Genomic DNA, 144179 nt, shown 5'->3' with positions numbered 1-144179 from the left:
TATGCCACGTGCACTTACTGCCTATTGCACTTCTGGTTAGATGCTAAACTGCATTTCGTTGCTCTGTACATGTACATGTGTAATGACAATAAAGTTGAATCTAATCTAATCTTATGTTCATGACGCTAAAATAATTAAAAGAAAAAACACACCCATTCCCTTTTCCGGTGTTAAATTCCCAAATGTTTTATTATTGTATTATTATTGTTAAGGGAATTTAGAGCATGTGAAGTTGTGGTGGATAGCTGATCAGGGACATCTACATGATAATTTCACAAGAGCATAAATCAGAAGTAAAAAAAAAAAAACTGCACTGATTACTAGCCAACTAATTTAGCCAATGTTTCCTTGAAGGCAGTTTTGATGCAGAAGACCTTACAAACTGAGCAGGTTCTATCTCATATAGTAAATAAAAATATTCTGGACCTGGTAAAGTAATCCTGCTAAAACCTTACTGGTGAAACTTGGCACAGCAGCGTGGAATTAACGAGCTTTATTGATGGTTAAGCTGTTTAGGTGAAATATTAACATGTACAGTATACATTTAAAGATTAATTTTTAAGCTAGCTTATTTGTGGACAAGGCAGGAAGACGATATACGATTTATCTGCACCCATTACCATGACTTGACATCAAACACGGCGGGCACTAGTAATAGCGCCCCCTCACTGGGTTAACTCGGCAATGCCAGTGTGTTGTACAAGCCTGACATCTAGTGGTGAAGGCAGAGTACTTACAGCAGTGTGACTGCATGTTGGAAATCCTATCTCGAGCTTCTTAAAGAAGAATCATTTGTTTTGATTTCCAGTGTCAGTTTTATTATTTCAACTCATTTACAAACATTCTTAAAACAATTACAATATCAAACTCAACACAAGACCAGCACATAAATTAACACACATACTGAAGTTAGCATTAGGTGATGTTTCTCTACATCTCTACGTGTCTGAGTGGTGCATTACTGATTGATTACTTAAGTATTATTCTTACAAACTTACTCATGCAGATTAATGGATGAATCCAGGAACTGGACTGCTTTGTGAGGCTTAACTTTCTATCAGACAAACAAAACAGTCATAATGCCAGAGATTACTTGACATCTATAAGCAGGTTTATTCAGTTTTCTCGCCAGCATAAACACTGAGTGCAAACCTGTCACTTTGGTTAAGGTTTGCTGTGTAATTTTTTTGCTTCATCTGAGAGGAGGAAACACAAAATAACACTTTCAAACACCAAGGTCATATTAAACTGCTCATTATCATTATTACTCAGGTCACAGATGTTGTATTCATGGCTTAATTTGTCTGAATGGAAGCCCAAATGGACTTACACATCAAACATCCAACACATAAACGTTAGGATTTTTTTGTCAGTTGCATCCCATGCAAACGATGAGTCTGAGCTTGATGTGAACGCTGCTGTCTTGATGCCCATGTGTCACTCCCAGCCAGTGCAAGTAAACAACCTTCTCTCAGCCTCCGCTGCAAATGATTACAGCTGAGTGTAGGATGTTTACATGAACTGAGTCTGAACGACTGTTACTGGAGATATAGGCCATCGAAACACCAAGCTATGGTTAAAAGGGAACATACAAGGTCTAATTAAAATTGGATTTTAAAGAATCGGGTCAGATGAATGGACACAGAACATTGACCTGGCTCTGCTGTCGCTGGGAAGCGGGAAGCAGTCGGCAGCCGCAAACATCAGACTGAAAGCTCTGTGGACATACAGCTTCCAGTCGGGGATGTTTACAGCCCCAAACTACTGAGTGCAAAAGTAACCCCAATCGCAAATTGTAAAGTAATCAGTCAGTAAATAAGTCACAATGTCGCAAACAATGGAAACCTTCAGACAACAGCAGCAGGAGAGAAGGGCGAGACGTCAAACTAATATTTTCCCTATCATGCAAATGTGTGGCATTGTACCTGCAAGTGTAACCTCATACCATGTTTTAAACTTTCAACATTCAACAAGGCAATAGAATTTACATACCTAGTCATATATTAATATTTTTCTGATCCACATAACTATATTCTTCCTGCATTTCATTTGAAGATGCTACTGCTGCCTCCGAGAGCTGTTGTGTGTTGTCATAGATCCGTTTGCCAATAAACCACACCTGAGAGGCCTGAGGTCAGCCGATGATGGTCACTACATCATTATTTTTTTTTCTCTTTTCTGCATGAAAATGTATTCATTCTAGTCCTTTTTATACCATGACAGGCAGTGGTAAGCTAGGAACTCCACATATCTTGCAGGGGTTATTTTGACACCATCTGGAATCCTAATGGGACCAACCACGTCACTTCCTGACACTCAAGCCCAGATCCTCTCTCCTGACATCACAGCCTTGTTGGAAAACGGTAACTGTTCACCGGTCATTTAGAACTCCAGCCATCTGGACCGTCCAGTGCAGCGCGTCATTCATCGGTCAATGAAGCGGCTTTCCGAGCTCGCTGTGAACATCTCTCTTTGTGATCATTGATTGGGGTTGGCTGAAATCCTGCTCCATGCATGGCTGCTAGTTTCTGGACTGCGAGGACCTTGGGACTGCAGAGACACCGGCAGTTTCAAATACCTGTTTTGCTGCTCAACAGAAACATTTCACAATTATCAAAAACACTCCTTTAGAAGGCTTGATGTGATCAAATTTGTCCTTGCTCTAAGTCACTAACCAAATCCTGTTTGCTGATCTCACAAAACATCAGTGACTTGATTCACAAGGTTGAGAAAATCTCTTTAATTGAATTAAGATCACCCAGGAAACTAATTAACAAACATGATGCTATAAGCTGAAATAAAAAAGCTTTCACTCAAAAACTAAAATATAAATGCTTATCTTGCTAAAGTTGTACTGATACATTTCTGCACGGAACACGGTGCAGAAGGGACAGGAAACAGTGTCGGATAAGGCCATCTGGCCAGGATAACGGACTGACAGACAGTGCATATGATGTTTGTAGTAAATCCAGCATTGAATGTACAACTGTCTATAGTCAAGAACAAATACACACACACACACAAAAAATAAAACTTGAGAGGAACAGTTAGTCTGATCTACACAAGCCTGGGTGGCTAATCAATAATGGTGAAGGTAACTTTCAATGACAACTAGCTAAAACCTTCATCCACAAGTTCACTGTAAAGCATCGATTAAGTCCGGTGATGAATGAGCCAAGTGTTCCTATGCATTATGAGTCAAATATGAAACTTTTCTATCAGGACTCAGTGCACTGCTTTGAAAAGACTAATAAGCTAGCATGCCGTGTCACATTAACTTTCAGCAAAGGTTAAACGCTATTAGTTTGAAGTCTACGGCCGAGCGCCTCGTTACTTGACAGCATGTCGCAGTATAACGGTACCGTAATGTTAGTAAAGTTAACTTACACAGCTGGGAAACAGGACTGATGCAAGGCCAGCTAGTGTGTCCTACCCTGGCTGACTGCAACACCGAAAAAGCTAATTTAAACAGCAAGATAGCGTTTATCAACACGCCTCAACTGCCGTAAGGTAACTACCACCGCTGAGGAACAGCTTAAATTAACTTTGTGTTGTCAGGCAGACTGCCAAAGCAAACAATACGAGGTGGAAACTGTTAGCGGTAGCTCTTGTTAGCCAACGACCTAGGCTACAGCTAGCTCGCTGACACGGCTAGCCGCTGCTAGCTTGCCTGTGACCCTAACCTTCTGCTGTCTGACGTTTCCTTACCGGCGAATAAAACGGTTCTTCCGAGACGGCGGCGCGACGCCGAGACCCGGTGCAGTGACGCAGTTTGAAGTTTGACTCGATTTGGTCATGTTCTGTCCTATTCTGAGCAGCCTGTTAAGTTTCCTTCCGTTTTCATTCACTTGTCTTTATTTTGACCTTTGGTTACTCGACACCAACATTGACGTCATTGTCATGGCAACAGAGTCCCTCCCACCGCGAGCCCTGACGGACGGGGAATAATTGCATTTACATTTTACACTTGACATTTAGTCGTTCACTTCACTCAGGCTGCCATGAACAGCATCTTCCTCTCAGCGCAGCAGGGACTACTGCTGTCTAAGAAAGGTGGTAAAACAGAAATGAATACAGGAAGTTAAAATACAACGCGTAAAAATAACCTACAAGTCCTGGCTACAAACAGACCGACTGCTTAAATATAAGACATTAAAATGTAGTCAAAAGGTACACATGCATCCCAATAGCTATATTAGATTACTGACTTACTATTACCAAGGCATCAACATTACCACTGCTTTATTATTATTTTTTTTTTTTAATTTGAACAAGATAATTATTATTATTATTTTTTTATCTTGTTCAGTCCATACCAATGCACCTGGCAACGTGTTTTTATGTATGATCGTATAATGTGCATGTGACACTTTTACTACTTTTACTACTTGTCTTGTCCATGACTTGGCAACTGTAATACACAGAGATAACATATATGATCATTGACAGAATTTTCTGTGTGATATCTAGCGCTACAAAACAACTAGTACCTGTCAGCTAAATGTAGTGGAGAATAATGGACAATACTGTCTGTAAAATGAGTAGAATGTAACAGCAAACTGAAAGATTTAAGTGATACAAAGTTGTTGTTTTTTTATAAATATATTATATAAGGAACATTTATTTTTGTCATAGTCATTCAATTTTCCATACTGAATTCATTCGTAGTATTAAAATTATGCTAATATAGTGCATGCACAGCACATTCCACACTTTAATAACAGTTCTAACAATTTCTTTAAGCACCCATCTCAAGCCTTTGCCACTGATGACTCCCATACATACAGTGTCGCTTAAAAGTATTCGCACACCCCAGAATTTCCTACATTTCTGCCGAAAACAATTGTTCAAAACATTCCAAACAAGATATGTAAACCCAAAACAAAACAAATACAAAAGCATCACATTTCTGTTTCGTTTGTTAGATTGAGTTCTCTTTGTCCATACTTTCAGGACTTGTGTGAAAATCTGCTGCTGCTTTGAGTCATTTTTATGTAGGAATGTAGACAATTCTTAAGGGCCGCAAATACTTTTAAGCGACGCTGCAATTATTCTTTGGATTTTCAACAAATCAGCAGATTAGAGGGAACACTTTGGGCCCTAGTAAAATATAATAGGCATTTTTCAATATTATCTAAATGTTATCTGCTACATATTATATTATATTATATTATATTATATTATATTATGTCTACATTGAAATTTGAAATGTATTTTGTGTTTATTTGGTTTAATATCCACAAAAAGAAAGCTAAAACCAAAGGTAACTGGACTTGTTTCAGTTTACTTGAAGACGTTCCTGAAACTCACATGACTCGGCTTCTGTGTTTAGGTGGGCACCACCCACAGATGTTTCTACTAAAAAAAACAAAAACAAAACACCAACATTTAGGACTGAAGAAGCTACTTGGATGTGTGGTTAAACGTTTTAAAGAAAATCTACAAGTTCAATTGCCTTTGTTTTAGCTAGTTATTTGGTTATGCCAAGGTCTGCATGACTGCAAACCTTCACAGACACTCATTATTAAAAGTGTCTCAGTTACAAATTTCTATGACAAAACTATTTGTGTTGGCCTTGGCTTTGCTTTAGCTTCACGTCCATACTATAAAAAAATGTACATCGCTCTGATGTTCCCATTCAGAAATCACTCTGCCGTGTCAACAGGGTGACATGTTCTTTGGTAAATACCTTGCAGCTTCGAGTATTCAGAGATGAGATGTGTTTCTGGTTCTGGCTGTGTGGGATAACATCTCTTTAATGTTTTAAAGGTATGGATCCATATCCATGTTGTAAACGATGACGTGCCTGTTGACATATCAACATCGGCTGCTTCAGTTACGTATTGGTTAATACATCAGAGAGATCTCTTTGGCTCTCACCTTTACCTTTTGAATGTCTTTGTGAGCACGTGCAAAGTGTCCTGCACATTTATTTTGCAACAACTTGTTTTCGGCAGTGACATCCATGCTTAATGAAACACATTCAGAAAAAGAATCAATCCCTCGCTGCCTCTTCTGTTACTCTCATACGGCCTGTGTTGCAAACTGCTTTGTACAGTATCCTCCACATGAGGTCAGGCTGGATCCACGCACACGCCACCTCTTCATAATGCAGTGAAACCAAGTTAACTGTAAACTCTTATGATAGATTACAGGGGATTTATTCACTATTTAATATTCAGACCGCATGCAAGTGTTGATAGATTACTCCATGTACCTAGCAAAAATGTAGGACAAGATCAGTGAATTCTTCCACAATTCTTTCTCAATGTCTAATAATATTAATAATAATAATAATAATAATAATAATAATAACAATAATTAGAATTCAGAAATAGCCACGTAGCCTTCGGTGTGTAAGACTGCAGAGGATTCCTTAATAATTCATATAACATATCTCAGTTATTTCTCACTGAAAAAGAGCAAGCGAAGAAAATCCATCTATAACCTAACCAGGAAAATTGATTCCCTTGTCATTCTGTGTGGTCTGAAATTGCCCAGAGCTATTATGAGAGAGACTGATTTTCTCTGTGCAGTGGAGTGGAACAGTCTCTCCTTGTAGGGCCTTCTGCGAGATGTGAACAGATTCATAAGCAACAGCACTGCTAAAGAGGCACGCCGTCACGTGCTCTCAGGCACATATTCTAAACATGCTAAGCTCCGCGGAGCAATCTGACCAGATGTTGTCTCCAGTAAAAAGGGAGAATTCATTTATATCTTCTCTTAACTCTTAAGTTTCACCAAAATCGGCTCAGGGGATGCACATTTAAATTTCAATGATATAAAGTAGTGGTAAAATATTAAGGGTGTTAAAAAACGATTTAAAACAGGAAAATAATATTTTTATAATTTTGAACAGTATATGGAGAATACATTATATACTATCTGACTGGTACGTTTAGACACACAATATAGTGTAGATCAAACTGAAAACTATGTTCTAAAACACTACATATTTGCACATAAATGTAACTGTTAACATAAGATCACATCTATTTTTATTACCATACACTTGAGTGTATGCGTTTGTTTTCAGTGTATTTAATCAACCCAGTATGTTGACATCAAATCAAAGCATGCAGGTGTTATTTCTGCAACAGCTATAAGTTTTAAAGTCACTGTTTTTCTAAAGTGATAAATACAAGAATCGATACGGGCCTTCAGTAATTTCATAGTTCCTGTGAAATGTGTTCTTGAGGTAGTTTTACTGGGTATGGGAGGCTGGTCTTTACTGAGGTCATCAGGGTTTGTGTGTTTGGGTGAGATGTGTGCTAAACTGGAAGGTTAATCATACTCATATTGATTGTTTTATTATTTTGTATTATTGTACCCTGATTCTTCTACAATCAGACTGCGTTTTACCCTTAAGCTCATAAATGAACAACATTTTTAATTTTGAGTTACTGTGAAAAACTTTCTTTTCTTCTGGTGCAAGTGTTGGCTATTATCGGACGGCAAAATGAATAGCTTGAATATACTTATCTGAAATGAGGCTAAGCTATTTTAAGCTTTATCTTTATGCAAATGGTTTATACAATTTACAGCGATCTTGATACCAGATACCATTCACTGTATGTGAAGATGGTCGAAGCCTAAAGATGGCATCGCCCAAAGGATTCCCGAGGAATGGTTTCGATGATTAGCGTGGTATCTTTGCAGTGCCTGACTCCACCTAATTTACTGAGAAACGCGCAAAGAGGTGGAGCATGAGTCGAGCAGGGGTGGGCAGCCGACATCGAGGCTGACAGCTAGGAACCTGCAACAGAACCCAACCCCTCACTAGGCAGCTACACTCCTTGTTTATGCAAAACCTTATGCCTTATGGCAGTTTAAATAGGTGAGGCACACTGCATGAAGAGTAAACCCCTGTACAGCTGTCGGAGAGGGTTTACCAAAATGGCACAAAATTCCAGAGACATGACTCTGAAGGTGTCCTGTGTATCAGACACCGAGACTTCAAGCAGGAGATCCTCTAAGTCAGACATATTCAATTACAAATTCAGTTAGTCCAAATTTTGAAAGTTAAGAAATGTAGCCCGGCCAGACATTTTAGGCACCAATTTCAAACCGATATGGATCCATTTGATAATAAAAAAAAAAAAGAGCTGTAAGTGAACAGAACTTGAAAATAAAAAATAAAATAAACAGAATGAATTGTTCCATGTCATATCTAACATGGCACATTACATACATAAAGATTTTTATCTTTATGGATAAAAATCTTTTAGTATCCCAACGTTAGTATCCCAACGCACTTTGACCTTGATGGTAGAATAAGTATTTGTCAGACCAGACAGGTTTAAATCCACAGTTTTCATTGTCAATTCTACGTTTCAGTGCTGAAAAGGACATGTTTTGGACTCTGTATCATGGCACTACTCCTCTTAGCACCCCTAGCCATTCTTCAAAACAACGTGGAGGCTACGCGGAGTGTCGCATTCACAGCCCTCCACATTTCGTCAGTTCAGTTCAGTTCAGGTGGGCTGGACAACAGGGTGGGCCACTCAGGGGTTGGCCCTGGGCTGCGTGGGCCACTAATTGAACAGGCCTGCTCTAAGTTCTTCAAGTAGCATGTTGGACTCAGATCCGACTTGTGGCAGCACATTCTTCTACGTCTCTACCACTTGTTTGTGGGTTGCTGCTCTTTGGACCTCCGTCTGAACCGGGATAACCCAGAAGCCTTGTTGTTTAAGAAGTACCCATCTGGCAAGGCAATAACGATTTGGCCGGGGTCAAATTCACTCAGGTTTTTACACCTGTTAATGTCACTTTGTCTACAAGAAGCAGTCGCTACCACGGTGTCTAATAATTTCCAGATGCAAGCGTCGTTACAAGATAATCAGCCTCATCTGTTAGCTGTCCTACCAGTTTTACACATTGGCGTGTTTACTTTGTGGCGATGTTCGGTTGATAGCACCCACAGGTTTACATGATCGAGTAGAAACACAGTGCGTACTTTAGTGTTTCTGGATGTTGCCGTGAAGCAGAAATCCTGATAATGCTGACACAGCCCTTTTATTTTTCTACTCACCTTTTGTGTGCATGCTCTTTTGTCTCCTCGTGTCCTCTAGCAAAGGCAGTGGAAAACATCGAGGTTACCCAGAAGGGGTGTTGTGATAATAATAAAGGCCGAACAACTGGTTATTTATCGCAAAATGTATACGTTTTAGTGCCAATGACTGCTCCTGTACATACTCAGCTGCTATGTGTGCAGCAAAGTCTGCTAGAGGCACTGCTTGAAGTCTGTTATTTTTTTTTTCCATGTGTCATACATTACAATGATATTTAATCTAATGTCTTGTTAGATTATAGATGCAATTAGTGGCTGCCTGTGGAGATCCCCCTTCTGCAGTTGTCTTAAAAGTTGCATAAATACAATAATAGTCTTTTCTGTTTTTCTAATGAGGCATGCACAATTGTTTAAATTTGAACATACAGTATATCAGTCCACATAGCGCTGGAATAATATATGGTTATAAAATAACACTTTAATAAACCATCAGCTTAATGAACCCTACAATTTAACATTTCGCAAGGCTAATTAAGTATGAATAACTTCACTTGTTAGTTTGATTTGGCCTCTTGGCCTAAAAGCTGTACAACACCTAATGCTGGAATACCCCTGGGAACCCCTTTACCAAAGCAGCACGCTGGAAGATCTGAACTTCCTTAACAAAACATTTGATAAAATTCTAATTAGAAAATGGCACCAGTGCTGCCAGTGTTTCTCACACAATAATAATACCACAGATTGATCAGCTCTAATATTAGAGTGTCATTTCTCCAATGAAATCAAAGCTGAAATGAAAATAGCAGATAACAACTGGCAGAAACCGTGTAATGCATGTAAAAGACAGATTTTTTACCGATAATGATGGCTGACAAACACCTAAAGTCTGTGTCTTTTGCCATAGAAGACCCTGGAAGGTGATAAATATTATAATGGTAGTAGTGCATTGCTTCGCAAAGAACTCACCACGGGTCAAAGGTGCTATGGAAAGGGCTCCAGGATAAAATTGCAGAAAGACCCAAATAAGGAGGAGGGTACAAAGGTCCAGTCGGAGCATTATTAAGACTGCCAAGTGTATGGCACCATCCAGGGAAGCTACTAAAAGGAGCATGGCAATATTGGAGTCTCTATAGATAAGACTGTTATGCGCATGCGGCAAAAAAGATTTCAGTCATTGGCATTTGTGTTTTGCAAACGAACCAAACAAGACAATGTTGCCATGCTACAAAAAGATTTCAGATGAGAGCAAGACTGAATTTTCTGTACAGAAAAACAAACGCAGCACACCCACAACAACGCAGGTGTGAAGTATGGTGGCGGCAGCATCATGTACGAATGTGTTTCTGTTCAGCAGGGACAGGGAATTTTCTTGGCATATTTGCAAGCACAGTGAGAATCTGTCAGAAAACCCACGGCTGTCTGTAAGGCAGCTGAAGATGGCCATGGCAATCGACTGAAAATCTATGAATGGACGTGAGGAAAGCAGTCATACGTTGCTCACCATAGGATAGACTGAACTTAACGAATCTGCACATATTCAAACAGGGTGGCGGCTGCAATTAAAGAAAACAAATACCTCTAAAAAAGAACGAAATCAGAGGGCCAGCGACTTCGCAAACACTGTTATTAGTCTGTCTCGTTTGTGACTTGAGTGAATAAAGCTGGAAAATATGTTTTATAAATGGATTGTTGATTTCAGGCCGCAAGACACAAATGTGACATATTGAAAGGGCGCTTTAATTTTGGAATGTATGGCGCAGAGCAAACTTGCTAAGTGACGGACGCACTCTGAGGTCTGTTTTTCTGTCGTCTGCGGGCAAGTTTAAAGTAGATCAGCCGTATAAGTCGTGTTACAGCACACCAAAGCCAGTCAAATCCAAAAGTTCAAAGTGGGCTTAGACAGAGTATATGCAGAACTGTGGCAGCTCTTATGAAGGATCAAGCGGATTATGCCCTGAGTTTTAGGTAAAGTGCACCTAATATGAAATGAATGTCTGTGATATACGTACCACCAATGTGAAACTGTATCACATAGACGATCAGGCATAACATTATGACCACCTTCCTAATATTGTGTATGTCTCCCTTGTGCCTCCAAAACAGTTGTTATCATCAGAGAATGGACATGGGCCTTCTGAGGGTGTCCTGTGGTGTCTGACAACAGAATGTTGTTAGTGGGGGCCTTTGAGGGGAGGGTCCTCTGTGGATCATCCCACAGATACTTGATCAGTTTGGGATCTAGTGAATTTGGAGGCCAGGTCAACACCTTGTGCTGTTCTTCATGTTTTTTTGAGTTGTTCCTAAAGTGTTTTTGTGTGTGTGTCTGTGTCAGGCTGCATCCTGCTGGGGATGACTGCAGCCATCAAGGAGTGCCATTGCTATGGGGTGGGGGTTCCATGCCCAGGCAATGACACCTTGCCTACGCTGTAAGCTCTCAGTCACACAGAATAGACTCCTTGTGCATTTGTATGTATTCAAACAAAAAAAGCCTGTCGTGGTTTTGAACAGTGAATTACAAACTCTTGTAGGTTATTTTCATCGATCTTTCCTACCATTTTTCTTCCATAGTCGTCTTCACGAAGTGGTGTGTTGGTCACATAGCTTGTCAATAAGGAAGCAAAAGTCCTGATTGAAATCACATCATCCCAAAGAGCACTGTATTAATTCAATACTTCGTCTGCCGTATGGTGTAAATCACATACTACAAAGATCAATAAGTGCTTATGATATTACTCACATGAATTAAATTAATGTGTCTGCACTGTACTTCGCTAAAAGCTTCAAATAGCTCCCTGCCCATGCTGCTCCCCTCAATGGCCTTGGAGGATTTATGTTTTGTGTTAAGTAAGGCTGAAGCTACTCATGTTATCTCACTCCATCAATAGCAAATACATTAACAATATCTAGTCGCTGCAAGCACACTATTAATTTACCACGACCTGTCCCTACAGGGGCAGGATGATTGTTGGAGGCAACGAGGTGTATCTACTTACCCTTCCCTGGGACACGGTGTCGCTGCTGGGGGATCAATGCCCGCCGAGCATGGAGGAAGAGGGGCAGGCAGGCAGCCAAGCAGCCGGCTGGAGGAAGCCCTCAACCTCAGCTCGAGTGACGCTGTCACCTAAGAGGTCCCAGCAGGCCCTGCAGAGACAGAGAGGGATGCGCCGCCTGATGCCGGAGCCATGTCCTTTCACACAGAAACATGGGTCACTGTTCCTCAAAGGTTGAAGAGGACACAGGTAATAGATAGCGTGAGCTCCGGTTCACAACAGGAAAAACCAAGACTGCCAGTGACAGTTAATTGTCATTCAGATATTACGAAGTTTGACATTTGGGAGAAGGGCAGTGCCTCTCACTTAACGGAAGGCTGTGAAATGTTTCATTGAAGAAAAACACAATCTCCTTGATAACTGATAAAAGCTTAGATTCATGATGCTAAATTCATTCATGGCAAATCTTCCTAATCCTTAAAAATGCAGTACATGTAGAATCTAAACATGACACAAGTACAAGACACGGCGGACGATGCTAAATGACAGTTTGATGGCGAATATAAACAAGAGCAAGAGCACAGGGGCGTTAACTGCTACGATGATGAGGATTATGGCGCTCCACAGGTCAGAAATACGCAACTCTGTCCTGTTAAGAGAGTGTTGTGGGAATGATTAGCTTGTTGTGCTGGTGGTGTTGGGGAGCACCGTAGGGGAGTGAGTCAACACTTCAATCGCCGGTCATTTGCTGGAAAGAATAGTCTTTATTGTTTTTATTTGTGCTTGGTTCAAGTGCCAGCTAGGTGGGGAGAGCCTCGCTCTACCACTGCCAAATGCAGGAAAACAACAATATCACTGCCCAAAGTCTTTGGAAACTGGAAGGCACACATTCGAGGACAGGTATGGCTACATTCCTGGTCTTACTCGATTAGGCGATTGCCAAGAACGGATGCCATCCTGTGCTGGTGGCTGCCAGACTTTATTATTTCCTTTTCAATATCCTTTATAGCACAAATTTGAAGGCCTAATGTTTTAATACCCACTGGGATATTGTTACAAACCAAACAATGGGCAAATATTTAATATGCAAAGTATCTCCAGGGGGAAAATGCCTCACTGTGTGTGTCATTCAGATGGGGATGGCAGCTGGTCAAGAGCAGGCTTTCAGGCTCTCAAGCATCTCATTTGTGCTCAGTCTAACACACCATGCACTTTTAATTCACCTGAACTCAAGTGATTTCATTCACGAGCCTATCCCAGCTATCATTAGGCAAGAGGCGGGGTGCGCCCTGGACACGTCGCCAGTCCATCACAGGCCTAACTCCAAAATCCAAACAACAATTCACACTCGCGTGCGCACCTACGGCCGATTCGGGATCACCAGTTTACCTAACAATCGTGTCTTTGGACGGTGGGAGGAAGCTGGAGCACCCAGGCGAGCACGGGGAGAAGATGCAAGAGAGAAGAGAAAATGTGAAATTGGAAAGGTTTTGCGTTCGTCAAAAAAAACTGATTCCCCGCCAATCTGTCCACCTCGAAAAAACTGCTGGTGTAATGAAGAGCAGTGATACTCAGGATCATTGCTGTTTTGTTTTGTTAGTGCATAAGATGTTCCAAGTAACGCACTTAATTTTTTAGTGTAAATTGCCAAACACTGTTTGTCACTTGAATGTCCACATCTTAGCGTCTTACCAGTATCCTCTAATTGCAAGTTGAGGCAGTCACTGTAAAGCAGGCATCATAAAAGCTTGCTTCAGGCTGAACGTTCTCAGCTACCATTTAAATATGTCAGAAGACAGCGGTCTTCCAGCAGCTAAGTAATAACATATTCACTCTGTGAACGGCTCTTAACAAGTCGAAGAGTTCATGTTTTGTGCGGGAAACCGCGGTTCCGGTTGAAAAAAGGGAAAGATATATTCAAAGTTTCTGCGGATTGCCGATTTGACTCGGCCCTCACTTAGCCGAGAATAACGTTCCAGCTCTTCTACACACACGCACCGCCCCCGCTTGACCCTTCCAATTCACACCAGACCCGTGCGAGTTTTCCACCGCGCTGCTGTATAAATAAAAGCGGATGTGTTGGAGCTGATAGCCACTGGAGAAAAGCCACTGCATCAGCGAGTTCCTCAATCTCATGACTGTTGGCCTCAGCGTGGGTTAAAGGTCAATAATAGAGCAACGGCAAGCACAACATGTAACTCTAGAGTCTGCGGTTGCGCCTGGGTGGGAGTGTGTAAGTACGGGAAAGAGTGTGATAGAAATCTCAGGAAGAAGACACCAGGATTCGCAGAAAGTGGTCTTCTGTAGATGCAGCGTGCGTGTAGGCAGATACTTATCCCAGTGGGTGGTCAGCCCGCAGGAAACAAAGCTCCCCAGCAAACAGTTTTGACATTGAAATATCAGACAAGCAGAAAATTGAGTCTTTGATCTGTTCCATCATGAGGGATCACTTGGTCATATCAAAACCACGGCTCAAAGGATGCGTTATGCATGCAGGAGCACACCACGAATCAAAAGGGGGTAGATCCGCTCCGTGTTGATGGAAACACTCAGACTGAGCCTGATTTTACGCTAATAAATTCAGATCCTTTTCATCTTTTCTCATTTTAGCTGCCTGTTTCACACCGAAACAGTCCTGAGCGTTCTCGCCGGAAAAAAAAGTCGCAGTTGCTCGCGTGCGGCGTCCCCCTGGCTGCCAGCTCGCAAAAACCCTCACTCGATGCGCCTTTGTCTTCTCGGTTGCTCTGGAGGGGATTGAAATTCCGTGTGTGAAATGATATTTGAAGTGATTAAAGGGAGTCATTCAGTGGAGCTGACAGTTCTAATAGAGAGCAGAAAGCGCTCGTCCAGCCCTAATAGCCAGACGGGCCTCGTGACAGCTGCTGGAGGAGCTCAGAAATGCTCGGCTGTGGGACGAAGGGCCGTGAGGGACGTGCTCTCTGATTTTATTCTCAAAGATGCTGTAAGTTGCTTAGTTGCTCATGCTGTATGAAGGACAGAATGACAGAGGCAGAATAATGGAGCAACGGAGCCTTTTAGTCTTTTTGACAACCAAGCCATCGTGGTGTGGCGATCAAGAGTGGACTGCAGAAATATTCAAAATGTCTTATACTGAACTTAGCTTTCCCTGCAGACACCCTACAAGTGCTCTCTGTTTGGTAGCATTAATCAAAGATGCATGCAACTGTGCATTGGACCCCAGACTCCAATTGGGCCCCAAAGCTTCTGGTTCACTGCAGGACAGTATGTTCTGCTAGTTTGATTAATGGCTCATTATATTAATTCGGAACGTGCACCAGAGAGCTAATTTTGCAGCCATGTCCCATGTCGAGACCTCATATAAGACCTCATTTATGCTGGGCTCCGGCCTCGCTTTCCTCTCCTCTCTTTCTGTCACCTCACCTGAGCGAGTGCGGGATCAGTTTAGGTCACACTCTCCGCCCTTTCCAGACACCGGTGGCTGGCACGCACGTCTGTGTTTCTCCAGCTCCTCACCCCGCAGCTTAAGGATCCTTGGGCTTCCTTCCGATCATCACCAGATTGCACCGTTGCCTTCCTGATAGCTGTTACGTGCATCTGCGCCCACACTGGCCGTGTAGCGGCAGTTCAGGTGTCTTTGGGTGGTTCATGGGTTTAATTATCCTAATCAACCACGCCTGAGGTGGAGGGAATAAAGGCATCGCTGCAGAAGACTGAAAAGACTACTCCTCCTCGGTCTCCTCCATTTTACAGCTGCCGAGGCTCGTCTTGTCTCACCAGTCGCCTTTTTGCCCTCGTTTTTTTTTTTTAAATGAACCCTTTATTTTTGTAACTCTGTCACCATGCCTCCACTTCATGTTGCGGCCATCGGCCCTTTCGCTTTTCCTGTGATCGCTTGCTAGTTAGTAACCCCTCTCTTTTTCCCTGTGCTTCAGATTTCCTTCGTGCCAGCCAGCAGCTCTCCCTTTCGAGGATTTTTCCGCTCACTATGGATCTCACCTGCCAGCCACTCTCCTGCTCACCATTTGCTCCAATCTGAGACGGACTGCTACTTCTCACATTTTTAAACCCTTGTGAGGGGCTGTCAGGGCCAGCAAAGCCTTCTCTGCTGGCCTAAACGTTATCAAAATCACTGACTTACGTTTTAATTTTTTTCCCCCATTAATCTTATTAAATTATTCCCAATAGCCTATTCTTTTCATGTTATGGCTTTTCTGTCTCTCAGCTGTGGGGATTCCTGCAGTGTAACTTTGCGTTAGAGCTTTTATCCAATTCAGCCGTCACGTGTTGTCACCTCCCCTCCTATCTCCTTGTGAGAACCCCTGGCCTGCAGCTGCATGCTTCTGATCTGTGGAGCTCCATATTACTCAACTGTGGTCCTGGCCTTGTTAAACTTCCCAGTCTTCATGGCTTATAGTTATTCATTCCTACCTGGATGCATCATTCTCCAGCGTGCTCACAATCGCTCTTACATTCATACATTATACCAGCTAACTCACCTGTAACAGAAGTATTATTGCCGCTGACAGTTTTATTCCCCATGTGCTCTTGTTTACTTTATGAGCACTCTGTATACCCACTACTTCTACAATGAATATTCTGAATACCAGTTCTATTCAGTATCTTTTATTTAGTATCAGTCTCTCCCCCAGCATGCATCAGCTGCATCTTCTACTCTTTGTTTCATGCTTAGATGCTGCCTGGATGTTTTAATCAGATGTATGCATCGTCTCGTTCCTCTTTCAGCTCTCTCCTCTTCCTCACATCTCTCTTTTTCTGTCTCTATCCAGTTGGCCTCAAGGACATGTACCCAGTACCAAAGGTATAATCAATACCATATTGCATTGAACTTTCTTCGAAATATCCTTTAAATCTACATCTGAATTCCAGGAAATTTGGTAATGTGGAAGGTTTCCAGAAAAAAAAAAAGCATGATCATTTTACTCTTTGTGAGTTTTAAAGGGGAATTACCGTTTTTTACAACCTGGACCTTATTTCTGGCATAAAATATGATCGTTTACTCACCCATATAATTTTGGTGACAATATTTAGATCAGCGTATATCCATATAGTGGGAGTGAGTGGGGCACCGAAACACAGCCTCTAAATAACGCATTATCTGCCGCGAAACTCGTTCATTTCACCAATATTTTGTTATGATACGCTAGTGCTATTCCCCGTTGAGTCTGGAGTTACCTGTTATCGTCACCTCTGACCTGGATGATGTCATCTCTGAGCGCCGCGCGCACCCGTGACGGTCAACTTGTTTACCTGTAATTTGCTACTGCTAGTTTTTTGCAACATGGCTGAATATTTTTCCGATTCTGAGGTTGTGGGCGACGACTTTATGATGGACGTCCTTACTGTTTTGAGCCAGAGTATACGGATGAGGAGCTCGTTGAAAGGAGGATGCGGAGGCAGAGAGAGAACAGCTGGCCAAAGAACAACAAACCGCTGCAAATAGATAACTCCGGACTCAACTGGGAATAGCACTAGCGTATCATAACAAAATATCGGTGAAATGAACGAGTTTCGCGGCAGATAATTCGTTAGTTAGAGGCTGCGTTTCGGTGCCCCAGTCACTCCCACTATATGGATATACACGGATCCAAATATCATCCGAACGACTCCAAATGACACCACAGTTATATGGGTGAGTAAACGATCGTATTTTATGCCAGAAATAAGGTCCAGGTTGTAAAAAATGGTAATTCCCCTTTAAGTCAGAACACACACTATAAATACCCCATTATATATGTTAGGGTTAGGTTAGTGTTACTTTACATGTGTATATCAGCAGTCTATATGTAAAGAATCTACATGGGATGTGCTGACACCTCAAATGTGTATGATTATACTGTATGTTTCCCTAGCATGTCACCTTCCTCGTGTCATTTTCAGGTTCAGATCATCTGGCAGGCGCAAGAGGAATACGTTTTCTTGCACCTTTCACTGACAGAGCCTTGTATACAAACTGTCAAGCAAGCTGCCATTACGCCTGGGCCCCTGTGCTTGTTTTGAGAATTTCCACTCTAAAAGATAATTATCATTCCTCTGAAATCTCTCCTTTGTACCTGCTACTCACTGCTGCTCCCTGTGTAATGGGCTGCCCTCATCCCTCTGCTGACAAAGATGTTTCCCAGTTCCAGCAGACTGCTGCAATGCCAAAGAGTCAGAGCCAATTACCCTCTTTTCTCCAAGCACTTCCATTTTTTTCTGTGGTTAACAAGGGATAATGGAGGTTGGCTGTGGCAGCGTTAACAGAAACCTTTGCCCAGGTTACTGTACAGCTTTCCCCCCAAAAGATTCCTCAACTTATATAGGTCGATTATAAATTATCAATGATTAAATGAGCAGGATCTGCTCATTCTGCACAGTTACATTCTCCTATTTTGTTTGACATTTCGCTAATTAATTTCTGCCTTATTCCACATATCAAATGACTTGGTGTTTCATTTTGTATTGCATACTCACTTTAGCCAGGTTTTCCAGATGAAAGCTTTTCTTTGCCTTCTGTAATTGCCCCCCGGACATGAAACATGTTCATTCTTTGAGAAGAAGAAAGAAATCACGGAACTATGAAAAAGCGGAGCCTCCTTTGAACCGCTTGATATCCCTTTCTATGAACAGTGCTCAGGGATATTTCATTTTCAGCGGTGATTATATAAATTGTTCTTCTTTTCCACATCTAGGACTGTAAAAGTGTTCAGAAAACCCCACTTGCGTTTGACGTTATAATTCCAGATAGATGAAACGTGTGCATATACAATTAAATACAAATATGTTTAGACCCTGGCATATTTTGGCATTAATTTAATAAATATGGGCTCACAGTGCAGGCTCTTAAGTTTTATCTGACAGTAGTCACATCCAAAGTGCAGGCAAGGTTCAAGAATAACAACCATTATATAACTGATTACCAAGAACTGATACTATACACAATCCTCTATTTTCAGGGCCTCAAATTAGTCCTTTGACCTTTGATATTTCTTCATGTTCTTTCCTTCATGTGAAGGTTCTCAGTCATCCAGATCATGGTACATCCAAAAATCCAGCTGAAGCAAAGGTAACTGGACTTGTGGAGTTTCTTGAAGACCTTTCCCTGCTCATCCAAGTAGCTTCTTCTCTTCTAAAAGACTGGTGAGGTGCAGGCTTTTAATTGGAATATCTGTGGGTGTCCCCATGAAGTCCCAAAAAAGGTCCACCCCCGCTCATACCTTGAGACTGGAGTATCTGTCTGATAATGGGTCGAGTACCATTCATGTGGGATAGAAATAGATAGTAAGTATCTGGTTGTTCACAGAGCGTAGTCATGTGAGTTACTGATGGGTGCAATACATTCAAAAGATAAATCTTCTGGTTTTGTACGTTCTATACAGACAACAATGGTGAATGATCTCTGGATCTTTAAAGAAAGAGCGCTTCAAAACATCTGGACGTGAAGTGAAGAACACTCTCTAGGAGGTAGGCATGCCACTATCAGAGTCTGCCATAAAGAGAAGACATCACAAGAGCAGAAGCAAAAAATGTTCATGAACTGAAAGAAAAGAAAGACCAGATCGGTCTTTTCCAAAATACGTCTGTAAAAGGCCAGAGTAGTTCTTTATTATACTCGGCACAACCTGTTCCAGCATGACAGGAAGATTATGGAGAAGGCTCAGAACGGCTCATCTCACATTGACACTGTGGAGGACATGTAACGCGTGGAAGAGGAGGAGGAGGACGAGGACGAGGAGGAGGAGGCGTCACCATTGACACTAGTGTCGGGAATGATGGGAAGAGTGAAGCAGATGGATGAATTCTGAGGTGTACAGGGGTATAATGTCTGCTCAGACTCAGCTTTTTTTGGCTGAGTTGGACAGTGCTTCACAACACAGATGGACAATTGCCCAAAACACAATGTAAAAGCAACCCAAGAGTTTTTTGAAGGTGAAGACGTGGAATATTCTGCAATGGCTGAGTCAGTCACCTGATCTCAACCCGATCAAGCTGCACTGTACTCACTAAAAACGAAACTGAAGGCAGAAAGACTGACTAACAAAGCCAGCGGCAGTAAACTACTGGCAAAGCATCCGGAAAGAGGAAACACATTCTTTGGTAATGTCAACGGATACTTAAAGTATTGAAAACCAACATTTTATTTTGGATTAGGTTGATTTGACTATGTATAGAGATGCTTGTGATTCCTACACATCTCCTCACATTCGAATTTGAATACCCTCAACTGTGTAAAACGCTAGTGTTCAAAAATACATGGACTTAAAGTTCCAAAGAGAAAGCTTGTTTATCAGAAATGAATCCTGTTTGACAAGTCGATAATTTACATACAGTCATGTCAGAAGTTGATTTACAGCATTCTTGATTTTCACTTCCTCAAGTGACAGTAAGCTGCAGTCTCGCTGTAGCTGTTAAGTTGATAATTAAATACTGGGTGTATATGAAAAGAAAGGCAATTTTGAGACAGTGTTACAAAGGAAACTTAAATCATAACTTAGTTTGAAACTTAATTATGAAAGTGTGTCTGTAGCTTGTTCTTTAAGCTCCCCCCCTTTAAAAATATATAATTGATATCCAGTTAATTTATTTATTTTTTTTCCCATTATCATTCGATAATCTGCTGTAGTCCATGTCTTGAAACCATATCTATCTATTTATACAATGCCGGTTTAAAGTTTGGACAACTATGAAGGAACACACAAGGAACATGGAATTATGAAGTACACAAAAAGTATTAGACAAACCAGGACATGTTTTATATTTTAGATTCTTCAAAGTAGCCACCATTAGCTTTGATGACAGCTTTGCAAACTCTCGGTATTCTCTCATTCAGCTTCCTGAGGTAGTCACCTAGAAGGACCTTCCAGAGGTGTTAGCTGCTTTGCCTTCACTCTACAGTCCAACTCATCCAAAACCGTCTCCACTGGGTCTGGTGATTGTGGAGGCCAGGTCATCTGGCATAGCCCTGGAGGTGTGTTTGGGGCCATAGTTGTGGTAGCCGTGCTTGGTCAGTGGGTCTTGAATTTTGAATAAATAACCAACCACATCACCATCAAGTACCTCCACACCATTATACCTTCTGATCCATGCATCACAGTGGGAATCACACAAGTGCAAAACTGTCCGCTTAGCTTAAAATCTATCTCTAGCTAGCAATATACCTACCTACTTACCTATCTTCTAATCGACATACCTGCCTTGCTACCTATTTATAGACAGACAGACATATAGATAGATAGAGCAGCTATATCTATCTATCTATCTTGCAATATACCTGCATTCATATCTTCCTACCTACCTACCTACCTACCTCCTGACCTACCTACAGACAGACAGACAGACAGACAGGGCAGATATATATATATCTTTCTAGCAAAATACCTACCTAGTTTCTTACCTATCTTCCTACCTACCTACCTACCTATTGACTGACTGTGTTTCCACTTGATCCAGGTCATGATAGATAGATAGATAGATAGATAGATAGATAGATAGATAGATGGTACATGGACCACATGCCTAAGTATTCTTGAGCGAGAGAGAGATTTAGATATAGATATACAGATACAGATGTACTATATAGATAAAGATATTTGCATATAGAAATAGATTGAGGTAGAAATAAAGTTATTTACTGTAATGTGATATATGCATGAATAATCAAAATCAAAACAATGGGTAATGTAAAGAGGAATACTGGGTGAGATTAAAGCTGCACCATTCAATATTTTCACTTAAACAATGGATCGAACCCTTACTGTTTCTGAGTCACTCCTAATGCTCTTATCAACCTTAACAAAAAAAGAAAAAGAAAAAAAAGATTAAACTAATTCATGCTAATTGCCAAGCACAATATGACAAACATAAAATTAGCAAACTGACTGGTGAAATCATTAAGCACTTTACCAGCTAAAGGGCCACCAGCCATCCAGCTCTCAGCAGTATGCGAAGAATGTGGACACAAATGTCGTTTCTAATTAATGCTAATGCTTCGGTTTAAAGTGTAATTAGGCAACTTTTTGATAACAACTTTGTCAAATCAGTGTTTTAAGGTGATGATGTGTGTATTTCAGCTAATTCCAGGAGTGCACATATTTTCCAAAAACAACTAATGACAGGTTTAACTAAATTGAGGGGTAATAAAACTGAAGAAGAAGAAGAAGAAAATGTATTTAAGCAACCGTGATAGCATTTGTATAATAAAAGTGGCTCAAATGAAGGCTAATGGGGAGTTTTAGTTTTCATTAAGTTAATTAATAATTCATCTCTGCCCTAGATATAAAAATGTCATGCAGCCAGTTCTGCTTACTTAACTCCAACCTACTAACATATATGAAAGACGAAACCTGCTCCGAAGAATCTGGATGTTCATAGATCATCTGTAACTTGAGACACTCAGATGAACCCTTCTTAGTGAGTTTCCTTCCCCTGAAATGAATATGTGGCCTTACAAGTGAAAGCTGTTGCTGTGTTTTCTTTCCAGAGCCATTGTGCCATTGTAACGGACTCTGCTGTCTGTCCAGACAGACCTGTCATGGGTGAGCAGCTTAGCGGGTGATGGATATTGACATCCATAGAGATCGAACCTGCGACCTTCCTGTCACCTCTTTGTTGCAGGATGAACTCTTGAACCACTGTGCTGCCCTGCCACTTAAGGAAACCCAGTGGTTAATATTGCAATCCATATTCGGCCCCTTGTGGCTTTTATTCATGTCAGCGCAAATTCTCTTTTCCATGTATTCCGATTTCTCCGGTAGATGTAGGGGAAGTGTCTCTGCAAAGCATTCTTAGTTTTCCGATTACCTCTTCAGAAATCAAAGAAATTCAAAGAGATATGTTTGTTTGTCTCATTCCAAGACTGTAGTGTATGTCCTGTTTTAGTCTGGGGAGGAAGTGTAGGTATGGTATGAAGTTAGACGGAGGATTTGGCTAATAGCCGTCTTCTTCAGATTAGCTCTCTAGGCCCAGCGGGTAAATCCTCTCCTCAGACCTTTCCACTCGCTGCTCTTTGATCCATCACCACACCTAATGACTCACACAAAGATGAAGACAATCAGTTCAGCTTGCTCTTTATCTGACTTGTTTTCTTTCCTGAAACTTCGGACGAAACCGTCCTCCAGACTAAAAAGATGAAAAAAAAAACGGATCTGTCAGTACATTCCAGATACATGCTGTTTCTCAGTCCATTTGGCCACTTTTACACATTTTTCCTGCATGTTGTTACCGACCACTCTGTGAAAAATGAAGTTCACGTGTGGCTATACATCACTTTCACTTTACATGTGCCTTGTATTGTTTTCAGTGGACGCTCTTGGCCACGGGGTACTGTTCAGATCGTTAAATCAGGATGAGATATAATGTGCTCTTTCTTTATTTAGTCTCCTTGTTTGGTGTTTCTATCATAATCAGGCATATCATTATGACCACCTTCCTAATATTGTGTAGGTCTCTCTTGTGCCTCACTTTTGTCACAATTGTGTCACACTTGTGACTCATCAGAGAATGGACATGGTCCTTCTGAGGGTGTCCTATGGGTTGAGGGGAGGGGCCTCTGTGGATCATCCCACTTGATACTTGATCAGTTTGGGATCTAGTGAATTTGGAGGCCAGGTCAACACCTTGTGCTGCTCTTAATGTTCTTTTAGTTGTTCCTAAAGCGTTTTTGTGTGTGTGTCCCTGTGTCAGGCTGCATCCTGCTGGGGATGGCTGCTGCCATCAAGGAGTGTCATTGCTATGGGGTGGGGGGTGTCTGGTCTGGTCTAGGTGGGTGCTACATGTCTAAGTAACATCCACATGAATGCCAGGTCCAAATGTTTCCCAGCAGAACATTGTCACAAGATAGTCAATGTTATCTACTGACACGGAAGTGTCTTATTTGAACAATGATGATAATAAAGATCCAGTAAAATATAAAGATATATACGGTATAAATACATTCTGTGTATGCTAGAGAGAAATATAGATAGCTATAGATTAGATTATGATCGTTTAGCTAATTCAGCTAATTAGGGCAGCAGAGAAATGCTTAAAGAATGTATTCAGGCTACCTCCCAACAGGAGGCTTAACCCGTGCAAAGCGACATTTAGAGAATATTGGAGAACACTGAGAGCAGCCGCGGGCTGTGTGGTGCTCGCTGATGCTATCATACTATCATTGTTCTTGTGCTTAATCGCTGTGGCTAATGACAGGAAATGAAATCACCCACTGAAGACCAACACGCTTCCCACAGAATAATTACCGCTGTTGACCTTGTGCCTCTCTCCGCTGTGTAAGTGCACGAGGAGGGCTCTCACCACGCACTTAGACGCCGCATATCACGGCCTATACTTCAGGCTGCTGTGTGGAGCTTTATTTTTTATTTTTTACTCGTCTCAGCAAAAGTTGCGTTCGTGGCAAAACAAAAAAACCCAACACTCATTTGCGATGACAACACAAATCCTAATGGAAGCGTGTGTTCATATTTCAGGATTTCCTCACATTCCCTCAGCTATCGATTGCCGCCGTTATATCACTTGTCATCGTTAAACCATTTACAAAGAAGGTTTGTTTTGCACTGCGCCTCATCTCAGCCTCCTGCTGTTTTCTTTGCAGCTGCTCCTCTTGTACGGCACCGTTCCACACATGTGCACGGCATCTGGACTCTGCATCCATGGAAACTCGCAAAGCCTCGCAAACAGTATATATAAATACACTCCGTGCTGTATGTATTTGTTGGCAGCAGAATAGTCCGGGACTGTTTGTGAAAACTTGTAGGCATAACAACCAGAATCAACCAGCAATGCAGGTACAAGCACATACAGCATACACTGATCAGGCATAACATTATAACCACCTGTCTAATATTGTGTAGGTCTCCCTTGTGACTCATCAGAGAATGGACATGGGCCTTCTGAGGGTGTCATGTGGTGTCAGGCAACAGAATGTTGTTAGTGGGGGCCTTTGAGGGGAGGGGCTTCTGTGGATCGTCCCACAGATACTTGATCAGTGTGGGATCTAGGGAATTTGTGGTCATAATCTTATGCCTGATCAGTGTATGAATTAACATTCTGAAAAGCAGCAGCCTGTAAGCGCGCTCTTGCCTCATATGCAACGTATAAAATCCCAAACTATCCCTCATGTTTACCTGCCAAGGGAAATTGTGACACTGCTGAAGATTTGGCTGCAGCTCCAAGCTCAGGTTTTGGTGGTGGTGGTGGTGGGGGTGGGGGTGCCGATGGTCTGTGTGTGTCTTGACCTTGGGAGCACTGCTGGGTGCCATTGATTTGTTTACCTGGGCGCTGCTGACAGTTTCTCATTAGGTTTCTTTTTTGCACAACACTTCCAGGAGAGGAGACCGGAGTCTGCACTTCACAGCCGGCGATGCGTGATCAATGTACCTGATAGATCGGCGCTGGCAACATAATTCAGCTGAATGGCTCTTTAATGGATGTGAGCGCTCCATTTAGTAGCCACAATAAGGTGCCTTTTGTGACTGAGGCTGCATTGTGGCGGCCGCACGAGGAAATAAACTATATCTTGAAAGAAGACGAACTTTGTTAAAATGATTTTGGAATACGAGGGAGCGACTAGAGGAGAAATGTCCTTTATTATTCTGTTATAATAGGGGCATTGAAAGTATTTGCAAATTGGAAGAGAAATGCACTTCAGCGTTGCTGAGGCCTTTTGGCTCTATTCTTTAAGCGGGTCCTCGCGCAGCTTGAGGAGAACATGGAGCATAAATAAAGAAAAAAAGGGGGCACACAAAAACAGCTTCCTCTGTATAATTCTGTTCCCGTTTTGCTGCTGCCCATTAAAACTATTTTCCGCGAATACCTGTTGGATCACTGTAATGATGCTTTTACCCACGGAGCTGTGCAATATAAACCGGAGGCTGCTGATAAATAAAGCAAACTGCCCCATTTACAGCAAAGCTTCCTGGCAATTAGCCATCCTCTGAGCACTGACACGGACTCCTGACTCTTCCAGGGCTCTGTTTCCAAACCGACTCCTCTCGAAAAGGGCTGCAAGCGCAGAGGAGACGTCTTCCATCCCCCGCGTGGTGTGTGCTCCTCGCGTCTGCTCGAGCGGTTTGACGTGGTCACAAGGAGGCAGTGTTGTCACTCTCCTGGCAAGCCGTCTGCTCCCGGCGACGGGAGTAATCCACCTTTTCAAGGTGTTAAAAGCGCCCCTCGTTTGCAGGCCGCAATGGCTGAGACAAAGTGGGAGCACGGTGCGGCCCGTCCAAGACTCGTGCTCTTTCTGTGACACGAAGTGACACAGCAAATCAGCCTGCGGACGCATCAAGGTCTAATGGCCCCTCAGGTGACAAGCCAGCCCCCCCCCGCCCCGTGACTTCCCCTCCCTGAAATGGGATTTTACGAAGACTGAAAGCTGACAGGACACATGCTTCCGTTTAAATCAGTTAGCGTTTGCGTCAAGTCACTGGGAAGAAGACCGGCGCTCTGATTATCACCGCTTCCTTGTTAGAAAAATGGGAGACCCTGACAAAGAAGAGTGCACACACAGTGGCATGGTATGCAGCAAATGTGGCACCCCGGGGCGCCGCTCAGGCCGCCGAGGTGCAGTCAACATCATATTTAGTGGGCCGGGGCAGGCTGCGGGGCGAGGAAGGGGCCAGCCATTCTCTAATGATCAAAATAACACTTTGTCAATGTAATAGCCCACTGTTCTTCATTCTTTACACCCATCTGACAGAACATTTCTCACAGCTTTGTTTACACCATCGCTGCTGGCCCCTGTGGCCCGGCTGTGACTTATAGAAAAATGTTGCCCCATAAAGCATGATTATTTTCATTGCGACTGATGTGCTGCAATCACTTAGCGAGCTCCCCTCCGAAGGCGAGGCGCGCAGGGGGAGGACGCACGGGCCCCGCAACTTTGACTCGAACATCGGCGACAAATAACGGCGGGTTGGTGAAGACGGGCGGCAACAGATGGCAAGCATATCTATAAATAAGTCGCTCTTCTGAATAGGAGATTAGTGCATTTGAGCTGGTTTTTAATGGTCTCCGGGAGAGATTAAAAAGTAAGCTGATTCATAATGCGTTTCTCTTTGCGGTGAATCACCCATAAACAAGAGTCTGGGAAGATCCAGAGGGGGAAAGAGCCGTCGACGTGCTCGAGACGGAGAGTCGCATGACACATTGCCTTCCCTGCGTGTTTCATGATATGCCACTTTTATTAGATCACTAGATCACTGTGCACCCCTGCTTTCAGAAATACTCTAATATCATTTGGAAAGGAAAAAAAAACAATCATCAGTAATGCCTGCAGCAGTATTTTGTTCCAGCAACTAAAGCAAAATAACCAATAGCACATTCCACAGGTCACGGAGGACATCTGCGTTGATAAATATACATAAACCCATCTTGGTTTTAGCCTCTGGGTCACATTTTCTCCAAGTTATTGAAATAGAATGGAGAAGAAGAAAAAAAAAAATCTCAATTATATAACCAGCGCCGATCAGCCTACAGATAGCCGCCCACCTGAGGCTACCTCTGCATCCTCCACAAATATTGACGGACTTCTTATCTCCTTTTTTCTCTCTCTCCACATTTTCTGACAAGCTCGTGTACACAAATCCAGTTTCTCTCCCGTCCATTTAACCGCCACAAATCCCTCACAAAGACTTTTTCCCTTTAGAACTGACTGCATGTAACTGTACAGCTCCGGCCGTCTGATAACGTCTGTGTGGCTTGTGTCTGCAGACATCTGCTGCCGTTGTCTGGTATCCGTTAGGGAAGCAGAGACAGGCCGCATGAGGCTCTAATAAGGGCTGCGTTTCCTCAACAGCACGGTTTTCTTATTTAATGAATTCATAAACACGCCTGGGAGAAAACGTGCGCTTGACCTATGAGAAGGTGAATGGATTTTTTGAGATCTATTGACAGGTTGTCCTAACAAGTAAAGGCAACATAAGGAGTCATGCGGTCCTAATCAATTGCTTAAATGAGTAAAGAGGACAATTATGTTGCCTCCTGAGACGCTCCTGTGAATGCACTGACCTGTGTGACATGTGTGCCTCTTATTTCGATAAGCAGTTATTTGGAGGCTGACACCAAAGCGCAGAGACGGCTCCAGTCACATGCGGCAACATCATCTCTGTTGATCTCTATATGTATGTGCTGGGTGGATCTATTTGCATGTTTCTATTTCTGATGTAACGACATGTGAGAAAACCTTGAACTATTATAAGGAATATGCCCTAAAACTATGTATATTCATCTACGTCCAGTGACTCACCGTGTGCCTTTTACTCATCAAGGAGGAGTTTATAGATATTAATTCTATATTTCATCCCTCTTGGCAATGTTTCCGTAGCTGTGAATTCATTGTTGTATTGTCTGTTTAATTCTCTTCTGTGAGCATTAGGATTTATGTCTGTGAAGGTTCTCAGTCATCCAGGTCATGGTATACCCAAAAAAGGTTTAAAAAGGCAACTGGACTTGTAGAGTTTGTTCAGAAGACGTTTCACCACTCATCCAGTCCACCAGAACTGAAGAAGCTACTCGGATGAGTGGTGAAACGTCTTCTGAACAAACTCTACAAGTCCAGTTGCCTTTTTAAACCTTTTTTGGAAATTAGGATTTATCACACTATTTTGTGTATCTGTCCTGGGTCTGTCCCACTCACATTTGCAAGCATGTATTTTGTTCAAACATTTCAGTCAGTTTGATAGTGGGCCGTAGATTGACTAATATATTTGCTTCTCCTTGTTTGTTGCCTCACCTGTGGAGATTGAAGAAGCGAAGACTGTTTGTTTGAAGCTGAACAGTTTGGAACTATTAACCACCTGGGATTACCTGCAAGTAATCTGATTACATACAAGGTACAACATGACATGTGGAATATTAAAATCAAGCATCATTACCTGTTCTTTTGTTTTTCAGAGGTGGCCTCCATTCAAATACAGCTCTATCAGTTATATTAGTTTAAGTCGTACTGCGGTGCACAGATAGCTGTTATGTATTGGAGTATTTAACTATGAACTAAGTGCTAGTGGGTTTTTAGGGAGTTCAATCTGGTTAACATTAAACATATCCTCGTCCATGGTCGCTGCTCAGTTGTTCTTTAGATCTGTTCTGATGAGCATGCGTGGAAGTTTTGCAGATCAGTGCCAGAGCAGAAACCATCCATCATTTTATCCGCATACATTCGCAAAGTCTTTGGTTTTTGCTCGAGAGGAAAAGGGGCCAACAGTGGTGTGAGCTGTAGAGATGTTGTGTATTATTAACGCCGCACTGAAGCAAACGGGCTCTGATAGTTCGGGTCGCTTTCCTCGGTGTGTGTGTGTGAGTGTGTGTGAGTGAGAGAGTGAGAGAGAGAGAGAAAGTCTCCGCCCCTCTGCGCGGTGACTTTATGCTAATGACATGGTAATGGCAGCGAGACTCAGCACAACGGACAGCTCCTCAGCGTAGCTCCGCCCCTTCCAACGGCTGCGTGTCGCGCGCGGCGAACCAATAGCTGCGCCCGCCTCCGCTGAGCTGTGGATACAACAGAGGGAGCTTCAAAGAGCCTGTCCACCCAGAGAGGAGAGGAGCACTCCGGCTGAGATTGCTAGTAAGCGGGGCTCTGCGGGCTGAAGCACACTTCCATGGGATAAAACCTGACGCTCACGTTCAAAACGTCCATTGTGTGTGTGTGCGCGCGTGCGCGCGCGACTGTTTGCTCCTCTCGCACTGAGAAGCAGTTGTAGCGTGACTGACATTATCGTCTTTTGCTTCCCCGACATATTCAAACTTGGAGCCGTCTGGACGCTGAACAAGTTTTCTTTTTGTATTTACTTGAATTCCATTCGAGCCGTTTACTTGGAGCCCAAAGCCCAGGACAAGATGGGGAGCGAAAAGTACTTGCCGGAGCTTATGGCAGAGAAGGACACGCTGGATCCGTCTTTTCAGCACTCCCTGCGGCTACTGGATCAAGGTAAATGTCCGTGGTTAAATGCTGGAGTAAACACTTCAGCTGTGTGAAAACAGTTGGGAGTCTGGATCACAGCGTTCAGGTTTAACGCTTGGCTGCCGGCTACACGGCACCACCAAGCCGCCTACTTCGAGTTATATATAAGAGGTTTGTGGGTCTACTCACAATTTCCTGTTTGGTCACACTAAACTGGCGAGGTCCTTCCAGCATCATGGCTGTTGAGCCAAGTTGTTATACAAAAGAGGTGCCTCAGCCTCCCTGTTATAGTGCAGAAATCAGTGAAACAGGACAGGTTAGGCTGCACCTTCAGCCCAGAGGTTAACAACTTTTCATTTCAATTAGACACACACTGGCATGACTGCTGGCAGTCTAAATAGTGGGACCTCTACACTGGGTCCTCCTTTCTGTTTCTGATCTGGCTCAACGCTGTGGAAATGTTGACTAGGACAAGTGATGAGAAAGTGAATATTTACACATGAAACCCCCCGCATATCTTCCTTGGGACGATGTGACATTATAACCCACAGTTTGTGAATGGAAGCAGCAGGGAAACACTGCAGCTTTGCAGGCTGCAGTCATCTCTATCCCGCGCAGACACGTGTAAGCTGCGGTGCGAGCGTAGGAATAATCGCCCTCTTATTGAAATGTACATGTGTTTCCCGCTTTGAAGAAGTGGACGTGACTGAAATGGAAGGCTGAGCGGATGGAGAGGGAGAGGCAGAGGCAGCAGCACTCGCAGCCGCTTTAATTAATCCGTCGCACAGCCTCCTGCTTTGAAGCTGCTGGAATTTCGCAAACAGTTCTTGAGACGCGGCCTCGTGGAGCTCCTCGTGTGGGAAGTGCACTGTTACAGCATCCGAGTGCATCCTTCGAGCACCGCTCTCGGGCTTTGTGAACAATCTAGGAGGCTGTTGTTGGCTTTAAAGGTAACAGACAAAGAGTGGCGGGCTGTGAAGAGTCTTTCTGCACTGCAACTATTCTATTGATCCCTCATGTGTGACTCTACACACCCAGCTGTTTTTATTCTGACAGCTTTGTCTCTTCTGGTGGCTGCCTCTCAAACTTTGGGAGCTCAAGTGGCCCTTAAAAGGATTCCAAAAGGGGGGTCCCCTCAGAGTGAGGCGTGATTTAATAATGTTGCACACAGAATGATTGTGTCCCCTAAAAAAAAATTGTAAAATGGGAGTTTTTTTAAGCTAAAACAAAACACAACAGTATAAAATTTACAATAAGAAAAAGAAAGTAATAAATTCTAATACTCATCAGTTTCATCATCTACTTTATTAAGTTATGGCAATTGCTCTCTCTTGATATGAACACATTCAGTCATATTAATCTAAATCTTGTGCATTTCTGCACTTTTTGGAATAGCGTGAAAGAGTTATCCTCTCCGGATATGACCTCAGATAGCCGAGTGATAAAAAAACATAGGTTTACACTGTATTAACTGAGAGGACTTTAATATAGTGGTGAGTAAAACGGTGTGCTTCTAGACTGTCCTCTGTTCACTTACTGAATGCCGGAGTAATGGATGTAATGACCCAGGCAGTATCGGTTGCTGATAGGAGTATGAAAGGACAGGCTTCGGCTAATGCATCCTTCTTTTTATTGAGCTGATTCACGTCGCGAGGTAAATTCATTCCAGCGGATGAGGCGGCGTTCTTACTCAGGATTTTTACGTTATCAGCCGCTTTTGTTTCTTCAAATCTGGGTTACAGTTTCTTCTTTTCTCTTTTTGAGGACGCACATTCCCCTCACTGAAAGAGAGGGGAACCGGAGCACGGAATGCTTAATGCCAGTTGAAAGACACTCACCAGCCACTTCCTAGACAGAGTCTCTCTCAAAGTCCTTGATCCACATGGCAGGTCCTCTGTAGAGTTGTAGCAAATATTGGTCGTGGAGATAAAAATGATGGAAAAGACAGGAAAGAACCGTGGAGTAAACGTAGTTTTTTGTTTTCCACCTAACTCAAGTTCCCGGCACAACACTTCCAATAAAAGTTAGTTTGTGATATTTCTAGTGAGTTGGACACCATCGCTGTGCAGAATTAATCCGTGACATTTTATGGAGTAAGCATAACTCTGCGGTGCACAAAATTTGGCCGAAACAGTCTGCCTCAACTCCAAAACTGTAAATACTGTTATCTCCTCCTTACACAACAGATGGAACACGATGCAGCTTAATAGAGCACTTCTTCTGCCATCTTGCTGATGAGTTCTGGACTTGATTATGCAATTGGCAGGGGATGCAGGGAACGGAGCCGGAGCTACTGTGTGCGATCGGCGAGTGTACGAGATTACTCCAGGTCTGAGGAGACTTCCATTCAGGAAAAATTAGGAGGGGCATTGTGTGAGAAGCTCGGGGACAGGGCGAGCTGCTTTGATAAGTTTGGACCATTCGCGGAGCTCTTCTCCCACAAGGGCCATATCTCTGCCCCTGTGACAAGCCTCATACAGTCAGCAGCAGGCGCCGCGAGCTGGAGGAATATCTTAAGCCAAAATAAGAGGCAAGCAGGACCAGCGGTCTACATGGAATAAAAAACCCTCAGCTGCATGCTAATGAGGGGCGTCCAGGTAAAAAATAACAATAAGCCCTCCTCTTGTGGCTCGAAGTGCATCTGTTATTTACAGTAAATCAGCGCCACCTCCATAGAAGATAAATCTTTTTTCTTGTGTATATTTAACCGTTGCTTTGAGTAAAGTTCATTCTTGACCTTGGGAGCAGTAGTTTGACAGAAAAGCAAACTTTCAAATTCAACATGATTGAATAAAGTGGAGCTTTCTTTCTCGGAGAATGGGAGGATAAATATTCAATCAGACCCACTCCGCAGCTTGCTCCCCGCTGTAAACAAGGCCTTTGTTGTTCCCTTCATTCATGCAAAATGAAGAAACCCAGTGAGCAATGCTGACAAGTCCTAACACCAGAGCATCTGAGGAGCAACGCGTGTTAAAACAGCGGCTAAACGCGAGGCTGCTCGCTGACTTTACTGTAGGTAAAATACCTTAAGCTGCGTCTGAACAGCAGGCGTAGCACGCAGCGTGTTAGCAGCAGCAGCGTCTACACAAGAGGCGTCCGGGTGCAGCACTTGGCAGTGGGTCACCTGCATTTTTGGAAGTGCTCAGAGCCTGACATTTAATCTAGAAATGGCCATTATGCACAGGAAAATAGACTTGAAGTGTAAGAACACACTGCGGACTACATTTACTCCATAAAATGTGAGCTGTTAAAGCAGCACTTACAGTGATGTTACAGTCATTTTTCTTTTAGTTTATTTCTTACAGGGACCATGTACAAAATGCATTAATCACTTAAAAAGGGAGAAGATACACTGTACCAGATTTAATAAATAGCTAATGTCCATCTGCAGTCCCAGGGCAGGTAGGACACTGAAGCATACCATAATAATAAATAAAACAATAGACAGTATTATCACAGAAGTTATGGTTAGGGTTATTTTAGGGTTACACTACAATATGATTTAGGCTTAGGCTACATGGATTGTATTTCGATTTATTTTGCTTTGGTTCCCACTCAATTTATTTATTTTAAAAAAAAATAGCTGATGAAAGTTTTAAAAAGGCTTTTTTGGGAGATTGATACATTTGGTGTTAAACATTTCTTCTTCCAATTCAACTCGTTTTTGGCTCAGCGGCTTCAAATCCAATTATATTTGACTTTAAAATTGACTTAAAAGTGAGAAAAACACGGTCGTAGAAAGAGCGATGAACCCTTTTTCATTCTGGCGGCGTCACCTTTGCCAATCTAAACCACGAACTTTTAAAATGGAAATTGCGACCCCACGCTGACAGGCTCCGTGGTCGTAGGCCGACGTCTCAAAATAGATTAAAAAGAAAATGCAACCCCAAGCCGTGGGAGTGCAGAGACAATGACACGACACGATATCACAACTATACTAAAAGATCTAAAGTAGATTTTTAAGCTAATTGTATGTTACATGAAAAGAATAACCTATAAAGGCCTTAAGTAACAACACACATTAATATCAGTCTCTTCACATACAGTTGGCGGCATAATTGATATTCTCGGCCACATTGCCTTTTAATGCCTTTTTGTCACGTACATATCTTCGGCTTGGACTCGGCGTGTAGGCGTTATTCTTTTCATCTATGCTTATCTCCGGCAGTCTTGCACCTCCATCCACTGTGCTCACATTGTCCCCCCCCCCCCCCCCCCCCCAATTACATTTTCTCTGTCAACTAATCACTGTCGGACAAGCAAGCGAGCAATGGACTCAATTACATTTTTGCTTATGATTTCTTTGATAATGCACTTTTAATGTATTTTCACTGTGGCGCTTTACCTACTAATGTAAAAGCTATTTTTGTGCCGCCGTCATGATTGTGGATCATTAAAGCGGGATTTGCTTTGCTCGAGAGCGCAACGATCCTTGTTTTCTGCGTCCGGCGTGCGCCTGCTTTCACCAGATGTATTCTGTTTGTTCGGGACGAGGATGCGGAGCGGCGTGAGGCTCTCTCTGAATGTTTCAGGACCTCTGCCCCAGTTTGGACATTATAGCCTGACTTCTTAACATAAGCTCCGCATCTACTGCTTTTTAATTGGACGCTGCACAGCATGAGCCCGGTACAATATTTGCATTACGTTAACAGCCTCTGCTGGCTCACCCACAAACAATAACAGCGAAGGATATACATTATTTACACAAACTCAGACATGATGCCTTGTTGTTAATTGGGGTATTTTTAGCCGCACTCGAGCTTTGCCCCGAGTGAGAGCAGTTCCTGGGTTAGAATGCCCAGAAGTGAACGAAAATAAGCTTTGGCACGGGATCAGAGGCAGAGATATCGTTTTGTTGGGGAAACAGGGCCTGATAGCGATAATGATCTGTGGATCTGCGGCTGAGCCACACGGTGAGGTGGCGGTGGCGGCGGAGGCGGAGGTGGCGGAGCAGCCACTGTCCGCTGAATCTGTCTGAGGCCGAGACCTGACCGGTGATGTGACCCGTAAATGTAGTGAACTCGCAAGTGAACTGCGAGAGGGCAGACCGGGGAGCTCCAAAAACTGACTTTGCATTCAGATAAGTAGCAGAAGTCGCCCGAGCGGTGCCGGTGGCTGAGGGGTGTTTGCAGAGCTCTGTCTCCTGCTCCCGCTGGAATCCAGGGGTGAAATGTAGGCCAGGACTAACGCATGCAGGCCCCAGCTATGACACCTAACAGCGTCCTCGCCTGCAGACAAGTCAGGTGGCTTCTTTGATTTCACTACTACTAATGTGGAGCGCGCGCTCTCACTCATTATGGCAGCAATAATGAGCTAATGGTCCTGTGATTACACTCTTTTTCTCTCTCTCCGCTACACCACCAGGAAAGGCTTTAATACAGTTAAAATGTCAAAGCTGAAGTGTTGAGCCATCTGTGTGCTTCCTCATGTAAACAAACATACCCACTAGTTATCAATAAAAACGAATCAAATGTGTAATAACGGCTCTGGATGAAAGCCATATGTGCAAGGGCTCTGGCTTCAGCAGGATTAGCATAATTGAAGAAAGACTGGAAAATAGCCAGCTGACAGGAATACAATAAACACGTGGCCTGGAATGTACTGTGAGCATTAATAAAGCAGCTGTAATCAATAATTTTATAAGAACAATACACTGAATGACATGTGAAACAAGTATTTTTCACTTAACTCCGTGGCTTCCTTTAACTCGATAGGGTGTTTTAGTGTCTCAAGTCATTGATCTGATTTTAAAATTTAATTCATTTGTTTCTTTTCCAAACCGTTTCCAACAGTTCCATATTTTTTTGGCCGAATGGATTTGAGAAACCCACCGAATAGTTGTCTTACGTTCTCAAAAGCAAAGTAGTAGTTCCACAAAGTTAGTGTTAATATAATAAAGCAACATGTCTGTGAAGGTTTCCTCATCTGTAGTAAATCAACCAGTGGCATCTACTGAAACAAAATATCTGAAAAAATGCTAATGTTGTTGTTTTGTATTTGCTGTTTTTAATAAATAGTCAGTATGGTACAATTCATTGTTTGCTTTATGGATGCTAAGTCAAACCCAACTCTTCCCCCGTTAAAGACATAAATGTATCTGAAAAGAATAGACAACAAGTACGTGAAAGTTAACGTCTAAAGCCAAATTAGAAATTACTTTCTTTCTTTTTACCTTCTCAGAATTTTGGACACCTTGACAAACCTTGACCTCGCTCGAAGTCCATCCTTAACACTGCTTAAAATGAAACAAAATTCAGACAATCATTTTGCACTCTCTTGGTGTGCTATCATACGGCTGCTGTTGGCTGACGAGCCCATTTGGACTGAGCCTCCAAAACGAACTGACATCAGGCAGCAAAATGTTTGAACACATCGCCAGAAGGCCAGCAATCACCAGCCAGGAACCAGTGATTTTTATTAAAATATAATTTTAGAATTGTTACCAAAATTCAGTTTAAGCCAAGCTAGCAGTTAGCATGCATACAATGTGACTACTGCAGCGGCTCGCCATGGTCTAATGTACTCCGCCATGGTCTCATAACGAACCGGTCAGGTTGCCTAACACAGTGATTCTGTGCTAACACTGAAAAGCAAACTACTAATTACAATCACACAATCAACCAGTTCAGAATTGCCAAACTGGAACAAAGAAAATTACTGAAATAAAACCACTGAAAATGAAAATGGTGGAGGTGGAACAGAAACCACATCAGTCTCAACACCATGAACACAAATGAAAAACAAAATCAAACTAAATAACACAAAATGAAAATGAAATGAATAATAAAAACAAAAATGGAAATGTACATGAAGTTCAAATAAAACTGATCAAAATGAAAACGAAATAAAACTGAATAAAACAAAAATGCATCCAGGCTGGTATACAGCAGCACTGGTGGTTCAGCAGTGGTGGTGAAAAAAGCTGGAGGAAACAACAAACAGATCTCTGCTGCTGCAACATCAACAATGGTGTTGAGCAGGTCTGCTGCAAAACTGTCAAGACTCTTGACCAGGACGTCTTGGGTGTAGGCCTGTCTAACTTTCTCCTGGATGGACTTGATCATGTTGTCTATTGTGGCGCGGGAGAACGTGACCTGCAGGAGTACGGACAGAGCAGCATAAACCCGCTCCTCTACTGCTCCTGTAACTCCAATAGCCATTTTGCAGGGCTTCTAGGAGGGCATGTTGACGGAAGTGGTTGGAGAATGAACCCAGAAGCCCTGCAGGACTTTAGGGACCACCTCCACCACCACCTCCCATGGTTCCAGCAGTTTGGAGCTGGGGGCCACAAACTGCTGCTCTGTCAGCCTCCTGGCATACTCCTTGGCCTGGCTGATGATCGTGGGATGTCTGTGGGTTACAGTTATTCAGAGTTAGTTTTAAAACGCTTCAGGAAATTACACAAACATCATAACTAGAGAACTTAACTGAGAAGAAATGAGCGGCAGATGTGACTTACTGAAAGTCAGGAGGCATGGGCTCTGAAGAGTGGAGGAGCCTTCTGGCTTCAAACTCCACATCTCCATTTTTCATGTGGTTCATCACCTCCCACATCTGAAACAAGAAAAGAGAAGTTGTTGAGCTGATTGAACATATTTATAGGGGAAACTGAAGTGAAATGTATCAATTGAAACTAGTGTGCAGTCTTTTCAAGAGCGTGTCCTTACCAGCTGGACAAGAGGCTTGGCATGGGTCTTATGAAAGCCATCCATTTCAAATTCCCACATCCTTCAAACACAATGAAAACAAGAGTTTAATCTTCACAGTTCTTCTTTATGAACAAAGTAAAAGTCAAGTGTGGTGTGTAGTGTATATTTCTGTGTGTTTCTCAGGTACTCACTGGATTCTCAGAGTCTTCTTGCTCTCCTCCATCAGCAGCAGTGTTACATGAGAGCTCTTTGTTCTGCTGAAGCCTCAGCAATAAGTGCAATCTAAATAAAACACATGAGATCAGATGGGTTAATGGAAAACAAGGACACAATTGAGATATATTAGCTTATTTATATTATATAGTAGACTTGAAACTGTAAAGGATCTTACGTAACACTTGTAGGAGCCGAGATGCCAGCAGTTCTGAAGAGGCCGCTCATAGACAATGGTGTCAAAGAACACCTGTGGAAATAAGGTCAGATTGTTCATTAGATCAGTTTTCTCCTCTTATTTTGTATTAACTACATCTGAAAATGTTTAGAATCATATACGTATCAAATACGGACCTGAATGTCTTACAACAAGTCGGATGAAACGGGTAAAAGCACTCAGGAAATCCTTGATACGCAAGTAAACGAACTGACTTCAACATGAAGAATGAAGAAGAAAAGAGAGATGAACAAAGAATTCTGTCTATGATGAGTCAGCAAAGTCAGTGAGTGAACATTCTAGAACATCTGTAGATGACCTTTGACACAAATACACAGATGGAGTAAGACACTATGGGATGTGTCCAATGACCAGTGATTACAGGACATTTGTATGGAAGACCACAAGTGAAATGAAACATTTTACTAACCAATAATTAATTATAGAATATACACAGGCATTATTTAATCTGATTACAAACATACATTAATGTAGAAATAAAAGTACTAAATTACAGAGTTTAATGGACATCCAGTAGACCATCTATAAAACATATTTACCAGTGAATGATTGATCCATCAATAAATAGTGAAATGATTCACTTATTAACTGCTATTTGTTTCCCATTAATCTTATTAAAATATTCCCAGTAGCCTATTCTTTTCATTGTATGGTTTGTCTATCTCTCATCTGCGGTGTTTCTGGCAGTGTAACTTTGCATTAGAGCTTTTATCCAATCATATTTCAGCCATCATATGTTGCCAGAGTCAAAGAAATCTGCCTGGGCCTTCACTATTAGAACTGCAGGCGGCTGAAGCTTGAAATACTTTGTAATGACGCTGTTCCTTTAACCAAACACATTTCAAGTTCGTGTTCTCAGGCCTTCTCTGTGGCCTACGGTAGCGTCAGTGTTTTTGTGTCCGCTCCGTTTAAGCCAAGCTAGCGTTTCATGTTTGTCTGTTGAGAGCTGCACAAACAAAATCCTCCCCGTTAACGTTTTCATAGTTATTAACTGAACCCATGATGGCAAAGGAGGAGTGGCTATTGATTGAGATCTTCTTAGAAAGCCAATTTCACCGTGGACTTTGAAGGACAACCTGGATATTGTGAGGAAAGGCCACCCAATCCTGGAGCTAGCTAGCCTGACCCAGCCGGGAAAACTTTTAGGACAGCATCTATGAGCGCTACTCTCGACTGGCAGGCTCCGAGGAGAACTCTAAATTGTTTATTAAGTACTGAGGAGTAAAATGAATTACATCTTTTGTGTCTATCTCTATATGAGATACCTGTCACTGAAGCAAAGTTGTGTTTTATTGCATATCTGTGTGTTGTTGATGGTTTCTGTTGTGTCATGACGATATGATTAAGAGGTGTTTTGAATGAGTTTGGAGGCCTAGGTGGGAAATACATGGCCCGCCACTGTTTTCTGTTAAGCTCATGTCCGAAGACAGCTCTTAATAATTACATGAGCCTCTCCAGCTGTTGGCTTGTTGGTCTCTCCTTTGCCTCTCCATCATTGTCCAAGCAGTCCCATCGCCATATTGTAAAGCATACAGTCTCCGCCTGGCGCCAAGCTCGCCTTGGGCTCAGCTTGTTGATTGTTGTCATATTCCCATGTTGAACACGCCGCTCTGGCGTAAACGCTGTATTCATATTTCAAGCGCCGTCGAGAAATGCGCATATTTCCTCCTCCACTCTTATGCACACGTTGCTGAGGGCCCGCCTTGAGCTGCCTGCTAGGACGGCTATCCGGGAGGAGACTCAATTAAAGCGCTGAGCCAGGGCAGCTTTAATAATGCAAACTGCACTTGTTTAGGCAAGGAGTGTGCTGAAAGCTGATATTCTACCTCTCTGGTACGGAGATCATTTAGAGGAGGTGTGATGCAAGGTCTTTGGAGGTGCTGGGTGCATTTTTTAGATAATAGTGCCTCGTCAACAAAAGCCTGCTTTTTGTGATGCCTTTTTAACCACTGCTGCTTGTAGCTTTAACCCAAGTAACCATACAAGAACAATGATATAAAATAAAACACAAATTTTTATATTTTTCTATGCTTGGTGCCACCAAACCAGCCAGACCAAGGAGTTGTTTTTGGGATTATTGCCGTTGAGTGGATAATAAGAGGAGCCCATGCTATCACCTCAACAGTATAGGCATGATTCTGGCTCCCCTAACTCACTTACAGGATCCATTAATCATCATTTTATTGGATGATAATGCGCTCCACAGGGCTGCCCAAGACAGGACACAGACAGGCCAGGATTACACTGGATTAGTTTGAAAAGCAGTGGAAACTCCCAGACTGTATCAATCTGTTTGCTGTGCCTGAGGCGGAGAAGACAAAGGGAGACGGGGATATAAAAGAAAGGGAGGCTGGGAATGGGTTGGCAGGGTCTCGCAAGAGTCTCTTTCCCCAGGGAAAGGTTATTTGTAAGGGGATTGTACCAAAGTCACTTACAAAAGGGAAAATGCAATTTGGGGACGGTGGTGGGCAAAAAAAAAAAAATAAAAATAAAAAAATGGATGAGTGGAATGGTGTTGAAATTGAAAACAAGCAGTTATGGGAGTGCTCTCGTAGATGTGGTAGTGATAAAAAAGAAAAGGGGGGAAAAAAAAGGTCAGATCTCTGCTGGTGTTGATTCTTACGAAAATTCATCTCCTGCAGCTAAAAGACAAGATGAGAATGAGTGGTTCATCACGTCACGTTGAACACGTTCATCACACCGACTAAATGTTTTATCATTACTGATGTGTAATGACAGTCTTTTTAAAAAGACTCTAAATTCATTTCTTAGTCATTTTTGACATTATCCGAACACATTCTGTGTGCAGTGGTCCCTTTCATGATGAAAGTGTTTTGTGTTTTTGCGAGAATCGGTGGAGAATCCGACGCGCTTAAAGCCCAGCTTCTTATTCCCCGCTCTAAACTGCACTATTAAAGTTTATATTTGACTTTGGAGCTTGTTCTTTCTACTCCGGGTCCTTTCTGTGCCCCTGCCTTGCCTTGATCTCCCCGCGACAGCCACCGCTTCCCTTTCCCTCTTCTTTATTTATGTCGTTTTGTGTGGCTGGCACCTCTATAGAGAGGATTGCACTGGATTAGCTTCTCCGCCTTCCCAACTGATCCGATCCATTTTGTGTAATCCAACTCAATTTAATTATGTTTATCGTTCCACCTCGCTGGCGCCGAGGAGCAGCAGCAGCACACCTCTACCGAGATAAGCCCGGGGACCTTGTGCCTCTTCGTTGGCAGAGCGTCTGCCTGAGCCTGTTGCTTTATAAACAGATGGTGTAAGTCACCTACACTCTCTGTAAATAATGTGTTAGGCACAATATTATGTTTTGGAGCGCCCCTCAAACATCGGTGTGAGGTGGAAAAAGTATCCGAGGTTGGAGATCATAACCTATTTTTTGTCGTGGTTGTTGTTGTAGGAATTTGTAGAGTTTAGCTACCTCTCCGCTCCCCGCCCCCTCTGATATTGTGAGAATTAATGTTCCCACTATGCATACGGTCCCCTTTGCCCGTTCTGTGAGTCTAATCCCTTGCGTGGAATTTCAAAGGCTCACAATAAAAGCCTAAAAATAGGCTTGACCATGTTGAAAATTGTACTTTTCCCCCGAAAGCAGCAACTGTGCGTTGTGTTAAATTGCAGCGGCTGATTCTGGGTACTCGCGCCCTTTGGCTACTACTTCTATACGGGCCTCCAATCCGGGCCTGAGACACACGCGGTGTCTTTGACTCTGCTTAACAGCAAATGTTACAGCCCAACGGGCCGCGAGGATGAAAGAAAAGACTCGTGAATGCCTCTGTGTCGTCTCCAGCACCTCGGCACAAACCCAGGTTTAATACGCCGGGACAAATCTGTTATCTGACACTTGTTGTGTTGTCAGGAAAACTCCTCGCTTTGTAATATTTTTTTTATTTTCACCCACAACTTTGATAGCAAACTCCGACTATGAAATATCACTCTAGGAAAACAGAAAACGCGGCATGTCATGCAGAGCGCGGGCATCTCAAACTGAAAAGCAATAAAAAACAAACGGGGCCAGATTACATCCTCCCGTCAGCCCGCATTTGCGTCCGCCGTTGTTTTGATGTAATGCAAAGAAGCAAAACGCGTCCGAACGTCATCCTCCTTTCATAATAGCGGCTATTAACGGCGTTCATCTCCTTTGCCGCGTTCGGTATCAAATGTCCTCCTCACCTTTTGATAACAGAAAAAGAAGGATAGGCTTTGTCGGCGGGTGGGCATGAATCTTTAATGAGCGTGGGCGGGCGGTGGGATATCAGTAAATGAAAGTTAAGTGCATTTTCTGGGTTTTTGGAGCAGGAAAAGTTATCCTGGAATGTACTGAGAGAGAGAGAGAGCGAGAGAGAGAGGGGTGGGGTAGAGGGGGAGGCTCATTTACCACCAGTGCCAAGAGACCTTTTCCTCGTGTCCTGCTGGGCTGCTTGCTTCGCTGTGTCTCCCGTCTCTATTTTAGGAGCCCGATATTAAAGCCTAATTGTGTTCAGAGTTTTTAGGGACATCTCCCTTTTGTTTCCCGTGTGCCCCCCCACCCCCTTTTTTTTTTTTTATTCTCTCACATGGCATGCTTAGAAAATTAAAAATAGAAACCCCGAATAGCGGTTTGCGCTTCGAATGGCTGCCGTTAAACCGAATTATCTCACCTCCTCAGGTTGATCGGTGCGGCACGCGGACCAGACGCAGCACGCACGCCGTTTCCTGTCAGCCCGTTAACATGTCACTACCGCTCCAGCTGGCTGTAAAGCTTTCATTAAATGTTACAACGAAAACCATAAACAAAGGGTCAGCTCAGGGTATACGACCCTCATAACAAGCCCAGTTATCCACTCTCTGCTTGGTAATGAAATCATCCTCGCTGCCGCTGTTTACCCTGACACTCCCGCTGACGGCTGGTGCCATTTGGCAGCACGTCTTGTTAAAGTTTGACCTAGGACTTGCCCAATAAGAGGCTTGTTAAAGCCTGACCTGGAAGTGGATGCCTGTCTGTCTGCTCGTTAACTTTCTGTCCCATCGTTAGCCCGCGGGATATATTTGTGGCTTCTGTGGAGGTGTTTTTATGTACAGCCTCAACAAAACAAAGGCTTGAAGCACACTGCGAGGAGTGCACGACTCTCAAAAGATTTTTAATTATACAAACCCCATTAAGAGGCACAGCTGACGCCTTAACCATATAATTATCTTTCGTATTTGTATGGAGATTTATACAATTTTAATTTAAGAACTTAGCAGTACTTGAGGAAATGTGATTATTTAAAGTAAGTATCCTATAATTGTTCCAGTTGTCTTTCCTAGACAATCAGTCAGCATTCAAGACTCAATAAAGAAGCTTTTTCAGCTAAATCCAACTTCAGTATTAAACACTTGCGTTGCATACTGGTCACATTTCTCTGCTCTGGAATCTTCCATCTTGGATTTTTATGGTGTAAACGAGCATTTTGGTGTGATTTCAAGGTGAACCGTTTGCTTTTGGACAAACACAAGCCATCGGACTGTGGCTGCAGTACGGGGACTAAATGCTGCTGCTCTGCCTTTCCCACTGTCGGTTAAACCGGTTAAAATGAGAAAAGCTGCAATATGTGTCTGTGCCACTTTGAAGACACTCATCTACGACAGCATGCCTCCCTCGTATAATTTAATTTATGAAAAGTGCTCGACGATTTCCAAAACAGTTAGGGAAAAAAAGCAAATGCTACTCAGGCAGGGGGAGATCACTGATTGTTTGGGGACTATTTCTGGCTGCGGATTAATACACAGTCGTGAAACTTGTGAGTATTTACTGGTGGTGCAACAAAATGAACACATTTTAATAAAAAGAGAAAGGTGTAGAGAAATGAAAAATGTATATATAATCTATAAAAAAAAAAGATTTTTAGGTTAAAGGCGGTGCTACATGCACACTAGCAGTGAGAAAGCAACCAGATTCAATGAAAGAATGGTACACAGCGACAAGCCGACGTCCGACGCCACACGAGGGGCGAAATGCAGCATGAAAGTTGAACTCCAACACGTATTTGCTTCACCCCGTTCCCTTGTAATATAAACTGTCAATGCTCGTACCAAACAACCCCATCGAGGACACAACCAAGGGCTGAGCTGTCACGTTTGTTACTCGTTGCATGAACTCACCGTTAACGCGAGACGGGAACATCTTTTCCATCTTTAACTCACCTGACTGATCACCTTTTTTTTTTTTAGCTTCAGTGTATGATCTTTGCAGCTAACGGCTAGCTAACAGAAATTTTTTTTTTTTAACAGAAAGCTAAAAGAATAATTGCAACGTTCCCGGACGATTTGTATTTTCTTGTAGCTAGCCAATCTTTTTCGGTTTGTGACGTCTGCTTCTCGTACTCTGGTGCATCTGACGACACAGTGCAGCCGTGGTTATTCGCTCCAAACCAGCTGAGGCCAAAATTTCAAAAGGTTGCTTCAAATTTGCTGAATAGTTTTAAGGAGCCTTTGACAGTGTGGCTCATTGTTAGTTGGCATTCAAAAACTCCAATGGCACAGAGGAATACAGTGTTTCCCATTAACACTGGGCCCGCCACAGTCTCATTTGACCATAAAAAAAAAAAAATCATAAAAAAAAATAAAATAAATAAATAATGATGATGATGATGATGATGATGGCTGCACCTGGCGCTATCCAGTCATACATCTGAGGACAGCAGGACGGCGTTTGAAGAGAATTTGAGAATTTTTTGAGAAGAGAAACGACGAGATGATCTATGCAGGGGTGCTCATTACGTCGATCCCGTCGATCGACCAGTAGGTCGCGAAGGTAGTGCGGGTAGATCGTGTGCCGCCAAATTTTTTTTTTTTAGATGTTAGTCTAAAACATTTATCTGTTGCAACTCCAAAACAAACAGCAAGACAAACCTTCATCTTTATTTATTTTTACTTTAGCCTATATTTGCAACATGCCCACAGTTCAGCAGCACACATCCACAGCCACGCACAACTTAAACAACTCAAGACTACTGTCTTTCTTAAAGAGTCAGCGCTATTTTTCTAAAGGTACAGTGCACCAACATTTCTTGATAAAAATAAAAACAAAGATGGATAGAGCTTTTAACACTGTAGCACCAATTAATATGACAATTAATATGACTAATATGACTATATGTATATATATATATATATATATTATGAATGAACCAACCCCCCCCCCCCCCCCCCCCCCCCGGACCCTGCCACCACAGTCTCCTAAAATCCTGTGGGAAACACTGGAATAACTGAAATCCACCTTTGTTACCATTGGAATCGGTCTATTTGTGTAATTTATTGACAATAAGAAAAAGAAAGAATATCTCTACAGCTGGAATAAATGATTTTCCGTGTGCAGCGCCTGTGCCAGTAAAACCTCCAGTCAGCACAGCTGCAGCTATTTAGCAGGCAGCTCATTCATTAGTGACGGGATCACAAGTATCACCGCTCAATTCTTTTCTGTCATATGTAATGCATCTCTGGCAAAGATGACTGTAATTACCGCGAGCATGCAGTCCACACAGTCGTCGCCTCCCAAGCCGGCGTGCCGATGGGAGGTTGCGAGAGGTGAATGGATAGAAATCAAGTTTATAGATCTGCGGTTCGTGCTCGCCCCCCCCCCCCGCCCCCACCAGAGGGCTGGGCTTTTAATTGCTGTCTGACCAGGGCTGGTGCTGTGTGAAGATGCGGCTCGTTGATATGAGAAGTAGGGGGAAGGAGCGGTTTTCTTTCTCTGTGGTTGTTGTATTGACAGCTCCTCATCCTGGCGCGGCTGATAAGAACACAGGATCCAGGGGGAGACGCACAGAGGAGTGGATTGCATTTCGGGGGCCAGGAGCCCGAGCCGTTTTCGGTGAAGGAGTGAGCCGCACAAGCCATCGGCAGTCATATCTGACGTCTGGAGGGCACGGAAGCAGCTCGAATCTCTCCGAGGATAACTGTATTATTGTTGAAGAAGTCCGCAGCTGCGGGAGGAATGCCAGAGCAGGTGGCACGCGTGAGCAAAGAGCGTGTAACCTTGTAACGTAAATGAAACACCTGCACGCACGAGGAGCATCGTATTCGGAATCAATGAGGGAAAGTGCATTGATTTACAAAACAAAACACAAACACTGGGGACCTTGCTGCATTCTTTATGTTAGGTCACTGTTTCAGGGCCGATTTATTTACTGGAGCTCTATTCAGGCGCCTTTATATAGAAACAAAGGAGTATTTATGGGCCCGTGCGCAGAGGTTTTGTATCTGTTATACTGTAATTAACATTTAGAATGATCGAATATAATTAATTATGTGGTAATTAAAGTTTTAGAGGCAGAAGTATGCAATCACTGCATTTTTTATTTCTCTATTTCTGCAACATTATATCTCTTGTTCATTTTATATTTTGTCCAATCTGTCAGTTTGACTCTCATCCAAGAAAATTAGATATTCACAGCTTTATTCTTTTCAGTGTGAGAAAGGCTCTGAAGCTGCCTTTAGAATATTCCAACACAGAATAATTAATTTACCAGACTATTTTTACAAAATATACGATACGAGGCGAAGAAAATGAAATTCCCTGCATATTCAGCCGATCGGAGAGAAGGACCCTCGCGTGTGACAGCAGGATCACATCGCCGGTCGATACGCGACGTGTAACAAAAGCCAAAATATCGGGACACGCGAAAACACGCGAACCCAACCCCGGTGTAAAGTGACATCACTCCAAACGCTTGACTTATTGCTCCTTTTACCCCTCCCGTGCAGCGCCTTTGAGGCCCGGAGAATCTACAGCGCCGCGGGACAAATTGCGCCAGTACACGTGTCATAGATCTCACTGTCAGAAGTACATTACCCCCACTGAGCGCCTCGCGACACCCAGTGAGAGATAATTGTGACTCCTGCTGAGAGGGAAGAGTCCAATTTACAGGAGCCACCCCTGCGTTCATCACCAGGCGCTCAGCGGAAGCGTTTCTCCTCAGAGTTGGTAATCCCGGGATCGTTCTTACGATGCTTTCCTCGTATCCTCTCTTAGTCTTTTGGTGGTTGTTGCGGTTAGCAGCGGGGGCCCTCGGCAGATTTCCGGTTGACTTTTCCCTCTGGGCTTTCAAATCTCAGTATGCTGAAAGTTAAGTCTGGTTCAGATGACAATTGCTATCATTCCTTAACTCAGCTGCTGTCTGTTTTGGAACTGCAAAGCATATTTGCTTGAATTTTGAAGTAAACACAATGCAAAAAACTTCCATTTAATCTTCTGTTTTTTTAATTCACCCCTTTTCCTAATACACGTGGCTTCTTTTCTGCATTAATGAATAGCAGTAATTCCTCTGAATGAGACCAGTAAATACTGGTGTGTTTTTAGGGTGCATTAAGCCAACAGTAACTAATGGCTTTTTTATTCTTAACCCCCTACTGGAGTATGTGGAATTGGATTTTAAATGTCTAAATCTCACCCACAGATGAAGGACTATTCCTGCTCTTTGAGGCTAGATATGCATCTTTTGAAATAACACACCGTTTCAAGCAATAAAACACACACCCACTCAGGATGTTTCTTGTACAATAATCAAACACGTGATTTGAAATTTAGAATATTAAACCTTTTTTTAAATCATCATGTGAATATATATATTGAGACACTTGCAGGCAACGAGCTCAATCACACACGGGAAACTCACATCTCGGCTAGTGCTGCCGGAGACCACTCTCCATTCACTACTGTACCTATCCACTGTAGTGGTGCTATCCAGTTCCAGTCTACCTACAGTTCTCTCCATATAACACATATAACCCCTCTGGCAATCGGTAGTGTCCGCCTCATTATCATATTTATTTAAAGTATCGTATGACCCATTTCATTCCAACATCGGTTCCTCTCGTCATGATTGAGTAGTCCCATATTTAAGGGTAGTCTCCAGAGATGCCGCTGTGCATAATGGGAGCATTACTATTAAGCATAGTCGCAGGCTTGTCCTTGTCATTAAAATGGAAAGAGAAACACTTCTTCTGTTCCTAACTAAGCATAGTTTTAGCTTTCAATCCCTGTGTCATTACAGATATGTAAAAAAAGATCTTCTTATGGATGGAAATCCAACCGAGGCGATCAATGATCTGTCATGTAAGCAATACGAGAAGAAATACGCGTTTGCCCAGTTCCCGGTGATATAGTATATAGAGTCTACGGTGAAAGGAGAGGGCTGCGGTGCCTCCCTTTGTAACGTGACTACTCTAATGGACCACATCTGATGAACGGCATTATTGCGCCAATAATACGCAGAGAAGTCCGCCTGATTGCCGGGCATGAACATCAGCGCGAGCTTTAATGGTTGAATCTGTCACTGAACGTCAGCGGGCTCGCACAAAGCGGCCACTGGCTTGGCCCCGTGGCTGGTAATGGAAGATAAATAGCCGGCTACCGGTCCAGCTCTGATCGGAGTTATCGAATGGTTTCCCTTGGATACGTTTCTCAGGTCTTGGCTGCGTCTTGGCCGTATTGATCCGCCGCCTGCAAATTTATGGTTATGTTTCTTCAATGTGAACAAAGGCGGAGACGTTGCCGCCTCCGCTGACATCAGTCATTGACGTCCTGCAGATGTGGCTGCAGCGGTTGGTCTCAACCGTCCCTCGATCCCAGAGGGTTCCAGAGGGTCTCCTCTCCTTTTGTGACAGTCTGAATGTCATCGCTGTTACTCTCTACATTTAATTGACTCTCAATAACTAGTATCATCCTGGTGCTTTTAATACTTCACATGCTGTTATGGTATGATCTGATCTGATCTGACTACTGTCCATGTTTTAAGCCTCAAATACGTATTGCCCAGACTGTAAAGCTCCACTTGAGTCGGGGTCAGGACTTCCTTATAAGAACGTCTTATAGATTTTTGGAGATCAAAGCTACATTCCTTTCTTCGAAGACCTAGCCTAACCCGCCAGCCCTACACTGTCAAACCGTAGCTAGAAATAGATTCAGCCTCAGCACAGGCTTTAGCCTCAGATTTAGCTCCCCTCTCAACCTGGCTACCCCCTCCCGCCCTCCGTCCCAGCGCTCTCTGGTTTAGCTTCAATGCACGGGGTTTCATTACCTCTGCCTTAGTCAAATGGCTGGGAGCTCTGGACTGATATTTCAACTGAGACATAATTAATGAGATGTGCAAGTCTGGTTCTCGCTCCTCTGAGCAAAGCACTGTGAGACGTCTGCTGGCTCTAAGAGCAGCGGGAAGAGGAGCCAGCTCTTTCTGCGGAGCCACGGTAATAAGACATTTCGTGTTTGTTCCTCGACACGCGCAAAAAAAAAAAACCGCGCTGGCTGCACTTGCATTGACTTTGCTGCGCCGACTCTATATTACTTAACACAGCAGTTGTACATGTTTAATGAGGACATCTATCAGTCCGGGGCCCATAGAGGGATTCATAGAAGTACACAGACTATGCTTCACATGAGATTGCCTTAAGCACGGGCATTTTTAATGATTATCTGCTGTTGTACTGCCTGTTTGTAAAGGCAGAATCAAATTCAAAAATCAAATTCTGTTACAAAATGAAATGATCCACCTATGCAGAGAAAGAAAGGGATCATTAAGTAAAGTAAAGCCATGCCAGTCAAGTATAACAACAATCAATATCACATTTGAGTACAATGCGTAATGATGGCAGTTCTGCAGTTCCATAAATTGGATCCAGCGTCTCAAATATGAGTATGTCCTGGTTGTCTTTGTCTCCTCTGACCGCAAACTGAATGTCTTTGGATTCTGGATCAAACAATTCACTTTGAGAGCTTACCTTCTGATTAGGGATTGGCGATATGGACTATGGATGGTATTTATCACGGTAACGATAAAAATGACGATAAATAAACACCAATTCAGCCTAATCTTTTTGACTATAATGCATCGGCAAGTTTTATCTGAGTTGCTGTTTTTTTACTGGACTCTTTGGATGAAGTCGACGCTGCTTCTGCGTCCTTGCGCAATTTCTGGCTTTCTTCATATTCTGGTTTGTGCTTGTGTTTGAGGTGGTGGAACAAAGTAGTGGTGTTACTGTCCTTTTTATGCACTATTTGTTTGCAAACCTTGCATGTTGTAATTTGCTGCTCCGCATCAGACTTTTTAACCCCTTCATGCCTAGTGTCGCGAATTCGCGACGCACTGTTTCCGTTCAGACTGCAGCCGAAATAACGCATGTAATACTCCAATGTCGGTTTGTGCACATTCAAAAAATTCCTAGGAACCTTTTGCAAGCACTAGTTTCTCGTAGGACCGGCCGGAGTGGTAAGCAAAAATACACAAATATTTCATTTCTTTATATAATTGAAAAATCAATTCAGGCGTTAAGGGGTTAAAACCAAACCAGTTCCAGATGATGGAGGTGGAACCTCGTTTAGGAACAAGCTCCTCGCTGCCCGGCGTATCTGCTCCGCCTTCCGCCATTGTCAATTTGTCAATATTCCATACGTGTTGGGCTGCGAGTGTGTCGCGCACATATATACGTCATCTATGGGAATTTATCGTTTTTATCGCGGGATGACATATTCTTACCGTGGGGGATGTTTTTCACGATATATCGTAAACGATGAAATATCGCACATCCCAACTTCTGATCTGAGAATTCCTCTGTGGGATATTCAACCAGTCTGTTTATCATCAGGATAATTGTCAGATACTAAAATAATCGTAGTTGCAGCCCTGGTACCTGTCTTTGTTTACTCTGCTGATAGGGTGATAGTGAATAATAATATGTACAGAATAATATATACAGTGTGAACCTGATTCAGCACTTGGCCCCTGCATGATTTTCGTAGAACTTTTCTCATCACAGTTTCGATGTTTTTACACTCACAAGTCTGATTGTCTAAAAGTTGCATTTTCTCCAAATTGCTCTCAGGCAGTCAGAGCCACGAACGAAAGCTGTGATACTCCGGCGACGCGATTCCTGCATTTAAAACCAGACTCCGAGCTACAAGGTGGAAAAGCAGAGCAATAACCGTCAAATCCATGCTTTGACAATGACGTTTTATTCTGTATAGCAGGCGTTCCGGTTGTTTTGCTCGTGCAGTTGTTTCATCAGAAGCCCTGGAAAGCAGGATGGTGGTAAACACAAATACAACAAGGCTTCTTTTTCTCAATGTGTGGCAATGCTAAAATCATTAGGAGCAGGATACGGCGTGTCTTCGCAGAACAGTGCGTGATGAGGGCTGTGGCGCTGCATCAGAATGGAGTTTTATTTAGAAGCAGGCCCTTGATCAACACTGTTTTCAATTTCACCACTTGACATAGTGGCTTCAGATGAGGGAACCTACCACAAAATGAACTTCCTCCAATTGCTTTCACACTAGTTTGCCGCCACTGCTATTAAGGTGAGTTCATTATTTTTGAACGGGTTAGAGGTTTCAGATGCTAGGTGAGTGTTAATACGTGTTTTTAAGAGCCAGTTTGAAAGCTTTTGCTGGTATGCTTTTGTTTCACGGCCTAAATTGAAGATCAGAAGATCGTCTCCGCCAGCCATGCACTGAACAACAAAAGGCGTGTGTAATAACCTTTAGCTGCTGAGATTCCATCCTATTATCACCTGCCCACAGTTGGCGCGTATGTGTTTCAGAGAGAGGCGCGTTTCACACCCAGACTTTCACAGCCATCATTTAATGGAGCGTTTTCACCGCCAACTCTCGTGCAAACACACTTTTCTATTATCCGCTAGTGTCACAGCACAACAACGGCCCAGATGTTTTGATGCAGATTCAGAAATAGCCCGTTAACCCTTTAAGGTGAAATTTAATCCTGACCGTCTCCGAGCGCTAACTCAGGCCTAAAATGCTTAAACTTGATGACGGCAGTGGACAGCTGCCTCCTATATTTTTCGGCTTGGAGCTGCCATGCTAATGATGTGCAGTGGGTGGTGATGCACTGAGGCACTACACATGCCTCTGCCATGGTGTGAGAACGGCTTCTCACTTTCAGATGACATAAAGCCACGTCTTCAGTGTGTAACACTGTGAACTGTCATCCTGAAGTGTATGCATACCCTTCACAGTCCCTTGTTTTTTTCCCCCTCATTTTCACTGCTGCCTTATTTGCTCATACGTCTCATGTCGCAGGTCTGACATTGACAAGATTAGTGTCAGACAATATACCCAGAGCTAGAGTGCCAGCCTACAGCTCTAAGATGAAGGACACTGCAGGGAAGGATGCCTTTAACAGCAATGCACTTTGCACGCTCCGTAATTGGGAAACAAACCATGTTACTTCAGCTTTTCCTCCCCTTGAATTTTTACTCCTTGTTGTTTTCCCCGGCTCGGGTTGCCTGACTGTAGCAGGATGCCAGTGGCTGACAACACGCAGTAAAATATGGTTAACATGTTTCATGTGACACTTCAATTTCCTCTCTGTCAATCAGTACAGCTGCTGTATCTCTCTTATTGCTCCGCTAGACTGACAGCTCATCATAGATCTGGTTCTCGCTGAGCCACAGAAATGTGTGATTGCACAAACAAACGTGGGAATCCATGCATATATGCAAGTGAGACCTACTTACACCTGCTTGTACAGCATGCGTGAACACACACAACAATAACTAGAACTTAAAGGGGAACTCCGCCGCAAAATGAACCTGGGGTTAATAACACATGTGTACCGAGTTTGACCGTTCTCTGGTATTTGTTTTCATGTATTTGTTTTGTTAGTCAAATGTGACCAGTTTTCTTGCAAACCGCTAATTAGCGTATAACGCTAGCCTTCGGGGCACACCTACACGTAAAAAGAAATCGCTATTTCTATACCACTAACAAGGCTCACAATATCACCACACTTACACGGTAGCATAACTAGGGTCTCTACATGTAAACCGAAGCATTGAGAACTTTGCAAGTATACAGGCAGTTTATTAAAAAAGGAATACAGTACCGTTCGCGTCTGGCTCGCATATCCAGGCGGGCGCCATCTTGGGGAAACTGAACTCTCTTCGTTCAGTGCTTCTCTATGCTCTCAGTGCTTTCTTCCGGCAACAGACAGTTCAGTTTCCCCAAGATGGCGCCCGCCTGGATATGCGAGCCAGACGCGAACGGTACTGTATTCCTTTTTTAATAAACTGCCTGTATACTTGCAAAGTTCTCAATGCTTCGGTTTACATGTAGAGACCCTAGTTATGCTACCGTGTAAGTGTGGTGATATTGTGAGCCTTGTTAGTGGTATAGAAATAGCGATTTCTTTTTATGTGTCGGTGTGCCCCGAAGGCTAGCGTTATACGCTAAATAGCGGTTTGCAAGAAAACTGGTCACATTTGACTAACGAAACAAATACATGAAAACAAATACCAGAGAACGGTCGAACTCGGTACACATGTGTTATTAACCCCAGGTTCATTTTGTGCCGGAGTTCCCCTTTAAGAAGTCATATAGATGAGGACTGGGTCCAATTTCACTGATTACACCGATCAGCCACAACATTAAAACCACTAACAGGAGAAGTAAAATACAATGCAGTGTTCTGCAGGGAAACGTTTGGACCTGGCATTCACGTGGATGTTACTTAGACATGTAGCACCCACCTAGACCAGACCAGGCACCCCCATCCCATAGCAATGATGCTTCTTGCTGGCAGCAGCCATCCCCAGCAGGATCCGGCCTGAAAGATTTAAAAACAACTCAAAAAACATGAAGAACAGCACAAGGTGTTGACCTGGCCTCCAAATTCACGAGATCCCAAACTGATCAAGTATCTGTGGGATGATCCACAGAGGCCCCTCCCCTCAACCCATAGGACCCAAACGCCCCAACATTGTGTTGCCAGACACCACAGGACACCCTCAGAAGGCCCATGTCCATTCTCTGATGAGTCCCAACTGTTTTAGAGGCACAAGGGAGACCTACACAATATTAGGAAGGTGGTTTTAATGTTATGCCTGATCAGTGTATGTTCAAATAAAACGTACGCTACATCAAAAGTCTTGTATCAGCAAAACTCATACTTTCTTTCAGACGAGTGAGTGCATATTAATCCTGAACTAAATGACTTGTTTGCAGGGCAAAAAAGAGCCCACATGATTTACGTCAACACGGCTGCTTCTAAAATATTGCGAAATTGCCTGAAAATTGATTTTGTTTACAGTAAATCCTGGGCACTAAGGTGATGGGTCCATGGCCCCCATATGCCTGCTGTGGCCTCGGAGAGATTGTCATAAAAATGGTGCCTCCTGGAGAGACAGCCGGCGGCGTTGCTGAGTCGACAGCCCCGCTGTGTCCTAGAGTAGTCCATTAGCTCTACCTGCCCCTTTTCTCCACAGGATCCCCACAGCACTAAATGAAGCCAGGCATATTTTCATCTTCTTGACAGCCTGGCTGCGGCTGCAACCGCTGGGAGATGGAGCTCTGTGTCAGCCTGCACATTCTGCCGCATTTCTGTGGCAGGATTGGCCCAGATGCTGATGCACAGACAACTATATCACTCAAGCAGGACGTACCTTTTTGTAGCTTCTTTAGAGCAGCAGATTTTATAACGTTGATATGTCTGATGTGCGTCTGTTTCGTAAAATGTTTGCAAAGTATTATTCCTTAGAAGCTGAAGTGCTCAGGAAACAAAATTGTGTAAATTGTCAAAATTCTATTTCAAATTCAATTCAAACGGTTACCTTGCCTTCGCTGCCATTACAAATATTAAATTGAGCAAAAGGTTAGCAATTTTTAAGCCTGACACTCCTGCTATAAAATGAAAAGGGGAAAAAAAAATCACATCCTACTGTGCCAAGTTGTGCAAGCTAGCTAGTTAACCCCTAAGTTCAAATGAAGCGTACCAGACTGTATCTGGTATCTAGGCAACATCAGAAACGCTGCGGCGGTACATGAGGTAGGCGCTGCACAAATCCATACTTGCACATATAGTCTCAAACCACCTGCAGTCTCTCTACCAAAGTGAGTCTTATTAATTGTATAACTCCAGAATAGAGCAGTATAGACTAGAATGTGTTTTTATTAAAGCAGAAAGTAGCTTCAGCCAAAAAATAAAAATAAAAATCTTGACATGAATCACTTCTTGGAGTGATTCTACTCTTTCTACTCTTATTTGAATCACCAGTCTGCCTTAAAAATATCTGGTTCTTTGATAAATTATTAAGGATACAAGCTCATGTGCATGAAAAATTCAGGCAACAATTTAACTAGGACTCCCACTACGCATCAAGAAAACATCAAATGCGCTTAACTTCAAGTTTTGCTAATTGTGAGAGAAAGAGGGAAGTGATTTTCCATTATGTAGCATAAATCAGTTTGAATTTTTGTGAGTCAGTTGAATTCAGCAGCCACGTGGCCGTGTTTTGTTAACCAAGACATTTGAAACTGCCACCCTTCTTTCTTTTTCTTTTTTTTTTTTTTCATCTGACTGGCTTCTTCTCCATGGCAGTGGTGACTGAAGCTCATAAGTATTGTATGAATACATCTGTCCACCACCACACAACCATAAATACAACATGATTTCTCAGAATAAGAGTTGAATTAACTGAAGAATAAACCAAACAAATATTACAGGATTCTAAATGACTTTTAAATACACATGTGTAAATAATATAAATATTTTAAATTAATGTTTGTCACAGACTAATGAGTGCCAGATAAATCTTGATCTAGTTAGCCTCACTGGCAATGATTGTTGACCAGAACTGAAGTGGGGGGAGCAACCGTGGTGACAAAAACGATAGTCACGGATGTAACTTGGGTTCTGTGATTTCATGATTTCTGATCAGGGTGAAGTGAACAGAACCTGGGACCAGATAAAGGAGAATCTCTTTGTTCAGAAAACGTATTACAGTCTCAACAATAGATTGATCAATGCCTTGGAAAAAACACAGAAAACAAATAGTGATAGTGTGTTCCTTAATCGATGATGCAACGCTGAAAGAAATGAAGTGACTGAGGGCCTTCAGGCTGTAGTTGTACGCAATATGCACTCGTCAGCTGTGTTTGTGTAATTACTTTTGCCGCCAGAAATGTTAGAAGATTTCATAAAAAAGAGAAACACTTCAGGAAAAGGAAAATATTTATCTCTACAAGTTACAGTCTCTATGAATCTATGCAGAGAAGGGTGGTGTGGGTAACCAAAGATGGAGCTGGTGGTCACACTCAATCTTTTTTTGTCCACTTAGGACTTGCTGTGGCTCACTCCTTAGCAGACAGTTTTGCATATACATACTTCTGTCAAAAAACAAGGCAACTCCCTGCCAGTCGTTTAAAACTGAAGAGGCTTCTTGGATGAGTGCTGGCATGTCTTCAAGAAAAGTCAAGCAAATCTAGTAGCTCTTGTTTTACCAATACAAATTATGTCTCCTAGCCTTGTGTAGCTACACTCTATTCTTGTCAGAATATGAGTCTGGTAACACGCCATTAGCATTTCATAATAGGGTTTTTTTCAATTAATACAGTTGCATGGAACTGGATAGTCCTGTAACCAATCAGAGCCATTTTGTTGTAAACAAATTCAACTCCATGGGGCTCAGATGACATGTATTTCACCGTTACACGTCTCTCCATCACAGCATAAACCCTGTCCAAATGATTTGATTGGCCTCCAGAGCATAATCATTTCCCAGTGCTGAAAATATTTCCCAATTGAACAAGTCCAGAAGTTGGTCTGGCTTCCAGGCCACATTCATTCATTCATCTTCTGTAACCGCTTGTCCTCTGGAGGGTCACGGGGGGCTGGAGCCCATCCCAGCTGTCACTGGGCGAGAGGCGGGGTACACCCTGGACAGGTCTCCAGGCTATCGCAAGGCTAACACAGAGAGACAGACAACCATTCACACTCACACCTACGGCCAATTTAGAATCACCAATTAACCGAACAAGCATGTCTGTGGACGGTGGGAAGAAGCTGGAGTACCCGGAGAGAACCTATGCAGACACAGGGAGAACATGCAAACTCCACACAGAAATGCCGCCCCCAGGCTACATGTCTCTGCTAAATTCTTCACTATATACGCTAACGTCTTGCTAACTTTGCCATTGGGTGGGTATATCAGAGTTGTTTTGCTTAAAATAGTGGCTTGCTGCTGGGTTTTAGGTTCTTGAAACACAAGAGCATCATATTTTTTTGGTTCAGTATTAATATATACAAAGTTTCATTGCAAAAAAAAAAAAAAAAAAAAAAAACTCAGTCTGGCAAGTAGCTCAATGTATTCTGGAAAAGTATATAGTATACTACACTTACACAGTAGCATACACTCCAGGTCGGAATGAAAAACCAAGTTGTATTTTTGTTTACAGTCTTTCAGTACCATTTAAGTTTCCTGCACATATAACTCTCAAACATTGTTTTTTCATAGCTCTGCACATAGAGAGCTAACCAAGCCATCTGCCTCCCGAATAGCTCTGCCGGTGAAAAATGTTTGCAGAACAAAAACTCCAATCTGTAGAATGAATGCTACCCCATAATACCGGCTCTGCCCTGGATATTTATGTGTGTTTTCGAGCAGCAGATGCTGGGGCAGAGAGCTTTTTCGGCGGTGTAGAGGAGCTGGCGCTGCAGCTCAGTCTTGGTGGACTATACAAAGATAACCACCTACTCACGTAAGAGATGCATTTAAATGTTTGTGTTTGCCAAAGTGACTAAGCGAGAAGGTGCATATATAAGAATGCGAACAATCAAGAGCCATGCTGCACTCTTCTTTAAAAACCAGCACAGTGCGCCCCGCTGCTTTTGCTAATATCTCTCCTGAAAATGTGTTAATTATCTTTACCGTAGTAGCTGTCTCCGTGCACAGCTATCACTTGCTAAGTTTTGTGCGGTGTGTTGTGAACGCACGCAAACAACTCGGAGACGTATGCAGGCTACATACATTCACATCCACTGTGTTTCCGCGCACCATTCGAGCGCTCAGCCGGCAGAGCGAAGACATCTGCCGAGCGCTGCCGTTAAAGCTTTCTCCTCCTGCCACCGCTCCCCTGCCTCGTTCAGTTGCCGCTTTAATTTTCTACAGCGAGGTGCCGCTTGCAGTCACGGCAAAGTCGGTGCGGCTGCGAGGGCGCAGGTGCCGAGAGCCAAGGTGTCATCCACTCTGGTGTGTGGTCGATAATGAGACTGGGAGAGCGGCATGAATAACTCCATGAACTCTTTTTCATTTCCTTAATCTCTGCCCACGGGCCAGTCCAGTAACACTGAGTCGTTATTTTCCGTCAGTTTGCCCGCTACTTGATCACACATATCGCCTCCTATGGGGTGGGATAAAGAAGTGGAAGGAAAATCCGCTGGCCAAATGAAAAAAATCACGGTGTAATTCAATATCTTTAATAACGATGGTAAACAGATCTTGTTAAGCTCCGTGTTGGATGATTAATTGCATACTTCCTTGCAACTTCAAGCCCACAAGCAGCTTGTAACCTCAGGCTACCAGAGCATAGAGATATAAGCAGGACCAGCACTTCATCCGCTTCAGGGTTTCACCGAGCACAACGAGCCTCACAAAGGCACATATTCTTTTTGACGTTTTTTTTTTTTTTTTTCCTCATTTTCTCCCCGCTGATCTGTCTCCCCATTGTGGTTCTCTGCGGTATCCTCTTTCATAAAATCCCAGGTTTGATGTGCTTCCCAGGGATCTGGTAAGTGCTTGGCGGCGCGCGTCGGGTGACTCAGCGGACAGGGAATCAGCAGGCCGACGCTATCGCTTCTACTGCGAGGGTCTGAGGCGAGGCTAAGCACTCACAATTGATTTAATCACTTGGAATGGGAGCAGAACATAGGCAGGCTCTGTTCACGTCTTCCCCTGCTTTTAAAGGCTTGGACATGTACAAAAGGTTAATCAGATATGGTGACCTGCCCGAAGATTGTGCTATCAAAGCAGCAAGGGTTATTTTTCTTAAAAAAAAAAAAAAAACCTGCAGATTAATCAATCAATGATGCCACCCCGGGTCAACCCAACACATATACTCTATTTGCTTTGAAATCCATGTGAACATGTGCTGCCAAAAATACTGAATGATGTGAGAAGTAGAAATTAAAACAGATGGTGAAGTGGAGGATGGACTGTACATAAGTAAAGGACACCTTGACAGAAAACACAGTGTTCTTTGTTACTTTGCATACCAGGAATAATACAATAACTAACTGACAAAAAAATGAATCAACATTTGTAGAAAAACGACATATCAAATGACGACGTGAATACAGTTTAAAAGACTTCCTTAATGAGCCTACAGAGCGCCATCGCCTGAATCTGCATTTCCCTCAAGAGTTACAGAGGTTTATCCTGAGTTAAGGCTCAGTGCTTAGCTGCACAGCCCGTAAGTATTTTGGATCGCTCTCAAAGCATAGCTTTTATTCAGGCGGCAGTTTTCTGTGAAAAAGCTCTAAGAACCCATCACACTCCATAGCAACAAACACAAAGAGACACAGTCAGACAGTAGCTGGTGAGCAAAGTGGAGCATTTAGCAGTTAAATAGACATATATTTCTCTCAGGAGTTGGAGGGAGAACATTGGCTTTCGATATTAAGGAAGTCCAAATAAATGCTGACTTTTCTCTAGAATCGCCAGATGTGTAGGTGAGCAACTGTTTTGCTATAAGTCTTCACAGGTTTAAAGTAACTTCAGGCAAAAATACTAAACCTTTGCTAAATTTCAGACCGAAACACAAAATTGCTTTTTGACTTTGCATTGTTTGAAAGATCAAATAAGCAATGCAACAAGATCCGGCAAAGTGGGATGGCATTTGTGGGAGAATGCCCTCTAAACAAAAGCACCAAATTATTTGTGGGAATGCTTAAAAATTAGTCATTTCAGAGCTGAAATGCAGAAGTAGCGCAAGTTAACTATGCTGCTTCAAAATCCACTCAGGGAAGAGGTTGGGGTGGATGGTCGGGCCATCAAAACTTGTTCTTTAAACCTGCTTTCGCTTTCTTAAATCTTTTGACAGCTAAGCTTCCTTAACCTTGATAAAGCGTACACTTAAACCCAGACCCACAGTTTTGGGTGGCATACATTAACAGGTCGATCTTGTTTATAGGACATCTCTCCGCATGGCGTTTGCATGGCGAGTCCAACTCATTATTGTAGGATTCTATGTTGTTTTATAGCCTTAAATTCAGTTACCAATGAGCCTGTTTTGGTTTGTTTTTAACCATAAAGTGTTCCTGCTAAGGTCAAGTGCAGTCGAGGCTGAGCAGCGGTTACTATTAGCAGTGACGGTTAAGCGGTTGACTGTTGTTGAGGTGCCCCCGGACGCAGTTTAAGTGGACACTTCCTTTTTAGAGTATTCTACATTAAAAAAGGTCTATTGCAGCTGTTATATGAACGCCATTACAAGTTATTTGTAGCCATAATTGTCTTTTTTTGTCTTTATAGCTCATTTTCTTCAAGGCGCACTTTCGTAAGAGTCCTAAGAATTAACAAACAGCTGTGTTTTTTTTCTTAAGCTGTCACATTTTTTTTTATATTTGGGTAGCTGTAATGTCAGTGTTTAACTGCAGAAAAGGATTACTGCCTCTGTGACTGAGTTGCTGTTGCTGTGGGATTTCGTGGCTTCAAGGCTTGATGAAGTAGTTGCGAAAATGTCAAGGGCTTTACTCAGGACCGAGCTTGTACCTGTGTAACGTGAGGACGTCCCCTCGACACTATGAGAGGAAATGTGAAAGTGCGCGTGAGTGTGTTTAGTAGGGGGGTTAATTTGCACTGCTTTGCTCTTGTACATTCCCATTACTCATTATTTATTTAGCCAGAGCACACTCTTAAGCAGGGTGACCTTTTAGCAAAGGCCCTAAATTGCTTCCTTCATTCCAGGGGAGGCATTGGTGATCCCTGGTGCCATAACCTGAAAAACCACATGCCAGGCCGCGGCAAAGTAGTCACTGCACTCCTAGCTGCACTGCAAATGACAATGAGGAAATATGTATGAAAACAATATGGGCTTCTTTCCCGGCAATTAGTCTTGACTGAATCGATGAACTGCTGGATTGTCTTGTTTTTCAGTATTGCTCTTGGCTCGCGGATGATATTGGTATTGGTAGGCAAGTCATTTCTGCGGAAAATGATATCAGATTTGTTTAGAAAATATCTTTTGCAGGGGTCTCTCAAATCTACTGCTTGTGGTAGAAATGTAGCCTCTCAGATTAAGTGGCTCAGCTGCGTGTTCGCCTCCATCTTTGGAGACATTTCAATGACGATACAGGCTGAGACATTGTTAAAAGGGGAGGGGTGGTGGTGTCCGTTTACCCAGGAGAGAGCCGGTGTAATCCATCAGCCTGGCTGCTGCCCGTTCAGCACAGCCAGCCCCAGCTGCCTACTGCTAACCACCCCTCCGCCTCTCTTTCTCTGACTTCTCTTCTTCACCCCTCGATCAGCATCTCCCATTCTGCCATTCTCTGGCCCCGGTAGACTTGCAGTCTAGCAAATACAGTACACTAAGAGCTTCTCCAGATCATATAATTTATCTGATCATCTGCAGCTGACCTCACCACTAACAGAAGCAGCTTGAGAAAACATACAAATATTTAATGTTAAGTGATGCATTATAAACCGCAGGCTGGTTTGACGAAAGCCTCCGCGTAATAGCAACAACGTGTGGGGACAAAACCAGTTCTGCTCAAATAGAAATGCGTGTAGTGGTTCCCTTACCTTGTCCATTTGCTGTTACCAACCCTTTGTTCCTACTAAACATGTAGATAAATAAAAATGTCCTTAAATGGCAATAACAAAGGCAATAATATTCACTAGCACTGTGGGGAGCTAGTGAATATTTAACTTTTAGAGCTATGGTTCTGTTTCTCAGAAAATCAGTACTATTCTCATATCTATAAGATAAATAAGAAGCTAAAGCCAGCTGATTTAAAGTGTCAGCTATGTAAAGACTACAAATAAAGAATTCTCGTTTCCCCCTTGGTTCTGCTTCTAAAACTATATTAGATCTAATTGTTTAATGCATAAAATGTGTTTTTTAGCCATTCAATAGAGTCACGCTAGCTAAAATGAAGTCCTTGCTAGAAAACGGATATGCATATTTCCCAAAATGTAAATGCATTATACGAACCAAAGTTCAATATTTAGTTTTTTTACATGATAACAGAACATAAATCTTTGTAGGATTTCTATTTTTTTCCATTCAGTAATGTTACATTAGTGTTTCTTTTACTGTTACAAAAGCTACCTAGCTACCGATACAAAAGCTACCTAGCTACCGATACAAAAGCTACCTAGCTGCACAACAATGAGATTAAAATATTGTGGAAAAATCTAGTCTAGGGCACTTAAGAAATTAAATGTAAAGGTAAATTAGTGAACTTGTGTTGAGCTAGGGTTAACACACATTTGGTGGGCTAGTGACTTTTGACGATACCAGGAAACAAAGCAGTATTAACTCCAAATACGGTCGGCATTACCTTTAAGAGGTGTTTGACATTTTGTGGAAATCTGCAAATTTTCTCTATTTCTCAGATTTCATTCGATTAGCAGTGCCCGCCTCATGTCTGTATGCTAGAAGTAGAAATTCAAAAGCTATGTATGTATTATTTGGTTAATACATAAATGTTTTCTAGCTCTTAGACAGAGCCATGCTAGCTAATAGCAGGAAAACAAGCTTTACTCTGAGCTCAATATGCGGTTTTATATGATAACAGAACAATGATCATTTACAAAAATTAGCAGCACAACAATGAGGTGAAAATATTGTAAAAATGTACAAGGTGATAGCCTCATCATAATAACATTTAAAGTTTCTCTGGTTTTTGTTGGAAAGCCTAAGGAGAACCCAAAGCTAATGCTCCATATTTGCAAGTAAAACTAGCTAAAGCAAAATGAATTAAGCTACTGAACTACAGTAATTAGCATGAATGTAATTCCACTCCTGAATTAATGATTCATGGGCTAATGTTTAGCGTCTTAATTTGCTACTGCAAATTAAACTCGCATTTCCCCCACCTCGGATGTAATCTCTTTGGTGTTCATGGCCCGGTGAGAGCCTGCCACCCCGGCCCTCTGCTAAATTTAGCACCTGTGTGCCATTCTTGGTAGTCTTAGTTTCAAAGTGAAAGGTGCACAGAAAAGTAAAAGTGAACAATGCTTTCAGTGTGTGTGCCTGAAAATTAGAAAGCAGCGTGTATCAGTTTCTCGCCCATTGAAGGATATCGCTTACCGCAACCCTATACGTCGTCATGGGACACTGAGTAGGCGCTGAAGTACTTTTCGCTGTTGTCCAAACTGTGGCCGAGGCTGTGAGGAGTACATGCAAGCACTAATGTAATGTTCTCCGCAAAATCCCTCAGTTAATATGAGCGTAGAAATGTTCAGTAAGTCATCCCTGGGCTTTCACTGAGGTCAGGTCTCTTCACAGGCAAATGATACGTGGGTAAAAATATCTTATACAAGTCAACTTATTATTAAAATATATTAGGGCCAAGAGAAATGATCGCATTGGCTGTATTAATATTTGATCCTCGTGAAATCATTTTAATCTCCTTTTGTAATTAAAGTTTTGACAGTCACGTAATGAAGGTTCAGCAAAAGAAATGTGGAAAATACGTATCACATAACTATTTAATTAGTTCCTGGAGTCATTAGAGGAGTTTTGCATATACATTGCCTTTAAATTTGAATAGTCATGAGGGACTGACATTGTGGGTCATTTCAAACCTGGAAATGAAGAATATAATATTTTGCTTTCTTCTAAACAGTGCAACCGGAATAATTAAGCAAACTGCAAATAAATATTTTCACATGTATTGATTCCGTGCAACGAAAAACAACCCAACAGACAGATGGCTGTGCATTAACTAGCTCACCGATCTTTCTTCCTCCTCTGCACAAAGTCTTGTAGCAGTCTCAGTAGGGACAAAGTGTCACAGGGCAAGCGGGAAAGAAATGGAAGTGTATTCAGCAAACACAAAATAGAGCTGTTAGTTTTCCCTCCCCTGCTGAGCCGACTTCATGGTCAAAGCATTTCCTTTCGGCGCGGCGGCCACCGTGCATACAGGGGCTCAGATCGCGGTGTCCTAACGGCTAACGGCGTTTTACATTTTCAGCCCTCGTCCTGTGAGTAACATTAGAACACGCTCCAGCAAAGAGCAACCAAAAATAAGGAGCGCAAGGGCTTTGGATCCTTTGTGGCCTTAAAATGTTCTCATGGCCACAGAAAGCTAATGCCAGTGCAAAATAAAGGAGGAAGGAAGAAATAAAATAAGGGCAAACAAGGGATTGAAAGACTTTTTTTTCCCACTGAGGAAAGGTCTCCGCACCTGGCCTAAGCAACCGTGTTAAGGCAGTATAGAGTCACTGTTCTCTCTTCAGAGCCTCCCGAGACTCATTAGCACCTCCCTCATAACTGTAAATCTCGTCACGGTCCGCTCCCCGAGCAGGAAGACCAGAATCTTTTTAGGCATCTGGTTGACCCCGGCTTAATCAAGATGTTTTCTTTTTGATCTCATGTCTCGTTCTTCACTGTCTACTCAGTCGGCAGCGGCCATTCTCTGTCTTCCAGAGTAGGTCAAAGTCAAATACACAGACAGGCCTAAGTAGTATCTAGTTTGGGACAATTATGAATTCTTCACGCCCCATTATGAAAAAAAATAAATAAATAAATGCTATAATGTGTTAATGTTGCAATTGGCACTGAAAATATCAGTGGGAAAATTGAACTTAACAGTAGTGCTAATAGCTAGTTTGGCTGTAAGAGGTTAGTTTTCTAATATCAGCAATTTGCTGAAAAACATTTATTGAAATCCCTTGAATAATGAGGCCACATGCAGTCCATTAGCGCTAAAAAGTGCCTGCAGTATGACATTAAATTTCTAAAGAGCTGCACTTGAGCTCCAATTTTCATGGGGGGTCAACCAAAATGTATACACTACACAAGTGACTTTTCTGAGTACGGGAAGATATTTTATCTCACATTTAATAGAGGAATGCTAAGTTAAAATAATAAAAAAAATTAAAAAAAACGCTTTTGTCCAGACTAAAATATATCTTGAAACATATCCTGAGACATCTGATTCAGACTGTTCCCCTATAGCAGCATCACTAATTTGTAATTTTTTGTTTAAATTAAAAATTGCATTCTGACAATATTTGATTAACTGAAATTTGGCACAATTAACTAGGGATGTCCCACTGCACTTTTTATTTTTTTTTTAAATTTCAGGTTCCTACAGTACATTTGGGTATTTGCTAAAATCAAATGCAGACTTGAGATCACGTGAAGTGGTGCATTCAGTGGTTCCCCGATCTGCCTTGAAAATCTCAATTATGTCCTGTAGTGTGAGTTTTGCAATCATTTTCAAATCTTGTAGTGTGTTCAAGGTTGAGATTAGGCAGACAGATATCTGGGAAGCTTCTCCCTGACTGCGTGATGCAACGTGATTGAAAAACTGTAGCCTGAGCCCAGTTTAAGTGCAACCTCAGAGAGCTGCTAGCGTAGCGTTTAAAAGACTGATCATTCTCAGCTTGTGTCTGATCCAGATGGTGTTTTTTTTTTTTTTTTAGTACAATAAAAAATAGCTTCTCCAAACATAACTCTTCTTCGCTTAACATGTTATCACAAGCAGCCTGCTAGCTACGGGCTACACAACCAGTGACTTTCCACTGAGCTACAATCAAACGCATTTCTTGAAGCTGTTGGCTTTTAATTCATGAATGAGCTTGTGAGCATTTGTTGGTGCAGCTTAAAGGAAAACGTTACGTTGCGGGCGTATTGCCATCCCAGTTGGAGTCGGCATGTTGTCCTGCATATGTAAGGAATGCAGAATCATACAGTATTCATGTTCCAGTTAAAGCTTCCAGACAGCAGCTGTTTCTGATGATACATTAGACACTGAGTGATGAGGAGCAGAACACCTCACGTTGTTTTTTTTTTGCATCACAGTGTCATAACTACAAATTATACCTTAAACAGTCAGTTTCCACAAATCTCATATTGATTGGGTGGCTTTCCAGATGTTTTTTTTTTATTGTCAAAACCAAAGAAGAAGCAGTGCAGAAGATGTCTTAATTGTAGTCAGCTGGTTCAGCACTTCCCAAAATGCAACTGCATCGTGTCTTTAATTAGGCTTACGGTAAAAGCATGTAAAAGTTTGTGTCTTCTCATCCCAAAACTCCCTTCATAGCTTCCAATCTTAAGCAAAATGTCTACTTCTGCAACTATCCTGTATGCTGAAACATGAAGTTCGTGGACGACACGCTCTACCTACTGAGCCACAGCCGCCGAGTTGAGGCTAACCCATAGAAACCATTGTTAAAATACTCAACAGCTTTACAACCAAAATAGATATATGAATGGATCGGGAAAAAAAATATAAAAATAAATGTTTTGGGGGTATAGTTTCCCAATTCATGACAACTGTATTCTCTGTGGACTAGGTGAGGTGGGGGCCTTGAGTAACCACCCGAGGCTGAAACAGCTCCCTGGGCGCCGCAAACGTGGCAGCCCACAGCTATGATTGTAGACACTTCTGTGTGAATGAATGCCGCTTTTGTTCAAATAAATCGATAAATACAGTTATGCATCGTCAGTGTGGCGACTTCAGATGGCGGGCGGGTGCCGTCTCTTTTTGCTAGCAGAATTAGCCAAAGGATAAGGCAAGATGGTGACAGCCGACGTCAACCACGGGCGGCTGTGGCTCAGTGGGTGGAGCGGGTTGTCCACGAACCAGAGGGTTAGCGGTTCGATCCCCGGAATGTGCCGCATGTGTCCTTGAGCAAGACACTGAACCCCCAGTTGCTCCCAGTGCTGCTGTGTGAATGTGTGTGTGCTTGTGTGAGTGAATGGATAGATGTGTCTGTGACTGTAAAGTGCTTTGAGTACCAATAGGTAGAAAAGCGCTATATAAAATCAAGGCCATTTACTATTGAGCTTCCTTAGGAATCCTATGGGTGATGTCATGGAGGGGTTGCCATCTTTTCCTGCAGTCAGTAATATGAGGAATATAACTACACACAGTCAACCTACACGCAGACTGTGATTTGTCCGATTTGTGTCGAAATGCATTTCCTCATCCTCGTCTCTCTGTGGCTTCAGCAGACGTGCCCACCACCTCCTCCAGCATCTTCTCTCTTTTCTGCCCTTTTCGGTAAAAGTGACTGCTGTCCAACATCAATTAGCTCCAACTCCAGCACCGTCGGCTCAGCTCCACCCGCCTCAACACAGTGGCACAGAAGTCACGCGACGCGACGGGCATTTCGGCGACATAATTAACACATGAATGGCGCCCTCGATCACTTAGCACACGCGACAATGGGGGCGTGCTCCTTTAACTTAAAGACAGGATCGTTGCCTCTGGAGGTCAGCTGGTATGTTTGCAACTTTTGCAAAGTGAACAAACACGTGAGGTCCTCCGTGCTTCCGTGTGAGGCTGCTTAAATCACTAAATTATATGTAAGTTTTGCAAGCAAATGCAGCGAGACGTTTTTATATCAGCCAGTATCAGCAATGGGTTTACATAAACATCTACTGTGTGATCATTTATTCAGTGGAATCAACTACTAAACCCAAACACATAACTGTCAGATGATCTGTGGTAATAAAACAACAGAGGATATATTTGTAGAGCTGATCTGAGTCTGTGCCAGCCCCTCGCAGTTAATGCCAAACGCCGTCGCTGTCTCTGCGTACAAAAGAGTGCGTCTCCGCTGGAGAACATCAAGTGCCGTATTTCATTTGCAATATTGATCTTTTTTTTTTTTTTTTTCCTTCTTGAATTGTTTGATGCTTACCACCGTGAAAAGACGACAAACTGCAATCTAATTGATTTGGCTCAGCTAGGAACAGAGGTTGACAGAGCTGCTTGTTGCGATCAGAGGACAGGCGATGCCGAGAGGCAATGTGTTAGCTCCGCACCGCGTAGGAAAATGCTGGAAAAAGATTTGCCCGTGATGATATCGTAAACACGCACGATCCCTTTAATGCATCCCTAATGCCCGCTGACTTAGTGTGGAAATGAATTTCTCTATTTGCCAGAATCTGAGGCGCAGTGCGTGTGAATCCAATGCTTTTAAGAGGCACTTACACGCTTTCAAGCATCCGTCTGCAGTGTTAATTGACACGTGATGAGTAATTGAAATAAAAAATGAAGGTGGTCTGGTGATTATGAGTTACGATGATTCAGTGTCTTTTGATAATGCGGCCCGAGATGAGTCCCAGATAATGGTGTACATTAAGCTGCACAGTTTTATCCTCAAATCCCTTCTCTCCGGCCCGCCCGCCCTTTCACGGCCTAATGACAGTTTTATGGGAAACTTCATTAGGAAAAGGGATGTCGAGGCCGATAAACATCAGCTTATAATTGTGGGATAAACTGGCTGTGCTGGGCTTCTTTCATGGTGTGGTCAATCAAAAAGAATTTTAAAAAGGGGTTTGGGTGTGACCAGATGATTTATAGTTCATTTATTGTTAATTAATAGTTGTTTGAACTGATGAATCTTTTCTCCCCTCCCTGCTCATTCATGTTCTGTTGTACTCAGTGGTCTGCGGATAGCCTAATGAAGAGAAAGCATTACAGCCTCTGCTGTTACTGTGGACTGCTAAACAAAGACAGTGATTCATCTAAGCTGTAATCTGAGCAGGGGACAGTAAGTGGATGTCTCTTAGTGTTAGACTAACATATTGGGATCATACACAGCCTTTATCATGTATCACATATCAATCATGTGGGCCGGAATTGGTATAACGGAGCTTCTCCTCTGTGGTCCGTGGATACAAAGACCCTGCAGTGACTCTGCATTCTCATTACAACTGTATTTATTCACTTATTATTTTTGTAAATGCATTCCTACTTTGCCAGCCTTATTTATCTCAGTTTCCCCCCGTAGGTGCGCTGTAGGTCACCCTGCATTAGGCTCGTGTTATACGTCCAATTTATCAGCATACACGCTGAAGAACCTAGAACCTTCAACACAAGCACAATTGTTGTGCTCCAGGTACACGGGAAGTTAACATTACCCACCTAGAGTCACCTCGCTTCACATCCTGATGTACGGCCCCCACTCTTTATCTGCTTAATTGCCTCTTGTGGACTTGTTAAAACAGCCGGTGCTCCGAACTAATTCAGGATGTGGATGGTAGAGATAATGTGTACACAGTCGCACGGAGCACGATAGCAAGCTCTTCAAAATGTTGCTCCTTAAAGGTGCCCTGTGGTGTATTCTTGTAAACAAAGTTTCTGTTAACACTCAGTGTTAATTGTTGTGGGTGTAGGCACATTAAATGCACCTCCTTCTAATTCCTGTTCACCGTCTCCTTAAAGGTGACTTGCAAAGAAGATATGTCTTTTAACATTTTGAAATATGCATCATGTATATTTATGTTTTCATCTTACTTGCCTCTAATGGCACGATGCGTTTCCTGTTGTGGGCAGAGGTGGGTTTCTGTGTCTTACTGAATGAAATAAGCAAATTGGGGAACCACTCATATCCAGAAAAAAAAAAAAAGAAACATTGCTTTAAAGTGAAATACTCCAATGGATACAGTTTGAAGGGTGGAATTTTAAAAATTGTCAATACGGACCTTGAAATTATTTTATTATGTTAAGGGCTGCAACATCTCAATGTTATTGAAAAACAGCTCTGACTGTGTTACAACCCTTCTACCATCTTGTTGCTTTGCTGCAGAGGTCAACCTCCAAGCCTAGATTGGAGTTAAAAGTCAGCAGTCCTTTTTGCAAGAGCTTACTTTGAATCTAAACTTGAGGCCAACATGACATGTACATTAAAACCACAGACAGGAAATAACATTGACCATCTTGTGACAATCCAGTGTTCTGCTGGGAAACTTTGGGACCTGGCATTCATGTGGATGTAACTTAGACATGTAGCACCCACCTAGACCAGACCAGACACCCCCACCCCATAGCAATGACACTCCTTGATGACAGGAGCCATCCCCAGCAGGATGCAGCCTGACACAGACACACACAAAAACATGAAGAACAGCACAAGGTGTTGACCTGGCCTCCAAATTCACTAGATCCCAAACTGATCAAGTGTCTGTGGGATGATCCACAGAGGCCCCTCCCCTCGACCCATAGGACCCAAAGGCCCCCCACTAACAACACTGTGTTACCAGACACCACAGAAGGCCCATGTCCATTCGATGATGAGTCATAACTGTTAGGAAGGTGGTCGTAACGTTATGCCTGATCGTGTATATGAGAGAGGTAAAAAGTAAAAAAATAAATAAATAAAGAAGTAAATAAAGAAAACACAAACACAAAAGCATGTGTGTCATTACAAGGGCAGCTGCTGTATGTTGCTGTATGATTTCCTTAGAATTCTTAGAAAATCTCTCCTCTGTGATCAACAAACCCAAACACCAATACAGCGGTGTGATTTAGAGAAAGGTCCGGCTTCCTCCCGCTGCTTTTAGGAAACTGATATTTCCAAATTTATTGTGTGAAAACAGAATATTTTAGAACTACAATGAATTATGTATGGTGGAATATCATTAACCTATATACAGTAGGATGTTTGAGGACCAAACTCATTCCATATTCAGCATTTTTAGGTTACAGCTTTGAATGTTCTATAAATTTGCTTTGGAACTTACATCCACTGTATGCAGCATGACCAGCAAAGTACAGTCAGTGGCTTTTAATAATGCAACAACAAATACAATTAGCATTTTTCTTCTAAGTTTTGATGGCACAATCTATTGCAATATATATATATATATATTTTTTTTTTTTTTTACCGTCCGCTACATCAGGCGTAAAGTCTTGTTTATCATAAAAGTTTCGTGATGGGGAAACTTTTTCTTAGCCGCGCCGTGTCCTGTGTTCGCATTGTGCCGCTGACATATTTATCATCAGAGGAGCAGGAGGCGGATCTCGGGATTCAGCCGGGTCATGGCTTAAAAGCGATGCCCACACAAAGGCATGCAGATTCTTTTATGTCTCGGAGTCGTCTGAACCTCGCTGCGTCTGCCTCCCTGGACTGCTGCTCAGGGAAAACATAAAGGCTAATGTGCGTTGAAAAAGCACAGTCGTGAGAGAGTTCACCGCTGCTTCTCCTCGTCTCTCTTTATGTGATGCTAAAACAAAAACACAAACAAAAAGTGAAACTTCTGCATCTGCTGTCTTGGAAAACTTCCATGTGCTACGCCTGGTTGAGGGCAAATTTGTAAAGCAGAGTCCTCCGGCAGGTTGGAAACACTCGGATAATCTCCCTGCGAGCAAGTGTCTAAATGAACAGGTGCCCAGATAAATACGCCCTCCAACTATCCTAATGATAAACAAACATGGGCCGGAAGTGTATTGTACGCTGTCACACAAGTTGGAAGCCTGTAGCAATTCTGGCATCTATACGGCGTTAAACAGGCCTTAAAAAACAGGCTCATGCACTTTGAACAACCCTGCCACCCAAGGGGATCTGGAGGGAACTTTAATGTTCTTAACACAACCGTTTTAAATTGGTGACTCAGCCCGGGGGGTGACGAGAGCATCCCTAAAGATTTTACCATGATCTTTTTGTAATTCTTAAACGCTGTAGCCATTCCAGCTGAGCTCCGGATCCGGATGACGAGCTAGCATTCGGTTCCGTGAGAGGACGGAGTTTAATTTCCAGAGATCCACAGAGGAGCGGAAGTCTGGGACCGTCTGGGTGTATTTATGATGTTTCACAGGGCCGATACTGAAATGAAAGAGGCACCACTCGAGGGGCTCTCTGTCTTAATCCGCGGACATTATCTCTACACTGTAAGCAGGTCTTGGCTCGTTACCTCGCTGCAGAGAGCCAGGCTGGCAGGGTTGCGGGGAGAGAGCCAGAAAGGGAAAGAGGGAGGGCCCTGCCTGGCCGCCGAGAATGTAATCTCCAGATTAGGGGGCGAGACGAATTCCTGCTGCCAGCCTGACCTTGTCAAGGCAATGGAGGAGCCAGAGTGAAATTGAGATTTCAGGACAGGAGCAAGTCGGGGCATTTTTTTTTTTTCTTTCGTTAGCGTTTCTCTTTCAAGGGTCACAGCCTTGACACCATGATTCACGCTAAATGTGTGTGGTCACACTGGTAGCGCACATGAAATGTGTGTGGGGCAAACCGTTCCCGGCGGCGGCCATACTGCCTGAAACCCTCGGCACTCAGTCAGTCTGCTGGGGAGGTTTTATGGGACAAGAAAAAAATGACCAAATCACCATGGTCTCTTGTAATTTACTGACACTGGGATGTGGCGGCGTTCTCAGTTGTGTTCTCGTCTGTCAAGACAGACAGTTAGTTTTTTTTCCTTAATTCAATGCTGCTATGCAGAGCTCAAACAATTACTTGATTTTAAAAAAGATCCGCGACATTGCTGATGATCACGACTTCCGGCGCTGACGCTAGTGGCAGCCTTCCCAGCGGCTCTCTCTGGTTTGTTTTTCTTACTTGTTTTTATCCAGTTTGCTTTTTGTGCTTTTACACCTCACTTTTATTTTATTTTTGACCCTTTTAGCTGCCTGTAACTCCCCCTGTCTCCGTGTAATGATGCTACTGGATACAGAATCTTATCTATCAGTTAATGGTTTTCAAGTGACGCAGTATGACAGGGTTCTCTAAAAGCCTGATTTGCTGCATGTCTTTGTCATGGTTCTAATTGAAAACTGGATATTTTGTACTCTCAGTCCGACAAACAAGACATTTGAAGACGTGACCGTGAACCCTGTATCCGCGGGCATTTCAACATACCAACCCAAGAACTGGCTAATGGAAAGAATTAATCATAGACAGACATTTGTGGACTACTACCGTTATCAGAGGTCACTAATGTTCCAACGTTTAGAACCACAGATTTAAAGTCTTGGCACAGTGAACGATGCAGTTCTAAAAAGCTGCAACTGCATAACAACTATACAATGAATCTCTAGTAAACTGTAAATTAATTTAAAATCCCCGAGAGCCATTCTTTTCATTCTTACTTTTTCTGTAGAACGTTAAGACTTTAAAAAGAGGAAATAGCTCATTCTTCCACTTGTCAATTAAAGTTAATAAGCAATAAAACACGTCCTATTCAGTTCTCTGTTTGCCACTTGCTACAGCCTTACCTGCTTGGTTTGGTATGACCCATAGCTTATCGCGGCTGTTGTCAGCGAATATAGAATTTGAAATTTAAGGGTGCTTTCACTGCTAGTTCGTTGTCAGGAAACTCAGGGAACCGTCATCCAGGTTGGTTCATTTGGGGCTTGTGTGACCGCGACAATCTCCCACTGTTACAGAACAAAATAAACCGAGCTGAACTTTGACTGGCCTCTGTGCACGGACTGGATCGAGGTTGAGTGTGACACTGTAAATCAGCACAACGAGGTGTGGAAGCATCCTTGATCACTGAGTTGAATGTAGCCACATATGAGGAAAAAGCTTCATTGTCTTACTTTAAACATTTCCACCATATCACCAGCGTCCTTGAGGTCTAGCCAAACTCAGATCGGTGCATTGAATTGCACGATCTCACCCTTTTTCTAACAGTAAGCAGCTGACGGAGGTCCTTTAAAATGATTCATTTACTCTGTCAGCAAGCTTCCATCTTGAATTTCCTTGCATCTTATTTCGATTGTTTTAACTTTTTACATGACTCCAGCGTATCGTTTGATTAGGTTTCTATTAGCATGTTCCCGCGGTTAGAAGCTGGGAAACGAGAATAACAGTGTTCCATTTTTGTCTGAGCACTGCATTCATTTGACCCGTAATTGAAAAACAACAAAATAATGACACTGTCTGCCGCTGACGGCGACATACACCGTCAGCTGCATTAAGTAAGTGGATGACAGCCACCAATAAAATGCCATTGTGCTATTTAGACAAGATATGTTTTTTTTTTTTTTTTTTATATTTTTTTTATTTATTATTGCTTCAGACACTTGCCGGAGCAGAAGAAAACTCACTGTCTTCCCATCTTCAATTCAATTATTTACGGAAGGAGGTGACGAGAACTAAGCTGTTTTTTCTGCAGGTGCATCCTGTCTGTGCTCTGGTGAGACGCAGAGCGCTGCAAATGATAATAACACAAAGGAAAATAATTGTCTGTTTTGCCGGTATTTCATGATAAGGAATGCGAGCTGCATCGCCTCGAGATAACAAATAGAACTCAACGCATAACATTTTACATCAAACACAACAAAAGATACCAGTGTTGCCTAATTGAAATGTCAGATGTCGCTGCTCTTATTTGAGACCAAAGAATGTCTATTATTAGTATATAAAGGCTGATGTACCTCCTGACAGCCTGTCTTTACCGCAGCTAAAAGCTTTCTGTAAGAAGTCTGCATTGCCCAGGGGCAAACATAGTTAGATAAATCCCTTCATTAGCGGAACAGCTAAAGTTTGAGCCCCGTAATATAAAAAAAAATGTAGCATGAAACGCTTTTTACGCACGATTCATTCCAAAGCACCAGTCAGTTCTGCTAAATTGAACCAAGATACGGGGTTATATACCTCCACTCATTCCGGGAATGAAAACACCGGCTCGTTTTTTGATCCATTTTTATTCGACTTTAGCCTCCCCCGCAGCTTTCTCTTATAAAAAACGTGTCATTCGATCCATAATTCAAAGTCTGTGCCGCGTCAGTTCGAAGTTCGGGACACAAACTCGCGTCGGAATACCCTTGAACATCCAACGCCGCTGTGAGCTCTCGGATAATTAGTGTTTGCATCAGTGCGTGCACGGGGGGAGAATGTACTTCTCATTATATTTGTTTGCAGTGAACTTTTGCTTCATACATATTGTTTACCAGAGTGGCGCCAATAAGGGCACCCACACTGTCTTGTTAGAGAAGTGCTGACCCGCTGCTGTTTTTCACATTCAAATGAAAGAAACACTGGCTCTAACCCCTTTGACGTTATTGGCAATCAGTTATGGGAAAGGAAGCTAAAAGTATTCGAGAATTAAACAGTAAACATTCCCGTATATTGCAGACTATTATTCCCAGTGGTGTTATCTGTTAATGGATTGATGTTCTCTGCGTTGCATTCATTAGGACGTGTTTCAGTCAGTCATGCACTCGAAGGAATGAGCACGCATCTTTTTATGCAGCCCTTTCACTGACATTCGCTGAATTTTGGGAGATCTGGCTAAACCTGGAGGGATAACATTATTATTAACATCATCATTGTGCCTGTGCATTAACTAGCGAGCTCCAGTTGCGATTCCGGCCGAGTTACGCTTGCAGGCTGGGTGAAACGGCTAGCTCAGCAACAGTGGGAACATGACGGTAGTGACAGCTTCCACAAAAATCTCCAGTCGTTGCTTTTACGATGTGGTTGCTGGACAAAACTCACAAATCAGATGCATCGCTTTGTTATGAAGGCTTTAGAAGAGCATTTCTGAACTAGCCAGCAAAGCAAACACTTGAAATTTATTCTGTTTGCGTTGTGGGTCGAAGTGAGGTACAGTGTACACCACTGGATTCTATTGGTTGTGAATTCCCCTTCGTTTTGTCCAATTACAATGTGGCTGCAGCCTTCGTGCTGATGGTGTATTTCTGATGTATCCCACCCCTCGGCATGAAACTGGTCGACTTAATGACCCAATTGCCTTCGTACCCAACTCGACTCTCCGGCACGCAGCTGAAGTCATGCATAATCCCACAAAATCTACCCAGCTTATGAATTTTAAATAGGAAGGCCTAAATCACAGAGCTGCTTTTAAGTGATTCCATTTCTAACAGGAAAAGCAGACAGCTGGGATGACGTCCCGTGGCGGGGTGTCATCACCCAGGCGGATGCATTTTATAGACTGTAAATATATATTTAATTTGTGCAAAGGTTGTAATATCTGACATGTTTCACGCAGAAGAAACTTTAAAAAAAAAAAAAAAACCTCACTGACACGAAGAGCTCAGGGCAAACCAGCTTCTGGATGGGGCGGGGAAAAAAAACAGCAAGCTGTTGGTGCTACTTTACAGTTTATTTCAACTCTTTTTGTAGTTCTGAACACTCCCAAGTTCATTGCCAAGTTCTGGGAACACAATTCAGGAACAGTGTTGACTTGTGAAGTTATGTGAGAAAATGAAAAGAATTCCACTTTTGAAGCCAATATGTGTCCGCTGTACTGGGACCCATGGAATGAATTAATAAAATATTGAATTTTGAAAACTTTCTTTAGTTATAATTCACTCTGGCCTTTGAGTTCTATAAGCTATTTGGCCTAAATAATGCAGAATATGTATGTATATCCTCGTCTTCTGATGGGGGCAGGTTTCCTTTCATTCCTTCTCTTCCATTTGACTCATGTACCATGGAGAAGCTGTACATGCAACAGACAGCGTTAGATATTTCTTTTTATGTGAAAATGGTTTCATTCTACAAATGGAAGTAAGACGTCATTGCAGCATTACAGCATACTGTAGGCCTCACAATCGTTGCACTGGCCATTAAGGCTGCTTAAAACAAAGCAAGAGTAGTTTGTAACTGCCGTGAATGAACACGCTTGAAGGCTAGGCTGCTGTGACACAAAGGTGCAAATCAGTGGTCTTTTCTCAAATGTAGTCATGGCTGAAGGAAGTGGTCGTAGAATATAAAAGAGAACTTGAGAGCAGTCACAGTATCGCTGTGCAAAATTTTCTTTTTAGAAAGTCAAGCAAACTGCTCCCCCAAGTCATCACATTGGAGAGATTTTTTTCTTTTTCTTTTGAGGTACAACGTCCGATGCGCAGCCTATGGCCTGAGTAGACATGCACATATTGTACGATAGACGTAACCCCAGAATTTGGAAAAGAATTGAGCTATGTAAGTAAATCATTTTGCATAACTGTCCGCTGCCGTCTGATATTGGCTTCCAGAAATTCTTGACCACTTTTCCAAGCAACATTCCTTCCCTTGCAAGTTGTCTGAGGGTTTTCTAGCCCGTCAGTCCCATCCGAAATGTTTCCACTGGAATTGTAATCATCTAATCTGGTGGGTTTTTTGGGTACCAGGATCTTTTTATTAAAAAATTCCACCTCCAATTCAAGGTATGTATGGGCAGATGGCCTCCCATTATCTTCGAGCAATCTTTGATATGATGCAGAAATCATACTTAAATGCAGCCCATTCTCTAAGTCTGCGAATCAAAGTCAAACCAAAACATTTTCACCTCTGTAGCTGGTGTCTTTCTTCCCCTGAAGTGGTCTTTATGTTCTTTATGGACAGCAAAGGTGAATTATTTTTGTCTCAACAAGCCTCCCCTGTAAGTCAAATCTTTTTTTTTTAGACGCCTGCGCTTTGACACCAAGAGTTGCAAGAGTTACCTGCAGATCCTCCAGTCAGCGTTTAGTTCCTAGTTTAACCTGACATCTGACAACACCTATAACCTGACCAACTTTATCAGTTCAGCTAGTTTCCTAGAAATTTGCTTGTCAGTGTATGACATGATCAGAAAAACATGTAGACTGGTTTTAAAACCAAAGACTAAAGGTTTTCTAACACAAGACTACTCAGTCTCTACTTTGGCGTAGACAGCTAAGCCATCATTGCTAATGGCTTAGCCGGCTGCAGGGTGATGCAAAGTAACTCATGTTCTACTCATATCATGTTCATGTAACTGCGAACTCATTTAGACATATGCACACGTTCTCCTCCTCCCTCAACACTGGAGTATTTTTATACTTCAGCTTCAACCTCTTAACCAGGAAAAGGAATCAGCGTATATCTATTTTTGACAGGGTCCTTATACTCCAAGGCATTTTGAGGAGCTGTATGATGCATGAGGTGGGTCGCCAACACCCACATGGGGTTTCCTTGGCCCTTAGCCGTGCAATCCTGTCTCCGAGGTTGCCCGCAGAGAGTGTCAACTCAAAACGCGCACCCTGACTTGTTAACATCCTCGAGATGAACAAAGAAAACGTCTCTGATTTGTCTCGTCTGTGTGATAAATTGTAAAGAGATGGAGATTTAGGAAAAAAAAACATTTTTTACAGCTACAAATCACACTAAAAGTCTAAATAAGACCTGCTCCACTTGCCATTTCCAAAGAATGGTGTAATCACTGGCATCTAATCCCAATTTTGTTGATCTGAAGGTGCGATAAATGTAGCTTGTACTTACTTTTTTCATACGACTGATAAGTTCAGTTGTTGAAAATTCCAAAAAAGACAGCAAAATGGCAATTTTATGTTTTTTTTTTTTGTTTGTTTGGTTTTTTTCTTTAAGTATACCACCAATATGCAAATAGGGCCAAACATATCCATACTTAAGTCTGGATATAATTTTTTTAACATGACTATGGAAGGAACGGAGAGGAATAAAAGTAATTCAGCAAATGTTTCAGTAGCAACAACCGTCATCTGGGCAACAGGATCTACAAACATATTGAACACTAGATACTGTAGTAGACCAATTATTTCCTCAAGACTCCACAGAGTCACTGTGCATGTCTTAAGGAAAATTTTGCGGAAAAATAAATAAATAAAAGACTTTGAATTAAATTTTTTATTGCATACCAGGAATTGAGAGTAGAGCTGTAATAACGGTCTGTGTTTTACAGCAGCCTAATAGCAGCATAGGAATATAATGGAGCTAGTAGGAAAGAACAACAGCACGCAAGGCGCATTGTTCTCGTGGCAGTGATGCATGTTTAATCTCTCTCGTTTGAGCGCCCGGTAATGGCTTGAAGGTGGAGGTGTTTCTCAGTTCTCCTTGTCACATTTTCTCCCGCTAACAAGATCTCTGGGAGAGAACCAGTGGTTAGTTCATTTGCACCAGCTGATCCTGCGACGGCGTGTTTGGAGGGTGCGCTCATTTGAAGCCTCGGTTTTGACTGGTTGTTACACCTGCCGACTGACTGCCGTGCCCTGTTGGGGTTTATTTCGACTCGAAATGCAAAATTTTCACAAAAAAAAAAAAAATAAATAAATAAAATAGCTGTGAGCTTGAGAAGGAAAAAAAATAAAAATGTTGAAACACAATCTCGGTTGCAATCTCCCAGCACACGAGAGCCTGAATCTTTTGAGGACAGCGCCTGGTGGAAGGAGGAAACTCCGTCTTGGCATGTTGCTAGGCGATGCATTAATATTAATGTTGTCTTCTCTCAGAACGTGTGCACTCTCTGCCACCCTCGGGACGAACCGAAGCTTAGAGATATCTTCATCTCGCTGATACTTCTCTTATCCTCGTTAAAACTCATATCAAAGGTTTTAATTACGTCCCGCTAATGTGATGCGGCGGAGCTCTGTTGAGAGATCACAATTGCATTTCGAGTTTCCAGTTTGCATTGCCGATGCGCTCAGATGAGGGTAATTGAAAAACAGAAGTGTTGTATGTGCTCTTGAGGTGTTTGAACATGCGAGCCTGTTTGCGTTTATCGTGCTCAGATTGGAGCGGAACTGAAAAAGCTAAAGCTTCGCGATTGCTCTGCTTTTCCCACACATATTAAAAATCATTTTGCACAGGAGAAATAAATCTGTGATGGAGTTCGCCTCCTGACTCACCCTTTCCCCCGCCGGGCTTTTAGCCTGAGTCTTTGTCTCAGACCTCACCGCACCTCTCTGCTGCCCTCTCCGCAAAACCATTTTCCTGGCACTGAAACACAGATGTTATCCATCTGATTAAACGTTCAAGGTTACATCTCCAAATACATCAAAGTCCACCTCTCCCCGAAAGAAGAAGCGTGACAGCCAGTATTTTTGGTTGCCGGGAGGTGCGAGCCCCAGTGTCCTTCCCTTCATTTATTTCCGAGGCACATGAAAGGGACTGGAGCACATGACATGTCTGCTCAAGTAAATCGGCGTCTCCGCTCAAATTACAAAGTATTAATGGTGGCCGAAGCCTCAGCCAGTAGGCGAGGTGAGTGATGCCGGGGGGGGCGCTAACATTTTGTCAGCAAAAATTGTTTTGATAAGGTTTATTATCCACGCCTAAAAAAGGTTGAACAAATCTGCTCTACTCGGGAGAAGGGCTAAAATAATCGAAAATGAGAGTAGCCCAGGGCTGCCTAGTTTGGAGAGCTGGGATTTTGGCGAAATGGAAAATACATTAGCAGCTTCCAGTTTCAAACAGAGATCATTTTACTGATGGTCCTGGATATTTTGTCACTCTGGACAAAGAATATACAGCTTTGGTTGAGTTGTACATACCTTGACAAGTAAACTGAATGTGTTGTTGGTTTGATTCCTTGTTGTGGACTGAATTTAATTTTCCCAATCTTGTCAGATATTGGCTAAAAATGTCCATCACTATTGCTTCAAAGCCAACATTCATGTGTAAAAATGTCAGAGAAGACTTCAACAAATGTCTAATCAGCTGGTTACATGATTAACAGAGTATAAAAAAAGAGATGGCATTCATCTACAAAAAGCTCAACCTCTCGAACTCGCATGGCATTGGGGCAGGCTCTCTGAGGCTTTTCCCCACATTTATCTTCACGGGTTTCACAGGTTGGGTGCCACCATTGTTGTCCAGAGACACATGCTCTAGTCTGGGCTCTATGGCCTTCGTAACCACCAGCGACAAACACAAGAGCAGCACATAACTGAACATTTTTGAGTTCTGCATTGAGACTGGCTTCCAGTCTAACTCAACCAGTGTATTTAAAGATTTTCATTTCCATAGTTCTTAACCCTGAATGTTGCGCACACATTTCACATTGCGTCCCTGCGCCTCTCAGTGAGGTTTAGAAGCATGTGGTTTTCACCCGGCCAATCAGAGAAGATCAAGGCAACATTCTCAGGACAAATCAGGGTCAAATGTGGTCTACAAGGTCCACCTCTGCATGAGGTACCATGAAGAAGTGTCCTAATGTTGTCTAATGTGATAATGTGTATGTTGACAAGTGCCTGAATCAGTACTTATGTTCTAATGGTCTTCTTATGCCCTACCATAACACTCTAAATTTAGAATTTGGAGTTGCTGAAATTTAGAAGTACAGTATAGAAGTATTTCAACGAAATGGTGACCAACTCACTCATGAAATCATCCAAAAAAAACAAAGCTGAAGCTTGGGCAACTTCATTTCTCTGGTTTTCTTGAAAACGTTTCACCACTCATCCAAGCGGTTCCTTCAGTTCTAAATGATCGGTGGGAAGTTAAGGTTTTCATCTGGAACATCTGTGAGTGGTGCCCACCTGAAGCTCACGTGACTAGGGTCTTTTTTTTTTTTGGATGCACTACATCCTGGATGACCTAAGAACTTCTAAAGACACGCTGGTGAAATTGTATGTGCATTTCTAACGTTTGGAACCAGGCGTTCGGGGCGACATTTCCATGCGAAATTCCAAACCACGCACCGTTAGTGACACATGATCCATCACTCGGGAAGTTATCTTTCTGCCAGAGACTGCGCAGGATCCATAGGAGCTAACGTCCAACTGACTCGCAATGTCACACAGGCAGCACTTTGAGATAAGAGAAGGCAGAAGTTTATTAAACCCGAAGGAAATCCTTGTTCGAGAGTTTCCCTTTTTATCAGTATTCTCATTTTACTCTTGTAGAATAAAGCAAGAGCGAGGCAACTGGACTTTGTTTACTTGAAGATTTTTCACCACTCATCCCAGCCGACCTAGAATCTCCACAGACTTTTATAGAAACACTGAAACTGTTTTCAACTTGATAATGACGACACGCACCCTTACGACCGTGCCTTTGCTGCTTTTCAACTCATTACCTTTGCTCTCTCCCTTCTTTCTAGAGATCGAAAAAATTCAGAAAGACGAGGGGAAGGAGGAGGAGAAATTCATCGACGTCGTCATCAACAAGAACATGAAACTGGGCCAGAAAGTTTTAATACCAGTCAAGCAGTTTCCTAAAGTAAGTGCTACTAAAGTACCACCGCCAGAGAGTTCTCTGAGAATGAGATGTGCGCAGATAGAGAATTTTAGATATGTGTTATTTATAGATAATGAAGTCAACTACAGTAGCGCTGGTTTTGATTTAAATTCCTTCCAACAGCCACTTGACACTTTTTGTTGATGCTTTATGTTATTAGATGTAGCATATCTTGAAGACTGTGTTGAGGCAGAGAGGTGGCTGACAGAACTGGGGTAAAACTATGTTAGGAATGTTACTTCCTGTTTGAAGAAGTGTTTAAGTTTTTCCAATGTTCCGGCTGTAATTCTCCTCCTTTCTCTCTCTCGCACACACGCACCTCTCCGTTGTGCGCTGACCTTGGCCAATGGCGCTTTGATGTCGCGCTGTATTAATTTGTCAATGAATATTTATGAATGTATGATTTAAAGGAATTTCCTGACAATGGATTTCTTATAATGCATGATAGATTCTAGAAGACTTTTTTTTTTTTTTACATGAAAATGAATAGTTTTTATGGCGAGTGTAGGTGTAGAGAGTCCAAGACGATCGGATTCACAGTGACCTCCCTGTGGGTCGGCTCTGAGCGATAACACTGTTGCCACTTTTAAGCGCACTCCAGTCTCGCCCGCAACAAGGAGCCTTCACCGGCAGTAGTGTTTATTAGAGCCACGAGTTCAACACATGACAGGGGTGTCCCACTGGGAGCTCGATGGGGAGGCTAGTGTAAAAGTGAGAGGGCCGCACTTAGATGGGAGACATCACTCAGGTTTTCACCTCAGCCCACCAGGAGGGTAGGACAGCAGCAACCTGCAGGATGCCAGCGGAGAGGACAGTGGGGGGGAAAAACGCTGAACCAGTCGCGGTCGCAGTGGCCCGGTGTTCTCCTTTAGTTAGCAGCTGTGTACCGAGAACGGCTTACTCTCGCGCCGAGCTCGTCACACTTTCTCAAAGTGCTTTCTACGCTCAGTATCACAGACTTAATGACACTTCACTGTGAAATAATGGAATAATTCAATGTCAGTTTAACATGCTGGTTGTAAAAATCAAGTTTTACATTACTCCACACCTAGCACCTTATTTAACGGATTGGTAGAACTACCACAAAGCCTTACTAACACATACTTACTTAGTTCTCTTCAATGTAAAATGGCTAAAAAGTAAAAATTTGTGATCTCTGAGAATGTGTGTGTGTGAAAAAAGTTAAAAAAAAAATGAATATCACGTGCGTTAATACATCGTTCATGACAAGTTAGCATGCTGATGTGTCACAGGTAAGATGTCTGTTGTTTTTAATTTTCTTTATCTTTCATTTGTTTCGTTTTGGTTCTCCATGATATACTGCAGAAGTGGCTGTTCCTCGGACACAGAAAGGGGTGTCAGAAGGAAGGAGAGTGTGGGTGGTGAAAGTGTCCCTGCCTCCATAGTCTCAAACGTCCACTTGGAGAGCGAGCGAGAGTTGTTTTTTTGTTTTGATTTTCTTGCAGTCGTAGCGCATAGGGAGCGCACAGGGCAGCATTTGTGCGCACCGAGGACGGTTTTCAAGTCGTGGACACTGTCCTGTGCTCCTGTATCACGTACATGAATCACGTGTCTGTGTGGGTTTTGATGCTAATTAAATGCCATAAATTCTACTATTTTTAATTAAGGTTGACAGAGTCTGTGAACCATGACTGACCTTTAAGCTAAAACAGGAAAACTGTACTAATGAGATTTAATTAGGTGCAAATATTTAGCACTGGTAACCAAAGCACTTTTGGTCATTTTTTCAATTAGTCGATTAATCAGTCGAAAACTTTTTGATTAATCGATCGATTATTTTGGGAGTAGTTCATTAACAGCACTAAAAATTAACCGTAACTTCTAACATTAGTCTTTCGACCATTCATTCAAACTATTTCAAAAAATGACATATTTAACATAAACTCTATCAAAGATTAACTTTTATCTAATTATACATGGATAGATTATCGCGAGGGTTGTTTGCAATATTTGGTCATTAATTAACAAAGAAAGTGTCGTACATGTGACTTCAGTGACATGTGCACATTGAACTTTGAAATCCACGTGTTATTTATCTTTAGTCTTATCGTAGAAACAGATCTAAGGCATTTAGTTTTCTAATTCTGTGCTCATTAAAGCAGCGCAGGAACCGCCATGATTGGGTTGTATATATATATAGTCAGTGTCATTGATTACATACGACGTGCCGTTGAGGATTAGCTACACCGTTAAACAGCAAGACTTCTATGAAGAGATACAGAGACAGATTATTTAATGTGTTGGTGCGTGGATAATCTTTTGAAATCGAGTTGTTGAAAGTAACCAAAATGATCAAATAGGCTAAAATATACACGTTGATATGGATGTACTTGGCACTAATAGTTAAGACTAATATTACTATGAACATTGGGAGTTATTTAGTACATATTGGGGACATGATAAAGGGGCCTATGCTGTATATAACACATACTGGGAACCTGAAAAACATGTTCCTGTTGGAACTAATCGTATCTGTCTCTTCTTCTTGTATGGCTCATGATATATATGGGAAAAACTATATTGGGAATTCCAATTTCAAAAAAGAAGGGCAGCACAGTTGCGAGGTGGTTAGCACTGATGCCTCACAGCAAGAAGGTCCCTGTGTCTGCGTGGGTTCTCTCCGGGTACTCCAGCTTCCTCCCACCATACAAAGACATGCTGGTTAGGTTAATAGGTGATTCTAAGTTGGCCGTAGGTGTGAGTGTGAATGGTTGTCTGTGTCTCTGTGTTAGCCCTGTGATAGACTGGCGACCTGTCCAGGGTTTACCCCGCCTCTCGCCCGGTGACAGCTGGGATAGGCTCCAGCAGACCCAGCGACCCTTAACTGGAATAAGCGGTTACAGAAGATTAATGAATGAATGAATTTTAAAAAAGTTATGTTTGAGTACAATTATATCCCATATACATTATTATTTTCTGCTGACTCATTACATGTTAGATTATTTTTTCAAACGACAAAAGGTTTGGCGTAATGGGTCACTTCATACGGTGTGGTTTTGTGTGGACACCTTGTATATTGCTGACAAGCGCTGACTGAGTATCTGCTGCATATATTATGTACAATATGTAATGTTATCTGAAGCTGATCTGAGTCTCCTAGGTTCACAGCTAAACAGATTCGCTTTGACAGCTTTGATAAGTAGAGCCACTAATACGCTGTTTAGAGCTTCAACAAGCCACCGAAGGAAGACAAATTCAATTTGTTCTATCTGACAGGTAGCAGTGGCAAGAGTGATCGGTCTGACTTGAATGGGTTTTCTCCTGAGCTGCGAGCTTCACCTTTTGGCTTCTGGCATTGAAGTGGCACTACCATTTTCCAAATAGCCATTTAGGAGCACGTGCAGAGAGGTTGAATCCATCCTCTGCAAACGTAGCTTTTTATCAAAACGAAACTGGCAAGGACGCCAATGCTGCACGTTCTAGGCCGCTGACTCTGTGATAAAATATTGTTGTTTCACAACAGTGATTTTTAGATTCATTTTACCCTATCGTTGATATCATAGTGATGGTGAGTTGTGTTGTGTAATAAACACTAAATACCATAGAGAAACTGTCTTTTATGTTTAATAGAAGGTCAATTATGTCATGTCAGACATCGTTGTGTAGAAGAACAGAGTCTGAGATTTTAAATGACAGTGGAACCAGAATGAAACGTAATGTCACACCCACTCATGGAGTAAAAATATCCCGACGTTTGAATGTTGGTGCACTATCAGCGCTCATCTGTGCGTTTGCTGGATCTGTGGGCTCTCTCTTAGAAAGCGTCTGTTGGCAGAAAGCACCACAGGCTATTAGTGAGGCGTAAGGAGTCCCACTGGTTTATTTCCAGTTCAGACTGTGGCTTTTCTCCGCGCTGGGAGCGGTGATTTATCCTTCTTCTGTCCTGCTGTCCTCAGCACAATCACTCTGCACTGGCTCTCTGTGAGCACACCTTTTGCCAGATTCTCAGCAATACACATTCAACCAATGATGAAAAGATCTCCGATGTATCCCGCTTTCTTGCAGCCATCCTTTTCGAGTTAAATGTGACTAATCATCCATCCTTTCTCTACCTCTATGCAACCAACTTACTAATCATCTGCATGATGCTGTATTTGTTTGTTTAGGATAACACCCAGCATCCGACAAATTACAATTCTGTCTTTTTTTTTATTATGATTATACATTTTTTTTTTTATTTTCATTGATTTTTTTTTCCTGCAACTGACACCACAACCGAGGATCAGCGTGTGATTAAACACACCAGCTTTTTGGTGAATACAGACAGTAGCAGCACAATCCTCTCACACAGACTACTGACATGAACCGGTACAGAAGCCCAGCCAGGTTTCTGTAAATCGCGTAATCCCTCATGATCACTAAGGCATTAGCAAAACCCTAAAGCATCAATCACAGCAGAAGTCAGATGTATTTTGATATCTGATAAACGGCAGGGATTACAGTTATTTGTTCAGTAAGACTCCTGTGTTGGAGGATTGTCCATCTGAGGAGATGTGTGCAAATGTGCCGACTGCACAGTTAAACACATGGAGCGTGTTTAAATGTCTGGATTAAGACTTCTCCCTGACATATACTGACATTAATCAAACAAATACAAAACAAATCTGGATAATCTCCTTTCGAATAGTCAGAAACCTAAAATAGCACCAAACAAATACCATTACATCAGGTCACTGTATTATCTGTATGAAACATGTGAGCACGTTAAAGCCATGACTGAATAAACTTGCTACTGAGCCTCAGGGCAAAAAAAACAAACAAAAAAAACGAGCTGCTCTGCCCTTCTTAAACCTTTCTCTCCTCTACCCTTGTGCTAAAACGGGTTTACTGTGTGGTAATGTGATTAGACAAATTCATTTAGGAATATACCACTTAAGCACAGTCAGCTGTAAACTCGACAAAGCCTCAAGATTTAGCCTTTCAAATTCTCTTCAATTACTGCTAACTCGCTAGCTGGGATTTCATTATGGTGCGTGTTTTAACTCATACAGAGAAATAAAAAACATCTGCACGCAACTGGACAGTCCTACAACCGATGAGAACCATTTTGTTGTAAACACATTCAACTCCATGGCGCTCAGATAACTACGCCGCCATCTCGCTTTCACTATTCTGTCTGTCACCACATAAAGCCCACCCAGACAGGCAGATCTTTGCCTGAGCAACATCTACTCCATGTGGGGCGACACCAGACCAACTTTACGCCACAAAAAACGTGGAGAGCAGGGGGTAGTCAGGCTGGCTTCCAGGCTACTAACTAGCAAAATGTTATTAAAACAATAAGAAAGAGAGAAAATTTACTACCTGAAAAGTTTTCATTCATAATGTTTGGTACAACATTATATTCACAAATTCTCAAAATAGCAAATGAAGCATTTTTTCACTCATTTTGAATAAACTCTTTGGCTTTCACTGAACAAAAATCCGACAATTGTGGTGAAGACTCAAATACTGACATCACAGGTGCCATCTTAGTTATGGCTTGAATCGGGACCAGAGTAACCAGTTTCGTTCCTTCCCATGTACCAACATGTGTCGTAATGACAATAAAGAATCCTTGAATCCTTGAATCCTTCAACCCTTAGCAAGTTAATCTTTAACAGCTGTATGCATGGCAAGCGCCTAGCAGCAGTGTGGTGACAAATTGTACCTATGACGGGTGAAAAAACCCATAGCCATGTGAAGTTAGTGGGTACCATGTTGAAGTGATCTCAACTTTGAGGCAACCCGATTGACCAGTGGAAGCAATGGATAAAATCAACTGACATATGTCATTTGAGTTCCCTAAAAGTCTATTGCAAGGACACACTGTCCAAGATTTTGGATTCCAACCAACAAATTTGCTACACTCGGTTGAACCCAGAGGTAGTGGCGGCGGCACTGACAGTATTTTCTTCTCAAATAGGGAGCAGTGACAGAAAGCTCTAGAGCTAGCTCTATCCATTCACTATCAACATTTTGGTGTTCTGCCTGTTTCACTCTTTGGAGCTGGGAAATAGGCAAGAGGGTTACCTAGGCAACCAGAGCTTGGAACGTCCACTAGCGACCAAGTGTCAAGTTGGTTGTGGATTTTACACCTGCTTCTCAGATGTGATTCAGCTGTGATTATATGATCAGCATAAATAGCGCTTGGCTAAAGTTTTATTTTTTAAAGTATTAGGTGTGATGGCTGATGGTTTATAGTGCTTTTAGTCTGTGAATTTTGAAAGGTAAGTTTTTTTCTTTTAAAGTTTTGAAATGTAAGTGATAGCCCTAACAACCCTCACCATAAGTTGGTGTTGTGCTTCAGTGCTACGTGTATTCATCGGCCAGTTCCTTAGGTATACCTGGTCAACTCCTCATTAACACAACTATCTAACCGGCCAATCACATGACAGCAGCTCGGTGCATTTAGGCATGTAGACGCGGTCGAGGCAATCAGCTGAAGTTCAGTCCAAGCCTCAGGATGCGGAAGAAAGGTAATTTAATTGACTTTGAACATGGCATGGTGGTTTGGTGCCAGGCGGACTGGTCTGAGTATTACAGAAACTGCTGATCTACTGGGATTTTAATGCAGAGCCATCCCTAGGGATTACAAAGAATGGCCTGAAAAAGAAAAAATATCCAGTGAGTGTCAGTTCAAGGGAAGGTTTCCAGCGCTCATTTGAGTCTACGCCACGAAGAATCGAGGCAGTTCTGAAGACAAAAGAGGGTCAAAGTTGGTATTAGCAAGTACTAATGGACTGGCCAAATGAGTGCATTGCTATACTGTCCTTTAAGATCACAGTCAAATTGCCATGAATAAATTTGTGCTTGTGGGGGGCCTTTAGCTATCTCAGTTCCCTGGGGCAGTTTTCCACTTTGCTCAGTTGGTAATCCACACCTTCATGCTTTTAGCAGCATGTATTTATATCTTTGATCTCTGATACCTCACGCTCCTCTTCTGCCCTGACAACTTATCACTGTAAAATGAATATTTGGACATTTTAAGCCATTATTACCAGCAATGATGAGATAACAAGGAATTAGGGAAGCAGATATTTGACAAAGGACTTAACCTTCAGCTATGTGGGAGAATCATACAGACTTGTGCAATGTGTTACCCAATAACTTGCTTTTCTCTGTTTATTTGCATACAAGAAGTCACAAGAGAGATCAAATGACATCTCGAATTAAAAATAAAAGGATAAGTTAAGGACATGATTACATATAAAATCATGTTTTCTGCTCATAAAGTTGATCTTTTCTGTCTTGTGTCTTTAGAGGACATTGGAGGAGGAGTTTCTGTCTGAGCCGGTGTCCTACATTTGAACTCAAACCAAGTGACATTTTTCATATTCAATACGTTCTGTCTCTCTCTGTTTAAACTGTCCACCACAGACAAGTCTGTATCTAAATTAAAGAGGGCATTTATCCTTTCAGCTCGACAGAAAGCCAGACTCTCCCAAACCGTGTCCCTTTTTTAATAGAAACGAAATCGCTCTGCAAACTGGGTAAATTTATTTCTACATTCATTTTTGTTTCAAAGTCAGTCTGATAGTTCTCTTCCTGGAGGTGTGCGTCTTTGTGCTCTCCGCCTGATGCCCCTGCATGCACAGTTGATATGGTTTATACGCTGGGATGCTAAAAGCAAGACGGCAACGTTTTGTTCTTGATCAGAAAACAAGCTTTTCTGCTTGTTCAAGCGTTTTTACCCATCGGCGAATACTCGGTTGGGAGTCAGAGAACTGAGATATCTACGCAAACATCCTGGACACGGTGTCCGACGCTCAACCTGTCAGGAGGATGGAACGTGTTCACTGAAAGCTGCAGTAATGCGGGTGGGGGGGGGATGTCGGCCGTGTGCTCCCCGAATCATTGTTCAAGAGGCGGCACAGCTCAGCCATCAAAGCTCCATCCAGGTGGAAATGATTGATGTGCAGGACATCGGTTAAACGTAGCACATTTAAAACATTTCCTGACACCCTGCGTGCTGTCTCCTTTGTTGATTCTTGTGTAAACTCGAGTCCATTAGAGGGAGGACACATTTTGTTTGCTTTGACAATTCATAAATTGAATTTTCCAACTCAACAATTCGTGTCCCGTTCAACATATTTGGAATTAATTAATGTGCAAATTTCATTAGAGGTACTGAAATCTTTCAGGTGATGGAAGAAGTCGTTAAATGGAGCCAAGTTAGCACCGGAGTTAGACATGTATTACATATTCATCATTCCAAGGTCACAGCTTTTCACTTATTCCCGTTCGCAAGTGCAGAGTTGGAATTAGCGCAGTGGGGCATGGCATTTACTTTGAGGCAAGCGCTGAATAGAGCCCTGTGTGATCACATCCAGTCACAGAACCCGGTGTAATTATAAAGGCTGAAGGAACATACTGTAGCTAAGAACTGCTGGAGTTCAGTCTGGCCAGAATAAAAAGCCGACAGTCAGTTACTGCATTAGAGCGAATCACTAAAGCTCGCCTCTCAAATCCCTCACCCAGGAATTGGCAAGAGCCTCATAATAAGCACTCGCTTTCTGAACAAAAGGCAGCGAAGATATAGGTGAGGTGTAGAACAAAACTGTCTGTTTTTTTAAACCTCCTGCGCGCTAATTGATGACCTAGATAGTGGAGGGAGACAGCGGTATAACTCACCGTTAAAGGAAAACATAGAGAGGGTGAGGAAAGCATCATTCCCCTTTTGTCTCCCTGACCATCTTCTGCTGCCGCTGCTGGAATTGTGTTTAGCCCATGTTAAGGTTGCCCCACTCTGATGGGTGTCTGTGCACAACGGGCCTTCACACAGCAATGCATATCATTTGTGTTTTTTATGAGTAAAAAGCGGTGCCCTTGTGAAGTCATCTAACCCGGGAAGCCTTTGATGGACGGCTGTGCGCTAGAGGTGGTCGAGTTCAGTGTTAACTCAAACAAGCACATTATGATAATTTAGCGCACTGAAAATTTGTATTCAGCTATTCCAACACGTGTAGGGAAATGTCCTGAACCGATACCAGAAGATAAATCAGTGGGCTATTGTGACGTGGATTACCACATAAATATGATAAATTGGTGCAATTGCCTGTGTGGGGACAAATATAATGGTGTTTTCTTCTTTTGTACACATCACATTTTTACTTGTGTTGGCTCATTTCAGACTTTTACACTGATTAGTTACACAACTGAGCAGTTTGAGTCTTCTGGACTGGGCTGTGGCCTGATAGGTTCTTTCAGTTTCTAGTTAGACGTTATTAGTTTACTAGTTATTTATTCTAATTTAAAGGGAAACCAAAAAAATTGTACACATGGCAAGACAATTTAATACTAAGGTGCTATTGTTCAGCCAGTGAAAAATGTAACATCCAATGGTACTGCTAAAATCACCCAAGTAAATGCTGCCTTGTGGGGAATATAAGAGCTTGACTTAGGGACTGGAAGTCCAAATGTCTTGCATGTCTTTATGTCTTACAGTTGCAATATTGAAGATGGCAGTTTTGTACTCTTTGTTGACCCCTGTGGCAATAAGTTGCAATTGCACCAGTGTTTTTGAATCACACTTGCCAGAAATCTGAACACTGGGAGTTTATCCATATCGAGTTCACAAAGTTCAGAATTGTGTACTTGAAAGTTTGGACTTGACAAGTCCAACTTTGAAGAACAGAGGGGAGGATGGGCAGTGAACTTGCTGACGCTTGTGAAATATGTTCTGGGATACCTTCCTGCAACAAATCTGGGCATTTGGACTGTACTTCTTTAAATGCTCATTTGGAATAGGACTTGGGCAGCAAGTGATGACGTTTCACGAGTCCAAACAAAGTACAAACTCGACCCAAACATACTGTAAAACCTCAGATGTCGCCTGTGTGACATCAAAGTTTAATATTAACTCCGCCCACTTATGTATCACTAAATTGGACTGGGAATGTCTCCACAGACACCTAATACCATGTACTGTAAATACAAAGATTTTTATATTATTTTATCAGTGGGTCATAAGCTCAATTGCCATGTCTTGACCTCACTTAGTGACAGACAGTGACACAACACAGATTTACCTAAATAAAAATCCTGTAGGTTGCCACTTTAATCGCATGGGATTCCATAGACCCCCTAATGTGCTGAAGGATGATGATGACTAAAGGTTTTCAACTAATGCGCACAAGATAATAACCTGTTTGCACAAATGATTCTCTTGTCTAATCAAGATGGATCTAACATTTTGTGGCAACAAGTGATTATGTTGCGTGATAAGATAATCAATTGTGAGAACAAAATATAGATCTTGTGCAAAGATCAGGACCTTGAGTGGCCTGCATGATTCTCACAGTTGACTTGTAAATTAAGACATGGCAACATGTTATTTGACAATATAGGCTTATTGCCAACGTCCCCGTGAGCACTGTTTAGGGTGAGTTGCCATATTCTTCCTCACTCACTGATAGTTCTAGTTTTAAAGCTCTCAGAAATAGTGTTCTTTTCTATTTTGTGACTGGTATCCTGGCGTGTTCTTTGGCCCAGTTTCAGCCTCTTAGGGAACTTTCATACCTTTTCGGTGGAAGTTGTTGGTGCTAACTGCCTGAGAAGAAGATTACTGGCACAAGTATGGGCTAACAAATATCACACAACTTCTTTGCAGGCATTGTACAACCATAATTATGAGAAGTAAGATACCAGCTTCATCATCATTTGATATCTGTGATCTCTCCGTTCTTCTCACTTCTGACACCGAACCTTGTTGCAATACCTTGTGAATTTAATTTTAATTTTATGCTAATATTTCAAGACGGAGAATCAGCCAAAGCATCTTCATGCAGTTTAAAACCACTGCCTATGAAAAGGTGACGCGCCAAGCCTCAGATAAGACATCTCAGAAATGCTTCCCAAGAGATCTTATCGAGAGACGGAACGGGGGAAACTGCAGATGTGTCTTCATTAGCTTCAGACGCCTGGTCGAGCCGCGTGTGACGGACATAAGAAAAGTCTTTGCTCTTTATCTCAAACACACAGATTCTGACTGATGCGCACTCTTTTCTCTCTGTTGCAGTTTAACTTTGTCGGCAAACTCCTCGGGCCACGCGGGAACTCGTTAAAGAGACTACAAGAGGACACTCTCACAAAGATGTCAATTCTCGGAAAAGGATCCATGAGAGACAAAGAAAAGGTAGCCCTCCAGCCAGTTTTTTAACCTCCATATCGTTTTGTCTTGCTCTGCTTCTGTTACTCTTTAACAAAGTTTGAAGTGAAGGCGGCTCAACCCTTGGAGTTATGGTGCCAAACTCCAGTGTAAATATAAATGTGACATGCTTTTTCATTCCATAAAACTCAGATTGTCTGATCAAATACATTGTTTAAAACGTTTATCTAAGATTTTCATCAGCAATTTGTCTGTCGAGTCGAAATCCTAGCATCTTTTCTCACTGAAAGGACTGATGTGAGAATTGTCATTAATGAAATTAAATGCTAAAAAATTAAGAACTGATTATTGTTTTCTTTATCAATTAATTTGTGCCCGTCACGAGTTTCTAAAGCCACTAAGTTGATGTTTAACTCTCTAAAACCACTGACCGTAAACAAATACGGATCAACCCTCTGATGTCACTCATATGTTTCCTTAAGGGCAGTTTTGAAGCTCAGAGAGGAGGTTACGGTGGCCGCCATCTTGGCATCACCAACTCAACCTATTTCCCAGTTAATTCAAAACCGGGTAAACTGGTGGAGTGTGAGTGGAGCTTAGGCGTGTGCTTGACACTTGAGCAGACAACAACCTGTGATGCCCCCCCACTTGTCACACAAAGGAGACACGTCCTAAATCATCTATAGCTTTAAGTGATGACTCGTTTAAAAAAATCACTCACCTTACAGTTGTCCTGAATCGGAAAATTTGTTCTAGAAACCGAAACATTTTATTCGTACCAGATTTTAAACGTTTCTGCCGTAAAGTTGAGCTTTTTAACTTCGAGGTCTATGGGGACTGAGTCAGCCTCAAGTGGCCACTCAAGGAACTGCAGTTTAGCCACTTTAGCATTAGCTTTATTTTTCTGCACCGTGGATTGCAGCACGTCTAAAGCACACAAAGGTACTTTTCCTATCCGTATTTTGAAATGCGTAGGCGCTGAATGGTTTCTTGTGATTCACTTAAATGGTGAATCATTATCAAAATTGCTTCTGATTAATTAGTTAATCATTCATCATTAAAATGCTTGTAATTATGAATTTTTTATTACCCGTAAAGTGCCCGTCATTATAACTTGTGGGAAAGTGGTCAAAATGTGTCGTTAGACTTATCTCACCCCGGTGACTCAGGTACAGAGCCTTTGATTGACAGGATTTGAGTCACATAGGCTCCATTAGAGATCAGCCAAAACAGCTAGAGGTTGAAAAGAAATTTCAAAAGTATATGGAAATGTGAATGATCCTGGGGATCACCAGACACAGCTGACATATTTCAAAGCCTGCGCTGTCTCATAGTAAACAAAACACACACAGTTAAACCGGAGAGTACACGAGACGTCACTCTGTCTAGATTTATGGTTTTGTTTTCATATAAAGTCACTCGAGGTGAGAAAAAAATAAAAATGTTCTCTGTAATGGTTTGAATGAAACGTAATGTAAAAAAAGGATGGAGTTTGTGAAGCGGTCCAGTCTGGTTTAATGACCTCCATCATCTGCGATCATGTCAGCACATAAAGAGAGGATATAAACGGCTCTAGCAGCGGATCTTTAGCAGCAGAATTGATTGCACTGTTTAGCTGGGAATAAATCCACTTCACTTGGCTCGTCTGTGTCTCTCCCCTCTCTCTGTTTGTCAGAGTTGATTTGTTGGTGGCGGTGATTCTCGCTATCATACAACACCTTCTTTTGATTACTGTGATCAATAGCGTTTGATGGTCGACTCCTCTCGAGAACCCGGGGAAGAGATCTGTCATGGAGATGTGCTGACCTAAGCAGCCCTCAGCTGTCTGCGCAAACCCACTGCGGGATTTATGACTGACAGCTTTCTGTCGACTTCCTCTTTTCTTTTTTTTTTCTTTTTTCTAGGGGAGGATGAGGGATACGCCCCCGCTACAAGACGAATCCTTCATGTTCAGCTTGTTGCTGACTTTCTAGTTTCAGGCCCAGGACATGTGTCATTGTAGTTTTCTGCACCTGTATGTGTCTCGTGTAGGTCATGCTGTCGAGCCACTGCAGAGCAAAAAAGAGAGACCCAAAGGCTTTTTCAAGACAAGTGAAAACAAAGCTGTCTTGTCTGTGCAGTAGCACCAAGTGAAGCCTTTCTGCTTTTAAGGGCATGTTTCTATTTATATTGATAAAAATACATGCTGTACTGCACTTCTGGGTTGCACGTGACTGACACAAAAAAGAGATTTGAAATAGAATATGCAGTTTTCACCAGTGGAATTCATTAGATGGGAATGTAATGAAACTGACTGTACATTCTCTAACGCATAGCAGAGACATCTCAAGCGCTGTTACAGCTGCACAAATATTTGCTGCTCCAGGACCTTGATCTTGCGCTGACAAGAACGTGAGCGCGGAGAGGTTGAAAGGCACCCAGCTGCCGGAGTCAGAGTCTCTCCCCGCCTGGTTATGGCACCTCGGTTGTCCTGCCGCTGTCAGAGCAGGATGATGTAAAGGCACCCGTGTTCGGCGCCCCGTTCTCGTTAGCTCCATGATTAACTCATCCATTTTCCTCCCCGGGACCTGTACTCCCTCTTTAATTTCCTGATAGACAAAACAATCCCGTTTTCTTTGTTTCGCTTTTAGTAAGTGCTGCGTCGGGTTTAATTCGCGAGCCGCCGCTCCATTTACCATTTGAAAATCTAGGGGATGAATTTAAATTATATTAACGACTATATGAAATACAGGAGATAAAATTGAAGTCCACAGTGTTTCGCAACAAATTACACATTTTATAGCACTTACAGGCTTACAAAGCAATAATCTATTGACATTTTCATTTGAATTAATCTATGTTTGACTGCTCCTCATACAGTAATGTCCAATTTAATGCTCGCTGTAAAATTTGAAAATGACCAAGGTGAATGAAACGTGCTGGATAAAAAGTCAGGGATAACCAAAACGTTACAGTTCATTTTGAGGGGAACACAGATATGTATATGGTGTTTTACACCATTAAAACTGATGTAATAAGAGCTGTTAAGTGAAAGCAGTCTTGGTTTGGGCTCGTGTAGTGTTAAAAATTTGATTGCATGCTGTGGTGAAATCCCATATGAGATCCCAAATGGGATAGCAAATTCTCTCAAGTAAATTTTAAACAGTCAAATAAAAGAATAATAACCAGAAAACAAAACAAACAGTACATCATCAAGAATAAATGTAGATGACATTTTCCACACATTATTGACTAAAATCCCTGATATGACCAAACAATCAAAAGGTATGAGATGGGCGTGTCTAGACTTGTCCTGATCAAATTTTTTTGCCCCCTTTATCATCATTCGTTTGTTATTGATTACCAGCGATCTCATTTGCGATCCAATCTTAAACAAACATAAATTTCCTCTCCTGGAGATTCACAAAGGCTTTTCTTATCTACCTTGTATTCTCTTATTATCTCTTATTAACTTTTCTCTTATTTTAATCACAGCATATTCTTATTTGCGATTATTCTTTTGTAGGTGGCAAATCACGTTGGTGGTATTAAATAACGATCACCTACTACCACTTGCCAAGTATATTTTAAGTAGCGACCAAACAGGAACAGACAATAGATCTCTGCCCGGGGATCTTAAGGTACGTGCTGGCCTGTATGGTGCTAAAAGGTCAGCCATGTAGCCCGGGGCACAGCCATGAAGAGCTTTAAAAGTAATCAATAAGACCTTAAAATCAATTCTAAAACATACAGGAAGCCAGTGGAGATCTGCTAAAACTGGAGTGATATGATCCCTTTTCCTTGTTCTTGTTAAAACCTTGGCTGGACTGTCTGACAAGTAAAGGCTGTTGAAGCATGTATAGTCTCTGTATAGTCTCTGTATATTTAAAAGATAAATTGGGCTGTATCTTGGAAATGATCCTCAGATGTTAAAAACAAGTTTGAACTCTCTTATAATATGCTAAAAGCATGTACAAAGAAAGTAAAATTGGTCCCAAAACCGACCCCTGAGGAACACCATATTTCATATTAAGCTAATTAAAGGTAGTTTGAACGTGTATGGTTCTTTTCTTTACCTGCTGAAGTGATTCTCACGCCTCATTTTCACCAGGACTTCCATGACAATGACGGAATAGACATTACTCTCTACAGGAAAAGGGGCGTGGGCAGCAGGGGCTCATTTGCATTTAAAGCTGCAGACACTGAAACGCTTCAATTTGAGTGGTAGAACGAACCATTTGTGCTGTCTTCAGATGAAATTTAAAAATACACATTTTGGGTGCATGTGAGGCTTAAACCCTTTTTGCATGGGATTAGTATTACCTGGGGATGTAATGTGATTTAGAAATGGGCCCCCTACCTGTGTCAATAGTGGCACATTTGCATAGGATTAGCAAACTCTGTGTTTTACTCAAATCTACTGACAGTATCCTTGATGATGTCAAGGCCTTTCTGCTCCCACTCCAATACACTTCACCTTTTGGTAGATTTACTTAAGTGGGGTTAATAATAAAAAATATATTTTAAATATTTAGAAAAGTAAAGCATGATAGGACAAGACAGTTCTGAACAGACAACGTACATGGTACTTTTTGACTCAGCTCACTTACCAATGAGATGAAGACATTAATGCATCAATAAATAAAATCAGAATGTCATCCATCTCATCATCCTTCAAGTTTGATCTCTTCTGATGGTTTTGAGGTAGTTTTTTTTTCTTTTTCTGTGCATGTGTCTCAATGCTGTGCAGCAACATTGTCTCGGCTTTGCACCCAAACTGCTTTCATTTATAATTGGACACACAGTAATAGAAACAAAACTCCTTGAAAAAACTGAGATCACACAGATGCTGATTTGCATGGACTAGTATTATCACAGAACCACTGTGCTTGGGGAAATGTGGTAGGTGATTTGTGGTGTATATTATTTTATTTTTTTCCAAATTATAGACATGACAGATTTGCATGGAACTGAGGCAATTACATGTAGTAGGGGGGCTACACATGGACATGAATCTTGTAATAAACAATGGTGCAACAGCTGAAAATGTTATTATACCGTGTAAATAGAGTGTAATTGATTGATTTTAGGTTTTGAATTTTCTGAATCTTGTAGGAGCCCATGCCGTGCTTTTGAATAAAATCTTCAACTCAGTTCTGAGCTAACTAGTAAATGAAGGTCAGTCCAGAGGTGGGATGTTCTTGCAGCTTGTAGATTGATTTCCTCAGTTGATCTAGAGGGAGACATGTTTGTCATGTTAAAAGAGGAAATCTGGTCTTTGTGTCTGTAAGACACTTTGGCTGTCAGAAATGCAGATGAACATGCCTGATAGAGCTGTGTAGTTTGTCACAGCGGTAGATGTCTGTCTTGCATTACACTACAATGCCTCACCTACTGTTATACACTCAGAATAATAGAATTTTACAGTGCCTGTTGTTAAATATTTCACTTGAATGTGAATTTCAATTTAACGCTTCAAGCTCGACATTATTCCTTACCGCTAAGCTCCAGATGCAGGAGCTCCTCCGTCCGGGGCGCCGTGGCCCTCTGTTTCCAGGGTGAACGGCTTTTCATAAGCTGATTTGCAGAGGAAAAAAAAAAAAAAAATGCAAACAGAAGAAAGATGCTGCCAATAGATATGAAAAACAGACAGCTGTAATCTCCTGCTGCGGGCTGCCTAGCTGCTATAGGACCGGATCAGGGGCGCTTCTTATCAGTGCTGAGAGAAAGGCCTTCCCGTGGATGAAACCTGCTGCAATATCATATGCAAATCATGTGGTCATACATCCAGACTGGCTTAATACCAAATGAGATATCCGCTAGGTGGATCAGTGACACATGTTAAATAGGCTGTGTAGATGGTAAAAAAAAAAAATGCAGTTCTTAGATTGGAAGTCCTCAGGTGACAGTGTGGCTGCATTTTTAGTTAAAAGCACACAATAATGATTACTTTTTATATATTTTGTTTCATGCAAATAGACCCAAGGAATACATGAAAGGGAAGAGGAGAGGCAGCTGAAGAAGCAGTTGTCTTTTTCCAACACCCTACTCACACTCCCTGCTCCACACCGGCAGCTCCGGCAGCTCTGGTGCTATGCGCAAAGGAGTCCTCCGCTCGTAAAGCACAGATTTATGGGGGGAATTAACATATCATTAACATACCACAGGCACTCTTAAAAGAAGGTTATTTATAATTAGGTGACATCAGAGACACGGGTTTGCAAGATGCTTGAGAGGGAGAAGGGGAACAGGAAGGTTCTGTCATTGGAAAAGGCCCTAGAGAAGATTTTTTTTTGTTTGCCTTTTCTTTTTTTTTTTTTTGCTGAAACTGGGACGCCAAACCTGTTGTTTCCTTTGTGTGATGTGGTGGGAGACATATGGGTTGTTGTTTTTTTTTTTTTTTTTGCTATTCTATTTCTCGCCATCAATAACATTATACTGGCCTGCTTCTGTCTGGCCTGAATGGCCTGTGCAGCCCCTTTCTGTTTACATGGTACACTTTCCTGTCGCAGCCTAAATGCACCGAGCCTCTGCAGGGTAGACCGAGAGGAGATTTGCCCCGCACGTAAGCCACTGAAAAAAAAAAAATTGTTGTTGTTGTAGATTGCAGTGTTATTTAAAAAGCTAAGGACATCGTGTGAAATCAAGTCTGAGACAGCAGTTGGTTTGAGCAGACATTACTGCCGCATGTCTGACCTGGCAAGCTGACCGACATCTTGCAGCCGTTAAATATTTAGTGTATTAATAAAGACACTATTTGAAAAGACGGATCCGTTCTGTATCCTATAACTTCATATATACAGTAGCTAATTTGGAGTAGCGATTACAACGCAGTTTGAAGTAAAATGTACCCTGTGCCTCAGTGGCTGTGTTCTCCACTTTGGTCCATACTGGATGAACACCTGCAACCCCCAGGATGAATCCTAGTGACCTTGATGATCCCCTGACTTTTCCTTTTAGCATGTGTTTAATTTTGACCAAAATGTCTATCTTTTCATCTAGTGCCACGTGCATATAAAAGTTACTCTGGATTAAAAAAAAAAAAATAATTAAAAATATAATTGATCTCTTTTTATCTCAGCTGAGATACACACATCTATTTTTATCTCCTTACACACTCTCGCTAACAGTCGGTGAACGCCGTGAAAAAGGCAACCAGGTGTCTTTGCCAAGTGTTTTGTATACACCTAACAGCGCGTGGGAAATGGGACATGAACCTCAGTATCTGTAATTAAATCCTGCACATCCGTATATCAGTTAAAAACTTCTTGTGACGGGCTCAGACCGGCTGTTACACTCAGTGAGCGCTCTGACCACACCCGCCAGTGAAACGAGTTTTGATCTCAACTCCGAAACTGTTACGGTCCACGATGGGATATAAACCCCTTCCAAGGTGGATACAGTACTAGAAATTATACTACTGTAAGACTTTTATTTAATAGCATGATTCATTTGTGTAATTTACAGTACCATAATGATTAATTAATGTGGTTTATTTCATTTAATTCTCAGGCATTCGTGTTCACAGATGAGAAAAGACTTCTGTGTTTTGGTTTCGGGGGGAAAGCAAGAGTGGGATCTGGCATCTGGGCTGGAGACCGGGAGCTGGAGTGTTGTTGTTGTTGTGCGTGGGTCCTTACTAAAAGTAACGAGAAGGAGCTCCAGTGTCTGCGTGTTCTTTAAGAGTACACTCTAATACACCCACGTCGCTTACACACCAAGAGGTCAGAAGTTTACTATGAATATCTACACTAGTCCAGAGTTTCCCACAGGATTTTGTAAGACTATGACCAGTGGGGCATGGCACTTGGGGCTTGGGTGAAGCCGTGAATACCCTGGGATGTGAACATTCATTCATTCATTCATTCATCTTCAGTAACCGCTTGTTCCTGTTAAGGGTCGCGGGGTCTGCTGGAGCCTATCCCAGCTGGCATCGGGTGAGAGGCAGGGTACACCCTGGACAGGTCGCCAGTCTATCACAGGGCCAACACACAGACAGACAACCATTCACACTCACATTCACACCTAAGGCCAGTTTAGAATCACCAATTAACCCAACCAGCATGTCTTTGGACGGTGGGAGGAAGCCGGAGTACCCGGAGAGAACCCACGCAGACACAGGGAGAACATGCAAACTCTTCACAGAAAGGCCCAGTCAGCCTGTGAACATGTCTGACTCAAAAACTGGAGATAAATGTCATGTCAGACACAGTTCACAATCCCTTACCAAGCTAAAAGCTAACTACTAAACAACAATGAAATTGTATTCTTGCTAATCGATACTCTGCGTTACTTACCTATCCTATCCTGCAGGTTATTCATCAGGTTCAATTCTGACAGTGCAGAGTGAGCTTGTACCCGGGTGGCGGGGGTCTTTAGGGAGTGGAGGGGGGAAGCAATAGGGTCCTTACGGGACTATGGCAGGGCAAATTAGACTACGGCAGCCCAGAGGTAATGATGAAACACTGCAGTCCATCTGCATGACACGAGAATGGGATTCATTCCCTGAGTGTCAGTCCATTGTGTCGATGTCAAAATATGCCATTGATTGTGTTGACTTTCTGGCAGTACAAAAGAACAGGTAAGCAGGGTTAAGCCTCGGGATACTGTGGAAATTCAGCTGGTGGATTGCAGTTTCAAACCATACTTGTGGACTTGTGGGCATCTGCAGAGCAATTGTAAGCCAACTGGGACATTTGGAGCTAGATAAACTTTTTTGTTGTTATTAGTTTTCGCATGCTATTTTAAAGGTTTTAATCCCTATTTGGTTTTTGACTCTTCTCTTGCTAGGAAACACTTGCCGGTCCAGTGCAATGTTCCACTGGTCAAGGGTTGTGTTTTTTCAAGGATGCATGATTTGAATGTCTGGATTTAGTTAATTTGCAGAACCAGCAGGATGTGGCTGACATGGATACAACTATGTAACAATAATCCACCAAAGCTCAATAGTGTAATTTACCTGGGTACCTGGGCACCTGACAGGTGCTTTAAATCCAAAAACTAAGGGAAACATAAATACTTAAACCAGGTCTTTTTCCTAAAACCACTACTTATTTTATTTATTTTTTCATACAGGACAATAGTGTTGTCTCAGAAAAATCTATACTTTAACCTGTCAAGTAAAACTGAAAACTTCCCATTTCTCCCAGAGTCGGTTAATTTATTTTAACGAGGTTACAGCAATCACACAGGCGAGCTAAACTTCGACAAAGAGAGCAGACATTATAGAGAAGAATCCGCGCTTGTGCACCGCACATCATTTGTTACGAGGACAGGCAGCTGCGTGCGGACGAAGGCAATCAGTTAAATGTGACAGCCGTGGTTGAAGAGATTGTAAGGAATGCCTGTTCGCGGGAAGTTTACAACGGCCCCGCGTAAATATTTTCTGTCTGTGGTTTTTGTAGCTCTGCAGCACCGGAGCATCAAACCTCATTATGGTAACAGTTATGGAAAAACTCCCCGCAGTAAATCCTTGTCGAAATACAAAAGAATAAGATAAATGCTCCTCACTGTGACAGCTAACTCACGCTCGTTCCCCAGGCAAAAGATATACAATAACAAACCTTTTTTTCTTTTCCTTTTTTTTTTTTTTTCTTTTTTAACATGTCAGGAAGAAGAGCTACGGCAGAGCGGCGAGGCCAAATACCACCACCTGAACGAAGACCTGCACGTCCTCATCGAGGTGTTCGCCCCGCCGGCTGAGGCCTACGCCAGGATGGGTCACGCTCTGGAGGAGATCAAGAAGTTTCTCATACCAGTACGTTCCCCCCCTTCTCTCTCCCCACATGCGCTTCCTGCGGCTTTTTTTTTTTTTTGTTTCCTCCTCCCGAACATCCGTTCAGCTGCTCTCTGGCCCGGGCCAGCTCATTTTCAACCTGTCCGCCGTGAAGCGAGCAGCAGCCACTCTCTCCCTCGCTGCATCTCTCTTTGTCTGCATCCTGCACTCTGCTGTAATTCCGTCAGGGCCGCTGAAATGTGTGTTTAAGTCGGGTCTGCGTGATCCTGAGTGGGTATAAGAGGGATAAAAGAGCACAGGGGGGGGATCTCTCTGCATGGGCCAAACCCCCCTTGGCGGCGGCAGCAGCAGCATGCAACATGGAGCTTATTTACTCTTCCTCCATTTATTATGGATGATCTCTCCAATGCTCAGAGCTACGATGATCTACATCTCACCATTAATTATCAGCAGAACCCTCTAACAAACCCCTTCTCTGTTCACCTCGCCTCACTGTCGCCCTAAATCATATTTATTGACAGAGCTTGGACACGTGACAATCATATCAGTCATTTTATGATTAGGGACCCACTTCCATATTAATTATGTGTTTTAATTTAGCGGCTAAGAAAAACCCCAAACAACTGCGTGAGTAGATAAAGGGCGAACAGGGTCCCGAGGATTTATCAGCGGGAGATCTAAAATGTTTTGCTGCCTCAGGAACAGCGGTCACAGCACTACTGTAAAGTACATTAATTAGATATTCCCGGGGCTGTAGCCCTGGAGATAAAGGACGTAATTTAATACAGTGTAATTGAAAGCGAGTCTATTGCCGTCCGCGTGTGTCGGTGTGTGTGTGTGTGCGCGCGCGTGAACGTGATGCCTCTCTCTGTGTGCAGGATTACAATGATGAGATCAGACAGGCCCAGCTGCAGGAGCTCACGTACCTGAACGGCGGCTCGGAGGACGCCAAGGTGCCGTCGGTGAGGGGCAAGTCAGTCGCCCGTGGAAGAGGGACACCTGTTCCAGGGCCTCCCAGGTAACCTGTTTCTTTTAATGTGTGTGTGTGTGTGTGTGTGTGTGTGAGAGGGATGTCACGCACTTTGGTCCAGCTGGGGAATGAGTGTTATTTACAGTAAAGAAGCTACTGGGACGGCTTTTTATTCTTCTGTAAACGGATGTGTACTGTATCCAGTTGCGTTTTCACAATTAATAGTGTCATTTAGAGCTATATTCACGACTGCCTGCGTCTGAGTCCTCCATAAAGATGACATGCAGTGCTATACACGTTACGACGTCCAGGTCTGTATTTTTATTAAGGGGCTCTTGACAGTTTGTGGGCATACATTTATGACTGATCTGACATCAGTTTCATGGAGGAATTTCATGTTCATTTTCTTTTACATTTATTTAATTCAAGTTTTGGAACATTGACCATGCATGACTTGTAAGACTTCTGACACCTTATCTTTATGTAACGCATTCTACGCTCTCTTTAAATGAAATGAAAAGTTCTATTGTTAATGCAACAGGAGACCTGTTAAGGAAACCTTCAGCTCAAAAGAGCCTCATATGTTGGCTGATAATTACTGCTCGATTTTCTTTCGCAGGATCACTTAATAGTGTCGACATTATTGCTTTTTTTCCCCTTTTCAAACTCTGACGCGGTGCAGATCTCAGGATGTGGTTGCATATCCGATTCCGCTGAAGTTTACGTCAAAGTTAAAATCGCGCTTCCAGCCTCAGCCTTCTCTGAGACTCCTCTGAATCTCGTTGTGCCGTTTTCTCTCCCGGCTTACACAGGCAGAGGATTTTTTTCTCTGCTAAGCTGACCGACGCAAATTGTGCGACCTTAGCAGATCCAACAGAATACACAATCGGTAAGCCGAGAGATACGTGTTGCAGAAATAACACAGGCGGAGCCAAAGCCAAGGCCGAAGATCCACCACGCAAGCCTCAGTAAATCCATGTTTGTTTTCCTTGAGGTAAACCTTTAAAAGCTGAGCAGGACCTCTTAGATAGGAGGTTAAATAATTGTCCGACTGCAGTTTCATGCTCCCCATCAACAAATAATGTTGTTCTCTTTAAACAGTTTTCACATTACCCCTACCCTTACCATGTAGTGTTGTCCACACAGTCTTGACAAAACTAATTTGAAGTCAAATGGATCATTTTGGAAATCACCCAGGAGCAGTCCATGCTGTCATTTAATACATGTTGGAATCAGAAGTTATTTAAAACGATTCCAACAGTACATGGCAGTAAAATAAAAGAGCACACCAGAAGAAGGCTTCCTTTTTAATGTGACAGGTTGTCTCTCCCTCTCTGTGGAAGCCGTTTCTCATATTATATGAGAGTGAATGGCAGCAAATAGCTTCTTCTGAAGGCAGAAAAATGAGCTCTGGTGTTTCTAGCTATGCTGACTGTGTGCAGACCTCAGCAGGAATTACAAAGGAGAGGGAGAAACCACAGATGATTGGCGTAAACCTAAGATCCGAGGCGCCGCTGCTTTATCATTTAAAGTTGCGCCGCGGAACTTTGCACGGGGCTGGGTGTCCTCGTAATTTCCAGGCCGTTTTTCTCGAGCTGGACAAGAGAGGAGGAAAATCTGGAGCTGGTAGGTTGGGTTTTCTCTGAACGGAGCTGTCAATAAAGCTGAGTCAATCAGAGGGACCATTTCACTCACTCTCCTCTCTTCTGTCAGTGATCACCTCACATATTCATTATCCCTCCTCTCTGTTCATATCTGCTGTCCAATCTTAAAAATGCAAGCTTAAATAAACTGAAGCAGCCAGGAACTGATGAGTGAATTCAATTTTACCTTCAAAAAGTGAAGAAAATCTGTAGATCAGGTTCAAAAATAAATTGTAAGGTGAGCCATATGCTATTTTTTTTTTTTTCAGGCGCAATCTTGCCCTCCAGATCACGAGTTTGAGAGTTAAGATTAAGATTTCAGACCTGGAGGTTGAGGTAACAGCAACACAATCTCTTTCTGTGCAGTAAACATTCACTATGTTCAGATACTTTGTCGGAAGTACAACAGAACCAGACAGACGGACAGACAGAGTTACCTGGTTTAATAAAGAACCCGTCAATAATTGGATTCCGTCGTGCCTCGGGCAACTGCGGTCTGATTTCAAGATAACACAAGGAGGAGTTCGCAATGAGTAGTTTTACACACAAGAGCTGCAGACGGTAAAGTTAGTGGTCTGGAGCCTGTAACTCGCAGCTTATCTGTGACCGCTATATTGAAACCCCATCCACCGTTATCAAATGCCAAAATGGTCAAGTTTTATCTTGTGGACGCTTTGTGTCTTTTGGGTTTCCTGTGACCGCTTCACAAAAGTGAACTCCCTGTATTGAATTTGGAAATGTAAAGCAGCAGGGGCAGCGGCAGCAGGAAGTGTTTGGTCGGCAGTCATTTAATACAGCTGTAGCGGGGTGAGGTCATTGTTGGAATAAGTTTGTGAATTTAACTTTGTGTCCCATGCCATCTCATCGTCTCACTCGCATCCCTTCGAACAAAAGATGACAAATTATCCAGCGCAGAGGACTATAAATACAATTAGAATCTAAATCACGCTGTGGAAACAGTGGAATTCTGACGCTTTTTAGTACAAAAAGAGGCAGTATATCGGCAGTTCAGTTCACCTTTTCCCTAGCTTGCCACGCGAGACTGTTAGAATTGCAGCAAGCTGTTGAACGTCTAGAAATACCTAATGGCACGATAACAAATAGCTCCAGTTCTTGCGTACCTGTGTTGCATGAAGCCCCGGTCGAGCCAGAACTGGACAAGCGCCAGAACGAAAGAGTTTGGTGTAAACAAACATAATGTTTCAGATTTCATTTCAGCAACAACTCACACTACTGCCTGCCGACTCTGAGAGTGCTACGGTTACACACAGATAATCTGTACAGATATAAACATTCACCTTCTATCACCAAAGTAAAACTGAAACTACTAGTATGATGTAAAGTATTGTAATAAACATTTTTTTTTTCTCCATTGATTCCTTACACTTAATACCTCTGTTGAATGATTCCAAAGTAATATGAATGGTCTGGTTGCACCACCTGGACGTAAAGAAATGAAAGATCCCAAACTGATCAAGGCCCCTCCCCTCAACCCATAGGACCCAAAGGCCCCCACTAACAACATTGTGCTGCCAGACCCCACAGAACACCCTCAGAAGGCCCATGTCCACTCTCTGATGAGTCACAGGGAGACCTACATAATATTAGGAAGGTGGTCATAATGTTATGCCTTACAAGGCCGTATATACACGGTCAGAGAGCTGTCTCTCTTCACACAATCTTGTCAGTGTGCTCTCAGTTCAGCTGGGTGCATCACAGACGGACTCATACCTCCACACCACCACATTAGTTGCTTTCGTGTCTGCACTGCGCACAACCTTGCTGACGCAAAACCTCACACTAAGCTGGTTGAGTTCCCTTTTGCACCGTTGTATGAACGCTTTTATTTTCACTGTGAAAACTGTACTAGACGTATCCCTGACACCTGCCTCTGACTAGGTGTGAGATTCAGATGTAGCGTTACACCTAGATGGTTCAACAGGTATTCATTCATTCATAATTCGCCGGGCGTTTTTCACCCAGCTCCTTCTGCATCTTTATGACTGGGTGTAGAGCCAGCTGGTGCAACCCACCACAGGTCATTTATATGAAGAGGGAACTCCTAAGGCAGATCTCAAATTCAATGAACTACCTGCCCTGATTCAGCTGCTCGTAGGAGACGCAAATTCCTGCAAATATCTCAACCCCAGTGTTGTTAAGATGAACACATTGTGTGCAATTAAATAGGTTAGACCAGTGAGCAAGCACCTTTATAAGCTGACCAACTCTAGTAAGCAGCCATAAATATTAGCAAAGCAGAGCCGCATTAACATAAAGGCCTGTATATTCCATTAATCTCCAGTAGATGCTTACACTAATCCCAGCTCCTCTGAGACCTCACGAGACTGCAAATAGAAATACTCATGGCCATTAGAAGACTTTAACGCCGTCCGCGTCAAAACCGTACTTTTTAAAAAAAAAAAAAAAGGTTGTGTTGTTTGCTCTTTGTGTTTATAAAAGAAAACACACTTCTTTCATCAGATTTCCAGATAAACAAGGTCACAGAGAGAGGGGGTTTGTCTTGCTCTGAGTCAGAATATAATTGGCTGCGTTCTAAGTGACGCTGTAATTAGCATTTACCGTGCCTAATTCGAGTGTGATAAGACCGAAGCCCCACAGGCTCCTACACAGGAAGAAGCATGCAGTTATGTACGTATTCACCCTCGCATACGTTCCATTTTGATCAATACCGCCGCTCTGAATGGAGACTTAGTAACCGCCGTTCCTCTTTGACTTAAACTGGAGTTTAAAGAGAATCCCTGCTCTTAAAAAAAAAAAAAGGAATTGACTGTCTGCAATCAACTTGTCTCCGCTTGAAGGCGGTCCAGTTTCTATCAAGTAAACACCCCCCGCTGCCCCCGGTAGTCGGACAATTAGATTTTTATTTTTTTTCCCTCTTCCTGCCCCAATTCTATGATGCTTTTCCACAGAAACACGGAAAAGCTGCTGAGATGGAAGGCGTAAAAAGAAAATTACCTGGAAAGGAAGCTTGGAGGTTGTTCGGCCGCTCCTTCAAATCAGTTAACTGCTTTTAGGAGAAAGCTCAGTGGCTGTAAAAAGCTCACGCAACACCGTACCAAACCACAAGGTCACTCTGCCCATGATTTCCAGCGGAGCGGCTTAAATTTGCTTCCGTCTTGATGACATCGCAGGTTAGGCTCCATCTTCTCTGTTAATTCCTTTCTAGACGACTGTACACAGCAGCGCCTCTCACTCTGTCGCTGCAGAGCTTTGTGAAGGATATGTATGTATTAACAGAAATTCATCAGACTCTACAATATCTAAAACATTCATAGTAAAAATCTTGCTTTTGCGCCTCTGAATATAGCAGCGAGGCTTTTCTTCAGTGATGAGCATTTCAAAACTGACAAGACACAAGACCACATTCATCAGACAACAAGCACTATTTATTTTTATTTTCATCTTCATTTTCTTTCATAGACAGGAAAGCAATTCAGCCACAAGACATTCTGTGTTTTGAGTAATGGACGTGACTCACTTTTTCCTCAACTGGAGGAACCTGCCCTCCACCCTCTCTGTTCCTCTCTCTCCACCTACACGCATAACCTGCCTGCCGAATGCGCCAGATCCTATGGTTGTAGTCAAGTCATTCTGGCCGATGTTGGAAATCACTAACTGGAATGGGAGTGGATGAGACAGCTTGACAGCAAGCATAATAAAGTCTAGCGCCTTATCATAAAGATGCAGAATGCACAATGCATCTCTTATTGATGGTACATGGTACACTTCTTTGTAACAGTATATTTGAATGCCTTAAAGATCCTATGAACATGGTGCGCACCGTGCATCAGATCCATCCCCAGCTCTACACACATACATACTGTATTTCGCCCTGCGGGAATTCTCAGAATTTATTACATTCTCCTCCTAAAAGCTAATACGAAGCACATATTAGATTTTTCTGCTCTTTCATCTAAACCTGGGCGGATGTCTGTGTCTCGTGCCAGGAGTCGCGGAGGGGTTCCTCCCCTGCATGCAGCCGTGCCCCGAGGAGCAGCTCCCAGAGGGGCCCCGCCCAGCCGGGCCCCATCCTCCAGAGGGAGGGGGGTGCAGAGAGCCAGAGGCGCACCCCCGGCCGCAGGTTACAGACCGGCTCCTCCCATAGTCCAGGACACATACGGCGAATATGTGAGTATATTAAAACTGAGGTCAGCACTGAGATCATATGTACGTCCAGTATATGTTTGTGCTCGTCTGTGATTTAAACCATTTGTCTGCTCAAAGAAAATTAATGGACAATTTGAATAACTGCTAACAATATGAGCCCAAGCTGTTTCTTAAACTAGAGAATTTGTGAAGTGTTTTCTCTACTGTAAACCAGCACTTTGACTGTTTTCTGACTGGAACATTTTCTCTCCGTTATACGACATTGGTGTTGCTAGACTCGTAGACCAGTGATGAGTGAAGTATTGGACATGCTGATGTTTGAGATGAACAATGACAGAGAAGGTTATACAGTACAAATAGGGGTGTGGAGGTGTCAGACTTTATTACAGTAGACCAAAATTTGAGTGTTTTAGTGCTTCCTTAACATTAAAAATGCAGCAGGATTCAGTTCCCATGAAGATCAACGGGCTTTTGTGGTAGAAACCATGAATTCCTACAGTTTTGATTTCTATATTATATTTAAATTTCACTTAGGTTAAACCTTTCATTCTTGTAATATCTGGTAATGCTGACATTGCTTTGTGTGTGTGTTCGGCTTTTGAGCTGTCTGTTTTGTGAAACAAGGAACTGGTAGAGGAGGACTCAAAAGTCTAGACGAAACAGGCAAATCCACAAACCTCAAGGAGCAGATATAGTACACATGAAACTGGCTTGTGTGTTTCTGTCACGGAGAATAAAGACGAACTGCCAAAGTAGGAAGGGAACACAGAGGCTAAACACAAATGGAACAATGGGACACAGGTGAGATACATCAGGGCGGGGCTAACAATCAGGTGCAGCAACCACAAGGAATAACAGAAAGTTTAGGGTTAGATGGAGTTGACCATGACTGGATGCAGCAGAGCTGGATGTGACATGTTGCGGATATACGATGGAGGTGGATGGAATTTTGTTTTAAAAATGTCATTTAAAAAATTCAACAGCACATTCTTCTTTCCACTGGCAATGTCCTGGTTACTGTGGATCAGAAGTTTTCAAACTGTGAGGCGATTCTCCCCAGGGGGGGCTAGGAGAGCTGGAGGGAGAGGGGTGAGGCAAAGAATACTGAATACTATGTTCATGCATGCTGGTGTTCCAAAAAAAAAAAACGAGAGGAGCTTTTTGTAGTTCTGGCCTTCTGGTCTGGATGCTCACCAACTCGGTCACAGCTGCAGATGCAGTTCAGTTGTTGAAGGATGGAAAAAGAGAGAGTTGAAACTGTCATTTTCTTCTTGTCACAGTTTGTGTCAAATATATCTCTAGATTCAGTGAAGTTCACACTTTCCGAGGATGTCATTATTATTTGGATTTTCATTGTGAATAAGTGTCCATAAATCTGCATAAAATCTGAGAAAAGCATGCTCCTTGTGACTACAAACTTGCCCTACAATAATCACGTTAAGCCATTTTAAATAATCTAGTGACAGCAGTCCATATATTATTTGGCGGATTGCAAACACGGACATATTATAGCTAGTTTGGCCTTTTAGGGTGCAGTTTATCCTCATGTTTAAACAAACTGAGGCTAAAAACAAGTTCTGGGACTTAACTACCTTAGTGCATCACCATCTTATGGCTACATGACTACTGCGCATACCCCTACGTGTGTCATTTTGGTGAACAGGCTCTTTAATATAGTTGTGACGTTCACAAACGAACCGAATCTATTGAACGGCTCTTTAAAACAAACAATGGGAACGGAGTCGCAGCTGCAGTCCGTTCTATTTCATCTATTCCAGACAACGCAGCAGCATATTTTGCGTCTTCAGCACTTTTGTTATCACAAAAACGGTAAAGCAGTGTAACATTTGCCGAATTTCCCACGCAATAAATATCTATCTAGAATCCGTATTTCAGAATAATAAAAGGCAGACAGCCCACCCTTAGAATATATTTTGAACATAAATTTGAATTATTCTGATCCAAACCTTGTCCTATCAATCCTCCCAAAGACTATTTCCCGGATAAAATAAGTTAACCCCATCTTAAAAATAAATAAGCAAATAAACAAATGAGCCAGTCTTTTGAACGGCTCTTCAAAAAACACATCCACAAGATCCGGCTCCCTCTTAAGAGCCGTAAATCCCATCTCTACACTTTAAAAAGTAGCTTCGTCTGTATGAGCTGAATTCAAACGTCTAACATATTATGGTTTTTCTTTCTGCTACATGTGGCAAATTTGAGAGTGTGAATTTGTTATTGCAGTCTTTTTTTTGTGATCTGGTCCTGTAGCCTACCAGCACAGTTTAATGGGAGCCTGGCTGTAATATCAACAGCTGCCAGAGATGAATATATTAGGCTTAAAGTCAGAGCCCTTTGTACATATGCCAAGAGAGTCTCCTGCCGCACTGTCAAGGCAAGTTCCCCTGAGACTCCAGCATCAACATTGCATATTTAGCAGTTAGAAGGAGAGAGGAGGTGGCCTACGTTTGAAAATTGCCCCAGCAGCCCATACCTAACCACATGTGACAGGTTTATTCAGAGGTTGCAATTCAAATGCGTGGAGGTCGCAGAGAATGACTCCTGGACCAGCTGTTTCCCATCATTGTCACAGTTGTAAACTGCATCCCCTCGACACCTGCACCTGTGTGTCTGGCTGGAGAAAAAAACAAGACCGCCAACATCTGCCACATGATAAATCTAACCACACCGCTGCAAATTAGAGACTGAATGAGCTGCTTTGTATTATCTAAATACATCACCATCCCAGGACAAGTGTTCTCTGTCGGGTGCTGACAAATAGGCTCGTGTATTCATCAGCGAAATGACAAAGAGATGTTTCTTGGTCACATTTGTTGGCTTCATTTGTCAGCGCTCAGCGCAGTTCACACGCATGTTTCCGTGGTTCTCTTTGTGCCGCACAGCATCGCCACGGGCTAAAACACGCGTTCGGCTGGAGGCGTCTCCTGCTCCTCCTCTCCCGTTCAGACGAAAAGCAGCAGACCTCAGTTGCCTCTCGGCGATGTTGTCATGATGGCACACGGACGTACGGTGTCTTTGGACGGTTTTAGGTTCCATAATCCACTTTTGTTTAAGCTTGTTTGCATCGGTATCAAATTACTCTGAATCCAATTGTTACCAAATAAAATCACTAAAATGTAATTATCCCGTGATCCACTCTTGGCTGCCCCATCAGTCTTCAATGGTTAGTATGATTGCTGCCAAATCTCATTTCATGTAATTCATTAGGCGCTTTGAGATCTCTGTCTTACCTGCTGCTTATCCCATTGGAGAAGAATTAAACATGATGTAATTCTCCTTTCAAATTTCGAATTTTGAATGGGGTCCAAGGATTGTAATCAAAGTAGCAGAACCTAACTTTCAGGTTAAATCTAGAGCTATATTCTAAGTGTTTCTGTTTGCAAAGAGGCTTGCTACCTTTAGGTGAGAATACGAACAAGTGTGCAATGCACGTGGGTTGGTATTGTTTATGTTAAATCCTCCAGATACAGCAATCAGCTCTGAGCATTGCTGGTCCTTTCTGACCGTTGGGCCACAAAAATAAATCACCGTCATCCCCCTCTGGCGCCTCTCTGCATGTCCAGTCGTGCTGAGAGCCGAGCATTGTTAATTGACTAATTCACTGTCCTTGTGGCACTCTTATAATCTAAATTGGACGTATTGGTTAGAAGGAAAAATCCAGATACAGTAATAAAGAAGCTGCAGCCGACAGACAAGACCGGTCATGAAGATAAGATTCAAGCCCATTCGCACTCTGATTTATAATCATCGCAACAAAATTATTTTCATACAAATCAAACACTTTAATATTATTTTTATACACGCAGTTGTAATCTGTTGCCTAATTTTCGGGCCATGACTTTCTCAATATCTATCTGATGTACTGCCACACAATTTGGCTTCAGTTTTCTTGGTCCTCTGAGGATGAATCTGATTCTCATTAGTTTTCAGGTGGCACTGCCAGCAGGACATTTCTTTTTTTTTCACTTATCTAGTAAAATATCTTTCCCTTGCCAACTGAATTAGCAACATTGGTTTAGACATTCAAGGTCCACAGAGGATGTATCCTCAGAACCAACTAGCATGTGAATTTTGACCAGGACTTTGGTTTATGAGCAAAAAACAACTAATGACTATGACCTTCTCTGTAAGAGCACTTCGAAATATTGATAGCAATAATAAGCAATTGCATGCTAAAACTGGAAGCTGGAGATGTTAAAGTTTAAACCTGCTAAGCTTCAAAATGCTTCCTGTTAGCATGTTAATGTTAGCATAAAGCATGCTGATGCTAGCATATGCATTTGCTCATAAAAAGACCAGTTTAGACTCTATGTCCACAACGCTTTTACTTCAATTTCAACCATTTACTTCAGAAATGGCTGATTATCCCATTTTTTTGTTTTACTGCCTCGCAACAAAACCATCCTTACAAACCATTGCACAAATTCATTTTCCCCCTCCACTTTTTGCCCAAAAAACATGCAGGTTATTAAACTGGTAACTCTAAAGCGCATGAAAAGCATGAATCAGAGACCTGCAACAGACTACGTAGTTTGACCCATATGACCCTGCACAGGATAAGCAAGTGTAGTCGAGCTGCGACAGAGGTTCCAGTGATCAATGCATTTCACGGTGCAGATGTGCTTCTCTGCTGGGATAATTTATTAATGACATGAATTCCCCTGATAATACTTGGCAGATCTCAGTAAAATGCATTTCAAACTGAACCAAGATCAAAAGCTAAGGTGTTAAAATAGCAAAAGGGAAGACATTTGTCAAGCGTAGCGCAGGCCAGTGATATTTCAACTTGATGCATGGGGCCAACTTTTTGGCATCCTCAATCTGATAGCGAGAGTAGTATTTCCACCCCTGCAGCAGAAAAGCTCCAGCAAATTCCAGCCTGTTCAGCTTTCTGAAATATGCTGGCAGGAAGAGCCGAATAAATGACACGTAGCTACTTTGAGAAATTTTAGACCAAGACGGATGACTGAGGGTTGCAGCCGCTAGATTTTTTTTATTTGTTTTCTGTAGAGCTGTATCACGGGGCGTATCTTTTTATCGTTAAGAAGTTAAGAGCAGCGTGTGGCACAGCTGTATGGAGGCGAGACATTTTTCATTGAACAGATGGTTTCGTAATTTAGTCGTCTGGAAGCAACGTCGTCTGGCTTTGCTTCTTTTCTTTCTTCATAATCGTTCTTGGGCATTTGTGACACCTTTCGGGTTCTAGCACAGGCAGTGCAGCTTGATGCAGTGTTCGCCGAAGTTCATAATGTGAAGACAGTCTGTTGTTGAACTCATTTAGATTTAGTAGGCTGCAGGCCGTGGGGGACGAACCCAGCTCCTGAAAAGCCTGCTCTGGGTGTCAGTGGCAACCTATCTGTTACAGTGGTATTGTAGAGCACAGTGGAGCGCCTGTGATACTGCTGTTGTAACATGCAGTGCCAGACCCTCTGTTAGTCTTCAGTGGCCTCAGAGGCTCGTCCTTATCTTTTAACAACACGCCTCTCAGCCATCCACTGGCATACAAATGAAAGACTCACTTAGGGGCTGCCCTCCCTCCCCCCTCTGCCTCTACACCACCACCCTTCAACCTCTCACTGTCACACTAATCCTGTTTAGTGCTGGAAACACGGAACTGTTGCGGTATTATCATGCTGCTGCGCTCTCCAAGATATTTTGAGTAAATGGTGAACCAATACAAACACATCAGATATTCTAATAGCTTCACTCACATCATCATTGCGGCCTGCCCTCCATTTTCAAACTGCTTTCCACACAACAGACACTGGAGAAACGAATCATTTTAAATGTGCCAATGTGATTTATAAACCAGGCATGTTTCTCCTCTCAGCTCGCTGGTAACTCAATTATAGAGTAGCTGCTCTAATAAATGGCAATAACATGCCATTGTTAAAGTTTAATGTGGCCCTGAATACCAGCAACCGTTGTCCAATGTGAGTGGACAGCTCCTAGATAGAGTCACCAGCAAGATGAGAGGAGGACTTAACCGTAATAGGACAAGGCTTGTGCTGAAAACTAATTAAGTTGTCTACCTGTCCTGCACTCAGGTCCAACACCTTTTGTCAGACCAAGTACAAATACTAACATTTGGTTACATTTGCAGAGACCAACACTGATACTAGTACCTAATGCCATGTCAGTGTGTCACATCTAAGGTTGTCTTCATTCCTTTGGATCACATCTTTCCTCAAATTCCTCAAATGGAGTGTGTGTTTTCACTGGAAAACTGAGCAATGGCGATATGTGGATATTCAAATATTCCCAGAACCTTCTGCTTGATAAGAGACGGTAGCATCATGATGCTTTTCCAGTGCATCAGGACCTCTTTTTATAGTCTGGTTGAGCTGTACCTAAATGTCTTCCAGTAGCTAATATAGGAGCTCACATAGAATGTTTAAAAAAAGGTCCAGCTATTTTACATCCACCTGTGACTACAACGGTAACATTAATGCGCAATTTATACCTCCGCGCCAATGTGATGCCGTATTTATGGCGTCAGCCCAGACCCTACGCAGACCCCAACACCGTAGCCTGACATGCACCTCCCTAGAAATGTAACTTCTGCAACGCAGACCGCGATGCAGACCGCAAGAGCATGATTGGTCCGCTTGGTAGTACCAGATTTCCACTTTAGTATTTCCGGCTGCTTCTCCGCAGTTTTCAAATTGATTGTTTTGGATCAATAAAGATGAAAGGTTGAAGAAAGGTTAACTGAGGAGGTTCAGACATCCAAACATTTGTGTGACTGAAGTTTTGGCAAAAGTTTCAGTTGCCACTGTTGAAAGTCAAGCAGAAAGTAGAAAGTGAAGCAGGAAATGGAAACAAAAGTTAACCTGACTGACAAAAAAGACACACCGCCGACTAGCGTTTTTACAGAGCGAGCCAGGCTGGCGAGTGCACAAGTGTAAATGCCTCGCTCTGCCGTAGGCTACGTGCGTAGGTTTCACCATCTAAGACCTTAGTTAAGAGCCAGTTTACCTGCCTACCACCATCTACCATCTTCTTCTGTTTTTTGTGGCTTCATTGGCTGTTGGAAAACCAGCTTGGGCACAGCTAGCACTGTCTAGATATTGCAGTTTCCAGATTTTATGAGTTAAAGAAGTATCCGGTGCAGTTGAATCATAGCTATTTTACAAGAAGTAGATGAACACAAAGCTCCCCACTGGTCATTTAGGACTGAAGAATCTATTTGGATGAGTGCCAAAATATCTTCAAGAAACACTACATGCCCAGCTGCCTAGAATAGTATGGGGCATCCCTAATTCAAGCTTGCTTCAGAACTGATTTATCATATTTTTACTGTATTTTGCTCATGGGTCCTACACTGGCTCAAGATTTTGGCTTACGAAATTCCAGAGCACAAGGAAAACTAATTGGAATCAAGATTTCTGTGAAATGTGTGTCTGATATCTCCTACATCCTCCTTCACTCATATAAATACAGCCATCAACAGCATTGGATATGTTAATACTACAAGCGGCACCACCTCTACTCATAAACCATGCAGTGCCAATCAGGGTTCTTTTGTCTGTTGCAAAAATACACCCTCCCTTTATTTATATTCCCGTTTCTGTCACTCACCACCATGAAAGGTGAATTAGAATCATTAAAATGGGAGTTGCGTATTTTAGTGTAGAGTTCTTCATGACTGTTGTTGTAACTAGGTATTAAAACGTGTAAAACAGCTCAAACTGCTTGTTTAAACAGCGATGGAGTAACACTGGAGAAGTTCTCTGACAGAACTGTGACAATGGGTGAGGGGGTAACAAAGCTGTGGTATTTTAAACGGAGTAGTCATCATAATCTCTTGGAACACTATAGGACGGTGGCTTGTAATGGGGACATCATTTCAGCCTCCCTATGTGGGCCTTGTGAATATCCAGCTGTAAACTAGTGCATTAGCATGTCTTAGACAGTTCGTGGACATGACTGAGCAGGTAAATCGAATGCAAGTCGAAGCAGGAGGATGGTGTGTAGCGTCTCAATCCCTGGCCCCTCTTCACAAGTCAAAGCGTCCTTGAGTAAGACACTAAACCATTACACTGCTGGTAATGCTTCTCCATGGCAGCTTTGCACCGCTGGAATGTGAGTGTGTGTGTAAATGGAAAGGTAAAGATCCTATACAAATGCATTCCTTTTTACCAATTTAAACATCCTCTCCCTTATTATTACACTTCCCACTGACGTGTAGCTACTGTACATGAAAATAAAGAGGGACAATGGTTAGAACAACGTCAGTATATGAAATCACAACAGACTGCATCACCTTAACTAATAGTCTTTTACAATATGTTTTCTGAATAAAGATGAAAACGAGAATAATGGACCGCAGACTGAGAACAAACAACTAAACTTTAACTTGTAGAAACACCCCCTGCTGCCTTCATAACTCAGAGCCACTCAGATCACCTTTAATTATTGTTTTTCATGCTGGAGCAAATGGAATTCAAGATAGCCAATTTAAAAGCAAATAGAAGAAGACATTTCCTTGGTTATAAGACCCCTGCTTGGTCTCAGCAGCGAACCAAAAAAAAAAACATATGTGACAGATCTAAAATAACATGCATTAAACTGTGATAAAGGTTCACGATATCAGCACCCAAGGCTGTGAGACTGGCTACAGCCTACACAGCTCATTATTTTTAATTAGCTCCACCTCCACCTTCATGCTACTGCCGCTCCGTGTCATTAACCGTTGAATACTCAGCCTTAAACACAATCGGATATCTAATATGGTGTTTATCACATCAACATATGTACCCTTGCAGTCAAGAAGCACAGGCCCCAGACTTTGTTTATTTCTTTGTTAAGTTCACATTCCATTAATAGTCCTAGAAACTAGAAACATGCCAGGGTGCTAATTGACTGTCTCACATGCCGGCTTTGCGTTGAATATACTGGAATTGCCTGTTAGAGGTGTATAATGAGGGAAACTTTTTCTCTTTAGTGACCTTATTTATTGTCATGACTTTATTTGTTGCCGTGCGTTAAAATGGCATGCCTACAAATGGCCTTATTTTGTGTGTAATAAATCTGTGGTCAGTATGGAATAACCAAATAGGACAGCTAACTCAAATAAAATGTCTTACTTGACAACTGCATTTACAGCCATGACTACATGATTTAACTTTTTGTCCTCAGGAGATGCCCGTCATTCACTATTCACAACACCGCTTGTTTAGTCCGCCCTGCAACAGCTACGGTGTAATATAATGTAATATCAACGTTTGAATAGATTGAAATAGAACGCTCCGTGGAGTAACGAGACAAAAACAGATGTGTTTTTGACAGAAAAAGAGACATTATTTTAATTTCAAATGGGATGACAATTCTATCAGCACAAAAGCTGCTTCAGCTTCAAACACCCGAGTGGTGGCTTTGAGCAAGTAGTGTATAATGGATTGTTTTCTTTACTACTTGGAAATAGTGAAGTATTAATGATTCATAAATAAAATATAGCTGCTACAAACCTGATCATTTTATATTTTGGATGAAAGTGTAATTGGCTTAGGAGAAATGTGTCTACCAACTTAATATAGTCAAATGTATTCATTGCTTCTTAACCTTGACCCGTGTGGTGTGATAACACACTGAGAGGAACGTCTGCAGTGTGATGTAATTAGACTCTACATCCAGACCAAGATGTTTTGACAGCAGATAAAAACTAGAGGCCTTTTCTTTTGATTGTAAATGCAATCTATCTGTAAAGGGAAACTCAAAAAACCAGCTTGAGCGCCTGACATCACTGTCACTCAAAGCAGAGCAGTGATGCTTCAGTGAGCTGTTAAAGCTAAGACATGTGTAAAGCCTCAGCTGTGTGGGAACACGTCATATTTACCAATGACAGCGTGTCTGCTAATGAATAACAAGCATGAAATGTCTGAATGCTGTAGGCTTTTCACAATTTTATTGTTTTACAGTATAAAAAACAAGACTGGATTAGCCAGCAGAGGTTGCCAGTTGAGTTAATAGGCGTTAAAAACTGGACAAATGTTGCTCATGCACTATTTAAACTATTTATACCAGCGCTGTGTAGTAGATCTGAAGTGAACGAATGTCTGAGGACCTGTTCAGACCTTGCTTTAAGATCTGATCTGGGAAATCCAGTCTTGTAAAAGACAGGTGTGAACACCCCCAGCACGCATTGAGAGATCAGATCTCATTTGGAGGTGGTCTGGGTCACACGTGTCCTAATGTGTCTGCATTCCTTTGGTAGTGAACGCAATGCATCCTGAGTTGCATTAAAGACTGCCTATAGACTCAACGGGGGTGCTCCTGCATCAGCAGAGTTTTGTCTCATTCAAACAAAAGACTGCTATTATAAATGACCTTTTAGAGGTTAACAAACTAAAACCTTCTTGTAGAAGTTAACAAATTAAAAAATAAATAAATCTAAGTAAGAATTTGCAAACGTATTTAATATGAGTATATAAGTGAGACTTAGAGTTAATTATTTGATGCAGTCATGTTGATGTATGAGGAGCCGTGTATGGTTAAATTACGTATTTCCTCAACCATTCCATAAACCGTTCTCTTTATTTACCTTTATTACCAGTGCGAATAGAAACTTCCATACAGAACACGAAACTGAGATCTGATCTGGAGACGCATTTGGATACACATGTCAGTGCTAGGTCTGGACACACGTATCTAAAGCTGGTCACTTGCGATCGGATCGCCCAGACTGGATCCTAATGCAGGGTCTGAACAGGCCTACAGTCTGCTGGCCTAGGTCCTGTTTGCCAAGCGTAGGCCCCCACCACTATTTGGTGCGATGATTTGATAACTGGGGAGTTGGTGTTTGTAGTTTCTGTGTTACCCAAGCTCGAGGTCAGTTTGTCCAGTTATTCCAGTGAAGCTGAATTCTCGATAACAATGTCTGGGGCCTGTGCTCAATAACTGCACCAACTGCTCTGCCCACATGGCATGTGACCCCTTCCATGGATAACACAAACACAGACTTTCCAGGTCTTATACTGAAAAGTGCTTTGAGCACCAATAAGTATAAGACCTTCATTTCGTATAAGGTTCTGTCCAGTCAGTAACCAACACCAAGAATGGTTTTTGATGACACCTGTGTAATAAACTATAAAAAAAAAATAAAAGTGACAAAAATTACAGCCTTAAAATCGCTTTTAAGTTTAAAACAACAAAGATGGAGTGTACTTGGTGAACGCTGACAGAAGTCTAGATCGGAGAACTGCTAGCAGAGGTTGTTGTGTCGCCTGCAGGTAGACCTTGGCTTGTGGGTGATATTCCAGGACTGCAGACAGCGCTAAAAATGTTCCCAAGGCTTATCTCCCAACATCCATCTGTGTATAGATTTTGAGTATGTGTATATTGTTGCCTTCTTCTGCTTGTTCCCTCCAGAAATCATGTTCAAAATCCTGTTTCGCCTGTTTGTCCCTTATAATTATTACCATTGTTTTGGTACCTTTTTCTGTACAAATCAAAGTTGAAAAGTGCTTTGAATTACCTTCCTTCTGACAAAATTGCACTGTCTTTTGAGAACTGCTGCCTCTGTTATATCTAAGGGGAGTTCGTGGGGTTCAGTATTGTTAAAAGTATAGTTGTTGACTAAAGTTACTCCCTTGCATTAGCGCTGGGAATTGTCGACTTTGCAAAAGCTCTCGTAGCTGCAGAATTACAAATGTCAGGAGGGATGTGAATTCCCTTTAAGCTACCTCTAGACAAACAGACGAGAAGTGACTAAGATCTCCACAAATACCAACACAAACAACACAATCACAAACAAGCCTTGAAAATCCACCCAATGGGATGACCAAGGAGAGGTTTAAGCATGTTCCTATGATGCAGATGATTAAATTGCAGCTGCTAGAGTTTAGGAAATCACTTGTCTAAGCAACTATAGCACTAACTCACATATTTTACCCAGAAACAAGGATGTCTTAGTGCATCCGGGTCTCCGTTGAGAGTCATATGTGGTTCCTTCACTCATACTTCTTCCTTTCTGGAGGATTAAAGATAAAAGAGTCAATTCAAATACTGTCATTTGCCAAATGCATGTTTCTAATCAGGAATTAAGGCCTTAATAATAACACGAGTGTGATGAGTATTTTCTTCTAGTGCTAAATCTTACAGACATTCGTTTCAAACATGCAAATAAGGGGCAGATGGAATTAGCCTCGGAGTGTGTGGGGGATGAGAGATGTGTCGCAAGGGGTCGACGCCTTTTGTGGAACATAAGTCCCATTTATCCCAAATTAGGACGGGTGCGGCACTGGTTCACTTTGATGTTCCTCTTGGCGGGGGCCTGGGTGGAGTGCGGGGGGGGGGGGGGGGGGGAAGGCGGGGCAGATTTGCTAGAGCACAAACAGATGTTCAAGGCTCATCCTTTGAGGTGGTGATGAAACGTAGCCACAGCGAGAGTCTTTACATCCCACTGTCAGTCACTTGACACAGAGACAAGGGCAGGGCTGCAGTTGTAACTGGAATGGCGCTCATATACTAGCAGCTGATGAAGCACGCTGACCGAGATGTATGCTAAGCTGAGGCTCTGGAAAAACCTCCATATAGGAACTGAATCGAAAATAATAATTAAAACCGAATATCCACTGTAGAAGTTGTTATCAAAAAGGTGTTGAGATCACATAAAAGCATATTTTCTTACATTTATTTACGTTTAAACACTCTGGTTTTCAAAGTTCATGGTGTTGTACTAGTTGTCATCTCAACATCTTTTCAATGTCGACGTGTGCTGGCTGTTTTTGTCTCCTCTCCGCCTAACTGGGTCAATTTCTTTTTCTGTTACTACAGGAATATGACGACGGCTACGGAACAGCTTATGATGACCAGGGATATGAATCATATGACAACAACTACAGTAATCAAGGACAAAAGTAAGTTCTGCTTTTTCAAGGGTGCCGGCATATACCTTTGTTGTAATAGTTGACCTGCAACATGACCTGTCCACCCACTCTGATCTCCTCTCATAGTGGATTTCTCTATATGGCTGTTTTTGATTTTGACGTTTGTGATTAATGATAATGATGGAATATAAGCCTGTATGTGATGTGAAAGGTGACAAAGTGTATAGTAGTGGAGCAGTTGCAGAGCCACATTATTCTGTCAGGAGCTGGAAGAGACCAAAAACTGAGCTGAAAGGAGAGTAAACATTGCCTCGAATCCAAGCTTGACAACTTGTCCAGTGTTTATGATATATGTTGTTATAGAATCGGGATTTATACACCAGTGTCAAGTTTCAACACCGTTGGGAATAGGCTAAAAGAACAGGAATACTTTTCTGCAAAAGTTCAACGTTCACAGTTCAACGGCACTGCAACCTGCACCCTTCAAAACTGCTATGCAGCATTAGGTTGCATTAGGAGTGAATTAGTTTTAGCTGAGTGTATCTAACATTCTGGCAACTGAGTGCGCTTGCAGTTGGGGGGATAAATAACTCCGAAATTAAAACTGGGTTATCACGTTATCGTGCTCTTTCCTAGTGGAGTGAAAACATGAAAATGACAGTGTTGTAAACAGCTTGAGCGAGTGCACTGAATTAAAAAGCCCTTGAATATGCAGTGAGTTGTATTTGAAAGTATAAAAAAAAACAAGTTTATTTGCAGAATGTGAGCGCAATGACGCGCTGTGGGCACTTAGCCTTGAGTAAATATAATGGAGTATGAGATACCATTGAGATTCCGAAGTCTAGTGGGTTGAGCACAACTGGGTTAAGGTTTACGAGCTATTAGAAGTCATTTATGCAATTTTTTTTGCCCTGTTTGAAACTCAAAAGAACACTCGCTGTTAATAAAGTATTTTCTGAAGTGTGAAGTGTTTTGACAGACCTTTGAATAGTCCTTTAAGATTAAATCAGAAAAGCAGAATCTAACATTGAATGTCCCAGTTCCATACAAAAATAAAAATACAATCATGTATAGAAGATTTGAAGCTAATCTTTGATTCTGAAAGTCTCAAAACAAACCCCTCTCCACATGCAATCACGATTTCCTTCATGGAATTAATTGCACCTCACCAAGATAAACATGCTATCTTTGTTCTGATCACCCATAAAAATCCTGGGCTAAAGGTGTATTTTCCAACATGTTCCCCGTGTCGTTGTGGAATAAACAGTTTTAGTGGTACGCTGCTCCATTTAACTGAGGGTCCCGCGCAGCTAAATGCAGAATATTGATTTTCTTTTATCCAGGCAGCTATCAGACTCTCCAAGCCACACAAGGTCAAAGGCTTTCGCTTTGGTCTCCCACTGTATTTTATCAGCACACAATGTACTACATTTATGTATGCCTGCCTGTGCCACTTCAAAGAAAGAATGATTGTTGCCACATTTAGGGTGTCAAAAATGGGATTGAATTGGCAGCAGCTGGATAAAAAATGAAAACACACACAGAGAAAAAAAAAACATTATTCTGTCCCCTGGCTTTTGTGAGCAGGGTGGTCGATGTTTTCTTTTGTAGAGGTGTCAGGATGTGTGTCACCCAGCCGTCATCCATCTTTTGTGCTATCGAGTTTTTTTTTTCTTCTTTCCTTGGTCCACCTCACACGCCCACCCACACTCTTCTCCCTCCCTAACACGGCGCGGTTCGTACGTTGAAGTGTTGGCAGTTGGGTGCGCAGAGGTCTGCTGGAGGGAGCGCGGGTCCGCCTCGGGAATCCGCAGCTATTTGTTTTAAAAGCAGCCTCGTGAATAGTGGCCCTGGTGCTTCGGCGCCCGGTCCGGCGACTGCACAGGAGAAAAATGGAGTAGAGGCTGGAGGCTGGAGGCTGGGTGAACTCAAAGAGATTTTCATGCCTGTTATCTGGCGGGAGACCAAGCAACTAATAAGGCCCGGACATAGAAAGCCTGCGCCTCCAGAGACAGCTGATTCACTTACTCCGTCTCTTATTGGTGTGTTCAGTGTCCTGGTTTCGGTTGAAAGGCCACTGTGACTGCAGGCGGACATTGTCCATGTATGCAGCGTAAGCTTTGTGCAGTATTTATGACTAGCCTTGGATTGATCAAACTTTGATTGTTTGTCCGTCGATACAGGATATGCTGTGTGGCACGTGCTCTTTGTTTGTCCTTTGTTTATTCCTGCAGGCTGTACTTTTACATGAACAGTACATACAGTACTTAATTATAACTATAAGACGTGCTTTCATAATCTAAAAAGATACGATTTTTTAATCTTAAATAATGGCAAAAACATAAATTCACTTCAGCATTTCTATTCCAGACTAGTCCATGCTACATAATACAACACGGGTCTGCAGTAATTATTTATTATTGCTGCTGCAGTATTGTAACACATAGCTTCCTCTTCACAGTCACAATCCTATTTAGCTTTGTGATGGACAAAGGTGCATTATTTTCACCTCAAGCCTGAGGAAAGTCATAGCAGGTCCCAGCTGCGGCCTTGAGGAGAGAGAGCGAGAGATGGTGTGTGTGTGTGTGTGTGTGTGTGTGTGTGTGTGTGGACAAGAAGCCCTCCTAACAATGTTTCTCGCAGCCTAAGGAGCTCCCAGTCACCAATCTGAGCTCTGACTGCGTGGCAGGATTTCAGTTGCTGGAGGATAACAAGCAGAACAATTTACAGTCTCTCTGTCATGGTATTACCCCGATGGCTTATGCTAGAAACAGAGCTGCCATTTGTGAACACAAAAAGAAAAGAAAGAGGAAGGCCTCTGCTCTTAAATCCATTGTGATGCAGCATCAGCTACTTCCTAATTAACTTGAAATATATTTCTGTATTGAATGTGATGAATGCAGCCGCACAGAGTGATCAGTTCTGAGTTTGAGTCAATGAACTGAATATTGTTTCAGCAGAGTAGATCTGCATGGTTTGTGGCTCACACCCCCCAACATCCTTGCAAAATAGAATTGTGCCCTATTATTCCTTTTAAAATCAAAATTGTTTTCACTGTTGCATTAGCAGTGAAATGGAAAATTCAAATGCCAAACAATCATCTCAATTTTAGATTTTATTTTCCGTTCCTCTCCGTTAATAAGCAGTGATTTTGACAAAATAACCTGTCTGACGTCACATTGTCCTCTGACCGTGTGTCATTATTTTTGAACGTCGTGGATTAAATGTTTAATTGAACATCTTTAATTGCAACCCTGCTGCTCGTAGTAATACACACGGATCAAAGTGCCTTCCAGATGTCTGTTTTATAATGGATCTGTGGGGTGCTCTCGTATCCAGCTCTCTTAATGCATCCATCTATTCATAGCACGTTACCATCCAACTACGACCAGTCAGATCAGTATAAGACAATGAGCGGCTTGTATTCTTGCTGTCTCAGTTCCAGAAAGTCTTAAGGTGACGTCATGGCATTGCTTGTTTTGTCTAATAAACAGACAAAAAATAAAATAATGTTTGAGCATTTTTATTTGAAAAACGACTAACAATCGTTTGATTATTACAGATGAGAGTTATTTTTCTGTTATCACCAAATTGCTTCAGCTCTTGGAATATGTCTTACAGTCTGAAAGTAATGCCTACAGTATCCTTTCCAAAACGCTACCCATCTGTAAAAGTGAACATCATATCTATGTTCAGACACTTTACAACTCTGACACTGCCCAACAGTGATAAAATCTTAACGTTCTGTGCTCTGTTTAACTTGTACAAAATGTTCCATCACACATTACTGTCCGCAGAGGCAAAAAACCCTGGAACCACTGACAAATGAAACAAGACAACCTGTGTAACCGTACTGTACGCACACTGTGTCATACAGGACAGCCAAACTGAGTCATTTAGACATAATTAAATTTGAAAGGCAAATAAGGCACAACCGTAAGACATGTGACTTGAGCTAAAAAGCTGTTTTTAGACGCCCCAAAGACATTTCAGAACATTTACATCTTTCAGAAGGGAGCTGGCGCCTGGGGGGGGGGGGGGGGGGGACCGCATAGAGCGCTACCTCAGCATGACAGCCGTGGCACTCGGTCCACAAGCTCACAGATCACAGCCTCCTCTTACCATGTTTATACAGCTATCATCTTCCGTGTGGAGAGGCAGCAGAGGGCTTTATCTCTGGAGAGTTATTGGTAGCTGAAGTGCTCAGCTACCAATCATGTTCTAAGGACAAGTAGGCTGGAGGTTGCTACTTGTGTTGAGAACGTCTTTAATTTTATTAGCAGACAGGAGGTGATGTCTCTGCAGGGAAATGAGAGGCACGACAGCTGTGGCACAGCCCTGGTTGGACACTTGGAGAGGTCGTGGTGAGGTGATCTCTTGCAGCTCGGGTGCGATCAAAGCATTATTTCATATTTGACACCTCAGAGACGTCCTCTTGCTGACACCTCGCACCTTTCCTTGCACCTTGCTTTGGTACGCTACACTGTAGACTGGATCCCGGAGGCCTGCGGGCACAAGGATGGCTGTGTGACAGGGACGGTTTTTAAAGGGCAGATGTATCCCTGAGGAACCACGGCAAAGCTTAGTACAAGGGACGGAACAGAGGTGAACAGAGTAGAGTAGCTGGATTTTTAACTTTGGGTGTGTGATTGTTTGAAAGAGCCCAGAAACTAGCTTCATCACAAACACACGCACTGACATCAAGCCTTACTGTTGTTCTGCTAAGAGCGTAGACACTGTCAGACTGTTGTGCCAGTTTGGAATCTCACTGTATCTACATTCAGACAGTGATAGTCAATATGCTGAATAACACATATGTGTGGTGGTTAGGAAGTCTATGATAAAGCCTTATTTTCATAGCGGGAGGCGCTGGGAGTGTTGAGTTGCGTTGTGGACATGTGTAATGTTCGCCATGTTCACCAGCTTAGCTCAGACCATAGAGTGTACAAAAATGGACGTCCATGCTTCCTCTAGATTCTCTCGTGTTTATTTAATGCTGCACTCTGCTTCACCTATACAATCGGCACCAGATTATACACCCCACTCATTTTATTTATTTTTTATTTTTTCCTGCTCTCCCTTATGACCTATACCGCAGGCAGCCACCAGGGGGAGCTCTACATGCTTTGGCTCCACTTGAAGAAGGAGCTGTCATGGCGTCCATTTTTTTTTTTTACCGTCTTTCGTCCAAACCCTTGATTTTATTAATTTGTACAAAACAGCTCAGACTGGTAAGAATGCCATCAGTTCTGCAGGTATTTGGTCATAAAGAAGGAAATTTAGACGTAATAATGGAATAAGGTTTTGCCAAACCAAACTTTAAACCTCACAGTAGCTGTGGATGCTAATCCATCTAATATATTGAGATATTTCAGTCTGGACCAAGGTTACAGACAAACCAACATTGCCATTCTTAGATCAATGCTGATGTTGAAAATTGTAGCCAGAGAAATATTTTTTTTGTATTCTTGTACGTGCCTAGTACATTCACGCATATCAGCAGTTACTTGAACTCTACTATAGACTTTGGGCGTCTGACCAAATGGCTTTTGACTGCCGGTTTGAGGTCTGCTTGTTGTGTCAGAGCCCTCAGGCAGACATTTAGTAAAACAGAAGTACTGTTTAGTACAGTTTTTTTTTTCTTTGTACAGATTGGCTGTGTTAGCCGTCTGCACTCTGAAATCCCTGTGGTAACCTCGCAGACACTGGGTACCTAGATGTTGTTTTCAAGGTAGACATCTCGTCAAGATGAGTGACAACTGCTGTACTGGAAATTAGGCCATCTGAAGGGAAGGAGGTCAAGATTTACAGCGTTGTCTGTCTCAAGACAAGGCTTCACATGTTGATAATTCAATTAATTCAAATAAGATGTGAAGTATTTCAGAGATTCTCTGATAGTCAAAATGTGTTGGATTTCATAGGATATAGGAACTTATCTAGACTTGAAGAGGCAGTGTTTTCCTTGAAGGAGGATTTCATGTAGTTTTCAAAAAAAAAGGTAAATGGTCCGCTGAAAACCAGAAAGAAGACTCATTTGGAAAGTCAAATCTTTGCCGTAGGCCATTTTATCCCTCTTTGTGACTCTTCAGCAGGGGGTCAGCAGTGGAGATAGCTTTGCAATCAGCCGCCACACTGAGCAATCACCAGTGTATCCATAACGAAGGTTTCCATTTGAAATTATGTGAGCTTCATTTCTTGCAAAATGGAGAAGAAGAAGAAAAAAAGGCAGTCGCTGCTTTTTCGTTTCCATCTATTTTCATTGTAATGTTGTCTGTGGAAATCACTGAGCTTCTGTAATCAGGACATTCAGTGTGGGGCATTTTTCATCAGCATTTTACTTTTCCACCTTGTGCCAAGTATGAATGAAAAACATGATTACACAAGGAGCTTCAAGGAAGGGGTATTTTTGAATTTTTTTTTGTGCTCGAAGATTCCCAGTCATGATCAGTTAAAGCGTGCGAGGTGCAGGATAATAGACTAACAGGAGAAAAGCAGCCTCTCTGCACGTCAGACCGCTGCCATATTATCCCTACAGTCCCTCGTAATGTCCTACTAGATTTCTTCAAATTTATCACAGAAGACTGGAAGAGTAATGGCGATGTAAGAAAACAAAGTCCACTAGGGACGTGTACTACATCATTCAGATTTAACACCGCCATCTGTTTCAGGGTGCCCCGGAATGGCAACATCAGTGCTTAAGATGAAGCATTTACGGAGATGACAGATGCGTTAGAGAGGCAGGGTCTTTACCTGTGGAAAAGCAGGCCCGGACTCACACGCCTGATGAAAGAGGCACACTTATCTGATAGGTGTTGCATTCGCCGCTCACGGCCCACGCTGCCTCTTCAGACAGATGTTTTCCTTTTTTTTTCCCCCTGCTGCCTAGGCCAGTGAAGTTCGGGGAGACACAAAGCAGCGGACGCCGCGTGCTAATGAATGTCAAATCAGAAGCTGACCTATTTAGAGAGTCAAAGCACTTTCACACCTATGACAGGGTGATATCTCGAGCGAGATCCGCCCCGGGCTCCTCGTCTCGAGCATGTGTGTTCACGCAGCCGGCGGTGCACGTCTGACTTGTATCAATGATGATAAATGTGGACGGTATGGATGGGAGGATTCAGGCAAGCTGAATTTTGATGTGACTGTTAAACACATTTTCCATAAAGGATTTTGTATTTTTGCTGTTAGCAAAACTTTTGAGAACTACTAAAACCAGTGAAGTACTTCCTGTTTGATGCTAAACCTGTAGCTAGTTTGCTTGCCCTTTTATTGCATTCATCGTTTCATAAATGTGTTCTATATGAGTATTTTAAAAAGGTCCACCTACATCTACTGCAGCACAGCACATGATATTACTGTTACGGTCTTGCCAAACACTGTTGTGCTTAACAGTGGAAAACTGTACGGTGTGCTAAGTGTGCTGCAGAGCATCAGGCACTGGCAAACGTTTGACTTCCCAAAGCACAATTTAAGCAGAATGTTTGACCTTCAGGATGCATCTCAAGACTCCGGCCTCTGTAATTGAGAGGAGAAAGTAACTACGGAGAGAAGTTGTGTTGCGATATTGACAAAATGTCACCTCAGAAATTAGAGGCGCCTAACAGCTTCTGTTGCACTCTTCTCCTTTGGTAGAAAGAGGAGGTCCGCACTGGCAGCTCTCAGCACAGCAGACTATTATTGGCCCTCTCCGCCATTAGCAACACAGAAACCTTAAGAGTTAAAATGGGAAGAGGTTGTTATTTATTTATTTATTTAACAGGGATCCTTGCCCCCCGTTTTTGTGAGATACGTAGTGAAAATAAAACTTTGGAAATACTGTAATGTTAGCAGTGCTGGCAAGGACCCTAGTTTGTGGTATTTGGATGTTTTCTATTGCTGAATATGACATGACTCATGCAGGAAAGCCCCAAATTACCTAGTATTTCACATAGCTCACAATATGTCTGCAAGCACCTGTGAATTGTGGCAAATTGATTTTCTGTCAGTCATAAAACTGATGTTTATTTCCAAGCCAGCCTCTCTGGAATACACCCCTGCGTTTTAGCATGGTGTGAAATCTAATTATTTAGTGTCCTGTCAGGTCTTGTCTCGGGGTACACAACATGACGAGCCAAAACACGCACTCGGTTGTCACGTGTGTCTCTGTCTCCCCCTCTTCTCCCTCTCAGCGGTGTCAGGGATATTCCCGCGACTTGACATCCGTGGCAGATGCACGGCAGCACCTTGAGGGCTGACTGGAAAGCTCAGCAGCTGGCCTCGCCTCTTTGGAGGGAGACTCCATTAGCCGAGGGGAACAGCCTTGTTTGCTTCTGCAGGGCTCGGCATTGTTTGTAGTTGAATTATGAAGTGTGTAAAATTTATGCTAAGCCTGACTTAAGGCGCAAGCCTCTTTAGGGGGCTGTCTCATGTCTCATTGAGCCACTGTGGTGCTCTTAAAACGATTCTCCTCTATGTCCTCAATTGGCTCATGTTGTCCAACCTTCCCGAAGACAATAAAAGAGTCAGTCAGACTGTCGTGTTGAGAGTCTGCCAGAGTAAGGATCAGAACAAAGTTGCGGTTAAGCATATTTGACCACACAGAAGAAAGTTTGAGTGCTTAAGTTTGTGCTGCTCCAGATTTGATGTTTGTTTGGAGACGTCTGCCTTCGCCCGATAAAATGGACGCACATCTATGTTTTATGTGAAAGCATAAAACAATCATCCAAGACACAATGTCCCCAACGCCCCGGACAATCCACGGGACACTCTGAACATCTTACAGAAAGTAAGCTTTGTCACAGTGCGATAGCCACATATTAAATTCCATTCACTTCCATCGTATTAGCATTAGCATTAGCAGAAATCGAAGATATTTCAACTTAATACAGACATTTTCACTTAAGAATGTGCAGTTACCTACAGCAACAAGGAAAAAATAGAAAATAATGGTTTTGTTTCTGTAATTTAAGTAAATTAAAAGAATGACAAAAAGAATGTTTTAATTTATTACTTCCCAGATCTAGTTTGCATTAATAACAACTCATTTCCATTTATAGCACAGGATGGAAATATGCAATCAGTACTGTATTAGATTGCATATTACCACTTATTTTGACACAAATGATCCTGTGAGCTAGAAACGCTAGCAAGTTAGCTGGATGGATTGTTCTACAGAATGAATGTAAACTGTTTAATGCAGTACGTGCTACGTGATCACAAAAGCATTCAGTTAGAAGAGGCGCTTTGTCGGTGTGCTGGAAAATGTAAGAGGTAACTGGAATGTATAAAGAGAAAAGTTTAATTAAGTGAAGAATTAATCATTATTTTCACAATGGCCCAGCTTCTTTACGTGGAGTAGATACTGCTCAGTGAAAGCAGACTTAATAGCAGGCTGAATTTGTAGAAATTGATTTCCGGGAGTGCTGCAAACTGTGGCGTAATTTGATAAAGGAGTGGACCGCCTCAGCCTCCTGGACGTTCGTTTGCCTTTTTAAGATCACACCGCAGGAAAAAAGAAAGAAAATGCTACTCCCATTACAGTAACAGGAGTAAAATATAATGCGTTACTTCCAGCCTGGTGTGTCATTGCTGTCACCTCTTTGCCCTCAGCAGTCAGGCGGCGTTGATGTGGTGTGTTGGGGTTTTGGATGGTGCTTTGGGCTCTCTAATCTGGAGAGCAGAGAGGTGCTGACTGACAGGCAGGCGGAGAGGACCCAGCTGTGATGGCTGGTGTCGGCTCAGTGGCAGCCTTATGATGAATTGCCTCTCCTGAATGATAGCGCTGTTACTGAATGATACTGACGCAGGATTGTTCTGTCAGCATCTCACCGGCGAGCGCGGGTAAAGAAATAAATAAATAAGCCCGAAATGAACCGCTACGCAACCCGCCTCCCCATCTTTTTATTTTTCATTAAAGTTGCCACCTCTCATAGATCTCCATATGCAGCGATATGGAACTGGAAGTTTGCGCAGAGATACGGTGGAGAAAATTGCCTTGTAGAACCACAAATGCAGCTGAACTTTTGAGTGATTGAAAGCCGCCCCCTGTTTGTTTTTTCACCTTTATTTCCAACCCTGCACATATATATGGGGAAAAAAGCGCTCCTTTTATTATCACTGCATGGATTAGATGTGATTGCATTGTGACGAATATGACTCTGATGTCCAGCAATAAAAGTGAAGCTAAGTTACGCTCCATTTATTTGCTAATAATTGCAACAGAATAGCTTATTTGTATCTTATTCCGTGTTTATCTCTGGATTCTGATATTCACACTGCTGTTCTGTGTGTTTCCAGCTCAGACGACTACTATGAATACGGACACAGCGGGGAATCATATGATTCGTACGGTGAGTTGCGGCCCTCTCTTCCTCCAGTATTTATTGTGTCAATAGGCAGAACAATTTCAATTTCCATTTCCTGACTCTGTTCTGCTCCGCTGGCGTCATCTCAGTTGCCATAGCACCTGTCTAATTGTGTGTTGTCTTCAGCCCCACTCAACCTCCACATGTTCAATGTGATTTATAACGTTCATTTTGATAATTAGGAGTGAATAATGACGCTCAAAATGAAGAATGATCAAAGCCCAACCCCTAAAAAAGTCGTAAATGTTTCCACACAAAATATTGTGTCTGGACTATAGATTTTTAAAAAAAAATTATTATTATTGTTATTAGTGGGAGCAAACACTTTAATACTAAGCCATCTGCTTCAGCGGTGATTTCAATTTTGAAGAGAAAATAGCATGTCAAAAGCAGAAATGATGACAAGCTCGTACCGGCCAGAGCTGCAGAAGCACTTTAGTAAAGCAGGAGCAACGCATGAAAGAAAAAAATAATAATAAACGTCCTGTAATAAACTACATTTTTACGCTTCAAGCCTATTTTCCTGTGCTTAATGCGTATAAATGTGGTGTTTACATGTTGGACTATGAGCGCCATAGTGACCGACCTGAGCTGCTGCTTCCTGTTACATTATGTAGCTTTGCTTATTAGTTTGTCAGTCCTTTAATGGGTGCAGACCTGACTGGTGTATATTCACAGTGATCGCATGAGAGTTTAGATGTGTTTTTTTTTATTTTTTTTAACATTTTAGACAAAATCAGACTTATCATTAAAATATGTGAGGCTGAGAGATCAAGCAGCTTCTTAGCAGACTAAAAAAAGAATCCTGCAAAGATTTCTCTTAATGTGTTCTAACTGTAGGCATCATTAAGTTCTCCATGGTTACCGGGCAGTCAGTCAGATTTAGTTTGAACCCGGCGCTAACTCCCTAAGATTCCTACTTAACAATTAAAGTTGAATTCTTTATTTCCTGACTTTTTTCCTGACATGTCCGTAGCGTCTGTGCCACACCCCTGCAGTGACCTCTGGCTGTCAGCTAAACAGAGCACCGCCCTGCTTTGGTTACACTTTAAGAGACTGGCCTCCGTCTTCGTCGCCTGCTTATCATGTCCGACGAGAGCCGAGCGCGGCTCCAGTTGCCTCGAAGTTCAGACAAAACTAGCCCCGGCTTGAGATAGTGTTCGACAATCCTGTGTCAGCGTCTGACAAGATACAGTATGAAGTGGGCCAAGGTCATCTCTGCTACAGAGCGCCTTTGCATGATAGCAGAGCTAATACGCAGCGCCGTAGTGAGCGGCTGAAGGTTGATCCATCTTTTATAATGTATGTGTGGCCTTTGCTTGAACTTGAAACTACGTGAGTGCGTGATAAATATTCATTTAGAGTCAGGTTCTGGTGAGAACGGTTTAATTCTTTTAAATTCGCAGGTGCCAAGATGAGGTTCCCTGGTACTGAGATGGATTGTGCATTTGTTTGTGTTACTGAAAGGTCTTTTAGGAAGTTTTAATGGCTGCAAACAAATACCATAATCAGCTATGTTTTAATTACGGTGAGGTATAATTAGTTTGTGTTTCAGAGTCTCAAAGTCAAAACACTGGTTGTGTCTCCATGATGTATTTTGGCACGTTTGACACGACCTCAACTTTAAAAAAATAAAAGTTTTTAAGGCTTGTTCAAGGTGGTCTTTTTCAAGAGAATGAATACATACAATGGGATGGAGACACCTTATCTGATTTCTAATAACGTTCTGAGAGAGTTTTGATGTAGAACATTTGTAGAAGAACATGTTGTCTCCCTGTCATTGTGGTAAATGGTCTTTTATTTCTATGTCACTTTTCTGGTATTTAAAAAGCTTTTACAGTCACACCAGTACCACGCACTGGGAGCAACATGGGGTTCAGTGTCTTCCCCAATGACACTTCTGCATGTGGCATGGACCGACAACGGAACTGCTAACGAGTTACTTACCATACATTATTAGAATTATTACATTCAGTGTTGGTGCAAGATAAAATATGGCCAATACACGATGACAAGAAAAAAATCCTGAGCTAAGTGTACTTTAGTTTTTACCACCCTGCGACGACGCTACACTGACTAGTTAATTCACTCCAGAACCCAATCTGCATTTCACATTTCAAAACTTGGCTTCACATTTGCCTTAGAGATTACGCGAGACCGATGTAAAAATAGCCATCATATCTCTTGCACCATAAACCTGACTGACGACCTGTATCCTTTCTTTCCGTGCTTTGGGAGATTCGAATGTGTTTTTGAAAGTGAGTCAAAGCCATTTAAAAACTTCCCCAACTTTTTGTGACCGCACGAGTGGAAGAACTGAGCACATTGTGCTCATTAGTGTTCCCTACCTGCACATAGGATTTTAAAAAATAAATAAATAAATAAATAAATGCCGCAGTGTGGGTCACACGGAGAAGAGAGTAGCAGTTCAAAGGAAACAGATAAACAGCGTTGATGTGCATCCTTGTTCTCAAAACACAAGGTTACCTTGGTGTGTTTCTTCAAAGTGACTGTCAGTGAAAGGGTGACAGGTTTAATTAAGGGGTATTGGCTATGTGCTGCCAACAGAGAGCCTGTACACAGGAAAAAAAGCAGTCCTTTGTGAGGCTGGGCTCGAGGGAAGTCTCAGCTCTGGCTGAAGATCAGACAAAGGGTGCCATCGATACTGGCACTTTCACATTGACAGTACCAGGGGGTGAACAGTGCTGATTTGGGCTAATGGTAATTGTGACCTTTTTGCTGGGAGCCACTAAACGGGTCCTTTTCAAGTAGCTATTTGATCCTCTCATTCAATTATCTGAGATGAATCCTTCCAGGTGAAAGTCAAGCTCCTTGGTGCGAGTCGCAGTTTGTATTCCCAGCTCGGCAGCGGCGCTTTTGTTTTGACGAGGGCCGTCGATAGCAGACACTCAAAGCTCTCCCGTTGCTCTGCCGCAATATTTCCATCGACGGGAGCGCATTCACAGCATTTGCATGGGGCTTGAAAGACTAACACGGGTTGTTATGATTGAATGATTTGAGCAAAACTCCTCTTTAATCACTCCCCATCTGTTTCTTCTCTCTTCTCCTGCATCAGGTCAGGAAGAGTGGGCAAACAATCGCGGCAAGGCTCCGACAGCACGAACAACCAAGGGAGTGTACAGAGATCAGCCATACTCCAGATATTGAACTGTTTATACAACCTGCACCTGAGTCCTCATGGCTGTTTCAACCCAAGTAATGGATTTTTTATGGACGCTCCCACCTTTTTAGAATTGAAAACTAAACCACAAAATAATTCAAATGAAACAGCGATAGCGAGAGTCAGAACTGGTTTTCAGTAACGGATTCCCCCCGATTATAAAAAAAAAACAACATACATCTATTGGGGAAAATGTGTAACACAATTTAGGTGATCTATCCTTTCCTCTGGGAGAAATCGGCTGGACATTAAGATTAAGAAAGACTCCATAGTACATTAAGTTACTCTCTTAGCTATGTGAAGAATGACATTGTATCAAGCTATTTGACTTGGTAATGGTTAGCTCGATACAGTGGTTCTACACAGCTGCCAGTGCAACTTAATTTCTCCCCCTCTATTCTTTAAACCTCTATGCGTGGTTGATCACTTTAAAATGTAGTAGCTTAGCTCTAGGAAAGTGCGGTACTGTAGATATTTTTTTCTGAGGGGTAATCGGTGAACTTGTGTCCCTTGTAAATGAGACATTTACAAACTGAAAAAGAGCAAAGTCATACTGTATACATATTGTATTGCTGTTTCCTCTTCTTTTTGTAAAAAATAATAGTTGGTTAGTGTTAAAGGGCTTATAAAAGCATGGTGTGCAACTGTGGATATTGTCAGCTGTTTTATTCTGAAAAGCCTGTGTAGTTGTGTTCATTGATTATGCCCCCAAACATCCACTTAAACACGTCTATAAATAGCGGCGCATACCTCATGTACACCCCCAAAACGAGCAGAGCTGCAGAACAGCCCGGGAGCTTTTGAATGTTTGTGATTTTTTTATTCTTTTTTTTTAGATGCTCTAAATAAGTAACATTGATGTCACTTTCTGATTTAAAAAAAAAAAAACGAGATACTTTTCTGACTTTGTAGGCATAATCACGAGGTTTAAGATACTAAATCACATGCTGGTGAACTGGGCGTCATTTCCATCTAGAGATCTGTTCGACTATATTGATTCTGAGCTTATGTAAGCCCTTTAATATTTTCTTCTTTGTTGATGCTGAATAAACATTTTGAAAGAAAAAAAAAACACTTGTGTTGAAGAGAATAATTACGAAACCCGTGTAAAAATCCTGATAATTTAAACTAACAAACCCAAATGAGATTGCTCTGTGTGTCTGGAATATTTAGCGACCGCGTGGAAGGAGTTAAACCGCCGTGATTATCATCTGTATAAAGACCAAAATAATTCAGCGTGTAAAATCCAAAGTGCGGAGCAAGACGGCGTCACCGAACGCTGATGTCGTGACCTTGCAGATGACCTCTGTAATCTGATGGATTACCTTATTTGTGTGTGCGCGCCGTGTGGTGTGTTTTGTAGGAGATCTGCCCGAGAGAGATTCAGAGGATACGGCGGTGGCGGCGTGGCTGCTCCTGAAACTGTCCGCTCTGTTTGCTCGCATAATTCGTTGTGAGGCGAACGCCGGGCCGCGCCAAGCGTCGTCGGTAAACACTCATTAAGTTTCTGTGTGTTTACGCTGACGGGAAAGCGACGCGCGAAAAAGCCAGGGCCCAGTCAGCGCAGGTCGTCGGGTGGAGTTGAGGGCGGGAGTTGGGGGTGGTGGGGGGGTGGTCGGGTGGGGTTCTCTCTCTCTCTTTCTCTCTCTCTCTCTGTCTTTCTCTTCTTGTTTTGCTCTCTCTGCTCTCCTCCGCTCATGTGACCCTCTCCCAGTCGTTTAAAGAGCCTGCCTTTGCTCCGTCCATTAAAGAGACCCTAAAATGACCCCCAGCTGACCTCCGCAGAGAGAGGATGGCAGTAGCTGTTTAAAAAGACCTCCATCCCACAAGGTAAACAAGCTGACCCAGTTTAACCTCTCCCCTAACGTAGTAGCTCATAAACCCTCTCTAAACTTCAATGTAATATGTATTTCCTGTCTCTGTTAAGTCCGTAATCTAGCCACAAAGCTGGGAATAATTAGACATCTGTAAAAATAACTAAGTAAAAAAGTTTGATAAATAGCAGTAATATTTCAACAAACTGTGTAGTGAAATAACTTGATCCTAAGACTTTGATAAAATATATCCTCCTGTTGTCATAACTGAACCATAAAATATAATGCGTCTTGACTTTTGATTTTATGATGTATGTGTTTCTGCTGTCAGCTCGAGTGGTCACATTGTTGTTTATATTCCCTTCTAGGTCAAAGTCTCGGCTGCACAGTGCCCTCCATCCAGTTATCTCTGTGGTGCTGAAGGTATGTTGTTGGCTGCAACATGTGTCAAGTAGCTACGATGATGGTTTGCTTAAAAACACTGAGATATATAGATGTTGTTGGGCCACGTAAGGGCCAGCAGTAGTGGTAACACTCTTATAAGACTGAAAAGCTTCCAAGAAGACTGACTGCAATTGACCAGTAAATACAAAATCTTCATCATAGTGAATCTTTGGGATTAAATCAGGTTGAATTTGGTGACTTTTGGGGATTCTTGACAAGGTCTGGAGTAGTGTCCAGAAGAAACGCTTTTGGTTTTACTGGTTGTTTCAGTAGATCTATCACAAGCTGTTCAACTTTTGATCAATTTGTTCGATGCATGAACGACTCTACGGGGTCAAACAAGTGTCCAAAATATTGCGCAGTTGGAGGTTTGATCTGGCCACTCCTTGGTGTTCTTGGTTTTATTCCATTCAAATTGTTTAGATACTTTATGTACAGTTGTTTTGATTCAGTTGATTTTGGAAAGTCCATGTAAGGTCTCTGGATTGCAGGATGATTTTGTCTGCGTTAACAACAGATTATACTGAGCCACAGTCAAACATGCTTTGGTCTTCAAGGATGGATTCTTCAAAAGCTTCCAAGACAAACTGGGCAGTAGCTTAACCCCTTAACGCCTAGTGTCGCGAATTCGCGACGCACTGTTTCCGCTCAGACTGCAGCCGAAATAACGCATGTAATACTCCAATGTCGTGCACATTCAAAAAATTCCTAGGAACCTTTTGCAAGCACTAGTTTCTCGTAGGACCGGTCGGAGTGGTAAGCAAAAACACAAATAATTCATTTCTTTATATAATTGAAAAATCAATTCAGGCGTTAAGGGGTTAAACTAGTACTGATCTAAAGAGTGCAGTACGAACAGTGTCGGATAGTGTCTATGATTATTTTGTAACTGTAGACAGGATCATACAGTATGTTGGTATGTTGAGTCAAATTAGAGTCCAAAATACTGTACAATAAATCTGGAGATTCTTATAGGTTCTTTAAAGGGTTCCATGACAACAGCTATAAAAGGGAACTACCGTTTTTTACAACCTGGACCGTATTTCTGGCCTAAAATACAATCGTTTACTCACCCATATAACTTTTGTGTAATTTGCAGTCGTTCAGGAGATATTTAGATCTTTAAAGCGGGAGTGACTGGGGCACTGAAACGCAGCCTCTAAATAACGCATTATATGCCGCGAAACTCGTTAATTTCACCAATATTTTGTTATCGTACACTAGTGCTATTCCCCGTTGAGTCCGGAGTTACCTGTTATCATCATCCGGGGTCTGTAGGTCAATCTACATGTCTACATGTAGCAACATAGATCTAATTATCTCCTGAACGAGTGCAAATAACACAAAAGCTATATGGGTGAGTAAACGGTCCTATTTTATGCTAGAAATTTAATGTTAAGGGTAAGATACGGTCTGACAACAGACATGCTTCCAGATGAATCTGTGACCCCTCAGACAAATTCTCAAATGATGGTCTGGATGTTGAATTTCAAACCCTTAACCAGTGCAATACCCTGCAGACGACGCAGCGTTATCATGGCACATCAAATATTAATGTGACTCGGTGTTCTCTCGATGGATCTCTGGACCTCTCCTGTTGCACCTGTCTGTCATCCACCTCAAGGGGATTGCAGTCCTGTTGGACTCGCTGCCCCTCTTTGTACTGGTGCAATTGCTGTGCAAGAACCCCTTGTCACAAGAACCACAACTCTGCTGCTGCCCTTTGAAAATGAAACCCAAGGCTCGTATTAAGTGTAAAACAAAAAGCCTGACTGACTGCATTAGTTCAAAACTCTTGAAATAATCCCAAAAGAAATCATCTGTCTTTGCCGAGATGTTTCCTTTTTTGTTAAACCTCATACTTCTCTCTCTTCTTCTCTCCCTCAACAGACTTGACGAACCAACAAACGAGCTTTCCTCCAAACATTCAAGCCCACGCAACGTCAGACCTGGTGAAAAAGGCCCTCAGTGAACTTTTAAATTTTCCGTCTGGACTGAGGTGCGATCTTCGGGGGACGAGGCGAGGAACCTGTTGAGATGCAGAAAAGGGGGAGGGGCCAGGAGACAATGCATGTATCACACATCATCATTCAAAGGAGAGAGGAGGGAAAAGCCCGTCAGGCAAATGGAGTTCCTCACCCTCCGGGACGATCTGTCGGGGAATATTTCCTTCAGTGCTTCGGCAGCTCTGTATACATGTTACACACACACACAGGAGTGCTCTGAACTGACTGTGAACCTGACCTGCGTCCTTCTTGATTCATCTTGTTGTTGAAGGGGAAGTGTCTTCCTCTTACATTAGACATTAACAGTCAACTAGTAGGAAGGCTGAGTAAATAAATAATGAAGTGTGCTAAGGGACGGACATCATAATTCTAGCAAAGACACTTGGTTGCTCTGCTCATTAATCTATATCCAATCCGTTCCGATGAATAAATAATTCACTAAGTGCCTTGCTGTTGCATTATCATGACAGTTTTAGATGCTGAGATTCATTGTTGAGTTAAAATATGGGTCAGTTCTCAATATAGCTAGATTTTCCTCCTTGATGCAGTTATTTTTTTTTCTGTTTTCTGTATGCATTACCACACCGCTGGAAAACACCACACAGCCTCGCAGGAGTACAGTCTATTCCAGATGTATTGCCTAATCAGAATCGACTTCAGTGGATATTACATTTCCAAAATAGCCTTTCTATCGGATAGAGAGCTTCATTCTGACGTGTGCATAAGTTCACATAGGCTGATCTGTGCTCGGCACAGCCGTATGTCCTCGGCGGCAGACAATAGTTTTCCATTAGAGGAAGTGATTCTCTCCAGAGTCTCGGGCCAAGCCTCAGACAATAACACGCCGACCCAAAGCTCGCGTCTCTCGGCTCTTGGAGTCAACTCTCATCACCTCCGGGGGCCGATTCCCGCTCTGAAGTGGCTTAAAGCGGCAGGCTTATCTGCGGTAAGCTTGTCCGAGTTAATAAAGTAAGAGCAGCTTGTTTGATTAAGAATGCATACAAAGGAGGGTGTAGTGATCTGTCACGGGGAGACGAGTCAATTTCAACGATAGAATGCAGATCAATGGGTCCTGAATGTTGGCTGCAGGAGGATCTGCAGCAAAAGTAGAAATGGCTTAAAGGTTGTTTTGTTCAATCACTTCCTTCCTGTGGGTGATGTGATCGTACTAGGACTCAGAATGTTTTTGCCAAAGATTTAGTTATTTCAAATAAAAAATGTTTGTATTTGTCTCCAAAGGTGTTCATCTTGAATTTTGGTTGCTTTGGTGAAACTGGTTACGAGTGGTAACAGTTCATGTTCAATACCAGCATTCACAGAATTCTGGGGGCAACAAAACCAACTATTATTGTTTCATTAAGAAGAAATGATTGGTCTTCTACATCAATCAGTGAGCTACTATTATCAGAATTTAGGCTGCACACATAACCTGATTTATGTTGTACAAGGTATGAACATATGAACAGCACGGCGCAGTAAAAGGAGTTGTTTGGCGTGCAGCTCTTTGTCTAACAGCTCACTGTGGCTGCTCCTTCTTGTTCCATCGCTCCCTGAAATATTTCAAACTGATTATAATTTGTATAATTATATATTAATATTACAATACTTTAATCTCACTGATCATCGCTGCGTCTTTGTGCACTAGTCGGCAACATCTGAATCCAAATGCGACTTGTGGAGTTGTTTTTCTCAGTCCTTTCTGATAAAACCACACCACCGCAGTAGCTAGCTGCAAGTAGCTATAAGCCATTTCTCGAGGCATTGCATAACAAATGGAAACAAACGGAAACGGCGAAGCTAGTAACAATGTCTGCATACCGCCAGCTTTAAAGCTCCCATTAGCTGATATGTTACATCTTATTTCCTCAATCTACGGTGGTTATGAGTGGGATTATTTCTCAGTCAGAACCAGGAACATTCTGGAGCACCCACTGGTCGCCTGTGAACTAGATGAAACTGAGTTTTTAGCCTCTCCGATGCTAGTCGGATTCTACTGTCTGTTTGTCCTGTTTCTTATGCTTCGACTACCTGAGAGTGAGAGTGGTATAAATCTACTCAAGAAAGTCACTGCTTGGCGCCAAAAAGACAAATTTTAGAATTTCACACATATCGTCGCTGTTTCATTCACATTCACTGAAAAGCAAATGCAGCCAGAAACTGTGTGGAACACATCTAGCCACGAGCAACAGCTTAAGTTTTTATCCCTTCTAAATATACCTGACTAATGTCAATCACATCTGCTCCGAAAAGCCAATTCAAATAAAAAAAAATAAAAAAGCAGTTAGGCAGTTTGATTTCGTCAAGTCCACTAGTATTCCACGTAGTCGTGTTCAGGATCCAAAGCAGCCGTCCCCGCCGTTTGTTCTGTAATTAACTGGAGGGCTCTTAATCTTACTGAGATTAAAACACCCCTGATCAATGTCGGAGTGTCCCTCTGTCTCCTCTGGAAGCCGGCGCTAATGCGGCCGCGGGTCAGCGTGTGTCGCCTGCTAAGTGGATGCTCGGATTGAGAGGGATCGATCATTACAGCCGGCCGGGGCGAACGGGAGGAATAACACAGAGAAGGCTCGGCCAGGGGAGATCTTTTCAAGCGTTATACCACGTTTATTTATTTGTTACTCGCCTGGGAAATACCTTTTTTGTTTTTTTTGCATTTAGCACTTGAGTCAAATCTTGGAACAAGAGGTCAGAAAAAGTCAAATGGATCGTGGGTCAACAAAGGTTAGGAAAAGAAGAATAAAAAGGCGAATACAAGTTGAGGACGGACGAACACTAACAATGAATGGAAATGTCATTTTAAATGTGTAAAGTCTTTGTATGGGAAGATGATTTATGTGTATGCAAAGCCAGTCTAACCTACTTGTAATTGTGCATATTGTACATTCTGTTTCTGTGTTTGAATGTGCCGTCACGCATTAAAAACACTCCTGAGAACATACTTGTAGGTACGCTCCCAGGTAATAAAGTTCTTTCTCTTGATAAAAAAGCATGATAAATATTCTTCCGCTTTGATATCGCACTTCAAAGTCCGCGTGTCAGGCCGAGAAGCAAATCATAAAGGCGCCTCCACTGTCCTGCCTATTGAGGACTGACACTCTTTTAATGAAACTAAATATAGTTAGCTCTGGGGGGGGGGGGGGGGGGGTTCGGCGGCTTGGGATGGGTTTTGGCAGTTGGCATGTTTTCCTAACATCAAAACCCCGCGGTTGCAGGGTTATTATTTACCTTGATACGCCCTTGAAATAATAGCTGCAGATCAAATAAGTTTGTGTAGCAAAGGCTGTCTCAGTCTCCAGCCTCTTAAATATTGTATGTTCCTCTCCGCCGCTGCCTTTGGATGCGTCTCTCTCCTCGTGTAAACGCTGCTGTTCTTTATTCTTTCGGCTTTTGCCTCTCTCTGCTTCCATCCTTCGGGCCTGTTCCACTTTGAAGTTGTTTCTCAGCCGCGTGAAATTTGAGATTAAAGTCCATCTGTCCGTGAGCCCCCCCCCCCCCCTTCCCCACCATCAATACATACACAGATATAAACAAAAACAGACAAATACATTTATATTTATATATATGTATACGGCTGTTGCTTTATTTTACAGGGCGAAGGCAGCCATGGCGTGGCTGTAGAGCGGGCGCTCTCAGCCTCACTGGATCAGTTTCGCTTAACACAGACCATTGAACACAATAAATATCTGATCATCAAATTTTAATTTTTTCATCGGCATTATTAAAGGGGGAGGCAGTCATGGCTAGGTTTTCAAACACAGGGCGTACAAAGGTTGCGCCTCGGCTTTGTGTGTGTTTATGGATTTCATGTGAGAACATCAGCGAAGAAGCCAGCCAAACATTGGATGCTCTATAGCTGAAAGTCGGTCTGGAGTCGCACCGTTGGGAACTGATTGCGCTCCGGCCAATCAAATCATGTGGGCGGGCATTATGCAACATAGCTGCCGTGGGAAAACCGAGCTGTTTGGAGTCCAGTATTTGTCGTACTAGCTTAATGCCGCATACTTCATTGCTCTGATTGGTTGTAGGAATATCCCATTCCGTGCAGATGTATTTCTTTCTCTATCGGTTGATAACAAGGCTAGTAACCTACTATAGCTCTCCTGTAAAGCTCAGGTGAGGCTGCAGCCAGCTTAATCAGCATTGTAGTGATTCTCCAAGGTTTCACCCCCGTTCATACCTTGGACTGGAGCCTCTGAAATGTAAGTTAGAGGACAGGGTCAGACAGTCTCCTCCAACTACAGCTAAGTGTCTGGTCATTAACAGACACCAGTTATGTGAGTTTCTGACGGGTGACACCCACAGACGTTCCAATTTAGACCCCAGCTCCCCACCAGTCCTTTAGAACTGAACAAGCCACTTGGACGAAATTCTCATGTAGCAGCGTCGAGAAA

General features: G+C 42.4%; 1 protein-coding gene across 1 annotated transcript; it reads left to right on the top strand.

The window, feature by feature from the left end:
- Window positions 1–29613: 29613 nt before the first annotated feature.
- On the top strand, window positions 29614–136737 carry khdrbs3 (KH domain containing, RNA binding, signal transduction associated 3). Its single transcript, XM_084563024.1, has 9 exons — window positions 29614–29899; window positions 81447–81565; window positions 92604–92720; window positions 102283–102429; window positions 103287–103426; window positions 108990–109170; window positions 121948–122030; window positions 132276–132328; window positions 135420–136737. The coding sequence occupies exons 1-9, from the start codon at window positions 29809–29811 to the stop codon at window positions 135509–135511; spliced, it is 1023 nt and encodes a 340-aa protein (XP_084419150.1). The 5' UTR covers window positions 29614–29808; the 3' UTR covers window positions 135512–136737.
- Window positions 136738–144179: the final 7442 nt, after the last annotated feature.

Source organism: Chelon labrosus (genome assembly GCF_963514085.1).
Source record: "Chelon labrosus genome assembly, chromosome: 16".
In the NCBI taxonomy this organism is placed as follows: Eukaryota; Metazoa; Chordata; class Actinopteri; order Mugiliformes; family Mugilidae; genus Chelon; species Chelon labrosus.
This window is presented reverse-complemented; position numbering and strand designations above follow the sequence as displayed.

Coding starts and splice junctions, on each gene's coding strand:
- khdrbs3 (XM_084563024.1), top strand. CDS start 29,809: ATGGGGAGCGAAAAGTACTTGCCGGAGCTTATGGCAGAGAAGGACACG. Junction 92,721..102,282: donor CCATGAGAGACAAAGAAAAG/GTAGCCCTCCAG, acceptor TTAACATGTCAG/GAAGAAGAGCTACGGCAGAG. Junction 102,430..103,286: donor TCAAGAAGTTTCTCATACCA/GTACGTTCCCCC, acceptor CTCTGTGTGCAG/GATTACAATGATGAGATCAG.